This window comes from Folsomia candida, unplaced genomic scaffold (genome assembly GCF_002217175.1).
Source record: "Folsomia candida strain VU population unplaced genomic scaffold, ASM221717v1 Fcan01_Sc018, whole genome shotgun sequence".
Taxonomy (NCBI): domain Eukaryota; kingdom Metazoa; phylum Arthropoda; class Collembola; order Entomobryomorpha; family Isotomidae; genus Folsomia; species Folsomia candida.
This window is the reverse complement of record NW_019091210.1, coordinates 3,444,413-3,548,872: the sequence shown is the minus strand read 5'-3', so window position 1 is coordinate 3,548,872 and position 104,460 is coordinate 3,444,413. Positions and strand designations below refer to the sequence as shown.

The 104,460-nt window shown below is 36.4% G+C and overlaps 12 protein-coding genes, 3 long non-coding RNA genes and 1 other non-coding gene across 34 annotated transcripts; 8 read left to right on the top strand and 8 right to left on the bottom strand.

The window, feature by feature from the left end:
• Nucleotides 1-2,110: 2,110 nt before the first annotated feature.
• Nucleotides 2,111-10,357, bottom strand: LOC110857172 (zinc finger protein 37). 2 transcript variants are annotated; one of them, XM_035857631.1, is made up of 12 exons: nt 10,235-10,357; nt 9,981-10,136; nt 8,714-9,764; nt 6,698-6,827; nt 6,409-6,446; nt 5,430-6,086; nt 4,946-5,319; nt 4,473-4,719; nt 3,821-4,408; nt 3,272-3,580; nt 3,125-3,203; nt 2,111-2,663 (listed from the first exon to the last, which is right to left on the bottom strand). In XM_035857631.1, exons 7-12 carry the CDS (start codon nt 5,310-5,312, stop codon nt 2,244-2,246), a joined length of 2,010 nt encoding a protein of 669 aa, XP_035713524.1. In that variant the 5' UTR covers nt 5,313-5,319; nt 5,430-6,086; nt 6,409-6,446; nt 6,698-6,827; nt 8,714-9,764; nt 9,981-10,136; nt 10,235-10,357; the 3' UTR covers nt 2,111-2,243. The 2 variants fall into 2 exon arrangements, with proteins under 2 accessions (XP_035713524.1, XP_021961468.1); XM_022105776.2 differs by lacking the exons at nt 6,409-6,446; nt 6,698-6,827; nt 8,714-9,764; nt 9,981-10,136; nt 10,235-10,357 and having other exon boundaries at nt 5,430-6,093.
• A 3,973-nt stretch (nt 10,358-14,330) lies between these two features.
• Nucleotides 14,331-17,885, bottom strand: LOC118438139. Its single transcript, XM_035857942.1, has 3 exons — nt 17,748-17,885; nt 17,580-17,667; nt 14,331-16,312 (listed from the first exon to the last, which is right to left on the bottom strand). Exons 2-3 carry the CDS (start codon nt 17,631-17,633, stop codon nt 14,861-14,863), a joined length of 1,506 nt encoding a protein of 501 aa, XP_035713835.1. The 5' UTR covers nt 17,634-17,667; nt 17,748-17,885; the 3' UTR covers nt 14,331-14,860.
• A 10,923-nt stretch (nt 17,886-28,808) lies between these two features.
• LOC110857167 lies at nt 28,809-31,611 on the top strand. Its single transcript, XM_022105772.2, has 5 exons — nt 28,809-29,094; nt 29,396-29,471; nt 30,732-30,886; nt 31,206-31,409; nt 31,498-31,611. The coding sequence occupies exons 1-5, from the start codon at nt 28,975-28,977 to the stop codon at nt 31,588-31,590; spliced, it is 648 nt and encodes a 215-aa protein (XP_021961464.1). The 5' UTR covers nt 28,809-28,974; the 3' UTR covers nt 31,591-31,611.
• A 4,854-nt stretch (nt 31,612-36,465) lies between these two features.
• Nucleotides 36,466-39,768, top strand: LOC110857263 (gamma-aminobutyric acid receptor subunit rho-2). 3 transcript variants are annotated; one of them, XM_035857606.1, is made up of 10 exons: nt 36,466-36,953; nt 37,151-37,221; nt 37,289-37,554; nt 37,626-37,708; nt 37,770-37,931; nt 38,257-38,479; nt 38,561-38,592; nt 38,912-39,039; nt 39,145-39,492; nt 39,574-39,768. In XM_035857606.1, the coding sequence occupies exons 1-9, from the start codon at nt 36,596-36,598 to the stop codon at nt 39,451-39,453; spliced, it is 1,632 nt and encodes a 543-aa protein (XP_035713499.1). In that variant the 5' UTR covers nt 36,466-36,595; the 3' UTR covers nt 39,454-39,492; nt 39,574-39,768. The 3 variants fall into 3 exon arrangements, with proteins under 3 accessions (XP_035713499.1, XP_021961575.1, XP_035713500.1); XM_022105883.2 differs by having other exon boundaries at nt 39,145-39,768; XM_035857607.1 differs by lacking the exon at nt 37,770-37,931 and having other exon boundaries at nt 39,145-39,768.
• Nucleotides 39,769-39,930: 162 nt separating this feature from the next.
• LOC110857218 lies at nt 39,931-48,282 on the bottom strand. 4 transcript variants are annotated; one of them, XR_004836525.1, is made up of 5 exons: nt 47,938-48,282; nt 47,185-47,283; nt 46,768-46,867; nt 44,095-46,684; nt 39,931-40,449 (listed from the first exon to the last, which is right to left on the bottom strand). It is a non-coding gene; the product is annotated as an uncharacterized LOC110857218 (long non-coding RNA). The 4 variants fall into 4 exon arrangements; XR_002548633.2 differs by having other exon boundaries at nt 46,541-46,684; nt 47,938-48,257; XR_004836526.1 differs by having other exon boundaries at nt 39,931-40,649; nt 46,562-46,684; nt 47,938-48,256.
• A 6,852-nt stretch (nt 48,283-55,134) lies between these two features.
• LOC118438148 lies at nt 55,135-55,253 on the top strand. The gene has a single exon (XR_004836610.1). It is a non-coding gene; the product is annotated as a 5S ribosomal RNA (ribosomal RNA).
• A 440-nt stretch (nt 55,254-55,693) lies between these two features.
• On the bottom strand, nt 55,694-59,402 carry LOC110857189. The gene is made up of 5 exons (XM_022105797.2): nt 58,710-59,402; nt 58,178-58,518; nt 57,910-58,105; nt 57,170-57,484; nt 55,694-56,720 (listed from the first exon to the last, which is right to left on the bottom strand). Exons 1-5 carry the CDS (start codon nt 59,337-59,339, stop codon nt 55,893-55,895), a joined length of 2,310 nt encoding a protein of 769 aa, XP_021961489.1. The 5' UTR covers nt 59,340-59,402; the 3' UTR covers nt 55,694-55,892.
• A 101-nt stretch (nt 59,403-59,503) lies between these two features.
• On the top strand, nt 59,504-61,166 carry LOC110857280. Of its 2 annotated transcripts, XR_002548644.2 has the most exons (4): nt 59,504-59,971; nt 60,036-60,164; nt 60,240-60,392; nt 61,005-61,166. It is a non-coding gene; the product is annotated as an uncharacterized LOC110857280 (long non-coding RNA). The 2 variants fall into 2 exon arrangements; XR_004836553.1 differs by having other exon boundaries at nt 60,240-61,166.
• Nucleotides 61,167-61,528: 362 nt separating this feature from the next.
• On the bottom strand, nt 61,529-63,826 carry LOC118437991. 7 transcript variants are annotated; one of them, XR_004836548.1, is made up of 7 exons: nt 63,714-63,826; nt 63,467-63,543; nt 63,258-63,403; nt 62,477-62,898; nt 62,351-62,392; nt 61,723-61,885; nt 61,529-61,648 (listed from the first exon to the last, which is right to left on the bottom strand). It is a non-coding gene; the product is annotated as an uncharacterized LOC118437991 (long non-coding RNA). The 7 variants fall into 7 exon arrangements; XR_004836552.1 differs by having other exon boundaries at nt 62,477-62,576; nt 62,654-62,898; nt 63,258-63,543; nt 63,714-63,822; XR_004836550.1 differs by having other exon boundaries at nt 63,730-63,794.
• A 3,035-nt stretch (nt 63,827-66,861) lies between these two features.
• On the bottom strand, nt 66,862-68,744 carry LOC110857166. The gene is made up of 5 exons (XM_035857702.1): nt 68,570-68,744; nt 68,268-68,421; nt 68,073-68,188; nt 67,460-67,791; nt 66,862-67,360 (listed from the first exon to the last, which is right to left on the bottom strand). The coding sequence occupies exons 1-5, from the start codon at nt 68,733-68,735 to the stop codon at nt 67,064-67,066; spliced, it is 1,065 nt and encodes a 354-aa protein (XP_035713595.1). The 5' UTR covers nt 68,736-68,744; the 3' UTR covers nt 66,862-67,063.
• Nucleotides 68,745-69,400: 656 nt separating this feature from the next.
• Nucleotides 69,401-71,958, bottom strand: LOC110857360. 2 transcript variants are annotated; one of them, XM_022105961.2, is made up of 5 exons: nt 71,764-71,958; nt 71,255-71,408; nt 70,833-70,948; nt 69,925-70,253; nt 69,401-69,827 (listed from the first exon to the last, which is right to left on the bottom strand). In XM_022105961.2, the coding sequence occupies exons 1-4, from the start codon at nt 71,831-71,833 to the stop codon at nt 69,973-69,975; spliced, it is 621 nt and encodes a 206-aa protein (XP_021961653.1). In that variant the 5' UTR covers nt 71,834-71,958; the 3' UTR covers nt 69,401-69,827; nt 69,925-69,972. The 2 variants fall into 2 exon arrangements, with proteins under 2 accessions (XP_021961653.1, XP_035713569.1); XM_035857676.1 differs by lacking the exon at nt 69,925-70,253.
• A 1,562-nt stretch (nt 71,959-73,520) lies between these two features.
• On the bottom strand, nt 73,521-76,290 carry LOC110857165. The gene is made up of 5 exons (XM_022105770.2): nt 75,908-76,290; nt 75,391-75,553; nt 74,972-75,087; nt 74,177-74,505; nt 73,521-73,839 (listed from the first exon to the last, which is right to left on the bottom strand). The coding sequence occupies exons 1-5, from the start codon at nt 75,978-75,980 to the stop codon at nt 73,528-73,530; spliced, it is 993 nt and encodes a 330-aa protein (XP_021961462.1). The 5' UTR covers nt 75,981-76,290; the 3' UTR covers nt 73,521-73,527.
• A 1,175-nt stretch (nt 76,291-77,465) lies between these two features.
• Nucleotides 77,466-83,750, top strand: LOC118438096. 4 transcript variants are annotated; one of them, XM_035857856.1, is made up of 3 exons: nt 79,907-80,932; nt 81,104-81,399; nt 82,015-83,750. In XM_035857856.1, the coding sequence occupies exons 1-3, from the start codon at nt 80,463-80,465 to the stop codon at nt 82,512-82,514; spliced, it is 1,266 nt and encodes a 421-aa protein (XP_035713749.1). In that variant the 5' UTR covers nt 79,907-80,462; the 3' UTR covers nt 82,515-83,750. The 4 variants fall into 4 exon arrangements, with proteins under 4 accessions (XP_035713748.1, XP_035713749.1, XP_035713750.1 ...); XM_035857857.1 differs by lacking the exon at nt 82,015-83,750 and adding an exon at nt 81,767-81,889; XM_035857855.1 differs by lacking the exon at nt 79,907-80,932 and adding an exon at nt 77,466-77,774 and having other exon boundaries at nt 81,104-83,750.
• Nucleotides 83,751-87,423: 3,673 nt separating this feature from the next.
• On the top strand, nt 87,424-89,063 carry LOC110857368. Its single transcript, XM_022105966.2, has 4 exons — nt 87,424-87,926; nt 88,011-88,089; nt 88,472-88,557; nt 88,633-89,063. The coding sequence occupies exons 1-4, from the start codon at nt 87,810-87,812 to the stop codon at nt 88,894-88,896; spliced, it is 546 nt and encodes a 181-aa protein (XP_021961658.2). The 5' UTR covers nt 87,424-87,809; the 3' UTR covers nt 88,897-89,063.
• A 2,519-nt stretch (nt 89,064-91,582) lies between these two features.
• Nucleotides 91,583-96,762, top strand: LOC110857164 (gamma-aminobutyric acid receptor subunit beta). 2 transcript variants are annotated; one of them, XM_022105769.2, is made up of 12 exons: nt 91,584-91,999; nt 92,436-92,536; nt 92,698-92,765; nt 93,235-93,321; nt 93,395-93,534; nt 93,932-94,014; nt 94,120-94,257; nt 94,955-95,118; nt 95,201-95,321; nt 95,618-95,648; nt 95,721-95,885; nt 96,121-96,367. In XM_022105769.2, the coding sequence occupies exons 1-12, from the start codon at nt 91,926-91,928 to the stop codon at nt 96,236-96,238; spliced, it is 1,290 nt and encodes a 429-aa protein (XP_021961461.1). In that variant the 5' UTR covers nt 91,584-91,925; the 3' UTR covers nt 96,239-96,367. The 2 variants fall into 2 exon arrangements, with proteins under 2 accessions (XP_035713568.1, XP_021961461.1); XM_035857675.1 differs by having other exon boundaries at nt 91,583-91,999; nt 93,932-94,257; nt 96,121-96,762.
• Nucleotides 96,763-97,667: 905 nt separating this feature from the next.
• LOC110857232 lies at nt 97,668-100,772 on the top strand. Its single transcript, XM_022105845.2, has 4 exons — nt 97,668-97,853; nt 98,457-98,726; nt 99,305-99,652; nt 100,054-100,772. The coding sequence occupies exons 1-4, from the start codon at nt 97,812-97,814 to the stop codon at nt 100,480-100,482; spliced, it is 1,089 nt and encodes a 362-aa protein (XP_021961537.1). The 5' UTR covers nt 97,668-97,811; the 3' UTR covers nt 100,483-100,772.
• Nucleotides 100,773-104,460: the final 3,688 nt, after the last annotated feature.

The window sequence follows — 104,460 nt, the reverse complement described above, 5'->3', positions numbered from 1 at the left end:
CTTTGTTCGGTTCTATTTTGACTTGGAAATCGTCATCTTGGATGTCACCATGACCGCCGTCTTTACGAATAAAGAAACCCGTTAACAATTGTACAAAAATTATACTTAACTGTAAAACCGACCAACCTGATGATAAGCAAGTGAGAAAGCATGTCCGAACTTGACTCAGCCCTGGACTCAGTTCTTTTACGTCAGGACAATGCACCATTTTGCTTCGTATTTCCACAACTTTCAGTCTTACGTCTTCTTCCAATTGTGATATTTGTTCTCTAATTTGTTCAACTTGCGTCGTTTCAAAGGAACAATTCTGACACAACGTGAATCCATAATTTTCTTCTGAGGGACAATTAGCTATGAGATCTTGACGAGAATTGCGATCTTTCGGAACGAGGAGGTCGTACAGGTGAATAATTTGGGTCGAATTTAAATAATTTAGGGTAAAATGTTCCCCTTCACCGTTGTCGAGGCAGAGGAGGCAGTTTAATTTAGCCATTGTATCGCTGTAATTTAAAATAGTAAGTTAAAAATTGGAATTTTATTAATTTTGCGTTTTGGTTCATAAAATAAGAAAGAATTGATGTGCAATTGTCTCATTTACCTATTAATTCGTCCACCATCAACGGGAAGAGAGTGTTTATGGTATTTCGTTATTTAAATGACATTTAAATCAAATTATTTGATGCCGAGTGAAAAATGTGTGATGTGTAACAAAATATTTTGTATTTATTTACATAATACGAGTCCCGCAGTTCAGCTGGCTGGGAAAGTGAGATTTTCTCGTGAATTGTGAATCACAAATTGTGAATGAGTAAAATGAGATTCGTTTCTCATTTTTAGTGTTGCCACAAGCTGAGGCGAGGTGAGTTTTCAGGCAAGCTGAGCTCACCTCACTTTAAATGAGTTAAGTGAGTTGAGCTGGCTTGTTTACAAAAACTCAGCTCAACTCACCTCACTTTAAATGAGTTGAGGTGAGCTTAGGCGAGTTGAGCTCATTTGTTGCTTCTGAGCACGCAGCTAAATACTAAAATATATACAGATTTAAATTGTATAAATTTATTAGCTGGATTTGCATTGAAATATAATTGTATTCTCTATACAAAAGATCACATACCATTAGGGCCCGTTCATATATTACGTCAACAAGAGAGGGGGGGGAAGGGGTCTGACCACCAATGATATCGTGCCTATCTTGCCCATGTTAAAGGGGGTAGGGGGGGGGGTCTGAAAATCCTATTTTTTTGATGACGTAATATATGAACGGGCCCTTATACAATAATCTGCTCGCAGTTTAAAATTGTTTTCTACTATTTATTACTTGAACATAAAAAAAATTGTCAGTGTCGGATTATTTGCAACCTGATCGTGAACTTTAAAGCTGTGTGACCTATTTAAAAACTTAAAAAAACACCTACGAATGGTAAGATTTAATTAATACTATTAATTTACTACCAAAAAGAAGTAGAAATTTGCGACATGCACAATTATTGACACTCTGACCATGGATTACAAAAATATTCACGACCTTTATTTGCCTGGTTAGCAATCACATTTATAATAAAGTTGACTTTTATAAAAATTTCGGCAATAAGAAATTCTTATCGGGGCTAAGGTCTTGATTGTGTAAAAAAAAATTGGTAATTAATTAGACAGGAGCAAAGATGCGACGTGCTAAATCAGGCATCAGGTTGTCTACTTACATATGTACGAGTGGAAGAGAATCGCGCATTTATTCTCGTCCCCATGTATGGGAAACCTGATTCTGGCTAAATGAGCTGGCTTGTGAGTTCAGCTCACCTCACCTCAACTCACCTCAGCTTGTTTAGCTCATGAGCTCAACTCACCTCAACTCATTTAAGGCAAGCTCAGCTCACCTCATAACTCAGCTCACGTGAGTTGAGGTGAGTTTAGCTCACCTCACCGGCAACACTACTCATTTTGCCTCAACTTCTCATATTTTTCATGAATCTTCTCATTACTTTTACTTAATTCAACACGCCCTTTGGCATCAACTCCACGGTCATCTGACCATTTACAGGAATGCATGATATCGAAATAGAGATTCGAAAGTAGGAAAGTACAAACCAAAAATTAAGTTTCGACGGAATTAGACTAAACTAAAAAATGTGCACGATTTTAATAACCCAAGTCTAGTTCACATCTCTTTAATTATTCCAGGTATAAATTAATAACACCAGTACCATGACTGCTGAATCATATGTATAAATATGTATAATGTACTAGTCTTAAGTTTCTTCTGACTCTTTGGCCCCAACAAAATCATCGCGTTTCGACTTTTTCCACCCAGTTGCTCTCTTCCATTGAACATCAACTTGATGAACACCCTTCAAGTGCAGGGTCAGCGTGGTCTCGACGGCGTATCCTTTGCCACACAGGTGGCAGACGAAGGGCCGCTCTCCCGTGTGATGTTGACGAATATGACAGTCCCGGTCTTTCTTGGACGCAAACCGTTTCTTACAGTGGTTGCATTCAAACGGAGTTTTCGGGACATAATCCCGTGTGTGGATTCGTTTTATGTGTTCCACTAAATGGGGCGCATGTTTGAATGCTTTACTGCAATGTTGACAAATGACTTCTTGTCCAACGGCGTGGGAGCGGACGTGATATGTTAATTGATGTTGGGCTCTGAATCTTGCACCACATGTCTGGAAAAAAGGATAATAATTTGGTAAATGCATAACATTTGTAAGCTGTTCTAGTCATGTAAGAATTCGAAAGTTTTGAAGTTAAGGAATTGGGCGATATTAAATAATTTATAAACATGATTGCCTAGTTTAAAAGCGAGGAAATTAATCGACATGATTTATTAAAATTTAGTAATATTTGTTTTATAAAACTTGCTATTTGAAGCTATGGCAAGTTGTAAAGTTTGCGTCAATTAATAAATTAACGAGGCAATTGACACAGTATTTTCGTAACATTGTAAATTTTGAAAATTATCCAGTTTTCAAGTTCACAAGTTTTTGTAAGTTTATTCAGTTCAGACCAAGGGGGTCTTTTTCTTTTGAAAAACTTTGTACTTAAATTATTTTCCCCAAATTTAGGGACTTTACAAAGTTATACCAATGACTGCGTGAACTGCCTCAATATATTTAATATTTCTTACGTTACAGGTGTATTTAAGTTCCATATTATGGTTGGATTTATGGCGATTCAAACCTCTCCGTGTAGTAAATGTTCCACCGCTAGAATCGAATGGAAAGTTTTTTAAACACCTTTTACTTTAAATAGGTACACACTAGCATTTGCATACCATTCCTCACAAACTATGCTATCCGCATTGTGCTCTTTGACCCGGTGGGCGGCTAAAGTGTCTTTCATCTTGAATTTTTCCCCACAATCGTCACAACTGTAGTTCTTCTTGTTTTCGTGAACTAATTCCATATGCGATTTGAGAGATGATGTCAAGATTTTCTTTCCACAAATGGGACAATCACAACTTTCCCGAGCAGTCCCACTGTGGACGAGATCGATGTGTCTTTTTTTGCCGTTGTAGTCGATGAAGGCTTCGGGGCATTGGTCACATTTATAGGGACGCTCTCCCGTGTGGGTGCGAACATGACTGGAAAAATAATTAATAATGAAAATAATACGAATTTTTTAAATGACACATATTTTGCTGTGTAAACTTGAAACTATTTGAGCGTTTTGCGGAACTAATGTAACTTGATTACACAATCTACAAAATTTTCAAATTTTTCGAATACCTCTGTAGTTTTGGTCAAATCGCATTCACATAATAAATACTCAGCCATAATTTGCAACATTTGGATTTGCGCATATCTGTACATGTTTTAATCACCTGTCAAACCTCTCCTTCGAATTATACTCTGCTCCACACCGGTCGCACCAATATTTTCTCCCATGCGTGAGCGTGTGCCTATCGAGACGTTCCTGATCTGAAAATCTTGCATCACAAACAGAACAAGCTAATGGTTTGGTGTTGTCAAATGCATGGAGGTCGAAATGTCTTTGGAGATTCGCCTCGGCAGTGAAGCCCTTGTTACACTTGCTGCAAAAATGAGACTTGTCCTTCGTTTCATGTCTAGTCATCATATGGGTGACAAGGGTGCAGTGCTCGTAACATATTTTGGAACAAAGGCTGCACGGAAATCTGGGAAGTTTTTTCTTTCCATATTTTTTCAGTGGTTTCTTCTCTCCCTTTATTTTTTTAGGAGTGGATGATGATTCGTCGTCAAGCTCTGTCTTTGAAGGTTTGATATCTTCGGAGGAATTTGTTTCCTCGGAAATTTGTGCGGGTTTCGCTTCTCTATTTTGAGATGCAGATGAACGAGTTATTCGCTGTGAGGTTGGTATATTGGATTTTTTAATGGTTTTAATTTTTGTGGAGACTCTTGACATAGATTTTTGTTCCCAAAGCGTATTTTTGCTGGAAGAATGGAATATAAATTAATTTTGAATTTTGAGTTTCGTTAATTTTTTTTGCCTGTTACTTTTTCTTTTTCATGGCTTTAATATTATCCGGCGTTATTAGGAAAGAAGACGATTCCTCGTCAGAAGAAGAATGGGAAAAATCTGTAAGATGTGGATCGTCTTCATTGTAATTAACGGGAGGTGACGAGATGTCAACTTTATTATCGTCTCCAAGGAAATGCTTATCTTCGTAATCGTAATCCTCTTCTGGTTCTACTTTGACTTGCAAATCGTCACCTTGGATGTCACCAGAATCACTTCCACCGTCTTTAAAAAGTCAAATAAAGCCATTAATAGTTGTACAAATTGTGATTCAGATTATTCACTACTCACAATTGTCTTCGTATCCTAAGTATCGTAAAATAGCTTACGAAGAAAAAATAAGAGGTCAAGTTTTGTAAAAATCTCAAGGTAATTTTTGACGAGAAAATCTCGTAACCGTCGTAATCATTTTACGATACGAAGAATGAATACCCTCATTAATTAGACCAACCTGACGATAAGCAGGGGAGAAAACATGCCCGAATTTTACCCAACCCTGGACTCAATTCTTTCTCGACAGGACAATGCACCATTTTCCTTCGGATTTCGTCAACTTTCAGTCTTACGTCGTCTTCCAATTGGGATATTTGTTCTTTAATTTGATCAATCTGTGTCGTTTCAAAGGAACAATTCTGACACAAAGTGAATCCATAATTGTTTTCTGAGGGACAATTAGCTATGAGATCTTGACGAGAATTCCGATCTTTCGGAATGAGGAGGTCGTACAGGTGAATAATTTGGGTCGAATTTAAATAATTTAGTGCAAGATGTTCCCCTTCAACGTTGTCCAGGCAGAGGAGACAGTTTAATTGAGCCATTTTATCACTGTAATTTAAAATAATAATTAAAAACGGTAAGATATTCATATCATTTCAAGAATTTTGAGTTTTTGTTCATAAATTGAGGATGAATTTATTAACTGTTTTCTTATTTACCTAATAATTCGTCACTATCGATGGGAAGAGAATGCTTATCGTATTTCGTTAATTAAATGTAATAATTTAAATTAGATTATTTAATGCAGAATGAAAAATGTGGAACAACATACAAAATACAGCAATTTATATTTATTTACACAATACGAGTCCCGCAGTTCAGCTGGCTGGGAAACTGAGACTATCTCCTCCTCGTGAATTAGCAAAATGAGATTTGTTTCTCATTTTTCATGACTCTTCTTATTACTTAATTCTAAAACATTTTAATGAAAAGACGTACCCAAATTTAATACTATATATGAAACGCGACCCCTTGAAAATTTGATACACTTTGCCACGCCGTAAAATATGGAATTAAGGATTGTTTAAAAAAAATGTATGCAAGATAAGATATGCTATACATGCTTATTCCTTTGCATTCAAGTTCTCAATCATTGCTTTGGCTCATCATCCCCCCACTTTGGTAAATCTTCACCACCCTGAACTACGAGTTCCATGTCAGGGGGTGTGTCCAGGCTGGGCGATGGTTTTGGAGAAAGAGTCACCTTTTTTTCTGGTTCCGGTGGGGATGGGTCTTTCAAACCGGTCCCCTTACTAAAATCCCACGAAGACGGGGTGGACTCCTCCGTACCACTCGTACCGGACTTGACGAGCGTGCTTTATATGCATGGAGAAGTTTCATTGTTAAACTCCGTTTCACGCTATCTGAGTTCATCACATTGAGTGCATTAGCCAAACTATTTTATTATTTGACACCAGTTATTTTTATTTTGGCTTAAAAATCATACGAAATTGAATAATTTAAACGGCAAAATAAAAATAACTGTTGTCAAACAATAAAATAATTTGGCTAATGCACTCAATGTGATTAACTCAGATAGCGTGAAATGGAGTTTAATTTTCATAAATATTGTATCCATGAGAATGAGCATGGTATACGCATGGATGTGGTTTACGGAGAAAATAAAAGCGTTGATACCTATTTATCCCATCACAGATGTTGTGGCGACGCTAAACCTGGGGTATGTAAACATTGACAAAGCTATGATATTGGATATTAATGTGTAGCATGCACTTTATAAATTGACAACACATGCAAATTATTGCAGCAATAAAAATTTAAATACACATTTCTGCACATTCCCATGTAAATCAGCTAACACCTTCACCCTAGACACATTTACCAACCTTCACCGTGGTACATTTTCATGCCTTACAAACTTTATTGTGGTCAGAAATAAAAATTTTAATTAATGAATTAGTTCAACCTGAAATTGACATTAGAAATGCCACGCTGTGACAATGTTACGCTGCTTCCGGGACCCAAACTCGATCCTGATAAGCTAATTTCAGCTTTGCTACTGGAAGAAATGGCAGTCCTCTCCTCACTTTCACCCCCTGTTGAGGTGGACAAGAGTGTTCATTAAAACCAGGACACAAAAATTGGTCATAACGGTCTACCAAAGCAACATACCGAGGTGTCCAACGAGTCGTGGGTCGACACCTATACCCAAATAACCACAATTAATGACTTATTCAACGAACTGAAGGAATTTCCGTGTAAAATTCACTTTTCGTCAAGTTGTGACGATATATCGTCACAACTTGACGAAAAGTGAAATTTGCACGAAAATTCCTACAGATTGCTGAATAAGTCATGCAGTGTGGTCATTTTGGTATAGGTGTCGACCCACGACTCGTTGGACACCTCGGTATGTTCCCTTGTAAGAGTGAAAAGTTTTGCATGGCAATCGATTTCATGAAATCATCGTCCAAAGAATTAAGTCTGGTTAAATACAATTTTAACCAAATTTAACACCATTAGAAAAAACTTTTTAAAATGATGACATCGTCGCTGGACGTTCAGTGGTCTCTTCAGTAAGAGAAAAATCCAATAAATAAATTTTAAAAAACAAACTTAGGTGAAGGACGCGCTTAAAATATTAAAACAAGAAGCATTACAAAATGTCATAATATCGTTTAATATTTATTAACTTTTACTTCACAGTGGGCCCAACTTTTTCATAATAATTAACAATAAATGTAACTAAACTAACGACTTGATTAACAAATAAGTGCACCGTTACAGGGAGAGTTACTAAAATATGCCAGAACATGAACAAATTTCCTCTATAACAGGTGTCGCGATTTATTGAAAGATAACCAATCACATCTTGCAAGCTTAATATACAAATACTACGTATTTCGAATAATTGTTCCAAATGCCTGAAAGTATAGCTTTTCTCCTGTATTAGTTGGGCCCACGGTGAAGTAAAGGTTAATAAATATTAAACGATATTATGACATTTTGTAATGCTTCTTGTTTTAATATTTTAAGCGCGTCCTTCACCTAAGTTTGTTTTTTAAAATTTATTTATTTAATTATTTTTAGTGATTTATGAACTTAAATGCATAAAATAATATGCAATTATCAAATCTTAAAAGTTGATAATTCTCCTGTGGGTGGATGCGTGGTATACTAAAGTAATACCCCAGTGGGTGTGGACGTTTGGTATACTTATTTAATCCCCCAGTGGACGCTTGGTATACCAAATTAGTCCCGCAGTGGGTGTGTATGCGGCCCTACTAAATTAGTCTCCCAGGGTATGCATGCGTTAATATTTGTATTTCATGCAATTTGATCGCTGCTAATTGTTTCAGCCAAATATGCTAAACACACCTTACATTTTTCGCACACGTTAGCAACCAGTAACCTAACACGTAAATATACATACGTAAATAGGTTGCTTAATGGAAATATTTCAAAAAGCTCTAATTCCGTGAGTTTTCATCCGATTAAGTCCAACAAAGGCTTAAAATTTGCGTATTATCCAGGAGAATAATAAAAATGGCAAGCCCCCGGTCGGAAACACTTCCTTGATGCCAAGAAATGGATTTGAAACTTTAGGCATCGGACTTTCTACCTTAAGGAATTAAAATTTCGGAAAAAATAAAAAAAACGTATCTGTAAAACAGAATTCTCTGGTTTTTTTGTTTCAACATGTTTTCCATGCAACGAACGGTTTGGGCTACATCTCAGTGCGACCTTTTCAAAGTTGCAGCTGAATGCATACTTAGGCTTCGCCGTAACCATGGTGATCTTTTAACATGATCTCCTTTTGGTTACTTTTCCTTCACCTAAGAAAAATCGGTGTCCTCAGTTACATATTCACCTGAAGTTTAAAGCCAAAAGGAGCAAAATCTCCAAACTTTCCACTCTTAGACGTACCGTACGTATGTACATATGTGTGTACATACTTATATATCTACATATATTTGCATACCTGTGGGGGATGCGCCCCGTTGAATGATAGGATTGCACACTGGTCCGGATTGCTTTATTTGTTTGCCAAAACCTATAACTCTCGAACAAGTCAATTTTTTCGAATTCTGTCTTCGGAAATCGAGATATGAAGTTCCAAGGGGTATAAGTTATGCAACTTTCAATGAAAGCCACACCCCTTGGGGGTGTGGTCAAAGGCAAATAATTGTTTTCTCACGTTACCCCAGCAAGTGGGGTATCATTTGGAAGGTCTCATCAAGCTCTATAAAATTTTGTCTATCATTGGGACATTATCGACACACCCACTGCCAGGGGGTGTCGTCAAAATGAAAATTGGAAATTTTTGTTTCGATACATTTGAGGATGTATTTTTATAAAATGACAATATTCTATAGTTTTATGAAGTATTTCTTCCCTCTGACCTCATTAACAAAGAAAACAGGGCCAAAATTAAAAATTTCGTCATCCCTCCTCAAGGGGCCCCCACGTCATAAAATCCCCCCTTGGTAATAAATTTTTTGGAAGGGTTTGACTTACCATGGACCCTTCCCCAAGGAATGGGCAAGATCTTTCGAAGCGATTGTGTTATTTAGAGTACTCACAAATTTCATACATGTCAATGATTGAAGCACTCCATTAATTTTTCTCACGCAATTTGCCTCTGAATAAACTCAAATTTCTCCGCCCATTTGCAAAAGGGGCAAAAAGGGGCAACTGTTTTTGTAGATGAGATATAAGGGTTTAATAATATATTGTTGGTTCCTCGAAATACCACAGGACTAGACAGGCTTTTCAACTTGAAGTTTTTCCCATTTGGCCCAATGTTATTGGTCAAGTTTAGGCATACGCCACGTTATAACCACTTTATCAATTCGAATGAAACTTTCCAAAGTTGAGCAACTATGTCAAAGGTATTGAAGAGGGTACTTTGTTTTCGGATCGGTGAGAATAGGTTTTGGCCAATAAATTCAATGTTCCGGACCAGTGTGGATTGGGAGCATCGGCATCAATCTTAGGCTTCTTTGGGGCCAGTTCGGACTGGGATTTATCACCTAAATGTCAGAATAATAAAATCCCCGTATAGGTACATGTGTGCTAAGTATGTATTTATTAATATGTATGTATTCATATCTATGTAGCTCCATAGAAGCCCTTAAAAATATTAAGGTTGGGATAATCTTGCTTTCAAATCAAATCAGCGTATCACTCACTTTACACGAATATTCATGAGTATGAAAATATATAAATAAATAACTTCATGGGCTTACGTTCTTCCAGTTCCTTCTCAACTTGCTCAAATTTAGAATTCCATGGGTTTCGGCGATTTTGATACTTCAGATTTAGTTTCGCCTTAGCATTTCTATAGCTTTGGTCTATTTTTCCACGTTCTTCTTCAATGAGTTGCTTTTCTTTCTCCAAATCGGCTAAGTATACAATTTAACCAAGAGAAATTTAAAATGCGCTGAAAAGAAATTCAAATTTCAAATCTGTTAATTCACGATTTTGTGTAGGCAAATCTTACCCTTCGACATGCCTTTATAGTCCATTATCGAACTGGGGGTGGAATGGGACAGAAATTGGGGAAATTAACCTTATAGATGTTGGGGAACTTTGACCGTACACTTTCTTCCAATATGAAGCTATGTATACGAGTGAATGGAGAGGTGAACCAGGCAAGGGTCGTATTTTGTTAAGAAGGTTGCATTTTTTAAAGCATTCGATGATGCATGCACAAAATGGTTTATAATTTCCTTTTATTTGGATAAAAATAACTATCAATCATTTGCATACGAATGTTATGGTTTAGCTAGAATTAACAAATACACGACCGACCCAAGCTTTTGGATTTTTCTTAACACCATGCAGCGTACATAAACTTTTAATGTATGTGTTGCCGTGTTAAATTCTGCATAATTCTGGTATGTACATACAACCTCGTCTCCATATTCTTAAGGGATCATTTTTATTTTGAGTCCACCTATTCGTAACCTTTTAAACAACATATTAATAGATTAGAAATTTTGTTGGAAAATCGTTTTACGTCCTTTTCCATTTGACTGATGGGTTACCTTTCTTACATAAATACACATGACCATTTGCCTAATTTGTGCATGGATACCTTGTGAAACTTTATGGGATTTTTATGGTGGTTCAATTCGTAGTCATAGTGGAATTTAGTTAAGATGCTGGCCGGCTTAAAGAGTAATAAGTAACAGTTCTATTTTTTTAATTGGTCACGTTATTTGTTCTGGATCGTTCCATTTAAGAAAAATATGCGACTAAAAATTGTGACATGGTTATGATTGAAATTTAACAGTGCTGTAGCTACATATTTACGCATAAATATACACGCAAATGTTTGCAACCAAATTAGTAGGTAAATACTTAAATACTATCCTCGTATTAGGCGTGTCACCTCATTTGCATAAATCTCACTATGCCCATTTTCGGCGATGCGGAATTTCCATTTTGAATAAACTCTACGTCTCTCGTGAATGCGTCAAAATATGCAAATGAGGTGACCGGCTATAAAAATTCGACAGTATATACATATGCATTTCTAGAAATCCAATATTAATATAATACCGAGCGGCATTCATATATATACATATGTCCAGTAATTCTTATCATATTCCAACTAATTAATTACGGTAGTTACAACAATTTTATCATCATTTTTCGCTTTCCAACAATCTTGTTCATTTCTTTAAAGTTAACACGGTCCTAAACACTCCTCGAACTATTCCTTGTACATATTTGACCGCAGTTTTATGCGTAATTGTCATCATTCCAGGATACCCAAAAAACAGGGGTTTCGAGCTTTTACTAAATTTCGCCATGTACTTTACCTCCAATTTACTCCAAATTCTGTCCCCACCTCCATGTTTCCACGACCGCACACATCCTGCCGAGCTTCTCTGCATTTCTCCCGCGTATGAAAGAAACCCCGCCCAGGAAACAATATTGATTGGAACGCTGCCTAAAATCCCGACGAAAGTTTGCGCATCCATCGAGTCCAATTGCACGGTAAAAATATATCTCGCCGTAATTGCAATTTGCCCCATAAGAGCCTGCGTAATTGGAGTAAACGGTCCCACTGAGAGGGACATTTGTTTCGTGAGAAGTTGTAAAGCTCGGTAAGTAACTGACACGTTTTCAGGGTGCCTGATGAAGTCAGGGGCACATTGATACTTTGTCTTAACCGACTTTTGACCGCGAGAGATGCGCAAGCTGGATTTTACCAAAGGGATCAGGAAAATGGTAAGGGCGGCAAAACTGAAAAACATTGATTTAAAGATTGCCACCAAATGAAAAAGGGAGTAGGCGATGGAAGGAATGTAGACCAAGTAGCCGACCCGATAAATGAATGTTTCCGGCGGGAATATGTTGGGAATGTGAGCGGGGTGTCGGGGAAGGAAGCATATGTGGAAAAGGATACTAAAAGGTATCAAATTAAGCATGAGATTGACACAATTAACGAACAGAATCCATTTTTGATTGAAACTAGCGACTTCCTCGGATGTCGGGTTTGGGCGCCATTTTGCTGAAATATTTAATTATATACTCATGGCACTCTATTGAGATATCTTAATTGAGAATGCTAACTGTTCATTCAAAATTAATATGCACTAAAAAACCTGAAAGGTTATTTGGCTGAGAATTTTTTTCCATGACTTAAATTTGTTTAAATTTCATTATTTTCCAGCTTTCGACTGATTTTAGTTTAGAAAGTAGAATAATTAAATAATTGTCAATAGTAATCAGCAACTTAGGCCATTTGACCTTTTAAAAAATTCTGAGGAGTTTATTGCATATTAATTCTGAACGAGTAGTAGGTAGAAATATTGCTTGAGAATTTTTGCAAAATTTGAGAGATTTCAGAAAAAAAATTGAAGAAAAACTATGGGATATCTAAATAGTTCGCAAATTTACTCAACATTCTGGCACATTTTCATATGGTACAATTATTTCACAAACTCAACATTTCGATTTCCTTTACAAGTTGCAAATAATCCATGGAAATCAAATTGAAATTGGATAAACGAACTGCTTGTGAAGATTTCGTGAAATCATAATTTGCGAATCGCCTACAATTTTGGAACCTTCATGTTTTAGTAATTTTTGGGTTAAATAAGCCTAAAATATTTACCATTGAACTTCATCCCATACTGAAATAGAGCGTTTATCCAACAAGCGAAATCATGACCTTTCACCGTCAAAAACACGACGGCAAGATTTTCACCGATTGATGCGTAGACACAGAGCAACAAAAAATTTAAGTTGGTCACGTCTCTCATAATTTTGCACTTAATTGTTTGGCTAAAAACGAAAATTGCTATTATAACGAAACAAATTAAAACCATGGCTGCATTGGCGGAATGCTTCGGAGAAAATTGTAACCGTCGAGTTTTCCCATTCCAAAGGAACGGGTAACCGAAAATGTTTCCGGTTTTGATAGTGTTTCCGAACTTTTCAAAAAACGCGTCGGTAAACATGCTGAAGATTTTAGAGGCCAGGGCCGACTGGAAAGAAATTAGTGGATGAACGATGCTTTTTTAAACTCGTCGAGAATATTTTATGCGAAAATGCATACCAAGGCCAAGGCTATATTCGCATAAATAAATGCTAATCTTTAGATAGACAAATGTTTATGGAAATTTAGTATGCAAATAAACCGTCGCAAACGCGCATACGGAAGTAGCTTCAGACTACTTCACTCCAAGCACTCCCACGACATCGCGGGAACACTTGATTTTACTGTATTTCATCTATACATTCAATTTTTTCAAAAATCTCATTTTGCCCCGACCACACCCCCTGGCGCCCGGGGGGTGTGGCACAACGGGGGAACTCAAAATTTCACTCCATTTCATCCATAGATTCAATTGCACTAAAAATCTCATTTTGCCCCGACCACACCCCCTGGCGACCGGGGGTGTGGTCCGGTTGCACCCAAAAGTTGATAGGATCCTCCCCCTGGGGTATTATGTATGATGGCGAAAACCGATTTCGATTATCTTTATCCGTTCTCCCGTTATCCTGCTGACAGACAGACGGACAGACAGACAGACGGACAGACGGACAGACAGACAGACAAAGTCTTCACATAAAGTAGCTGAAGCTACTTAATAAAGAATAATTTGGTATGTGCATATTTATATACATACACTCTTAGAAATCCAGTACTAAATTAACATTTACCAAGCGGAATGCACGTACGTTGTCACTACCACTTCGGTAGAGTCATATGTATGTACATGATTACCTCTCGGTGGTATTGTAATACTGGTTTTCTAAAAATGTAATCCCGTGTGGCAACGTGCCTAACTATACAGATAGCAAATTATTATAAACATACCCGTATAATTTGAATTCGAATGAAAGCAAATTTAATACCGAGAAATCTATACCTGCGTGACCATGCTAAATTTTTAACAGTGTACATTTCTCAAGATTTGACGAATAATAAATGCAGCAAAAAACAAGAACCTTCGCCTAAACTATGACAATTAAGTAAGCTATCGAAGGATATGACAATTCTCTGAAAAAATTTGGTAATTTTTATAATACGATGATCTGATAAGGAATAGTAATTAATCGTTAAATCGACCTGTGTATTTACAGTTTTTCGAATTTATTTAGATAAACGAGATACGTACATACATTCATAATTCTGAAAGAAATCAAAAGCGACATTATTTGAGAGCAGTACGAGTATATGAAGTTGCTCTTTCCTACCCGCTCAACAGACTACATATATAAATACATTACCTGCATACTTAAGTGGGCATATTAATTAATTAGGAATAGGGGACGTTCACAATAATCACATCTAGGTGATTATTGTGTTTCGTAATTTATGAACGTCCCCAAGGAATTACTCCTCTAGAAATGTCATTTATCAACCCTAATTCTATGTACCTAGTAAGTAGTTTACTATTGTCAAATCAAATGACAATAATACAATGTTGTTTTATTGTAGGAAATATTGTCATTCAACTAATCCTAAAAAAATCCTTCGACACCATGTCAAATTGGCCCGGCTACATATTTGCATAAACCCATTACAATCACCCCATCTTCTTCTTCTCCTAATCCCTAAACTTAACACGTTCCGGAACCTCGAGATTAACCTGGTCACCTAAATTCAAATCCGGCTTCCTTTCCGTTCCTTCCCCCTCACAAAGCCCAACTTCTCCCCTAATTTGACCCACTCCTTCACCCCGGCCGCCCTCATCCTCTCCCTACTTTCCCCAATGGCTGCATATTTCACCAAATTGGGAAACATTTCTACCGCCCTGTCCCAAAATTCGGATGAATCCCTCCACTCGTAACATTCCCCATTCCCGCCCTCACATTTCTCCAACCTAAACTTAGCTTCTGGCGGGAACGGGACATCCAACCGTTTCACACTCTCACTCCGCGAATTACCCTCGCGTAGAAAAGTTTCATACAAAAATGTCACGCTCGCCTCAAAATATTCCTGCTCCGTCAATCTGTCCTCAATCCCACGATTTCGTAATAAGTGGTGCGTTTCATTCCTCGATATCCTGACCGTTTCCAGAACAGGGAACTGATCTTGGTACACCAACCTCGTCCCAGAATGACCCCTACCCCCTTCCCACCGCAATATTAGCTTCGGCCTCACCAGCGAATTTTTATACGCACTTCGATCCGTAAACTTATTTTGGACAAGTTCAAAAACTCTTAATTTCCGCATGACCGGAAAAACTATGGCGTATCGGGTGGAATATTTATCATTCACGGGAACATTTTCTACCTCCGAGAACTTAACGTGTTGCAACGTTTCCGAGGCAAACTTTAGCACGTGGGAAAAATTCGACTTGTCCAAATAATAACAACCTATCTCAAGACGGGTCAGATTTAATATGGTTGGTCGCTGCATGGGGGCCGTTATTGTTACACCGGACATTTTCAAGGTTGTCACCGTGGCGGAGAATAAATCGAGAAAGTTTTCCACTACTGTCTGAGCAGAGTTGAAGAACGAGAGGGCCTCCACATTTGGAAGGAGGGGGACCAAACGGGGGATTATTTTTGCAAAGATGGCGCCAAGTTGGGTGCAATATGTAAGATTGTCGTTCCCGAGAAGGTTATGAATTCGTGTACTCGTCGCGATTTCTAGCGTCTTTACTTTCGAGAAGGAATATCTTTTTGGTGGGGGGAAGATCAATGATTCGTAAGTTGAACCAAGCGACCAGAAATTTACGTCGAGCTCGAGCGTGGTCGCGTTTGGGAAGGATTTTGCGACCAGTTCCAAATCTTTGGGGAGTGTGAAGGCTTCTGCTTTTATGAAGAAACTTGTCGTTATGGTTTTGACTATGGCGCCGTGATTGCGGACATAGTTTGCACAGGGGCCGTGCCCCGAAAGATGTGAGGCGAATGAGAAGAACCCAATACTGCTTCCTCGGAAGGGGGGACTAGGAACGATTTTTTTGTGGGAAAAGATCTTTTCTGGAGTGAGGACAATCCTGACGTTATCGAAGAGAAGTTTCCGGACTTCCGTTTCCCACGTGGAGTTGATCAGGGTGCAGGAGAGGAGGTCGGATTTGGGGAGAAAGGTAGCAATCTTGGCCAAAATCTGGAATTAAATGGGGAGCCATTAAAACCTGTGCTTATTTATTTACTTCCAGCGGTAGCAATTTTATACCAGTTTTCTAAGAATGGATGCATATTTACACATATATCTAGATACATATGTATTTATGTATGTACACTCTTAGAAATGCTGTATTAAAATACTACCAGGCGGTATTAATACATGACTCTACTAACATGGTATTGATAAATAATACCATCTAATCTAATAATAACCCGGTATTAAAGTTTTACAATACTGGTATCAAATTTTTACTACCCTGTATAATTTTAGTACAAAGCGGTAACAACTTTATTTAAAAAACCTACAGTGCAGACTTGATATAGCCCGAGTCAGGGACACAGTCCTCTTTTAAATTTTTGTCCGAATTTTGTAAAATATTTTGTATTATATTTGGCACACAATTTTTAAATAGTATTTAGAAATCCTTCCCCGTGAACCAGTGGGGTTCAATTCTTTCTTTTGAACTTTTGAAGTTTCATTTTCTACGCATAAGTCATTTTTGGCCTCCATACCAAATTTCAGCTGAAAATAGCAACATATAAAAACCAGTATGGGTCACCGGTTAGGGTCACTCTGGTTACACTTTGTTCACTTTTAATTTCATATTCTTTCATGAGACGCCATGAAGTATCATTGTACCGAATCTCATCGTTTTAAGACAATTTCTGAAAATCGGTATGGGTTATAGGGTTATAGGGTCATTCCACGTACAAATTTACCAATTTCACTTTGTATTCTTCCTTTAGGAGCCAGTAGCAACCTCTATGCAAAATTTCAGTTTAAGTGGTTGATTTTGAAAAATCGGTATGGGTAATGCAATAGGGTCCCTCCAGACAAAATTTTTCAAATTTTAGTTCATATTCTTCAATTAGGACCCATTAGCAATCTTTGTGCCAAATTTCAGCTTTCTATCACAATTTTGAAGTTTTGGTGCATAATACCACACCCACCTATATGACCCCCACGGGTCAACCACTTGGCCGATTTCACCCATCTTCGAACTTAACTCCTCATTTTACCCATACTATACGTGTGCAAAATTTCAAGTCAATCTGATTAGTTTTACGACAGTTATCGCAAGACAGACAGACAGACGGACAGACGGACGAGACGGGTACATAAGCCCTGACTCGGGCTAAAAATAATACCGACAAATCAATACTTGCGTGACTATACTGGATTTCTAACAGTGTACATAAACGCATACGCAAATATACATACATATATTCAGGATTAGTTTATTTACCTCGGGTAGTACGACGGCGAGATGAGGGTTGCCATGGTTTCCGCTCAAATCCATTTCAAAGGAAGCCAGCTAAATATCCTCAAGGATTCTACGTACGTAGTTATGTATCTTACAATAAATAACAATCTTGAAGTTCATAATTTTCTTTAATTTAAGTAAATCACAAACCTTAGTTATCTCTAGATTAATTTGTCGAACGGTAGTTTCGCGTGACGCAAATTACTCCAAAATTTAAAGGAAAAAGGAATATGAGAAGAACAGGTAGCAAAAATGGGCCTGCTTGAAATGCCTTAACGATGCACTGTGATGGAATGCAGACCAGCGTTGAAAACGCGACCCTAGTAAGTAAATATGTACATAAACCCTTTTTTATTTACCTATGTATAAATATAAATAGATTCATCAGTGGATGAGGATGAATATGCTGGTACGTATTTTTAACTTTTGTCACTTGACGATAAAATGTTGAATCGTAGCATGTACGATGTATGTTCGTACATGGTTCCTTTTTGAACTTAATCAACTTCAACAAAGTCAGCATATTGATTTCCGTGACATCGTTTATGCAGCACCCCAGCAGTTTGGGATTCTGGTGGGTATCTACGACCACCGCGCGTCAGGGACGTAGGAGAATCCTGTCTCATTTTGTGTCTTTATCTTAAAACTTGATAACTGCGATGATTAGCCCCTTAACTCTAATTTTCGAACGGGTACCATCATTACAAATTATGATAAGCTAAAGTTTCAAATTTTGGGCGATTTAGATAAACGAAATTTGATTATCTTGAAAATTGATAAGTACTCTGATAAGCTCTTCAGCACTAATTTTCGAATGGATAACATCATTATAAATTCCGATAAGTTTAAATTTTGAATTTGGGGCGATTTTGGAAAAAATTACTTATCATAAAAATTTAAATAGTCTGATAAGCTCCGTTGCGAAAATTTTCGAATGGATATCTTCATTATAAATTCAGTTTTAAATTTGGGGGGATGTGAGGCTATTTTAATAACTTCCAAAATTGCAATTATCTACATCATTATTTCATAAGCTTTCATAAGCTTGCTACGGCTCTTGCCATATTAGCTCCCTCCCTCAGAAACTTTGACCCCAAAAAAGTCATGGTAGCGGTCATTTTGCAGCGGACAACAAAAGCTGAAAATGTAGGTCACTTTTTGTAGGTCTAAAAATGTAGGTCTGAAGGTCACTGAAAATGTAGGTCTGAAGGTCACTGAAAATGTAGGTCTGAAGGTCACTTTTTTAACGATTTATATGTAGGTCGAAAAACCGCCAATTTTCGAATTTTGAAAGTCTTGATGCATCAAAATGCCCATACTCATGAGGGAAGTCAAATGTCAAATGCAAGTTGGTATGTATTTCTTTTTGTACCGAGTGTACATTGACCTTCTCATTTTTGACAATTTCTTTTCCCGATTTTTGAAGGAGGGGTGGTTGAATATAATTCAAAAACAGCTATGCTATATTGATCCCCCCACCCAAAACTGAATTTGTAATTTTTTATGTGCAATTCGGTGAAATCGATGCGAAAAAGACTTGCACTTTTGGCTCATTTTGTACCTACATGCATATTTACAAAACTATGAATTTCGTTTTTGGGATTTTTTTCTATCTTAAAGGGACAACTCATGAATGCCAGTTACTTCAATATACATATGTACAGAAGGCCAATTTTCATTACAAATCTTATCCATTACGCCTTATTTAGAGTATTATTTTCTGTTTGGTTTTCTTGAATTTTTACTTTCTTTTTGGTTTACTTTTCACCATACCGATTTATAGTAAAAAGTGAATATTTAAAAAATAATTTTATTTTGGGTTAAATTTAACGCCCCACTTATTAAGCTGAAATTTACCACTTAATAAGATGAGACCTCCCACCGGCTGAATTTTGCCCTACTTATGATTTCAGACCCACTAAATTAGCTAGTGGTTGACACTTAATTAGATTAGGTTCTACTTAAACTAAAGTATTCGAAAATTTTGTCCAAGGTACATACAACATTTTACTATTGATAAAACATTCATGGAACATCAAATTACAACCAAATATTACATAACAATTAAAGCTTTTCGAGCTCTGGCAACGCTTTCCCTTTAGCGCTTTTGGCCCAAGAGTACTGTTTTAGCTTCAGGACGAAGTTCATAAATTTTCTCTTGAACTGCAATCCCCAAGATGTGCTTCCATTGCTTTTTTACGAAAATCGGGCAGGTGCAAGACGATTGAGTCTAATCGGCAAGACTGAATTTCACCATCCACAATCTTGCGACAACTATTATGCGTTTTTTGGGTAATGGGCCCCCTGTTTGAATTTGAAATCCGCCCGCCACCATGAGAACTGTTAAAAGCTGTATGTATGAATTTTTATGTAAAAAGTTAAGGAGACAAAGTGTCTCAAATTCCCAGATTTGAAAGGAGCGGTGTGATTGGATTGGAGGTTATTCTTTATTCTTTTTAGTGTGTTAAGTATATGGAGAGCACGCCGTTCTTTTTACTTACCAAGCAGACACGCAGTAGTGAAGGGGAATTTTAAGTCGTGAAAGTAGTTATTTTTGGGTTGACAATTAGCCAGTAAAATTGTTTAATAAAGTAGTAGTTTGTTTGTCATTTAACAATACGACCTCTGAAAGTGTATTATTTCCATCAACGAATAATAATACGTTATATTTCACATTAGAAAGGGCTCTTATTAACTTCAACCGAGACACATTAAGTAGAAGCGTTTTCTCGGGTAGAGATTAGTCGGGCGTTCTACAAGAACTTACGTACGAAATGAAACAGCGGCAAAACCAGGGGGCCCATTACCCAAAAAACGCATAATAGAACTACAACGTCAAATGATCTCCAGAAAGATGTCGACCAGAAGCAGAAATAAAATAAACGCGAACGTTGTTGTCTTCCACATCTTTTGGGAATCTACTGCTAGGCTTGGATTGTACCCAATTACCGGAACCAGCAATAAGATCGCTTATAATTGTGGCCAAAAACTTCCTAAATTCCTCTTGTAATGGCTTCAGACGCGTCAGAAATCACAATCACTTGTGACAGCGATGGCAGTAGGGTGAAATATTCTTGTCTGACTCAATTTTTGAAATTAAAATCGAGTTGCCTTGAGTTGTTAACTCCTCTCCTCAAAATTCCTATGATTTGATTCTTAGGATTTGCGTCGAAACCCTTACAAATCAAATACAAAGTTAATAAGTGTACCGTTACGAGTTTTGACAATATGGTCATGTTCGCCAACCGTTCTACGGAGTTCCACTATTAGCGATTAGAGATATCCATGAATAATAATGAATATTCTAATGCTAATAGCTATTAGTGTTTCTGCTTTCAAAAGTAATCGTCGTTTTGCTTTTGCAATACAAGTTTTGGAATTGGAACAGAGATAGCGTATAATTGTTCCTTATTCTGTGAGATTTTTCATTGATAAATTCATTCCTTGGACTCTTTCAGGAATGCTTCAGCTTCAGCCTGATTTTCAAAATTTTTGATCATGCTCCATTCTACAATTCTTCCAACTTTTTTGGTTGATGCGCGTTTTCGTCTTCTGCAGACTCGAAACGTTCACATTGATTGTCCCAATTTAAAACTTGAGAATAAGCCATTTTTTAGTATGCAATATATAAAATCCAGGCTGATACGTTGTCAACTGCGGTCGAAAACTTAAGCTGCAAAGAATATTATTGGGTGGTTTGCAAATGTAGAAGGTGCTGAAAATCAAAGCCTTCGTGGCAATCCCATAATATGCTTAAGATTTGTGTATTTTGGTTCAAGTGGGGCTTAAGCTAATTAAGTGTCAACCACTAGCTAAATAAGTGGTTCTGAAATCATAAGTAGGGCAAAATTCAGCCGGTGGGAGGTCTCATCTTATTAAGCAAATTTTGGCAAATTTGACAAATTTCAGCTTAATAAGTGGGGCGTTAAATTTAACCCTTTTATTTTCACTCGAAAAAAGTTGATTGCATGTCAACTTTGCAAAATGAAGCAAAACAGAAACGAAAGCAACGTGAATTGCACTATAAATTAACAAAACATAAATTAAAACGGAATTGTTGACATATGTAGTTAGCATTAATTTTTAACGAAATAAAAATTAAAGGAATTTACTATAAATTGATGTCTTAGTGAAAAATAAATTAAACAGAAATTAAAACGACATTAATTCGTCACTCTAAATAAGGCGTTACTGCATTTCCTCCAGTAGACAAAAATATATTTGGGTGGCAGAATATATTTATTTATATAATATGTATGTGTATACTTCATTCACTAATTAATTAAATTTGTGCTCGAATGACATTAATTTTGTACAAATCTGAGAGTGTAGGCTGGAAGACCTTGATTCGTAGATATATGCACGTACATAATTATTTTTACACAATACTCAATAAACACTTCGCCAATAAAAAGCTTGGAAAATACATATATACAGACTTGGAAATCCAGTATTAATATAACAATAAACGGTATTCGGACATGACTCTACAAAAGTGGTATTGAGAAGTAATAATGTGTAGTAATTAATAGGTCGGTTTTAAAGTTTTCCGTATCGGTATTATTACATACGGATGGGTGTAATACCTATGTATGTTTATACCAAGCGGTTGCAACCTTAATACCGAGAAATCAATATATCTATGTACCAGATTACTAACAGTGCACCGTCATAGTACAGATGGATAAATCTGGAATGTGGTTTGTCCCTTTTTATTCCAAATTGAAGCCTCAGCTTCAATCCGTATTCACCTTCTTGCCCAATATTGTCAACCCTTACGTGAAAAATAGCCTACCCCAACAATCCATGATCTTGTGTACCTGCAGGCCACACAAATTCAGTGGCCGCGGAATCGTGGGGACAGAGGGACAAACGCGTCGGTAAACATGCTTAAGATTTTGCTCAAAGGAAAAGACTGAATGAAAAAAATTAGTGGATTCAAGATAAACTTGTGGATAATACATTAATACGTATGCATGAATTATATGTAATTCTGCGAAAATTCATACCAATGTCCTTTGAATAAATGCTAATCTCTAGATAAAAGTTTTCGGAAATTTAGTACGCAACTAAGAAATAAATTGGCATGTGCATATTTATGAACATACACTCTTAGAAATTCAGTGTTAAAATAATATTTACCAAGCATATATGCCACATTTCCCCAGCGACATATATTCCAGTCAAATTCTTTCATTAAATTTCTTTTAATCCTTAAACTTTACACTTTCCTCAACCTCGAGATAAACCTGGTCACCTAAACTCAAATCCGGCTTCTTTCCCGCTCCTTCCCCCTGCCCAACCTCCCTCAGAGTAAGAATTATGTGACTCGACAAACAGATCCGCCAAGTATTTCAAAAGTGGAATTACACTATTTCATTATGTTCCCCAGATGAAAAAATTAAAACTTAACAATTTTTTCGGGCGCGAAAATTTTCCCTGGGGGGTTATGAGAATAATGGGAGATTCATATGGTGCACCTAGGGCACCGCATATCTATGGAACGGATTGATGAAATTTCAAAAACAAAATTTTGTTACACTCCTACGATCAGTACCTGGAGGGGTTTTTGGAATCGACTTGGAATTCCGACTTTCAAGGGTTTTGTGCATTAACCAGAAATTTACGAAAAAATTAGTTTTTCGAAAAGACGAAAAAGTATGGCGCAATGTTTATCGATTAGACTTTCACCAATTTTTGATATGTTGAAGATTATTGGTAGTAGAACGAACGTTAAATTACACAAAAAGTCGAAATCGACCTGCGTGACCTTCTTTCGGGGACCGAAAGGTCAAAATGTCAAAGGTGACGGAGCCACATAAATGGGGTATCATTGGAAAGGTATTGACGAGTGGATTAAGAATATATATACTTTGTGGGGTCTGGGACCACTCCCTGCAAACATAGGGCCAGAAGAATATTTGAGTTTTTCCCCTTCATACTTCCGTGTAAGCTCCCAATCCACTGCTGTGTTAGATTCTGGACAACTGTAGATTTTTGTTCTTTGGCTTACAAAATTTCAGGGAGTGGTCCTAGACCCCACAAAGTATATATATTCTTAATCCACTCGTCAATAGCTTTCCAATGATACCCCATTTATGTGGCTCCGTGACCTTTGACATTTTGACCTTTCAGTCCCCTAAAGAAGGTCACACAGGTCGATTTCGATTTTTTGTGTAATCTAACTTTTGTCCTACTACCAATAATCTTCAACATATTAAAAATTGGTGAAAGTGTAACCGATAAACATTGCGCCATACTTTTGTCGTCTTTTCGAAAAATTAATTTTTTCGTAAATTTCTCGTTAATGCACAAAACCCTTGAAAGTCGGAATTCCAAGTCGGTTCCAAAAACCCCTCCAGGTACTGATCGTAGGAGTGTAACAAAATTTTGTTTTTGAAATTTCATCAATCCGTTCCATAGATATGCGGTGCCCTAGGTGCACAATATGAATCTCCCATTATTCTCATAATCCCCCAGGGAATATTTTCGCGCCCGAAAAAATTGTTGAGTTTTAGTTTTTTTCATGTGGGGAACATAATGAAATAGTGTAATTCCACTTTTGAAATACTTGGCGGATCTGTTTGTCGAATCAAATAATTCTTACTCCTCACAAAGTCCCTAAGCTGACCCACTCCTTCACCCCGGCCGCCCTCACCCTCTCCCTACTTTCCCCAATGGCTGCATATTTCACCAAATTGGGAAACATTTCTACCGCCCTGTCCCAAAATTCGGATGAATCCCTCCACTCGTAACATTCCCCATTCCCGCCCTCACATTTCTCCAACCTAAACTTAGCTTCTGGCGGGAACGGGACATCCAACCGTTTCACACTCTCACTCCGCGAATTACCCTCGCGTAGAAAAGTTTCATACAAAAATGTCACGCTCGCCTCAAAATATTCCTGCTCCGTCAATCTGTCCTCAATCCCACGATTTCGTAATAAGTGGTGCGTTTCATTCCTCGATATCCTGACCGTTTCCAGAACAGGGAACTGATCTTGGTACACCAACCTCGTCCCGGGATCACTGCCGTCCCCTTCCCACCGCAACAATAGCCCAGGCCTCACCATCAAATTTTTCCCATTACTCCGATCCGTAAACTGATTTTGGACAAGCTCAAAAACCTTTAATTTCCTCATGACTGGAAAAACTATGACGTCTTGCATCAAATACTTGAAGTCACGAGGAACATTTTCTACCTCCGAGAACTTCACGTGTTGCAACGTTTCCGCTGCAAACTTTAGCACGTGGGAAAAATTCGACTTGTCCAAATAATAACAACCTATCTCAAGACGGGTCAGATTTAATATGGTTGGTCGCTGCATGGGGGCCGTTATTATGACCCTGGACAACTTCAAGGATGTCACCGTGGCGGGGAAGAAAACCAGAAAGTTTTCCACCACGGCCTGAGTAACGTTGAAGAACGAGAGGGCGCTCAGGTGTGCACAGAATATAGATTCTACCAAATGCTGGGGATGGTATGCATCTCGCGGGAATGAATGTCTAACGCCGTCTGGGACGAGAAGACGCTTTCGCACGCGATACTTGGACATTTAAAGGGCTGGTTTTCTAAAGGAGTCAAGCAAAATAGGGGCATATTAGTGATCAATTTTATCGAAAAGTTTGCGAAATTTTATAAAAAATTAAGGATTTGTTTTACATAAATTCGCAAATTCGTTGTTTCACACACTCAAAAATAAAGTCACCTTTTGATATGTGACTATGACTCTGAATTCCATATTAAGTAAACTACCTATACTAACTGCAGTGTAACTTTAACTGGATCAAGTTTACTCTGGATTTAGCATAATATGTAGTTTACTTAATACTGAATTCAAAGGGCAGTTACATACTTTTCAACAGAGTAATATTACATTATTTTTAAGAGTGTAATATTATATACAATTTTCAATAACCCACCCCCATGTTGGAATCGAATATGGAGCAAGAACTCCAACTCCTGTAGCTTCGTGACACTGCATCGGGTACAGTTATACGTGACCAGGCCCTGCCTAGAGATCTGCATCGACGCTGACTTGAGTTCCACCGATCCGGCTATTTTCAAGTTAATTTCGCAGCATTTCCGGACGTGGTGAGAGAAATCTGATTTTAGAAAGACGCCCCCACAGATTCCACACTTCTTGTGAAATTCTACTTCGTGCTGGTCCAGGGATTTGGCTGAGGTGAAAGTGAGGTCGCACTTTCGAACAGCGTGGTCCCTCGCGGTGTGAGCCACAGAATATAGATTCTACCAGAAGAATCGATCTTATGTATTCGAGTGACGCTTATGGAGGAACGGGAGAGCCAACCAAATAACTCGGTGTACATTTGGCCCACCTCGGGGAGGCGCCTACGCATCATCATCATCGCCACATTTCCTGGCATCAAAAATGATGATGAAATCACCATTTTTGTTACATAGGTGGCGGTGGCACCCCTAATTGTGCACCAGAACACACCGTCGTAGAACATCAAGTTTGTGAAGACGCAGCTCAGAACCTGAAGAGAGTATGTTCTACGACGGTGTGTTCTGGTGCACAATTAGGGGTGCCACCGCCACCTATGTAACAAAAATGGTGATTTCATCATCATTTTTGATGCCAGGAAATGTGGCGATGATGATGATGCGTAGGCGCCTCCCCGAGGTGGGCCAAATGTACACCGAGTTATTTGGTTGGCTCTCCCGTTCCTCCATAAGCGTCACTCGAATACATAAGATCGATTCTTCTGGTAGAATCTATATTCTGTGTCAGGTGTGGAAGGAGGGGAACAAACGAGGGGATAATGTTGGCAAAGATGGCCTCAAGTTGGGCGGTATACGTACTGCTAACTGGATCACCAACATTATGAATATGTTCACTCGTCCCAATTTCTAGAGTCGTTACTTTCGAGAAGGGATATTTTTTTGGAGGGAGGAATTTCAATGATTCGTAAATTGACCCGAAAGTTACGTCTAACTCGAGCCTGGTCACGTTGGGGAACGATTTTGCGACGAGTTCCAAATCTTGGGGGAATGTGAAGGCTGCTGATTTTAGGAGGAAAGTTGTCGTTATGGTTTTCACTTTGGGGCCGTGATCGCGGACGTAGTTTGCGCAGAGGCCGTGACCCGAAAGATGTGAGGCGAACGAGAAGAACCCAATGCTTCGTCAAAACGGGGGACCAGTAAGGATTTTTTTGTGGGCAAAGATTTTTCCTGGATTGAGAACAACCCTGAAGTTACCGAGGAGAAGTTTCCGGACTTCGGTTTCTCACGTGGAGTTGATCAAGGTGCAGGTGAGGAGGTCGGATTTGGGGAGAAAGGTGGAAATCTTGACCAAACTCTGGAAATGAGGAGGTATTAAAAGTTTTGCTTGTTTAGTTCAGGTACTTAGTAACGATTTGATACCAGTTTTCTAAGAATGGATACATATTTATGTATTTACTTAGGTAGATACATACATATTGTAAATATGCGTAACTGTGAGTGCATAATATGCACTAATACCTATACATATGTATATGCAGTTTATTTACCTCGGGTAGTACGACGGCGAGATGAGGGTTGTCATGGTTTTCGCTCAAATCCATTTATAGAAAGGCAATTAAATTTCCTCAAAGATTCCTTAAAAATATGCACATACTCAATTATCGTAATAAATAAATGGCAATCTTGATATCTATTTCCTTTAATTTAGATAAATCACGAACCTTATCTATCTCTAGATTGATTTGTCGAACGGTAATTTCGTGTGACGCAAATTACTCCAAAATTTAGGCAAACAAGAGACAATACACAGGTAGCAAAAATGGACCTGCTTGAAATAGCTTAACGATGAACTCTGATGGAATGCAGACCAGCGTTGAAAACGCGACCCTTGTTAGTATGTAAACCCTTTTTTATTTATGTATAAATATAAATAGATTCATCAGACTGGGACGAATACGCGTTGTTACACACATATTTTTAACTTCGTCATTTGACAATAAAATGTTGAATGGAAACATGTATGAAGAATGCATGGTTCCTTTTTGAGCTTAATTAACTTCTACAAAATTTATTTCCGTGACATCGTTTATGTAGCACCCACTAGAGAAAGTCTAATCAACTCACGAGCCCCCAGCATTGCAATATTGCACTTATTTTTTATATGTTAAACAATCGACTTTCACCTAAATACATACATACACAACTTTATTCTTGTTTTTGCACACGAAGCCATGTATTTTATTTTTGGGATTTTTTTTCATCTTAAAGGACAACTCAGGAATTCCAGTTACTTCAATATATGTATAGAAAGCCATTTTCATTACAAATTAATAGAAATCTTATCCATTACTGCATTTCCTCCAGTAGAAAAAAAATGTATTTCGGTGGCACAATATGCTTAGGTACATAATTTGTACATACTTCACTAATTAATTAAATTTGGACTCGAATGACAATATGTAATTTTGTACAAACCGGAGAATGTATGTACGCTGGAAGACCTGCATTCATGAGTCATATGTACGTACGTAATTATCTTTACATACATAATACTCAATAAAAAGGTACACCATGGAAAATGCATACATTTTTGGAAATCCAGTATTAAAATAATACCAAACGGTATTCAATATATTTATATATGACGCTACAAAAGTGGTATTGATAAGTAAGAATGTGTAGTAATAAGTAGATCGGTTTTCCGTATCGGTATTATTACGGACGGGTGTAATATTTTTATACCAAGTGGTAGCAACTTTAGTTTCAAAAAATCAATACCTGTCTGACTACATATATGTACAAGATTTCTAACAGTGTGTCGTCACAGTATCTGGAATGTGGTTTTCCCTTTTTTTATTCTAAATTGGATCCTCCGCTTCAATCCGTATTCACCTTCTTACCTAATATTGTCAACCTTTACGTGAAATATAACTACCCCAACAATCCATGATCTTCTCCAGAGTAAAAAAAAGGAAAAAGATGCGTTTACGTATGTACCTGCAGGCTACACAAGTTCAGTGGCCGCGGAAGCGTAAGGACAATGTCCCCCAGGGTAATTCGATGTCCCCATCATCTCCCCATGTTATGTAAACCCCTCCCTCCCTTATCCTACAATGTTAATGTCCCCACGGCTTCCGCGACCACTGCACAAGTTATAGCTAACATTTTTATGAATCCTTTTTATGTATATATATATAGAAAATGTTTACAATTACGTGATGCACCTTTCCTCAGGTAAACTTTTTTACGTCCATAAATTCTTTACGCAAGATTAGGTAAGAGCTCCAAATCCCTTCGTCGCGTCGGATGGAGAAGGATGAACTTAACGATAGTTTAACGGGAATTTAACGATATAAATATTGGTTTGTGATTTAAAAACTGGTAAAACATAGTTGAAACAATTTTAAATATGGCGGAGGTAGTGGGTGTTAATCAAGGTGTGGGTGGTAGTGCAATTTCTGGCAACTGGACAGAGTATGACGCCACTCTTATGCAGAATGGAGTGCTCATAATCGCTCTGGGAAATATGGTAAATATGCAAATATATATTTACATAAATCAGTTTATATTACACTATTAAAAATCTATTACATACATCAATGGATACCCCATTCTGGTATTGATTTGGTAATAAGCTCATACCGGATTGGTTGTAGTTTTTCTGACTGGTAAATTTTTTTACTTACACAAAATTTCTAAATCAAAAATCATATATGTACTCCGGTCAGTAATGATTTAATTAATACCAGTTTTCTAATAGTGCATCATATTCTACATACTTATGTAGTCGCTCCTTGTTAAAAATCATACATAATTTGTGTTCACTCTAGGTCGTGAATCTCATGAGAATAGTGAAACTCTTAGACGACACGTATTTCTGCACAGAAAATACCAAGGGATGTAAAGGTCAGAAAATATAAAATTTAATGAAAAATGATATTATGGTGTGTCCACTATATAGTTAGATTGGGATCCATGACCTGTGGAGTTCCACCTAATTAGAAGATTTTTATAAAACCTTTGGGGTAGTGTAGCCGCGAACCATGTCCGTCAGTTTTTGTCGCGGACGATTTGTCTGAGCCTCTTCTGCGCCACCAATGACAATTTCCGCACCAACCCTCAAATTAGCGATTTTCCACCCACTTGCGGAATGTCTTTGCTGATTTTTCGCCATTAACGTTCGAAATTTTCCAGTTTTTCTGCCTTCCTTTCTGCCTTTTCTTTGAGCGACGGTTAGAGTATCAACTTTTACACAAGGCCAAAAACTTTTCAATTTTTCGCAAGTAGGGGCATTTAGAGGGTTTTCTGTTTTAAGCCCATTTGTCTCAATGTAAGCCTTGTTTGGAATTTTGCAGGGAATTTAGATTTCACGTACAACTTCTGTTGATAACCCACACTCGCAGGGTTGCCTGAATGAAAAAATGTGCTTTTCGAAGTCTTTGGGGGATCAGCTTCGACGTAGGTCTTGTCATAAGTGATGATAATTTGTCATGACATTTCGGGACACATTTTTTTGCAAAACTTTTCGCATGTAATTTTTTGGTCTTTAACGTACTTTGGGGAACTTTGTTTGAACTTTTCCGGAATCCTCAGTTTGCGAACTTTAATGTTGCGCAATAAATTTTTTGAAAATTTCAGTACCAGAGCTGCACAACGAGGTGACGTCGAAGAATTAGTGCCCAAGATTTTATAATGTTTTTCGAGCTTTGGTGGATGGTCATGACCAGAGTTGATGTGGAATGTTTTTTGAATTTCACTTTTTGTCATCGTAATACTTAGAAATGTTAAGGAAAATTGTTGTTTTGGGACATTCTTCCTTTTTGATCTCCTGCCACGTCTTGTTCGAATAACGTGAAGAGGCGATTTTGTAGTTGTGAAAAACTCGATTCGCGAGGTCTTCACTTTGACCCTGATTTCTATTGAATTTAAACTTTCTGATAAAAATTGCTTTCCACCTGATAGTTGCCCTTGAAATTGGGTTTCCAAAAAATCATATAGCTAAACAATAACCACCACCAGCTGCCGAGTACCATTTAAAATCCATCAATCCAACTATATAGTGGACACACCTTATTAGAAAAACTGAATTATGTAAATGTGTCTACATTTTTATCTCATTGGATTCGTAAGCATTTGGAAAATTATGAATTCCTTTAAATTAAATAGTGGGCGATGAGATGTTGTTGGACGACAAACGTCCTTGGTTGGGGGTGGACAATCATGGCTACAAAAAGTACAAGTTGGGAGATAGGGGACCAGAAATATTGTGCTACGCGACCATGGTCTTTGTCCATTCGCGATTATTCAAAGCTGCCATGCAGGTATGCAAACTAATGATCCAATTTGCATTTTAGAAATCTCGTATTCAGGTATTGATTTCTCGGTCGGTATTAAAGTTGCTACCACTTGGAATTACATATACTGGTCTGTAAGTAAAAATTTGCTACCGATATGGTAGAACGTTAATACCGAGCTAATTAATACTACATGGTATTACTTATTAATATCACTTTGGTGTGGACATGTACATATGTACGAATATCGCTTGGTATAATTTTAATACTGCAAATTTTGATGTGCAAACTTATTGCATTAATAGTCTAGAATTTACAATTCATGCCAATTTTAATTTATTCCCAGGACGACCAGGACACGATTTGGCTCTGGCTGCAAATCAACGGTGGTCTAACTATTTTGGGTATGATGCCTTTGAGCACCTACCCATCCGTCTGGGGCGTCAAGGACAAGTTTGAAATTCTCGTGGGAAAAATTATCGTGGACATTCTCCAGTACGGCGTCATCTTGGAGTATCTGCGTGCCAAGAAAACAGTTGATCAAGATAAGGTAACCATATCCACATGCGTACATTTTTCCAGAGAAGAAATGTATTTGTGTTCTTTTTAATGTGATAATTTTTTACATTCGTATTTAGAATGTTACTTCCCCAACACTGCATCCTCCATCCCATGTGCATGTACTTGGACATGACTATGACTCCATTAAATCGGAGAAAATGAAATTTTAGGCAAAATTTAGGGATGATGTACCATTGACGCCTAGATTTTATGCTCGACTGTCCCTTCAGACTTGTACATATGTACTCCCCCACCAGTTTGTGTCGTATTTAATTGATCCTCACAGCAAATATTGATATTCAAAAGATGTGTCCTTGTTTTTTTTTATTTACTTCAATATGCACTTGTACATTTAACTCTATGAATTTTGAGTGATTCGTTTAATTTTTGTGTAGTATATCACCGGTATTTAAGAACTAAATAAACAAATCTTATATGTACAAAAGTATTACATACAGACATAAATATATTAAACAAGTTGAGACACCACATTTTTGTGCAGGCCAACTTCCGTGCCTCAACTTTTGTTTCATTTCACATATTTATTTTTAAAAAGAAGAGGGTACAAACTAATGCTGTACTCGGATTTTATGTGGACCTAAATTTCATTTATGTACATGCATAGCTGTTTTCAACGTAGTAAATACTTTTGGAGGATGTATGCATGTATGTATGTATCAGTAAACAGTAAACCAACTAATGGACCTCCTTGGCATCACTGCACTGAAAAAAGTATGAAAGCAATATGTGTGTAGGTATTTCACCATAAATTCTTTGTGTACATATATTCTTATCTATAGGTGGTATAAATACGTACCTATGTATATACAGACTGACCGAGTAGGGTGGAAAGATTTGTTTGTTATTGTACCCTACCCTTCCGCTCTTCTTAAGCATCTTCTTGCAAACAATTGTTAACTTATGTAACCTTGAAAAAGGAACTTGCCTTATGGACCCGAATCCTATGTTGGTGTTGGTCAGTCCCTGCTTTTAATCTGATAAAATAACCTTGAAACACGAATTTGCAGGGTTCAGAATGTGTTTTTTTTGGGTGTCATGCTTTTTTAGATTTTTTGTTACTTAGATTGTATTAGGCTGCAAGATCCCTTGAGTAAGGAGTACGTATGTATAGTGCATTTCGACCAGAGAAGAAGTATGTACATATATTTGTTTCATGTAATTATGCAATTATGTAATATGGGAATCAAATTTTGATGGAAGTTATAGTTCAGCAGTAATATGTACAAAAGGCGATTAGAGATGGTTTTAGATTAGAGAGTTCATACCTAAATTACGAGACGGTTTTTGGTTGGTGAGATTTCTAAGGAGATCGAAAGCTTGACACCATTTAGAAAACAATAAAGTTTTTCTGATTTGTACATCCACAATGTCCGTAAATAATAATTCTCCTGAGATTTCTTACTTTTTTTATGTGAAAACCCATATCTGGAACTATAGGTAGACATATATGTATGGCTTCCGGTTTTGTGCACTCTGGGGCACGAGGCACGGTCAAATCTGGAGAGGTGTCATTTTTAATTTTCCAAAGTTGTGTTCTTATAAAATCGAACAAAACATTTTCTCTGAGGCTCTAATGCAGAAATTGTCTTTGCGACTATTATCATAGGACTCAGCATGCTTTTCACTATAATAAAACCACTTTCTCTCACGTTTATCCTTATAAGTCTGTTTTGTATCTCATAATTTGCTCGTATTATTTAACTCTTGTAAATTGGTCTGGTCCAAATTTCACTAATAAAAAATCCCAAACTTAACACCGAGCATGCCGCACAAAGGATCAAAATTCCAAAAAAGTTGGCAATCCTTAACTTCTTCGGAATTATGTTGGCATCAATCATACTTTTCCATGCGGATTGAAGACGCCTCTTCTCAACCCGCATTGCAACGTCTTCCTCGTCTTCTTCCTCGTCGTCTCCACTTTTTTCTTCGTCATCCTCCCCACTTTTCAAAACTCGTGCCAACAGCATTTCTAGCAAACGGTGCACAATAATATGCTCCACGATGGATTGTTCTTTACTGAAATGGTCCGTAATCCCGGTCTGCGCTAGGTTTGAAATGAGCGCTAAAATCTGCCCAAATTTTGGCGCGTTATATCCAACCGCCCAAAACTCTGGGTTCGTAATGGTCTCTCTTCCCACGCCATATTTCGTCCAGCCGTACCGATCCTCCATAATTTCCAGGGCTGTCAAGAGAACGGCGCCATCTTCCAAAATGTTGTAACGGCCTTCCAAAATGTCCACCAATTTTGGTATGAAACTCGTATTGTACTTTGTTCCCAGCGATTTGAAAATTTCCCTTGTTTTTTCATTTTCTGTAAATAGCTTATCCTCAAGGAGTTTCCGAACGTTTAAATTTTGTCCGAGACGACCTTTCGTGCTGATGGCGACGACGGGTTTGGGATCGAGGGATAGCTCTTTCCACGTGGTGAGATGGGTCGTGTCCGTTGGCGCCATTAAGGTCGGGATCAGATTGCCCCGATAGGTCGAGAGTACAATCAAGTTGAAGAGGAGGGATCCGCAGTACATGGTGGAGAGATCGCTGCGCCGCCGAAGTATGGATTTCGGATCGACGCATTGTTCCATCTGGGAGCGAATTAGTAACATTGCGACGGCTCCGAAATACGGGTAGTTTTTCCGGGAACAATCCCATATTTTGGACCAGAGACGACCATAGATTTCGAAAATGGCGACAAGAACAAAGATGTGCCCAATGGTGACCAGAATGACTACGAAACCGACCGGTTTTACTAAGGGAGTTATCAGGCCAGTATATTTTTCTACCTTGGCCGATGCAAAGACGAGGCTAAATTTTTCACGGGAATGGACCAAGGAAGATGTCCGCAATAAACGGTTTTTCTCAAGGTAGGATGATACACTGAAGTGGAGATGGTTTTCGTCTGGTTTTTTGATTTGTGGGCAGGCATCAATGCTTAAGTTTAACTTGTTAAGGACCACCTTGACGAACATATGGTGACGATTTTTTGCCCGTTGGGAACGTATGATATTGTTTTGGGAGATTTTGTAATAGTCGAGGACGATAGTCTGAGATTTTGCGAAGAAGTCGTCGATCTTGGAGGAGTATGAAATTGCGTTGTATTCGGAAAATACGAGGTGACCGATTCGCAAACAATTTGAAGAAGGTGGTAAGGCTTGAATGAAGGTTGGGGATATTTGAGGTACGAGCTGAATTAGGGGGCGGGAAAGTAGCAAGGGAAGTAAAACGGAGATAAGAATAATATCAAGGCCAGGTTGAAGATTTAGCCCAATTAGCAAAGTGCTTGGAGATTTTGTAGCTTTTAAACACTCGCTGTTTTTTAAGGTTATGTTTGCTATATTTGTGACTATAATTACGGCTAAATTGATTACATTATGATTAAGATTAACGGGATTGGTGAAGTATGAAGGAGTAAGTCCGTCGTCAAATTGTGGGAATCGAGGAATTTGTAGCGTCATGTTATTTTACATATATACAAATGTGTTAAGTTATTTTCTAGGAATATATGAATGTATGTATGTATGTATTATGTACAATACGCAAAAAAGGGAAATTTTTCTGGATAAATTGTCGTGATGTACATACATACATATATCTGCATATGTAAGTATGTATGTAGAACTACGACGTTAACTTAGGAACTTAATGTCTTATTAACCGTTACGCGCTTAACGGTTTTTTCTTCCTACCTTACAATACTTTTTTTACTCCTTCATTCTTTTCCTTTCCTCTTTTTCCCCATTCACCCACAAACCACCATGTGAAGCAATCCTCTTCGTCGTCCTGAAGAAGACCCTTTGAGGTCGAAACGTTGACATAATGGCCTAATCTGAACCCCCCGAAGTACTACAAAAGTGAGCCCTTTTCCTTCCCAATTTATTCTGAACTTAATGTCTTATGCCAATAACTAAGGAGTGTTGCAAACTTATTTTGTGAATACAATAAATGACGACAATTTCTTTAAAGCTAATGGATGATATGTACATTCATACATATATAATAAACGGGTACATTTTTAAGTGGACACAGGAAGTTTAAAATTTGGAAAGCACTTATTATAAATACTCAAACAACAACAATTTGGAATAGCTGTATTTAAAAAAAATTACGTCAAACATAGTGTGAATTACAGACATACATATGCATACACAAGTTTTATTAAGTTGTAATTTAAGGTATAATTCACAAATTTGGCAATATATGTATGTATATACCTATGTATAAGTATAGATAAGTACATATTTGACCGTGTCTGTGAAATATGAATGTGTAACCTATTGTATTTGTGTACATGTTTTTATTATATGTGATTTTTTAAATAAATGAGTTGCGATTGGATTTTAATAAACAAACATTACTGATATACGAATTATTCCTCAATTTAATGCCTCAACATAATTTTTCTTACGAAAAAAATCCTTATCGATGTGATTGATTCATGCAGAAACGTACCAGTATTACATTTTATTTTTCATGCAGTAGAACAAATAAATTAGTGGGAATGAATTGCAAGAAGGATCACAACAATGCATAAGGACAACCGGTTTAGCCTCCTCCAGTTCATCAAGCTGCTTGAAGGATGACACGAACAAAGAGGAAAATTAGGTATTATTCACTCCAGAAAGTAAGAATGAATCAGACATTTATCAGGATTCCTGACCATGCTACGCTACAACTTGTCAGGAGGGGATTAGTTCGCAAGAATGTTGTACATACATATTGCGTATTCTTATGTAGTCATGCATGTTTTTGTATTCCTAGTAAAGTGATAAGCACATTTTGTACATAACCGTTTATGGGAAAACGGTGGTGCATATTTCATATCACAATATACAGTATCTTCGTCTCATCTTTAAGCATTCTTAAAGTATTTACTAGACGACTGGACAGCTATTTACAATGATACGTACATACATAAGACCCTTGCTTGTTGTAAATACATCAGGATAAAATAAAAAACTAGAATTTTTACTTTTTTTACATGAAACATGAGACACACACACATGTTTTATTGATTATTCATCATTCGCATTCCTTCTTCGTTTCGACCAGCTTCAGTTAAATTAAGTGGACTAGAATTTCATATACATACTTAGTCATGAGCTAGTAAAATTTGTAGGAAATTTTGTGTATTAATCTTGTCATAATTTACAATTCGGCATGAATTTTACAGCATTTCAATTGGCAATTTATTTCCTGGCGACGTTTTACTCTGGCGTGACAATTGCGCAAAATGTGACCACCATCATGGAGGAAATTTCAACAACAAGTACGACAACAATTGATGCAAATGACTTTAACGATACAAATCAAGAGGCCGATTCTATTGAGACGACGACAACGACTCCCCTTTATAAGGATACGTCAAAGATAAGTGATGTTCCAGTGGATCAGGAAAAGGACAAATTGAAGGATCTGATAAGAAAAAAGCAAGTCGTCGTCGTGGAAGGGGAGGACGATGAAGTACTCAAACTTCCGGAGGGGTACACTAAAGAAAAGATCCCAGCGTCGTACGAGGGTAAAGTCTAAAGAAAAAACTGATCTCATATTGGTTCAAAATAATTTTGAAAATTTTACTAACATTTTCGAAGCTCGCAAAACTATAGAAGTATATGTGTGCTAAATTTATACTAAATAATTTTGAGAAATTTAATTTTTGATAAACACTTGGTATAATAAGTATGGCAGTAAATAGTTTAAAAAATTTAATTGCAGGCAAGAAGCCGTTCAAAGTGGCGATTTTCATTAATATTAGGGCCATTAATTCAATCGATATGCTACACGAGGTAAGTTAAATTCAATTGTGTACATAGATAATGACGTGAAATATACTTGTCTATGTTTTTGATCTAGAAAATCACACTCGATTTGGACTTGTACGAATTTTGGGCCGATTCTCGATTTCATGCAAGTCTCAAGGATACTTCCAATACAACAAAGAAATCAGGAAAAGATGCCCCATTTGTGGTCCAAGTGCAAAAATTGGATCCTGAATTTGTAAAAAAGATCTGGGTACCGGATTTGTTGATTGAAAACACTGTCCTCATTCCGCACAATGATTTGACAAGTCAACCCCTCGTTAGCTTTAATAGTGAGACGGGATTCGTGAAATATTCGAGGTGTTGATTTTGTAATTGTTTATCAAAAAATTGCAATTTATTTACATACACATTTATTTATTTTCATGCAGATTGGAAGTTACCAGCCCTTGTGCAATGTCATTCTTTTACTACCCGCTAGACACGCAAACGTGTGAAATGACAATTCGTAGCTGTAAGTTGCAAAATTCATGTATTATGTAAGTCTTGGTTAAAATGCGCAAAATTTTTATTAGACAAGCATTTCAGTGATCACTTGAATTTGCACTGGGTCCACTCTGGTGTCTTCTTGGGATCCGTAGACAATCCAAATTTTGCCATAAAAGTTGATTCAGCTACGAAAGAAAAGCGTGTAGCGAGGACCATTAACTTGCCAAATCTGTTGGATAAAGTGCATTGTAAATATGTTAAATTGCTACAATTTCACTACATAATGACTGCACTCACGGCAAGGCCTTGTTTCACGTAGAAAATAATTTTGCAACTTATTTTCCAATTAATTTTGCGAATTTCTATGTACATATGTAAAAGTATTTCTACAATTTGCTGGGTAAATTTGCGAGGAAAAGGTTCTTTTCATCAAAAAGTTTTCGCAAAACTTCGCAAGTTCTTCAGTTTATATGCCCAGTTTGCAAGATTTCCGGGCTATGCGAATTAACGTTGCCGTGAGTACCATTTGCATAAATATTTCTGCTAATAATTTCCAAACTTCATAATTTCCAGTGGGCAACATAATTTTTGCTGACAATACATTCGACGTGTTAAAGGTGTCGTTGAAATTCCGTCGAAATGTAAGTTTTCACATGGCGCAGACCTACATGCCGTCCACCTTCTTTATCGCAATTACCTGGTTGTGCTTCCTACTTCCGGCTTCCTTGGCAGCGTCCCGTGTCGGCATCACGATGACAACACTCCTTACGATCAACACCATGTTCAACTCTGTGAGGTGGGTGGATGGTGAAACTGAGCTTGCAAATTTATCTGTATAATTTGCTTGTGCTAATTTTGTGCTAATTACGTTTTGCAGGCAAAGTGCACCTCAAGTGTCATATGCAAAAGGTATGTAGTAGGATTCACTTTTTTGAACTCGCTTGTGTTACATTTACAAAGGGGGTATTCATGATGAGTTCGGGTCGTTAGTTACGTGCGCAAAAAATAAAGTTCGCAAAAAATTTTGACTTGCAAATACAATGGCAAACATGTGCCCTCCAAGGCTAGTATTTTCTTCGCAATTTTTTTCCAAAATTATGTTGCGATGCGAACATGCAAGTATCCCCCATGAATACCCCTAATAAATATCCAATAATATCAGCAATATGTCCTCAGAGGTTCTTCAACTTATTTTTATTTTTATTTCTTTCCCCTATTTCAAAAATAGCTGTGGATTTCTGGATGGGGGCCTGTACTCTGTTCACATTCCTGTCCCTGCTGGAATTCACGGTCATGGCGTGGTTAGAACACGTAAAGGAAAGGGAGGAAAAGAGAACCAAAGAGTTTGAAGAGGAGGTAAGTTAATTTGCAAATTTGAAATTTCTATACGAAATTTATGTCCATTTATAATAATGCAAAACGAAAGAGTTTATCATTTTTTGCAATTAATTATTTTTCCAGGAACATAAAGCCTTGGAACTTTGCAACTCCGCGAAGGAAAAGATCGTTGAGGATAATGACGAGAAACAAGGTGACGGCTTGGTTGCCGTGTTTTCCATGCCGATGACGAGTACCAAAGATCGCAAGAAGATTAAAAGAATGGATCCGGACGAGCTAAAGAAGATTTTGAAGATTCGCAAATTCCTAAAGAAACATGGCCTAACCATGTTGTGGATGAGCTTTGTAATATTCAATATAATTTACTGGAGTTGGATTTGTGCCGGGTCAAAATATTTTGATTGGGACGTGGATCCCAGTTGTAATGGATGATGCAAAAAATATACATTTTAAGACAATGATAATAAAAACGTATGTTACTAGTATGTTTAACTCAATAAATAACAAAACTTTCATAAAAATTGGGCATACTAATAACAACGTCTTTTCTAGAATCGCAACTCATTCCAAAATTTTAGAAGCTCAGGAAATTTATGTCGGGAGAGGATTCGCAAAAATTCGCAAATATGCACCTACATATACATATTGATGTTATTTCCAGGGATAGTTTTAACTTTTCTAGCTGTTAATGATGGGAATGGGTTTGTGGAATAGATAATTTTGGGAAAATAAACACATTGTCATGTTCGTTTGCTGGATAAATTTCTAAAAAAATCCCATCGATTTCTAGCAACAGTTTTACGAAATCTCTCAAAACTTCGTACATGTTAAATATGTTTGTATGCTAAATTTTGCGAGATGTTCGAGGTGTGAGAATTTTGAAGTGAATACGCCCATTATTTTCACAGATTATTTATTATATTAAAGTTTTATTACTATTTTCGTATACATTTCATTTCATAACATTATAAAATAGACCATCGCTTAAATTCTAATTACAAAGACAACTATTCTGTATAACAATAATGTACTATGATAACATATGTAAATATAAATTTGTATACATATATGTCGTATGTAACTATTCAATCATTATTTAAAATGCATTTAGACAATAAATTGTGACCTTAAAATTTACAAATGCAATAAATAAATTTCAAGTATTGATAAACGCAACGCTGTTGTACAATTATTTGATTCAGAAAATTACACCCAAATAGATGTAGTTCAAAATGTGCACATAAAAAGCTAAAACATCCCTAAATATAATAATGGTCTAAAAAAATATGTTGACGCCAACTTTCAAACAAGTTTTGAAAATGTTATCAACAAAAAACACTCTAAATGAAGGCTTGTTCAAGTACATACAAGACAAATTTACAGAATAAATATAAGGAAAACTCCTCAATAAATATACTATGCAGATAACTGTTAATAGCGAAAAAAGATAATGCCCAGATTAGGAAATTAACATTAGGATTGCTACCGCAATCCTAATGTTATAACTTCGACAAAGTAGTCGTTTCCATTGGTCAGTGTTTGCCTAACAAATCGTATTTTTTTGATTTCCATTATTAAAACTTGTGCAGATCATCGTTATTTCTCCCGAAAAAGCATACTAAACCTGGCTGTAAAATTGTGTAGTTTTCAGAGATAATCACGAGTAATCAATTGATACAAAAAATTGTTACCCCTACAGTCAATGGAAAAAGTATTGGCAACCCCCACGCTAGCTAAATAAAATTGGCTATAACCATGGAATGCATCATACAATTGGCATGTAAATTTGTAGGCCTTTAGCAAATATAATGTAGTTTTCGATTATAGTCATGTTTTATTGATTAAAATTAGATAAACACAGTTTTTAAATAATTTGTTGGAAAATTTGCAAACTTTACCCGCAAAAAGTATTGGCAACCCTTAACTTAAAAAATCATAAATCAATGAAACGCCAATTTTATTATGACAAACTGCTTCTAATATTACGTAGCACCTCCCCTCGACGCAATACGAGCAAAAATACGTCGTGGAATTTATTCGACAAGTTCCTATATAACGTTTTTTTATATGGCTGCCCACACTTCCTTCGAACTTTTGACAAGCTCATTTTTCGAAGAGTGGTTTCCCACCAGTCCCTCTTTTCTCAATCCGGACAATCAGAATCACATCGGGAGACTGTGTGGCCAACGAAAGAAGCTTAACCTTTTCGATATCCAAAACCTTGCATCGTTAAATTGGCTACATGTTTGGGGTCACTGAATTTTCGGAATATAAAATTCTTTCATAGGTTAGATTTTTATCAAACAATTTCAAATTATCGTTTAGAATGATTATTTGGACCTCATTGGTCATGATTCCATCGATAATGACCAGCTACCTACGCCACGACCTAGTCATTTAACCCCAAACCATAATCGCTCCTCTTCTGTGTTTAGCTGTCATAGGAACATATTCGTTTTTGTGAGCCTATTATGGCATCCGCCAGACTTGAACCATTCAATTGGCTCCGAATAAGCAAAATATGCTTATGTCAGACCAGCAGAACATTTTTCATTCATTGGAAGTCTATTCAGGGTGGTATTTAGTCCATTCCAATTTATTGAGTTGGTTCGTTTTGGGGACCCTCGCGTCAGTCGAGCTTCTGGACCCTGAAACCCCATGGCATGATTTTTGATTGATCACAATATTGCATGATATGTTGACCCCACAGTTGGTTCTCAAATTCAACATGGTTTTGGGAGCTGAAATCTTCCTATCTCGAGTGATAATTTGCTTGATTCATCAGTGGCTCGTAGACGTAGGTGACTTTTTCCTTTCGCACCATGGAAAAGTAGAAACTGAGATTGTCATTTCATATTTCTTGGCTACGTTTTCAATAGTAAATATGGAAAAGTATGTTTTCTCTTTGAATTTTCGATAAGAAAGCTTTTTTGTGAAAGAGACATGATTATTTCTCCCGGCGCCAATACAGCTCGTTTGGTGTCGCCATTTTGGCTCCAGACAACACAACTGTAGACTTAAAATGTAGCTAACGTCATATTTAGGGGTTCCAGTCCCGGGATTTTTCGGGATTTTATTCCCGGGAAACGGGATCCCGAAATCCCGGGATTTGAAGAACTGAAATCCCGGGATTTCGGGATTTTTCAATTTGTCATTCAGAATTGAAAATTACTTATAATTCATTATTTTAATAGCGGTTTTACATAATTTTAGGTTATATGATTAGTAAGAGAAAGTTTCGATGAGCACAACCAGGCAAGATTGATCCTGAACTCGAAAATTTAAATTTTAAGCAATATTAGTGGCCACATCTAACTCGTACATTTATCTAAATTTCAAAATCTGCAAGTAACATTTGTAATACAAGATGAAACCATAAATTTTCTAATCTCGATGTCAGATTATAACTTGAAGGAACAAATAAACCTTATTTTCGGTATAATTATAGAATCTGAAATCAGTTATGATCAAAAATGCTATCATGTTAGAAGTAATATAAGGCTGCATGAAGGGCATTTTGAACGTGGTACATATACTTATTTAAATTTGAAATTTTTGAATTGCCAACTTCCTTGTCCAATTGAAATTTTTGAATATTAATTTTAATGCAATTTAGGCCAATTAATATTGATATTTGATAAACGTGAATTTATGCATTTCGGGTTAACATGCTGGCAAATCCTTGATTAATTAGTTAAGTTTTCTGGAATGAAATTATCGAACTCTTTCCTCACAGCTCTCCAAAATAGTGAACGGAAATTGGGCTTCCACAATACATCGAATCTTTAAATTTGCCATAGCAGGCAATAAACAATATAATCACTAATTTGTATTTCTATCGTACATATGTATGTATTTTTAAAATACTATTTTGTGTAGGCCAGAAAATAGCGTACTGTATGTATACTAGTACTTATGCAGGCACAGATCCCAAAAACACAGAAGTAGGTATTATAAATATGCCCAGTCTCGGTACTTTTTAGAGCCATGTACCTATTTGTATACCCGAATTTGACTAATTTCAAGTTATAAGGTTATATTTAAATTTCGGGAAAAATTCCCGGGATTTCCCGGGATTTTTCACGGCTAAAACCGGGATTCCCGATTCCCGGGATTTAAAAAATCGTCCGGGATTGGGATCCCTAGTCATATTTGGTCACCTAATTAACTTACCGTAATGAAATGTGGTAGCTGATTAAGAAAATTGTTTCGCGTAATTAATTTGGCCACATGTTGCCAATACTTTTGCGGGTTAATTTTGCAAATTTTCCAACAAATTATTTAAAAACTGTGCTTATCTAGTTTTAATCAATAAAACATGACTATAATCGAAAACTACATTATATTTGCTAAAGGCCTACAAATTTTCATGCCAATTGTATAATGCATTCCAACGTTACAGCCAATTGTATTTAGCTGGCGTGGGGGTTGCCAATACTTTTTCCATTGACTGTATTTCCTGCTTCATGTCTCCCTCTTTAAATCAAGACCAGTTCAGAAGGCTCTATTTAAACCTATCCGTATACTTGTAAAGTTTTTTAAATGTCAATGTAGGGTAGCCAATTATACCGTAATTTTGCTGCCCCTTGAATAATATGTAACGTTGTAGCCAGATTTTACGATTGTTTGCTCGTAAGGACGCTTTCAAATGCAAATTATTAAAATTGTTTACAGCCATATTAAGATTGGCCTCATTCGGCTACTGTTTCTATCAAACATTACATACTATTGAAGGAATAAACTAAAAATTTACTGGCACTGGATAACGCATGTTAATTTAGTTATGGCCAATCTCAAAATTATCCTCATTTTGAGACACATCGTAAAGCAAAAATTATTATTTCTATGTCTTGCAGCGTTTCTCCCTCATCAAATCAAGACCAGTTCAGAAGACTCTAACTAAACCTATCCATAAATTCGTAGAATAATCTATTACGTATTGCCGAGCAGCTAATTGTACCGTAACTTTGCTAACTTTTTAACAATCAAGAAAAGTTCAAAGCACGCTGACCAAGCTAGGTTATAAGATTGCTTTTTTCAGAACAAAGCCAATTAATACAATAGAATTATTACCCCTATTTCTCGCTACTTTCCTCCCTCATCAAATCAAGACCAGTTCAGAAAACTCTAACTAAACCTAATCGTGAGTTTTTTTTAAAGTAAGATGTAGTCAAGTTTACCGTAACTTTTCTACGCCCTGAGCCCTGAGCAATCAATTTCAGTTCAGAATACACTATCCAAGCCATGTTTCACGTTTGTGTTTTCTTAATTTTTAGTAGTAAGTTTGAACTTACTGCTTACCAATCATATTTTAAATTTGCATTATAATAAATTCAGGCAAATTATTGGTAGGATTTAAATTCCACAATTTACAAAATATTCAAAAAAGCAATCAATCTCTGGACTGGCATTTGGTTTATAATCATATCTGCCTAATACGTTAAAGCAATTTACAAACCCACTGGATATATACGTTATGTACCATCATTCGTAAAATCATAATTAAAGTTTGTTTTCATGTGGAACTAGTAATGTAATGCAAATTTTAGGTGCGTTAAAATTGCATTACACATAGACTCTTTTTAACCCATTGAATTTTTCATGGTGTTGTGTGTGCTCATGTGCAACCTATCTTTCCGTTTACAAATATTGTTGCATCTGCTAATTACATTTCAGCAGAACAACATTTCAGGGCTTGTTAACCCAGCGAATTTTTCATGGTGTTGTGTGTGCTCTTATGGAGCCTATTTTTATATTCCCCTAATTTAATAATCTTTCTGCATTATTACAATTATACAATTTTTAGATACATTTAAAAATTGCATTATCTCTCTTTTTCTTAGTCGTTTAACCCAGCGAATTCTTAATGGTGTTGTGTGTGCTCTTATGGAGCCTGAATATCTTTAAAAAATTTCTATTCTCTAAATTTCATACTTTTTATGCATCAGGACAATTATGCAATTCTAGGTACATTTAAGAATTGCATTACTAAAAGTGTTTTCTTTGTGCGGACTGTGGGATCTCGTAAATGGTTAAACTATATAAGCGCAAAAAGTGTTTCCTTTGTGCGGACTATGGGATCTTGTAAATGTACTAAGCCAAACTATACTGTACACTTAATGTTTCCAAGTAGTATTATCCCGCCAGGTGTTCACACTGGGTAGTGTCCAACACGGCAGGCGACAAAGCATCCTAGAGCATTATAACTAATTCGTAGATTGTGAAGTTTGGTAAAATACTACGCCCACCAAGCCCGAAATGCTTGCGCAAGTCGATCATTTGATCTCTCCCCAAAGTTGATACTAAACCTACCCGTTAATTTATATGCATAGTTTTCTTGAGCAATCAATTAGTACAACAAAATTGTAGCCCCCTATTTCTTGCTGCATGTCTCCTTCATCAAATCAAGACCAGTTCAGAAGACTCTAATTCAACCTGAACAGAAATTTGTAGAGCATTTTATTACCATAGTAGCCTAGCTAATGTACCATAGCTTTGCTACCCACGACAGAACAGTCAATACTATTTCGGAACGCACTGACCCAGCGAGACTATAAGATCGTTGCGATTTGTAAGGAAAATTTGTATAGTAAATTTTTGTTTCTTTCCTGGCTTTAATTAGAATTATAATAACTTAATCCTACGTTACGAAGCTTAGTAAAATACTTCAATTGTAATTGGTGGCGTAAATCGATCTATATCTCTCCCGAAAATTCATACTAAACCTAATTCTACGATTATATGTATAGTTTTTCGAGTAGTGAATTAATACAATACAATTGTTACCCCTATCTCTTGCGTAGTGCGTGCCTCCCTCATCAAATCAAGACCAGTTCAGAAGACTCTAACAAAACCTGTTTGCGAAATTACTTAGGTCTGTATTATAAATTTTGAGTAATAAATTTGATACATTCAAATTGTTACTCTCTCTTGTTACCGAACTTATACATATATCATATATACATATATGTATATAGAGTGGTTTAATGTAAGACTCCAATGTAAAAGTTTTTCAATGGGAAAAAATTGCATGCAAGTCTCTATTAGTTACGGAAATTTTGTCTCTGAAATTCAACATTTTAAGAATTTTGTCAGCGTTCCATCATTTTTGATAGATTAATTAATAAAAATCTCAATCCCAAGTCCGTACATATGATCAGCGTATGCAAATTGAGTGTTTTAAAGATTATTAAAATTGTTCGTCTCATTTGTACTTTGTTGGTAACCATTTCTATTTTGAGTTATCTATCAACCCAGACTTGTCACTCAAATTACGTATAAAATGAATGACCTTAATGATACCAAGGTCTTCAGCGTTATGGTGCACATTAACTTGTAGCTTTAAAAAATTCTCCCTAAAAACAACTTTTGCTAAGTTATTCCTATTCTGTCCACCCTTCAAAATAATATCATCGTGTCAAAATTAACCACTTATGTATAAAGAAAGAAAGAAAGAAACCAAACATAATTCATAAGAATTTCCATAATTACTAAGCTGCTTAACAGTTCTTAATTATACTATATCTTTAATTGCTAATACTCCCTGTTCCAAACAAGGCTCCTTGATATTCGCCAAACTCGATGAAACGATCCGATACAGTGTCACCTTCCATCTCAATCGGGTCACGAACGTTCCCTTCATCTCATCATAACGGTCAGGTGACTAGAGTTATAAAAATTGTTTGATTATTATTAATATTTCCAAAATTCAGGGTGAATTGCATGACTGGTTGATGTGTGTATTACTGTGTATATATATTCAGACTTGCATTTGCATATGAAGGGATGCATTTATTTTTGCTGGCCAAATCCGTCAGTCAGTTCGCTTCATCGCAGGTTGTAGGATCTGGGTAATAGAGGAGAGAAAGTTTCATTATTTATGGTTGTACATATACTCTTAGAAAACCGGTATTAAATTATTACTAGCCAGAGTACATGTATTTATGACTTTACCGACATGGTAATAACGAGCATTACCGCTTAATAATGCACTCGTAATGAAAAATTTGCTACCCAGTAACAAACTTCTACCAATCGGGTATGAAGTTAATTACCAAATCAATATCAATCCGAAGTATGTATATTCATATATATGAATCTACCAGATTTTTAGAAGTGTACTAAATGACAAGTTAATTATTAAAAATGTAAATTTATGCTTACCAGGCTGTTTAAAACGATGGGACGATGATGATCCTGGCATGGACAAGACTTTGATGATACCTTCTCGGACATTTGCAAATATGTCGTAGGCGTCGTAATCTATGAAAGGAGAGAAAGAAACATTATTTATTTAATTTAGAATTAACATGACATTGAATTGAAATAAATTTGTATTAATTTAGCACGTTAAAATTGGAATTGTAATTCAGAAATGTCGAAATCGTGCTGGTTTAAAGCGTACTTTGAAACTCTAAGCTTGAATTAATCTAATTTGCATATTAGATCATTCTCCATAGTCAACTTCATTCATTAATTTGAAATTTACTCATCCTAATTTGGCCATGCATAAGTTAGTAAAATAAATGAAAATAGAATCAATAAAATAGTCAGATTAATCGAATGGAGAGTGGAATTTGTGTAATAATTAACATGCACATAACTTAACACAGAATAATATTTTGCTATTAATTTCAACTTTGTATGAATGAACACTGGGTTATGTACGAATTTAAATATTTCTGACGAGTGAAATAGACAAATTAATCGATAACAACCCGACAGAAAGACAATGCATAAAATTGAGGAAATTAAGAAACTGTCGGTGAAAGTTATGCACAAACAGGAAAAAATTATGCACGAATTTTTACCCCAACAAGTAAGAAACTTATTAGAAGCTGATTTTCAAATTTGTTTACAACTACAACTAATAAAGAAAATTCATAAAAGTAAAATATATAAAAAGTAAAAATTTACCAGTCTCCAGTTGAAAAGTGTGATGTCGAGGAGAATAGCACGTGGTCTTTTCCGCCATCATGCCGGAAAGCACACTTGTTGTGTAATTCTTGATGTCTTTCTTCTACTTCTTTAGCGAAATACTTTATAACTACAAATGTCTACTGATCACCGAAATGTCACACTCTTCGAGTTCCTTTTTGCTAAAACTTTTTGGTGGAGGATGTAGAAATGTACATAAAATATGTAACGTCCTCCATCTCGCTCAGTCAACCTCGTACTGAACTCTCATTCGGTCGTTGAGAGATTTTATATTATGGCAAATGAACAAAATGGTCCATGCAGTAAAATCACAGAGAGAATAGATACATACATTGAAGGATGCAAATATGTGCGTATATATGTATAAAGCTGGTTAAAAGAATGTAATAAACCAACCCAAACGGATAAAAATAATCCACCTTTTCTTAGAAGGATGGAAAAGTTAAAGTACTTTTAGAATGGACCCTTACATATGTTCGTTGGGTTGCCTTTCTTAAATTTCCATTTATGTCAAACAAGGGAGAGAGAATGGCATTCCATTTACGCAGAACGTTATTCTTGGGCTGGAAAGATAGATATTTCCATATGCATGTACATATGTACATAAATATAAATGCGATGAATGAATAAATAAATGCGATGTTTCTGGAATTTTGGATCCAACTGGGAGAGAAGGATTTATGAAGGGACTAACTTCACCACGTTGTACAAATTTGTGATTGGAACCTAATACTGATACATACATAATATGTATTACATATATTTACGAATCCATTTTTCTTGTACGGATTGCTCATGTACTTATCCTAAATACATACATACATACACGTGCACATGTGTAAATAGTCAGGCAGGCAGGTATGGTATTGTCACCCTCTTCCAGGAGGTGATGTGAGACTTTAAGAATGGGAAAATTTTTCAGGAAGTTTAGCCCGTAAGTTAGGTGTGTTGTTCTGCCTATAAGTATTTCAAAAGGGGCAACCTCTCTAAACCTTATGCTAAAAAATATGAGTGAAGAGTACATAAGATTTAGTGTCTACATAACTTTGGTATATGCACATACATATGTACAATTAATTAAATAGATGAAAGGGGATACATAACTCGTTTTATACACGCATACCTATGTATATATGGACATTAAGTATTTTGCATACTTATTTAAGACATATTGAGGTCGTCCCACGTTGTTTAATGGGTTATCCAACACCACAGCATTTCAACACTTATCTTGCAGGGTATATTTTGACATTTATCTTAAAATATAATCATGTATTTATTCAAGTACTTGGCGTGTCGTTATTTAATATGTATACTTTAAAATACTGTAATTCCAATACGCAAACTGTCATTTTAGCTTCGCATAATTCAAACACTTGCAATTAAACTAATCCTAAACTATCTATGCAAATATGTACATAACCATTAATTTTATAGTATTTTCTTCTTGAATGAGCAACCCCCAAATGTAATTACCCTTCGTAAAGTTAAGGTGGTTATGTGTTAATTTGCTTTTAGCCAGTGGCATTATGTATTTATCCAGGTATGTAAATAAGCACACATACACACTACATAATTCGGTATGAAATGCTCCGTGTTTGTTACCGATGTTCGATTCGCACAAACTGACTAATCTGAATGTATGTATACAGGTTGGACAAAATCCTGTCATCTGATAAATGACAAATGACGGAATAAATTAGATTCTTCCAATTTAACCAATTAGATTGGATCCAGAGCCTGGATATATTTTGCATATTGGTTGTGTTTACGTTCACATTCTAACAAATTTCATTGTAACGAGATAAATAAATATTTATGTACATGCTTATTATCTACATATTCGTGTAATGCAGTTATTACGAAAAAAGGCGTGCTACTTTATTTTAAAATTCGAACGAGTTACGGTTGGCTGTCACTATTTAAAGTGCAAATTGCAAGATTGTAATTAAGCTAGATATACATACATAACTAAAAACATCGATTGTTGACGGTTGACGGTATGTATTTATACGTATGTATGTAGAATATGTATGCAGATACGTGCTTCATTACCTTGCGTTTCATTCTATATATTTCTTTACATACATACATATTGAACCTACAGAAGTGCCATTGCCAATAACATGCTTACTTTTTGCATTAAAATTCTACTTTTTGATCTCCGTTATTTACACGGGTTGGGAATTAGGCCAATTTTATACAATCCAAAAGCAAAAAGATTTCTAAATAGAACGGAATGGAAGTCTCGATCGCTCATTGTTCTTTCCATGTTTTCCATAATCTTTGCAATTTCTTTGAATGGCATCCACAAAATTTCGACTCGCCAAGCCGACGTGGTGCAAAGTGCTCTAATCATAATATTTGCGGGATCATTTTGCCTCGGATTTACCGCAGTGGGCCACTTTCTACTGGATTCGGGACACTGCGTCGATATTTTTAATATGCTGGTGTTGTTTGATGTTCGGAATTTTAAAAGGGAAGGTAAATTAAATATGACTAATTTTTGTGGGAATTTATATAATTTCAAGGGAATAATCAAGAAATACGTGACGTACACAGTTGATGGGAGGGAAAGACCTGTGGCAGGCAACTTGCACCTGTTCACATTCTTTCGGATATTTATTCAATAGAGAACCAATTAATTATTCAATAAATTCAGGGACAAACAATGGATGAATCATTAAGAAACTGAATGAATGCATATTGAATGAATGCATATCGAGTATTGAACATGTACATATTTATTCATTTCATATTCATGAAGAATGAATGAATAATTTTATTAATTATTCATTTTTTTAACCTGTGCTTAATACATGGGGTATATTGAGAAATCCGTTTATTATTTTTTTAAAGCGAATTTGAGATAAAGAAAAAGATAAATGAATTTATATTCAAATTTTAATTATGTATGTAGGTAAATGAATATTGATTGAATCTTTTTAAATTGAGTCAATATTTCTGGAAGGGCTGTACCTGTGACACGTGTTAAAAAGAAGGGTATAACCTGCGGTAATGGGCAAAAAATCGTTGATTTTGCGTAAAGTATTTTATGAACGGTCCCCAACTTTAAATTCAAGTTAATAATTTTTAACAGCTGGTAACGCCTGGAGCAGCTGGGAAATGGTGGGGAAATTATGTTTCGTCGGATCAACTCTGGCCATGGTCTTGGGTCCGATAGCGGCTAGTTTGATAACGGTATACGAACCAAATTTGCCACCATTCTTGGCGTCGACTTTGCCACCTTGGAGGGTGGCGGATATTTTTGAGAAAAGCGAGTATATAATTGCCTTTATTTTGCAAGTATGGATGACTAGCGTATAAGCCCGTCTCCCGCCGGGCGAGCGAGAATTATAAGCTGCAAAAGTCTGTGGGCAACGAAGTAAAAGTAAATGTTCCGCAATGGAAGAAAAAGTAAAGGAAGTCAAGTTTCGAATGGAGCTTAAATTCTAAATACGTTAAGTGTCCCTGTGTGTCACGTCAGCACATGTACTGTCAGTTCAATATTTAGTGGGGCGCACTGCATTGGATCGTAGAGCATTGCATGCTCTGACACAGATACGAACTATGATCAAGCGTGGTGCACACTGCACCAACAGCCCATCTTTATATGTCGATTCTAGTCATGACATGACATGACGTGACATTACGATATGCAGTGCAAACATGTGCACACTAAACACAAACACTTTATGATATGACACCACAATTTTGTTTAGTGCAAACATGTGCACACTAAACACAAACACTTTATGATATGACACCACAATTTTGTTTAGTGCAAACATGTGCACACTAAACACAAACAGTTTATGGTATGACACCACAATTTTGTTTAGTTCAAACATGTGCACACTAAACACAAACACTTTATGATATGACACCACAATTTTGTTTAGTTCAAACATGTGCACACTAAACACAAACACTTTATGATATGACACCACAATTTTGTTTAGTGCAAACATGTGCACAGTGCACGGAACTGTTAGTGCAGTGGTATTCACTGCACTGGCTGTTATCTGAGAGTGGTTATCATGGGTGATTATCTGGGGGTTGTCAGACAGTGATTATCTGGGGGTTATCAGATGGTGATTATCTTGTGTGGTTATTTGGGGGCGGTTGTAAGTGAAAAATAATTTCGTTTTAAATTAAAAATTTTGAATTTTCGCGCCATTCGAAACTTGACTTTCTCCACTTTCACTTCCGTTGAGGACGAATTCCTTCGACAGACATTTCCAGCTTATAATATAGATGTCCGTATTGGGTTTGACCTTTTGTGTCATCTTCTTCAAAATATTCTTGGGAGTCTTGTTCACCGTGGGACGATTTCTGGCCAGGTATATATTTTCCTCTTTAGGCTGCCTTATTTTGGAAATGTTTGAACCGATTAAATCGAGAAAATATCTAGTTTCAAATTAAAAATCAGAGAAATAAATATGTAGCCTTTTTAAAAATTTAGAATATTTCCGTATCAGGGTGCATAAACTTTTTTGTTGTCCGTGGTTTCTCCTAAGGGGGTGATGAAAGGATGAATTTTTTTCAAAAAAATTAAAAGTTCGGGAATTGCATGCGATTTTGCTTTGAATTTGGTGGTTTGAATGGGTGGTTTCCATGGTTTCCATTTCATGGTTTCCTAGCATTTCATAGCATTTCATTGCATATGGTTTCATATGGTTTCATGGTTTCATAGCATTTCATGGTTTCCATCACAATTATAGCGATGGGAACCGTGGCAGGATTATTAAACAAGCTGTCGACACGGAGAATACAAAAGGCGATTAGACATGGTTTTCACGACTTTGCGCTTGAATATCTCTGGTGCAAATTCGAATTTTGAGTTGATTTTGATAGACAAGCAAGATAATACTCTCAAAAAGATATCTCTAAATTTTTAAGGCGATAGCTTCACAAATGTCCCCTCCAGAGCCCCCAGAGTTGGAAGGTGTCAAAAACCCACTTTCCAAACTTAATTATTCATGTGGCATGATAACCAAAGAGGTCAGAGGTGAAAAATTATTATTATTATAACCCTAGATAATGATTGTATCTAATAATAAAAGAATCCGTAATGAATAAAATAATGTGGGCCCTCCAGCATCGCTGATACTTTTCCATGAAAAGTGATAAGTCGGACCGTGCACCGGGAAATTGACCTCCTGACCTTAAAAACGGACCGACTGGGTGAAATGAAGATTGAGGGCAAAGCTCTAAGTGTCCTAAGTAATATTAAATTAAGCAGTGATGATTTTGAGTAAACAGTTTTGGAGAAGGACCCGAGCTAATCAGCTGTCGCGGAATCCTAAAAAACTCTTGAACTTATTTAGAAAATTAATAGTCAAATTTTGTTGAAAACAAAGTTTAATAAGTTTTTTGTGTCCCCTGCTGCAGAACTATTTTACCTACAAGGTACAAGTGACAAAATAACAAAATTACTGCGTTTTGATTAGTTAAAAAAATGTTTAAGTTCCGCTTCAATTTCGAGGAGAACTTTTGTAAAAATTTTATAGGGTTTGATGGAAACTCATTTCCTGGGGTGTAACCACTTATCAAAATTTTATCAAAAGTACTTACAGTGCAATATACTATATGTACCTTGGATATAAACAACGTTTGGGATTTTTAGTGTCAAAGCCCTAAAATGTGGGGGCCTTAAAAGTCGAGGAGTTGCGTTCGTGAGAGCATTCCATAGGACAAGTATGAAGTTAAACTACAATACGGGCTTAAAAGATAAGCATGAGATAAAAGTGGTTTTATATAGTGAAAGGCATGCTGAGTCCATTGATAATAGTCGCAAAGACGATTTCTGCACTAGGGCCTCAGAAAAAATCTTTTGTTCGGCGCCATTTTATAAGAACACTGGTTTGGAAAACTAAAAAAGGACACCTCTGCAAATTTGACCTTGCCTCATGCCCCAGAGTGCACAACACCGGAAGCCAAATATATTTACCTATAGTTCGAGACATGGGCTTTCACATAAAAAAAGTTAGAAATCTCTCCAACCAAAAACCATCGCATAATTAAATTATGAATTTGTGCAAACCATCTCTAATCGCCTTTTGTAAGACAGTTTAGAAAAGGGACATGTTTTGTGGGTGAAAAGAGAGGAAAAATTTTGAGAAAAATGGTGAAATCCTGTGCTCCGTTAAAGATCAGATTTGCCAGCAATTTCATCCAGATTTCGACACCGCTGGTAATGACGAGTTTCTGTGCTAAAACAACGGTCCGCTTGTTGCTGATTCAATAACTAATGGACTGACGTTTAGCCTTAGACATGGATTTAAATGGGTAAAAAGTGTTTAGGCATGTATTTAGATTCTCATTAGAAAATAAGCAACCAAATTAAGTACTGGACAGGGTCACAAGTTTTCATGCAAATTAATAAGTTTTAGTCGTGCGTATATTTTGTTAAAGTGCGTAAAACTCCTCCGTCTATACATACATATAGCATACATATGTATGTGAGTGATGCTGGGCTTCCTACTTATGTTATAAACATTACTTGTTATACATATTTACTTAATAACTACTGCATAGGTTTGCACAAACTTAATATGCTTTTTTTCTCAATTAAACGAATGAACCCCTTTGTACAGTACAAACTCCGAGTCTCATTTTTCTCAAAATCGACTGACTCCCCACCATGGTGTATTTACTGCCTCTCCATTTACACATAAAGTTTATACACGCATACATAAATCAGTATTAGAAATGCACCCTCGCTAATAAGCTTGTGTAACCTTTATACCATGTTAGTTATGTATGTACGTATTACTGACAAGACAATGAGTAATGTTATCACCGTTAACCGTGATCTGGAAAAATAACGACTTTGCTTATTTGGATTTGCATAATTTTAACTTAATGACTTATCAAATTGTCCTGAAATAAATATTATGCTAATTGAGTACATTAATATATTTATGTATGAGTTGGGTAAGAAAAGTAGAAATTTTGTAAAGAAACTTAAAAATCTAAAATCGATACATTTAACTTATTCAGGGCAATCCTGAAAGGTAATAATATTTTGAGACAATCAAAATCATCACCACTGACCATGTTAAGACACTTGACCCATGTTTGCATACAGTAAATTTGTGTACTTATGTATTGCAGTGTGTATGCAATATTTGTGAGGGCATGATATCTACATCGCAAAGTCGACACTCGTTCGTCAAGGGCCATACCACGTTGAATGCACCAGTTCTCGTCCGATCACTGAAGTTAAGCAACGTCGGGCCCGGTTAGTACTTGGATGGGTGACCGCTTGGGAATCCCGGGTGCCCTTGGCGTATAAATTTTTTTGCAATTTTTAGTCCTGACACGTCTTGAACTATCTAATGCAGTTAGCCATTAACACATTGATATTATGGGACATCGTGTACCATAAACCAGAATATGTACACGAAGTTGAACATTATACATACACCCCATGTATATACCTATGTATTATTCATTTTGTTTTTATTTCATACTGAAATTTTATTTTTATTGCTTACCTTTCTGTCCCATTTATGTGACAGTTATAATTTTAACTTCAAAAATTGCGATGTCCTTTTCGGAACGTGAGGAATTAGTATTTTGACTTAATGTTTCCCCATATTATTCATTATTATTCATTACTCGTTATTATTCATGCACGTATTTCAAACCAGACCTGCATAAATTTGCAAGATGTGTATGGAAGCATTTCGTGCGAAAATATACAGAAATTAGTAGAATGAACAGAAAATGTTAAAATATCACAATTAAATTTTATTTAGTTCATTTCTGAAATGTGTTCCGTATGCAGGTACAATAAATGTTTAAATATTTAGGGATTAAAGCAAGCAACATTATTAGAAAAATGTAGGCATCTGTGTACATAAAGAACAATATAATGGCCACATAAAGCAAAAGTTGCGTAATTAGTAGATAACATAATTCTGTTCTTAATTCGCGATGGAAAAGTCAAAATCCATCATTTTATTCTCACGTTTACCAATTCGGCCAACTATTGCTTTTGGTACTTTCTTTTCCGATTCTTTCTTGACGAACTTTATTCCTCGTTTCACTTTTGATGGGACCACGTTCACATTGAATGTTTGCTGCCCTTGACTAGTAACCTTTTTGAGAAGAGATTTTGACGCAATAATTTCCGTTACTTCTGTAGCCCCCTTTTTCTCAAGTAGTGTACCGCATGAATCTGGGTTGGATTTTAGTCCGGAAGTCCGAGTCCCAATTCCTGTTTTTGAGGATTCACCCATCTTTCCGGATCCGGCATTTTTTGATTTGACTTCGGCTGAAGTTAGATTTCCGTGAATCCGGCTGCCGGATTCATACGGAAGTTTAATCTGGTAGGTGTTTTCTGGCTTTATTTTGTTGTTGTACCAGGCCTGTTTTTCGATTCTTTTCCCCTGGTCTATCTCTGCAATTAGTCTTTTCTCCTGAAGTCTTAACCAATCCGTTGGAGAAAGTAATATTTCCTCATTTTTCTTAATTTTAATTAATTTCTTCACTGGGCGAAGATTTCTGGAGTATAATTCGTTGTAGACGTTCCCAGTCCAGTGATCCAATCGGGCTCTGGATTTATGGTCCTGTTGACCGAAACGTTGGGACAAAAAGTTTCGCAGAGAAGTTATGAAATCATACTCGGATAAAGTGGTGTCTCGTAAATGCTTCAGTTTCGTGCAGTGGTTTATTAGAGCTTCGATAGTCACGGCAGATCCTTCGGTAGGAAGCATTAAAATTTTCATTCCGAATGGTGATAAGTAGTTGAACTATAAAGAAAATTGTATACATATTGCTTTAACACATCAATAGGTAAAATAAATCTTTGGAAATCAAATGTAGCAAAAGGATGAAACCAAATTGGGTACTAGAGTCTTATTCACATCACCCTTAAATAACGTATAAAAATAAATTAAAAAAAACGACATTTTCGACTCATAAACATCAAAGCTATAAATTATTCTAAAATCTCCGCCCCAAACAACGCCTAGAACGGTTAAATCTAAAAATTCTTAATTTTTTATCCCCGTGGCGTCATTATCTCAGGACATACAACAGCCCTCTTCGAACTTAACTCCTACTCAAACCTTATAAACACATATTTAAGGGCTTCATGCCGAAATTTAGATCTATTCACTTATGGTGAATACGGACAGACAGACAGACTTGGCATTCGCATAAAAGGTTTCACCCTTCTGTAAAAAAATATGAAACTGACCTGTTCCAGAAATTTGGAATACCCAACAAATCTCAACCATTCTTTGAATGCACCATCAGAAATCCAATTCATCAAACCGATCAGAAACTGCATGTGGCGAATATTCCAAGGAGCCCATTTGTGCAGGATGCCAAATAATATTTTGTCTTGGATTGCTTGCGTAATTATTGGCACCATTTCACATCTCGTTCCTACAAACTTTTCAACGTCCACCGAAGCAACGAGGGCTCGAAGATAAGTTAACGTATATTTCGGGGACAATGGTTTAGCTTCCATTGCAGTTTTAAAGTGGCGTATGGCTTTGTCGTAATTACCCTGAAATACATAAAATTCGAATTAGGGTTCATGCATACACAAACACGAGCCGCACGTAAATATTTGCTACGTGTACTATTTACTTGTAATTCCCATACTCTAAATAACTTGGAGACAAATCGTCACCCGTGGGTGTACTATGTACAGTGCTCTATTCTTGGGTTCATGACCATCGAGACGTTTTGTCCCCAGCAGATAATGTTTGGTTGGTATTGAAAAATTCACACTTTCATGCAAAAAATCTTATACATTAAATAAGATAAAATGCTTAATTGTTTGTATAACGACATCGCATACATGAGTTTTTGACCTATTTTCCACACGTGGCAAATTCTCCCCTTAATCGTTACCCAAGAACAGAGCACTACTGATACTACCCCCGCCGGTGACGATTTTTCTCCAAGTAATTTAGAGTGCATACATACATAGTGAATGTCCCGTTGCCCGATCAACCAATTTGCAGATGAAGAATCAGAGTTTAATTGTAACGATCTGTCCACTCCCCTAAATCCAAATTGTGATTCTCTATCTGTAAATATTTCTCTGTACAATTTGCAGATATTCAATTTTGTTGCCAAATTTTTTAAACGGATCGATTCTGAGTGATGGGGTAGCAATTCCCTATAATATTACAAAATCTTAATGAGATGAAAAATTATACCTACATAGAGCACATGTTTTCATTTTAGTAACCTTATTTCCTCATCAAGAAATCTAACTATTTGTTCACAAGTTGTAAATTGTTGTCCACATATCTCAAACGGTGTCCAATAAGTAATTTTGGTTTTGATTTGGACAAAATCATACAAAAGTTCGTACAGGGTTGTTTTTATCTTATGGTTTTTGGGGTCCAATTTCAACGCTTTGTTTATCCAGGTCAACTCTTGCGGCCAAGGTATCACAGCTTTAATTCCCAAAGTCTCGTTTCGGCTCTGGTGTCGAATTCTCCTCAGTATTCGGACATATTGATGAGTGAGCTCAGAACTTGGTAAATATTCATCCATCGGGTTTTTAGATTTGGGAATACAAAGTTCCTGGAAGGAATTAAATGTTAAAAAATGTATTTAATTTTACAACTATAAGGTCACAGATTCTATTTGCAAATATGTAACCGACATCTATGTAAACGACATTTATGCTACCCGACAAAAATGTCGGTTACATATTTGTCTTTACATATTTGTCACCCCGTCGTCAGATAGGGTTTTATAACCTTGCAACTTACTTTAGCAAAGTGTTCTTGTACACCCAGTGGAAAATAAAGGGTGCTATAAAACAACAGTTTAACACTCTGAAGACATCGAACAGTATTTTGCGTTGGTTTGGATAAGAGTTTAAAATCTATCTGTAAGTCGGATAAGCTTCCTTCATATCCACAATCACTGTTTGAATCGCAGTTCCTCGTGTGTAAATCTTTCACACATAATTTCATAGCGTCCACGATATAAGTCAAAGATTCAGGGTCGATGTTCATCACGGAAAATTGTGCAGCATACTCGGACCTCAGAACACTTAACCAATTTAGACTTGCTTGCGCTGTTCCGCAATTTTTTGAAGTGCACTCAACACAAATTTGGATACATGCTCGAGCCAATAATTTACACGGTTGGACACAAATTGTTTGTTTGGTAGTTTCGCTCGTGGAACAATGACGATGTAACCAATGTTCAATTGAGGACAGGTCAGCTACAGTAAGTTCAAGTTCGGGCAATTCATTTATCCATTTAAGTGGTGTTTCCAATTCACTGATGGTAATGTCGTGATTATTTTTCTTTACCTTATTTCTACCCATTTTTAGGAAATTTAAGCAAATTATGATAAAATTGTTTTGAAAAACTGTGGTGCAAGTGAACATGTGTGTTGAGTTGACGGGTGCGTACTATGCCTCCAGTCAGGTTTCAGCCTAAAGCTTACATCTATATTTGCTCACCTTTATGTATGCATGCATGTCAAAGTTTGTAAACATGTGTGTATGTATACACATCCTGCATAATCCTTTTTATCATTATGGCAAATGTGTTATGGCAAATGTGTTGATACCTGTTTCATCAATCTTAATTAATCCTGACTTAGATAATAATTGAAATATTTTAATAAATTTTATTACATTTGTGATATAATCGGGTGGATGACGGTGGGATCGAGAATTATAATACATACATACCTAGTTAATTTTGTTGATTTCATGATTTCATAATATTTTTCCAGGCGTATTTGGTATCTTTCTCATGTTTATGCTGGGGGGAAGGTATATGCAATAAAAAATAATTTAATCATATTCGCATTTTTAGGCACGAGCTAATAAAACATAACACAATATGTAAATATGTTTATCTCGGTTCAACCACTTGATCGATGTGATATACTTATCAATATGCAAAACGTCCTTTGTTAAAATTGACGTTGAGTTAGTAAACAACAGTACTACGATTTATGTAGAGAACCCAGCTACAGCGAATTGACAAGTGAATTATTTGCAACAAACAGGTAAATATCACAAAATGCATAATTTAATAATTAATATTTAACTATATAATTGACGCGTATGTAGAATACAATGGCCTTCAAGTGGGTTGCTGACCAGTTCAATACGCACTTTGGCAGTAATACGACCCACATCGCGAACAGTACCAGTGGACCAATCCACGTCTCCAAAAGTTCAACGATGATGACCTTCAAGGTATTTTGATATCTAATCTGAGAAGAGCGTCTCGTCCGTCATTATTCCGGCCGGAGATAACTATCCCTTTGACAGGTCGGATGCGCTGGATTATTTTTCCGTCGTGGATTCCACAGGGAAGAAAATTGTGGATAATTATCCCGTCAGAGCAAACGATTCGTACGTCGTTACAAAAGAGAAGGGCTTTGTGCCGCAAAAATACGGATCTGGAAATTTGCATGAAAGAAGGTGAATACCGTAAAAACTCAAATAGTAGCCGGGGGCTACTATATAAAAAATCGGTGGCTGGGACCTGGCTACTATTTGAGCAAGGCTACTATTTGGGCAAGGTCACTATTTATAAAATTATGAAGCTGGACACGGCTACTACTAGAAAGCAGCTATTATAATTTTATTTCCAGAATCAAACTCAAATTAAATTTTAATAACAGCACCAAATTCTCCCTTAGATTCGTATTAGATGACAATTCTATAGGTTAGGCCTGCTCTTAATTTTAATAATTTATCCCATGAGCCGAATTTCGTGTTCAATTCGATGTTGTATAACTGAGATTAAATTGAATTGCGATTTAATTACTTAAATGAGCTGGCTAGGAGATGTCTGGTTGGATCTATGTACATTGGAAATTGACGAACGTCTATAATTCAAATAAGGCTACTATTTGGGCACGGCTACAGTTTGAGCAGGGCTACTATTTGAGCAAGGTCACTATTTATAAAATTATGAAAACAGGCGGGGCTACTATTTGAGCAAGGGCTACTATTTGAGTTTTTACGGTAATCGAATAAAATGCAAGTAAATTATGAGAAATATTCAAACACAATATTTTTGCTATACAGCGTCAGCTTATCTTTTACCTGTCTAATTGCGAAAATTTGTTCGTCTGGTAATACATAAATCAAGATCAATAATAAGTATGGTTATCCACAAAGTTGCTGATAAAGCTGTATGCATCCGTTCTGACTAATAAATCCCTGTTTGTGCGTTTGGTGCGCAATTAATAACGTCTTTTTGCGAAACAAATTGATGCATATCAACTTGTATACATACATATGTATGCAAACCAGGGGATTATGCACATATGTATGTATCTATTCTATATATCTACATACGCATGTATGTGTATGGTGGGAATGCAGATATATAAATTTGCGGTGTATTGTACATAAATTTGTATATGTACATATGTATGTACATATGTATGCATGGAATGGTTAAGTCCTTCAGAATACTTACTAAAGTTTCTCTGGCCCTGCATGAAATGGTAATTAATAGTTTTACTTGAATTTAACAAAAACACAAAGTTTAGGTTAATCTTATTATTATGACTCTGTTTTGCGTAATTAATAAAATTCACCAAGAATATGTAACACAAGAAAATGTGTTTTAATATCATTCATAATCTTCAAATTAACAATTGAATTCAAAGGGTACGCAAAGCCGGATGCTGGGCGAGGTTGTAAAGAAATATTGTCCTTCAGTTCTGAAAATTAAAAGCTAAATAAATACAAACTGACAAACTATTGCAGCAAAAGTGATTACAATCATTATTCATACCCATTAGTCGGAATTAATTCACCTGCCCGTATGTCGAGATTTTCATCATCGCAAGGGCAATAAATCCTTAGCCCCCAATCCTTAAAGTGCTTACACTTGCAGGCATTTACAACTTGGTTTATTGTGACGGCAAACACTTCCACAGCAATGTTGTGGCTGCAAACTGTTTAAAATTTTGAATAATTTCTACTTTAATAGATTCAAGTCAATTATTCTTAACCCTTTAAACTGTAACGAAGACAATAGTCGTTTTATAAGAAATGGTTTAATTCGGGAGTAAGATAAAAGTCGTCTTAAAAAATCGTGGTCATGGCGCGGAAGGAAGACAATTGTCGTTTCTAGGAGGTCATTGATTTTCACCATTATCTCTCCGCGATCTAAAATTTGTTGCAATTTTGTGGGATTTCTCCTATGCCAACACAATGCTAAATTTGAACATTTTCTTCCCGAAAATGTAGATACTTCCCTATACAACGCAATGTTAAATTTTGGATTTTTCAGTTTTTCGAGTTTTATTAAAACTCCTGAATTTCTCCTCCAGCGCCATGACCACAACAAACTTATAGCGTTCCCGAATAAATGAAATTTCTTGTTGTTATTAATACACGTTAAAGGGTTAAATACTTACTGGATTCCCCAAAACAGCCTGGCTGTAGTCGACCACCATTAGCTGAGATTAGCAAAAAAGAGATCATTGAGTTCTTTATCATTGTTCATTTTTTGTATACCCATGGTAAAAATCTACATGTCCCACCATTCCGAGGTATCCAAGTATTCCTGTGTTGGTGTGATAAATATCCACAAAGGAAGCATCACTCTCATCCAAAATTAGGTCAAGCGGAAGATGCTGAAAACTTGGACCGGAAGGATCCAATTATGAAATGAGCCCCAACTTCTGCCCTGGCCGAACTATTTGAATTCTGTGACCAACCTGACCTGCTACATGGCAACCGAGACTATGCCCCACAAGATGGATTTGATGAGGGGTGGAAAAATCTTGATCAACTAAAAACTCAATGAACTTCGCGATGCGTTTGGAAACTGTTGGAATGTTTTGAACCACGACAGGGAAGGATTGTACAATGACGGGTATTGTTAGCGGAGATTCTGCTGGAAGCGATAGGAGCCCCCAATCTACGGTGATTACGTTGTAGTTTAGTCCAGAGCGAAGATATTCTGTGCGGCATGTTATGTAAGTGTATGTAAAAATTTTACTACACTCAAAATAATTAGGTAGTAATGAATCATTACCATGCGGAATGACTATGTGGCTCTACCACGTCGGTTGCGATTTCTAGTAGAAATGGTAATAATAAGTTCAGGGAAATTCAAATTTAATACATAATGGTATTCACTTCCTTAATATCTGGTAATAAGTTTGAATTTCCCTGAACTTATTATTACCATTTCTACTACAAATCGTAACCGACGTGGTACAGCCACATAGTCATTCCGCATGGTAATGATTCATTACTACCTTATTTTGAGTGTAGTAATCACCATAAATAAAATTATGAGTTTGAAAAAAGTCTCACCATTCCTTACTGTGACTGGCATATGTGTTTGGGAATTAGAGATGAAGCCATGAATTAAAAATAATGTTTTGTTCCTGCTCCTAAACTCAAACCTTTTCAAGGGTTTTTTGTCATATGGGAGAAGTTCAATTGTTTGTTCAGGGTTCCTGCAACAGATTAATTTCGACCTATGGAAATGGTTTAGTCGTATTGAAATGAATGCTACCTACTCTGGGTAAGGATGCAGGTAGAAATGGACGTCGTTTGGGTTATCTGAAACTGAGCCATTTATTGCAGATTCCACACTCTAAATAAAAATGAGTAAAATTTACCCAAGGTTGGGTAAAAAAGAGGATGACACAACTAGAGGGTAAAATTTGTCCAACGTTGTGCAAAATTTATCCAAAGTTGTGTAAAATTTACCCAATGTTGGGTAAATTTTACCTTTTAGTTGTGTCATCCTCTTTTTTACCCAACCTTGAGTAAATTTTACTCATTTTTATTTAGAGTGCACAAAGAACAGTTTAAGTAGAATTAGATAAAAGTTTGACTTGGTCATAATGACCACCGGTTTTATGATCCAATGTTTTATTGGCACTGAGACCGAAATATAACAAAATTGTCACGAATCTCGCTTTTATTGCGTGGAAAGTCCCATCATTTGTCATCCAATCTCAAAGATGTTTTGCATTCATGATAATTACATGTATTTCGGTCTGAGTACGACACAATTATCGTGATTCTTTCTTTAAATGCATAATGGGGCTTTCCATGCAAGTAGTGAAATCGTGATTTGGAGAAATTCAGAACATGACATTATCATGAATAGGAAATGCAAATCATGCTGGAAAGGCGTCTTTGTGACTCGGTCCAAATTATGTACATTGATTTGGTAATCTTACTGCTAAATCTTACCATAATGTTCTGTTGTCTTGAAAATGTGTGCACCAGTGTTGATTTCTTGTGTCCGAATAGTTATGTATGTGTATATAAATGTCCAAAAACTTTTTCATACGCAATCTCTACTTCGTGTCCCATCCTGCAGAACTTACGCATTCATTTGCACACAATTGTTTATCCTATTCCATCAGCGTATCAGTATTTATTGAATTATCACACAAAGCATAACTAACCTGGTAATAATTTGGGGGGCGGGTAATCATCAAGAAAACATGCAATTCTTTTGATTTTGTAATCAAAAATTCGTCGCTACCCGCTTCGACCCCATCATTACATAACAAGTTAAAACACCATTTCACACAATTGTGATCATTCCTATGGATTAAATCTCATTCTTAATAGATGAGATGTTTTAATTAAATATTTCCATGCAATTCTTAAAAATTTGTAAAGGTTTGTTTTAGTCCTGATTATTAAGTAGCGTCAGCTACTTATTGTGATCGTTTTGTCCGTCCGTCCGTCCGTCCGTCTGTAAGCAGGATATCTCTAGAACGAGTCAACATAATTAAACCCCGTTTTCGCCACTGTGCTTCTAATTTTTAATTCTCGGTCGAGTTCGGAAATTGGGTCAATCCGACCACACCCAACGGCGCCAGTGGGTGTGGTCGAAATTAAATTGAACGTTAATTTTCATGTGGGGTGTCATTTTAAAGGAAATTTGACGGAGATTTCAAATAAGTAAATAGTTTTGACCTCATGACCTTGACGACGAGGTTAAAGGTCAAAAAATGCATCATTGTCAAATGGGGTGTCATTTTAAAGAAAATTTGACGGCGATTTCAAGGACGTTAATATTTTTGACCTCATGACCTTGACGACGAGGTCAAAGGTCAAAAAAGGCATAATTGTCATATGGGGTGTCATTTTAAAGGAAATTTTACGGCGATTTCAAGGACGTTAATATTTTTGACCTCATAACCTTGAGATCCAGGTCAAGGGTCAAAGATACATAATTGTCATGGGATATGATAAAATTTAAAGGAAACTTATATCGCTCTGACGCTACTTTTTTATATTCGTTTGGAGGGTTTATTTATGTATTTGAAGCCAAAACAAGTTATCACACTAAATCGAAACTTAAAAGCTAATGGGGACAAATAAGCTACACTATACTGTACCAAAAAAGTTGATCATTATTCAAATGCCAATGCATTGTTTGTTAAATTCATGTAATTAAATATTTACATGGCTGGTATGTATGTATGTATGAATGATATGCAGTCTGTTTTTACAATATTCCTAACATTATGTCACACATACATGCATACATAAATAACAAATACAGGAATAATTATGAATATCAACGTAATATGTGTTCTAGTTTTCTCGGATCCATAAATATGGATCTGATGTATGGATTGCCCATATATGTATGCATTTGGCCCCCACGAGATCGTGGGGACAAATGCATTGACTGTCCCCACGGCAAAATGTCTGTGGGGACATTGTCCCCACGTTTCCGCGGCCACTGCTTGCATAAGACATAAATTCTTACATATTTCATAATTTTATACCTCTATGTATGTATGTACATATTTTTTTTAAATTTGGGTCAGAATTATTGAATATTTTGTTATATCCTGTGAATGTATGTATAGCTCATATGAAATAGAGTTCCAAGTTCTCAATATTGCGTAGATAAATTTCTGTCTCGACTTCTGGCGGCTGTGGGGGAGGCATTTTTGAAAGTAGAGAGTTGAATTTTTGTACACAACTATCTGAGGATAACATGCTCCTCTGTTCTCAATTTTGACCCGCTACGACAAACCGTTCCGGGGTTATTCAAGGTCAAATACGTTTTCAGCAACGTGCTGGACTCTCTGTATTTATGGAATTATGCGATTGTAGGTTTTAGATACTATATTACATATGTACATATGTATGCATGTACGCTGCATTTATTCTTTACTGCATGTTATATAATTTGAATATCTAAGTTACGTTTAAATTTAAGGAGAAATCCGAATTATCGAAGAGCTGATAATTACCGGGCAAATATTTGTCATCTGCCGAAATGTAATGTACTTATTACGTATTTTGTTTGAGTACCGGTTATGGATCCGGATCTTGACGTTGACAATTGCATTGACTGGAACTCGAATTCAGGTTTAATTATATATCTGGGAGTGGAGTTTATTCGCAGTTTTAATTAGTACCGCAAAGAAATTTTATGTTTAGAATGAATAGTAATGATGAAGTTATAATAATGATGCAATTTTTTCGCGATGAATATTCCACGAAAATTGTACATATTCAAGAATGCAAATAGCTTAAATGCGTATTCTTCGTAAATTTTTATGAGAGCTCATGAACACCCTCGTTTATTTGGAGAAATGAACTCATCCATTTACATACCCGGTTCGTCAATTGTGTCTTGCTGCATATGTATGTATGTATGTACGTCATATTTACATAACAAATATTGCATGATTTCTGCATATGTAAATCTTGATTCATGAGAAGGAAAGAACAATTAAGAGACTGACATGCAAAAAATTTGAATATTTATACCTACCATTATTTGTTTCGATTGATTAAGGGAAATCTGATTATTGCACGGTATTTTCAAAGCCTTACATAAGTATCGATTACTTGGAGAGCTCACAAAGGCAATGCAATTAGCCGGATTTTGTTAGTTTAGCAAATGAGGAGTTAGTCTTGAGTATTACGAACAAGTAGAAAATTTGCAGTTTATTTACACATATTTTACATAATTTATGTAGACATATGTACAACATCTTATCGGATCAAAATTTCTGTTGAAAGTTGGTATCGATTTTGTACTCTTTGCAGCACTTTTCCCAAAAATTTTGATCCAACAGTAGCTCCAATCGCAGGGATATTATTCCGTAGTTACCTATACATATTTAATTATACGAAAAGTGGAATATACTTATACAGAGGGTTAGAAAAAGTACAAATTTAGAGCTAATCTCCCATCTGACACCCGCCCCCGTTCCCTGGGTGGAAGTACTCGGTGTAAAAGTGGTCGTATCCTGCATCGTGGAAGAATATGTGACACTTGTCGTTGTTGGGTCATCAGTGGTCGAGATGGGCGCCAGTGATGAAGTAATTGTCGCCGGCGTAGTTGGAATGGTCGTTGACATCGTAGTGGTTGAAGTTGGAGGAATTGTGGGATTGGCAATGTCGTCGAATGGGGTTTCCTATAATATTCAGGAAGATTAGCACATTTTATGTATTCGAGTTGCTGCAAATTATTAGATTGCATGATTATAATAAAGTGGGACTAAAAAATTGCATACCGCCAATTTTTCGCAAAAGAATTGCTTCGTCGCCACTAATCCCGGCATTCTTGGTATATCTTGGGAGTATTTGGTGACCCAAATCTGGTCACCATAGGCATCCATTATGTCACGATAGAAGAGGTGATCGGAGGGAACCAGATTTTCTATTCTGGTCATTCGGGTGGCCCCCGTGGAGTAGGATGGGTTAGGAGTTGGGTCGCAAATCATGTACCCATCGACTAATTGGTAGTTGATATTGAGACGGGCTGTGAAACCAAGGTAGGTATGGTTGAAGGGTCCCACGGTGGTTAAGGGGTTGCCCATATCGGTCCCAGAAGTAGAGTGGGTTCCTGTGTAAATACATGTACATATGTACAGTAGAATTAGTATTAAGGGTCACCTCATTTGCATAAATCTCCAATTTCATCGATACGGATTTTTCACGTCGAATAAACCATGCCTGACGCTTGTAGATACGTCAAAATATGCAAAGGAGGTGAACCGCAACAATAATTCTACGTAAATACTACATACATATGCAAAATTTGTACAAAAAAAAGGTTTTTGTAAGCATTTTCAACTGTAAAATTATTGAATTCTTTACACAAATAGTTATTCCGTGATTTCTTACCAACTATACTCGGGTTACTTGCAGGAAGCATTTCCAGCCTGAGACTGCCCTCGTTAGAAATTGACCAAATTGACGTTGTCCTTAAATCGGGCCAATAAATGTGAAACTTGGCGTCGCTAAATTCGCAAGTTTTTTATTATTATTTTAATACTTGTTAACATTTCAAAATGAAAATCAATTTAAATACATACTTACCTGAGATTACTGTTAAAATCGTAAAATGTGGCGGACACATTTACCACGCGTAGCCCTGAGAAGTCATGTTCGCTTCCGGTGTGACCATGATTGACAAACCAGTCCCTGAATTGGACAAATTTCTCTCGAATGTAACCCTCAATTCTGACATCGGCTAGAAAAATATATGAGCAAAACTTCTGAATATTTGGCGAATTTTCACTTTGCTTTAGTAAGTTCGAATTTGAGGCAATTATCAAATGCTCAGAGCAAAATGTGTTCATACAAAACTTCAAAAATACACACTTTCCTTATATTCTTACCTGGGTTGGTTTGAGCTAATCCGGTGTCACAAAGGAGCAATAAGTTAACAATTATTATGAACTTCATGATTGAATATGTTTGCCAAAATGTGTTCGAACGTTTCATACAATGCGAAAAATTAAGGTTAAGCAGCGTAAGTTTTGCAGAAGGGTATTTATTTGACATGTGTCGGATAACGTTACTGAATTGTGTGTAACTCCAATGTATATATTCAAGGCAGGTGAGGTGAGGTTTTACCTGCTTATCAGGAATCTGATGACGTACGGATAGCAATAACCAATTAAGCGTGGTGACTCAAGGTAACGAAAACGTCACATATGTATAAACGCAATGTTGTCCTGCAAGATGAGAATGAATTGAACAAGAGGCTCTGCATTATGGATTTTTGCGAATTATAAAATACACACATGTTTATGTATGTACATATGTATGTATGTAGACTCAAGAAATGGCCATTTACGATTAGTGCAATTTCCAGTCGTATTAGTAGAAATAAAAACAAGAATGAATCGTCCCCGTCTCTCAGGTATACCACACCCACCAGCCTAATTGTACTTGTACGTACATATATGCATTAAATTCGAGATGATAAGTATGAAACATCTGTGACGTAGCTGAGGTATAAATATATAACTTCTTTAACATGTTTACCACATTCGGTATAAATTAAACAGTTCTGCATATAAGTAAAAAGCAATTCACACGGATTTCTGTAAGGCAGTAAATTTGATCATATTATTATGCAGGCTTATAAAGAAATGAAGAGAAATTTGCTTTTAGAAACTGACGGGCAAGTCTTTAGTGTAGCTTTCAAGTGCCAAATTGCAGTTTATTAATTTGTCACTATCAGTTTAAGACACAAATATTTTACCTATTTTATACAAAGGAACATGCAATACACATATCTGTACTAAGCTATTTCTTTATTATACTAATTTATTTATATGAAAAGTGGAATATGCTTATACAGAGGGTTAGAGAAAGTAAAAATTTAGAACTGAACTCCCATCTGACACCCGCCCCCGTCCCCTGGGTGGAAGTTCTCAGCGTAAAAGTGGTCGTCTCCTGCGTCGTGGAAGAGTGCGTCCCATTTGTCGTTGTTGGTTCTTCAGTCGTCGAGATTGTAGGTGCCGGTGACGACGTAGTTGGCGCCGGCGTGGTTGGAGTGGTCGTCGTCAATGTTGTCGAGGCTGTGGACATCGTGGTCGTTGAGGTGGAAGGAGTCGGAGGATTGACAATGTCGGCAAATGTTGTTTCCTACATATTCGTAGAAACATACGTATCAGTAAATTTTCAACAAATGAAACATTGGTCACAAATTGCATATTAGTAATTAAAACAGAAATTTGCATACCGCCAACTTTTCGCAAAGAAATTCTTTCGTCGCCAATAATCCCGGCACTCATAACATATCTTGCGAATACGAGCCCCACATCTGGTCACCATACCTGTCCATAACTTCCCCATAGAAGGGGTGGTTGTTTGGGAGGAGATTTTCTAGCCTGGTCAGACGGGCGGTAGACGTGGAATATGTGGGACCCGGTGTTGGATTGCAAATGAGGTAGCCATCGATAAGTTGGTATTCGACGTTCAAGTGGACGGAGAAGGATACGTAAGTGTGGTTAAAAGATCCCGTGGCGTCTAAGGGGTTACCCATTTCGGACCCAGTAGTGGAGTGGGTTCCTATATATAATATCGATGTGTATTACACTTGTATGCACATACATACATACATGCGTTACATATAAATATGTACATGGATGCAAATTACAGTACAATCTTAAAAACCCAGTTTTAAGATGATACCAAACGGTACTCACTACTCATACATATGCACATGCAAATTATGTAAATATGTATAACTACAAAAATTTTAGTGCTATATACCGTGTAGAAATATGTAGTTCAGTATTAAAGTTTTCCCTCATCGGTATCAATTTTTGACGAACAGGGATAATTTGAATACCAGGCGGTAGCGACTTTAATTGAGAAATTTGTAACTATACGTTACTATAGGAAATTTTAAACAGTGTATAATTATTTATGGGTGTCCCCTCATTTGTATAAATCTCACTATGTCCGTCTTAGGCGATACATGCTTTCCAAGTTAAATAAATAAACTCGCTAATAATGCGTCAAAATATATTTTGACACATTCCATATATGGAAATGGTGCGACACATCGGAATACCTCCTTAATTCTTTGATGGATTTGTGTTTCCGCAAGATAAGCCCTTAGTACAGAGGCATAAGATCTCTTACCAATTATGTTTGGGTCACTGGATGGGTCCATTTCTACCATGATGCTACCCCGACTAGAAAATGACGTGATTGACTTTGTCCGCAAGTCAGGCCAATAAATGTGTAACTTGGCTTCACTGAAATAAATTTAGTTTTTGAACTATTAATCGTAAAAATCAAAATATGATAGTAAAAAACGGTATTAATGAACTTTCAATATCTCCTCAAGACTTCGCTTATTGACATGACAACTCAATTGCCTAACAAGGGTAGTTTACGAAACAGTGCCAAAACATGCCAATTTTCTTGGCAACCAAGAATTGTGTAAATATGTCTGTAAGTTTCCAGCAAAAATTGCAAACTATACATGCGTATACTTTTGAGCAGATTTCCGACCTGTCCAAAATTTAACGGTAGTCCGCCTACTATGTAAGTTCGCTTACCTGAGGAGACTGCTCAATTGGTAAAATGTTGAAGAAACGTTTATCACGCGTGACCCGGGGAAGTCGTGTTCCCTTTCGGTGTGACCGTGGTCAACAAACCAGGCTCGGAATCCGTCGAATTTAATCCGGACGTAATTTTGAATTCTGATATCGACTAAAAAAAGTGGACATAATTTTGAATTTTTTGCTTACAAATTGGGATTAGAATTTTGGAAATATGTTAATGACTCATTGATCATACGGTTTTCATGAATTAATGCAACTACGCGTAAAAATAATTGGAGATCTTCATTAAAGGGCAAAACAACCTAATTTTAAAACAAATGCGAACTATCTAAATACTAGCGTTGCTCATGGGCAAGTTCGAAAATGAATTTGCAAGCCAAACTTTTCTGCGAACTGTTTTTTTTGTGAACTGTTTTTTTTTGCTAACGTTGTTAACGATATCTACGAACCCGTTATGAATACCCGCATTGTCACGAAGACCAAAAACCATAATTTTTTCTTACCTTGGTTGGGTTGCAAGGAACCTTTTCCAAACAGTAGAAACAAAGTTACAATTACCGTAAAGAATTTCATAATTAAAACTACTAAAAAATTCCGTTTCTATTTTTAAGCAGTGAAAAAAGGTATGTATAATACTCAGAATCAGCAAAATAATCTTTTTCGAGAAGTTTGCTCGCCGTTAAACGTTACTTTGTATGAACTCCAATGTCACGCGAGGTTTTGCTTATATGTAAGTTCTGTACATGCTTATCAAGAATCTGATAAAAGATGGAACCATACAAAATCAATTAAACGCAGTGAGTCAGGGTTACGATAACGTTACCGACTACGTAAACGTTATCCACGTGTCTTGGTAAATCCTGGATGACTGTTACGAGGGTCTGTGCATTATGGATCGTGGCGAATTCTGACGAGGGTACATATGTACACTGTAAAGCATCCGATAGAGTCACATATGTATCCCGTACTGGTATTGACTTGGTAATAATTCCCTACCGGAATAGTAATATGTAATTTGATTCGGAGTGGTAACGATTTCATTACCACCATATTACTACGCGATAACCATCGATATTACCGATGCCGGTAGAGTCACATATATATGTACTCCGTCCGGTAATAATATGGAATGATTCAATACCAATTGCCTAAGAGTGTACGTACATTGTACACTGTTAAAAATCTGAAAGAGTCGCATGTTTACATGAATACTCCGTACTGGTAATGATCTGGTAGTAACTTTCTGCCAGATTGGTAGTAATTTTTTCTGAGGAGCAAATTTTGCATTAACGCAACATTACATACTTCATGGTAATGTTCGTTATTACCATGCCAGTAGAGTCATACATACATATCTATGTACATATTCCGGTCAGTAATAATGCAAAGTTCCTAAGTGTGTATATGCACATATGTACAAAGTAATGTCAGGCGAGGTCTTACATGCTTTTATCATCAAATTGATGACGCCAAACTGATAAGTACTGGAGTAATAAACAATTAAACGTGGTGAGTCAAGGTAATGAAAACGTCGCAGACTACATACGTAAAAGTTATCCTGGAGGATAAGAATGAATTGTACGAGAGTCTCCGGACTATAGATTTTTGAGAATCATAATGTATGTATGTATGACATATGTATGCCCAAAGACTCAAGTACATATGTATGTATGTAATTGACATTTAGTACAATTTGTAGACGGTCTTCTAATGGTTACATACATATGTACATACAAGCAAAATTTATATATATGTATGCATTAAGTTTAGGCTAAGCAAAACTTAGGATTAATCATTCCCATCCGTCATATACCGTACTCATCGGCCTAGAATATGTGCACCTACATATGTACATATATGTACATATATGTACGTATGTAAATAGGTAGGATAGAACTTCGTCACATTGTGTATAAATTAAAAGTTACCGAGGTATAAAAATCACTGCACTCTGATTTTTGTACAAAATCCTGCAAGTTTTTTTTCAAATCAAACTTTAAGAAGTCTCTACATATATGTGTTCACGTAGCAATTGAGGAGCTAGTCTTAAATTCATACAAACATATTTGGCCCAAGTGGTACATAAATTTGTGATTTATTCATTTGTCTCCTATGTAAATACACCCCCATATTTTCCGAAGTTTGTACAACATGAGATATTAATAGGATCAAAATTCTGTTGAAAGTTGGTTTCGTTTTTGGAACTTTTGTTCATGCAATTTCTCCAAAATTTTGATCCGACAACAGTTCTAAAGACAGCGATGTTACTACGCAAATTTATTTATACAAGTCGAATATATTATACAGAGGGTGAGAGAAAGTAAAAATGTAGAAATGCCCTCCCATCTTACACCCGCCCCCGTCCCCTGGATGGAGGTGCTCGCTGTGAAAGTGGTCGTCTCCTGCGTCGTGGAAGAGTGCGTCACATTTGTCGTTGTTGGGCCATCCGTGGTCGAGATGGGTGCCAGTGATGACGTACTTGTTGCCGTTGGAATGGTCGTAGTTGTCGACCCCGTTGACATCGTAGTTGTTAAGGGAGGAGGAGTTAGAGGACTGATAATGTCGACAAATGTTGTTTCCTACATATTTATTTATTAATAAAAACGAGTAATTTTATTGCTTATCAACAGAGTTTCGGGTTAAAATAAGCACTGCAATAAACAATAGCAAAAAAGTGGTTTCTTGCAGCTGCTTATTTCGACCTGCAAGAAATGCAAGCCACAAGAAACTATAAATAGTTCTTAGGGCGCTTCGCTAAATCACGCATATTTATATTGCGAATTTTCTTAGTTTCTTGTATTTGCATTGCAGTGGAGGAAGTGTAGCAGACCCGCAAGAAATCGGACATATGTAAATATATAAATTACATATATACATTTGTATTAATATCAGAACAATCCTCAAAAATTTGCATACCGCCAACTTTTCACAAAGAAACTGTTGCGTCGCCAACATTCCCGGGAGTTGTACGATATCTAGGGCATATGAGATCCATATCTGCGTGCCATAGTTCGCCATGATCTCGACATACCGTGGGTGGTTGGTTGGGAGGAGATTTTCTAACGTGGTGAGACTCCTGACAGCTGAGGAGTACCCCGGATTCGGTGTTGAATTACAGCGGAGATACCCATCGATAAGTTGATATTCGACATCCAAGTGGACGTTAAAATCCGCGTAGGTGTGGGCAAAAAGTCCCGTGCCGTTTAAAGGGTTGCCCATTTCGGACCCAGTGGTGGAGTGGGTTCCTACATAAATTATTTTTGTGGGTCACCTCATTTGCATAAATCTCACTGGGCGTACTCACGACAACGTCTTATTTCGCATCGCAACTCATTTAATAAACTTGCGACGATCAAAGTATTTGTGTTGTGAGGGGACTCGCAAAATCTGACTTCACAAATTTCGCAAATCTACCAAATATACCGACTTTGAGATTGTTTGAATGGATTTCTGTAATTTATCTTGATGGTGAGGACGAATTTGCGAAATAATTTTGCGAAACTTGCCCAATTGCTGGGTAAATTTGCGAAAAAAATCCCATGGTTTTCTAGGGAAAATTTTGAGAAATCTCGCAAGTTTCGCAAAACTTCGCAAGTTATGTTGCTATGCGTCAAAATATGTAAATGAAGTGACTCGCACAAATAATTCCACTATACATACATATCTATATGCGCTTGCTCAATATGATTCAGATCGCATAATATCTCTTACCAATTAAGCTTGGGTCACTGGGCGGATCCAATTTGATCATGATGCCACCCCCGCTAAAGTTTGAGGTGATTGACAGTGTCGATAAGTCAGGAAAATAAATGTAAAACTTCGCGTCACTGAAATAAATTATGTTTAAGTTATCTTTTTGTATTTAGTATTACATAATTATGAAAATTAATAAGCGATATGTCATCGTTTTATGAGCATGTATACAAATATTAAAATAAATCCATTTGGTATATATGACTCCACCGAAGTGGTATTAATAAGCAACACCATGGAGTCATAGCTCAATATTAAATGTTACCATGTCGGTAACAAATTTGTATAGATCTGTTTAATTTTGATCCCAGAGAACATCAAATTTATGCAAAGTTTAGCGTGCAGCGTGAGTCCGCCTAATGCATAAGTTGACTTACCTAAGAAGACTGGTCAAATGGTATATTTCTGCGAATTCTGCAGAAACGTTGACCACACGTGGCTCAGGGAGGTCGTGCTCTCTTGCGGTGTGACCTAGGTCAAGAAACCAGGCTCGAAAACCGTCAAATTTATCCCGAACGTAAGCTTCAATTGCGACATCGACTAGAAAAATGTTTTTTTACAAATAGGAATTTTCACCTTTGACTTCGTGACCCTCATCATTATTTAACATCATATTATTCTATATATATTCGAATTTATGAAACCTCACTTCGGTTAAGTTTAAGTAATCATTAACAAAGATACGATTTTAGTTAACATAACATAACGAACCAAGAAAACACTTTCGCACGTTAAACAAAGCCATGAAAAAAACGTGATCTATTTCTGAGAAACTTTAATCAGTAGGCGAGAAGAATATGTGCATTTCACGGTACAAATAATTAAAACAATTGGTAACAATTAACTGAGTAAAATGGTTTTCCCCAAGACTGAAAACCATTATTTTTTTCTCACTTGGGTCCGTTTGCGAGGATCCTTTTCCAAAAAGTAGCAGCAGCAGAGAAACAATTGCTAAGAAAAATTTCATGATTCGAAAATACTTAAAAAATACGCTTCTAATTTTAACCAGTGGAAAAAGCTATGCATAATTCAGTCAGCTGAAGTTCGGTTCCGTTACTGAGTTTCAATACAAATGTCACGGGAGGTTTTGCATGCTTATCATCAATCTGATAAGAATTGGCACAATAACGAGTTAAATGCTGGGAGTCAGGGTCACGACAATGTTACATGTCATGCATTCTAAACGTGTCGTTGTATGTAAATCCTGAATGAATTTTGCGAGGGTCGTGCATTATGGATTTTTGCGAATCCATACATATGCTTTGTAGTCACCAACATACATATGTACATACATACATTTACTTACCTGAATTGATAACCCTTTGCAGAGTGGTTAGCTTACATACGCAAAAAAAATTAATTTCATTATTAGCAAAGAATTACTAAACGGTTCTGTCCGTTATTACCGTGCCGGTAAAGTCATATCGCCCAGTGAAGATTTAATACCAGTTTCGCCTAATCCTAAGAGTGATATATTTACATACATACATATGTAATGTCATAAATGATAAATTCCTAACTTTTTCAAGCTAATTTTACTTTAATCCGAGTTTAACACAGCTAAGTAAAAACAGGGTCCAAATAAATTACGTCCATTCTACATAATAATTCTGTAATGTGACATTTCAGTAACAATTATGGGATGAGTTAATTTCGACGAACATTTCCAATCTTATGTGTGTATTTAATAATAATCAAATATTTTTGCATCTTCTGGGCGGAGTATTGGATTTTTTATTTTTAAATTTATATCTTCCAATGAAACCCTGTCATCTTCATCAGGCAAAAATACAAAGATTTTGGAATTTTTAATTAATTTTATCTTTCAGTGAAAGATAAACTCAATTAGTTAGTTGCACACCCAAAGTTCCCAAAATTGAGTTTTGGCTTGGTCACACCCCCAAAGTTCAAATTCTTGTCACACTCGGAAGCGTTGCATAAATAAAATGAATTAAAACTGCCAGATTCAATTTTCGGTATCGAAATATCGATATTTCGGTATTTGAATACCGAATACCGAAATACCGAAACCGATATCGAGATTACATGCCCTATCTTTCACCATTGTATTTATTAAGTAAATAATTATCACCGGATGCAACTTTTGTCTCTGTGTTTTTAATCTTAAAAGCTTGTATACACGTTGATCGCGTAAACATTTTTGCTTATCTTATCTTATCACACATCCTGCCCCTCTTTGAGTGGCAAAACTTCAACTAAATATGTATGCAAAATTTAAATCGTGCACATTTACATAATCTAATCACGTCATAAAACAGGGGAAATACCTTGTCGGCTTTTACAGAGTGATGACTGATTAATGCAAAAGTATTTTGAGATATATATTGAGCACGTCAAACATTTGGACTGTAGGGTCATACTCATGTTACGATTAAAGTGAATTAAATATGCAGGATAATTCCAACCCAGGCAAAACAAACAAGTGTTTAACGTCATAAATGCTGGATCCCCTGGACGGCATTATCTTTAATTCGTGTTCGGTCAGGATGTGAATAAAACAAATACATACATATGTCAACTATTGATTCAATACATGTCCAGCTGGTTGCCAGAAGAACGACAGCATCCAACAATTAAAATATTTAATAACCATTCTCGAAAATTTCTTGGCAAAATGGATCGCACCAATAAAATTACAATAAAGCAGTACAATTTTGCAGCCCCATTAAAATATAGAGGCGACCCTTCGAACAACGAGGTGACAGAAGAAAGGGTTGGAGGACTTGAAATTTCTGGGATGGTATGATTTTTATAGGAAAATTATCATTTCGAATAAAAAACAGCTTTTAAAGAGATGGCGGAATCGGGTAATGGAATTTTCGAGTCTTAACCGATCCGTTACCCGGAAGTCCAACTACCCAGTACGGGTATGTTAACTCTTTATCAGCTTTTAAGAATTAACTACAGTGTCGGACAGATGTCTACGTCCACATAGTCGCGTCAATTTCATTTTCAAATTGTCACTGAACTACTGAACCAATTTTCATCATTGATATATCAAATTCTCACAAATTTAACGTAATTTCATAGCACATTATTAGTTTTCCACTAAAAAATTTATTTTAGGCCAGAGATGTATTTTAATTCAAAATGAAAACAATTGGATGGACAAAAGTCAACGTCCAGTCAGAGAAAACATACAAAAAAAACTGTAATTTATAAGGAATGTTATAACAATTAATTTTTAATATTTGGTTGGGCCTCCGTTCGCTTTAAGGACGGCTTCAAGGCGTCGAGTCATTGAGTTTACCAAATTCTTGGTCACATCTTCAGAAATGGTTTCCCAAACTTCACGAATTCTGGATTTAAGGCCCGGAATTCCTGAAAAAGATTGTTTTCTTATTTCTCTTTCAATGTGGTCGCACAGATGCTCAATGGGATTCAAGTCTGGAGATTGGGGAGGCCATTCTAGCTTCGGAATTTTTTTTTCTTGAAGTATTCCATGGTGGACTTGGCAGAGTGTTTCGGATCGTTGTCTTGTTGGAAGGCAAATCGTCGTCCAAGTCCAAGTTTTCGAACAGATTCCTGGATATTACGGTCAAGTATTCCCTGGTACTTGTATTGGTCCATAATTCCGTCAATAAATTCCATTTTTCCTGCCCCACTTGAAGCCATGCATCCCCACACCATTACCGACCCGCCGCCGTGCTTAACTGTGGGGTTGAGATTTTTTGGATTCAAAGCTTCTTTTGGATATCTCCACACTCTACGACGCCCATCTGACCCAAAGACATTGAACTTTGACTCGTCAGTCCATAAAATATGTCCCAGAATGTTTGTGGCTTGGAAATGTGGTCTCTGGCAAACTTCACTCGTTTGGTTGCATTCCTCGGTACAATAAGAGGCTTCCGGACTGCTCTCTGGGATTTCAAATTTCCCTTATTCAGTGTTCTTTGGATGGTCATAGGACTAACCTGTTTGCCGAACATCTCCTTGATCTCGGTAGATAGCTTTGGAGCACTAAGTGAGGGTGTAACGTTGACTTTGTTGAGCACGTGGCGTACTTCTCGGTGAGCCAAAATGGGTTTTCGACCACTTCTGACCTTGTTTTGGACTGAACCATTAGCTTTAAAGTTCTTAATGATTGTCTGGATGGTTGTCCTTGCTAATTTATACTTGGTCCATATTTGTCTCTGCGACAGCCCCCTTTTTGTCCACCCTTCCAGTCCTGAATGACAAGATCTCGAATAGCGATAGGAATTTCCTTGCGTGTCGACGCCATCATATTTTTCTGGAAGAAAATTATTTAAAAATTAATGCGGCATATGTTATTGATAGATTTATTAAGTTACCTGATTTTATAAATTGGAGAGATTTTTGTTGTTGACAATTAAAGTGAAGTGGACGTAGACTTTTGTCCGCTCAAATTTCATCCTCTCTCGCTCTGCACTATGATTCTCAGTTTTCCCAGAATTTTCAGAAATAACTCATATGTTTTATGAAATTACGTTAAATTTGTGAGAATTTGATATATCAATGATGAAAATTGGTTCAGTAGTTCAGTGACAATTTGAAAATGAAATTGACGCGACTATGTGGACGTAGACATCTGTCCGACACTGTAACCTCCAAAATAATGTCAGTTTAATTCATGATTTGTTTTACTACTGATACATAATTTTTATGAAATAAGTACATATGTACGTATCCGACATTGTAAATTCAGGCATTATTAAGGGGTGAAAACCCCTTTATGGAAATGTCTTGTCTGTCCGTCTGTCTGTCTGTCTGTCTGTCTGTCCGTCTGTCTGTCCGTATCCACGATAACTTTAGAACGGATTCGAATTTCGACATCCGGTTTTTGCCAACGTGTTTCTAATTTTTGGGGACGGGATGAGTTCGAAGATGGGCGTTGTAGGTCGTAAGGTCACGGCGCCACGATGACGACGCCAACGGTCAAAGGTGTCGAATTTTTTGTTTCCACCGTTTTAGACGTATTTTTGGACGGGGATTTCAGAAATCGCCATTATTTCGACGTGCGACGACCCCGTGACCGTGTCGACGACGCCAAAGTCGGAAATTTTCGAATTTTTTGTTTCCACCGTTTTAGACGTCATTTTGGACGGGGATTTCAGAAATCGCCATCATTTCGACGTGCGACGACCCCGTGACCCTGTCGACGACGCCAAAGTCGGAAATTTTCGAATTTTTTGTTTCCACCGTTTTAGACGTCATTTTAGACGGGGATTTCAGAAATCGCCATCATTTCGACGTGCGACGACCCTGTGACCGTGTGGGAGGTGTCGAATGTCGAAAAAATGACTTACAAGATTGGAACTCGTTGAACATTTTCAAAACGAAACATCATAACTTGGGCACAATAAATTTATGCGGGATTATATTTTTAGAGAAGAAAACCCCACAAAATCTCGACATTGCTGTCACCTCAGTATTCTCCTTTTCGACGGACACACTCCGACAAAAAATTATGTACAAGAATCGACTCCACATTTTCCACCTGGCCTCAAACGCTGACGAAGTTTCGGACATGTTTTTAATCTACAAATCAGTGGACGGCCCTTTGCATGAGAAAACCATTTATGGAGCTCAACACAATTATCTCATACTGTATAAATACTCTCATGTCTTTCTCCTAATTTGGAGTCAAACTGCAGCAACCAAAACGACATTTTACTACATCTGTGCTCACTGTGGAATGATATTAATTAGAATGGATTTTAGGAAACATTTTAGCACACCCAGGTTCAAATTGGCAGCAATAAATGTTATGGACAAGATCTATTCGGCAGAATTTTTATGTGAGACAAGTTATGAAAGGGTAACCTTTGCGGAGGTGGTTGCTTGGGAAATATTCTGTTATAAGAATGTTACACTAAGCAGAAAACGCCATGATGATTTGGATTCCTTCATGCCTGAGTTCTACAGTGAACATGTCATGTAAGAAATCTGATATACAGTGTAGTAGGCCAATATGTTAAGTAAGGCCATATCCCACAATTCCAATTTACACCTAATAATAATTTTAAGATGATTTCTTAGATTACCAACACTTCATATCGTCAAGCTTGTCTAACCATGAGTACATTTTGATTTCTTTAAAATTTCTAGGGAAATGCGCTACATGACATTCGCTGACAAATTCAGCCTAACTGGCGAGCTCTCAAGTAAATTCGTCACCTGCTGGGCAGAACAGCCATACACTTTAGAAATGTACTACAAACCGTTTTCTAGTCAAGTCTGGGCCTACTTGTCCACCTTCTTGGTGGGACTAACGGTCGGATACTGCATCCTGATTCAGACAAAGATGAAACGGCACATTTTTCACGTTGCTCACAATGGCGACGGAATCATGACATTTGTGGCCGCGCTATTTGAAAAATCGGCAAACGTGCCCATTTTTGTCGGTAAGATACCCGCATTTCGACTAATATTTGCTCTTTGGACGCTCCAATCTATCCTCTTCAAACAATTATACACTAGCGTCCTTATCTCATATTTAATAATCCCGCTACCAAAAACGTCAATTAGTCGCTTTGACCAACCCAGTCCTAACCAGGAAACTCCGAAGGTTTTGTCATCCGCGTTGATTCAATTTCGCGATATTTTAAATCGTACATATCAAAAGGAAGGTGACAGTTTCAAAATCAGCTCGGCTCCCTCAATGGGATTTGAGACAACGTATTCGCCACAGTTTTTATCAAATTATCATAACGACCCTGTAACCTTTCAGAGAACTTTCCAATTTAGCTTTTTCTCTTTGATATATCTTAGCATTCAAGGTTGGTTACTCCATCCGAGTGATAACATCGAACACAACAAGTTTCAAGATAGAATGCTAGCTGTTTCATCTAGGGAACAATTTTCAGCTTGGTCAGCTGATTTGAAATCTGGCGGAGATATCGAGTTGAACGAAGAGTTGTCACTTTGGTTCAAATTGGTTACAAAAGGGGACCCTTGGATTCCGAGGATGAATAGCAAGATGATGAATTTAACCTTAATGAATTCTCTCAACGCCCCAGGTCTCCAATCACCCCCAACGCAATCCTTCATGGAAGAAGACCTTGTTCAGTGTGGCCGAATGGTGCACGTGGAAGCGACAAACAAACTTGAAACAGAGATGAGTTACTTAAGAAGAAACTACCATTGGCTGGATTTCTTCAAAAGCGAGGAGTCCATAACTAGCCGTGGGGCGGGCTGGCACTTTTTGAACACAGGAAAATCTAACTTTTCAAATTGGCTGGATTGGTTTTTTGAATCAGGGTGTTACAATTTTTTGAGGTGGAGAGTACAAGTCCAGGATTATAAAGTTCGGAATGAATTTACCAAAGAAATCGCTAAAGGACATAAGGTACCGGATGTGGTAAAGCCTCTCGGGTTTAGCACCGGTATTACGACTCTATTTCATATTTGGGGAATTATGGTTGGAGCAACGGCACTTGCTGGATGCGCCGAATTTTGTAGTGGGCTAATACTCAAGATAAGGAAGAAAGAGACGCTTGTGTTTCAATTTGTAGAATAATGAACACTAATAACGGCATTATGTGTCATTGAGTATTGAAGTACGTATGTATGTATGGTTGGAGCTACGTACATATGTATATAGATGAAAGTTTACAAATAAATGTGCCCATGTTAGTGCTAAAATTGGAAATTTTGTTTGGTAGACGGATATTTAAATATATGTAAAGTCCCATTCGCATGGGATAATATCAGAATTTTCTAGCGTAATTACATACATCACGAAAGACTGGAGTGATGAAGGTACTCTCCATTCGCGCACAGTTGAACTTTTACAGAAATTGAGAATTCTGAGAAGCTATAATTATTGTCTGCCAATATGATCACGTTTGGCAAAGATATTTGCATTTTGCATTTTAACAGAAGAAAATCGCACGAGGGTTGACATATTTTACACTTTTTAAACGTATTGCCCTTTTTCTATTGTTTGGATGGATATATTTCTGCCAAATGTCACGTTTGGCAGACAATAAATATGCATCTGTTGTGACATTTATTTGTCAAAAATAAGAGATTGGGTGACTTTCATCGTAAGTGTTATGCAATGAGTAACCCATTTAATTAAATATGTATGTATGCAAATGTATTTATTTACGTGTAACAAATGAAACCTTGATAAGCATGCATGTCACCTTTAAGTTCACTAATAAGTCACCAATAAGTTCCAAACGGACGGATGAAGCATAACCAATATATACATAAATGCTCATTTTAATTAAACGCGATCCCATCCAGGATCAACATTAATATTAAATTAGGCTTGTCAAGTTATGTACACATGTACATATGTATGTATAAATACATATATTACTTACATGCATTTATTTCTGTTCACCCAAAAGCATCCCTTTCAAGTGATGAGCCTTACATAAATCGTGTCGCTTGCTTATTTTGCCTAAATTCCATTCGACCCAATGACGACATTTCAATGTTTTAATCGCATCCGTTATTAATGGTCCTTTACCAAAATGTTAGTTACTTGGACTAATGAGAAGGCTATGCAAACACGACAATCTAAATTCTACAGGCTTGACAAGTCACGAAATATATGTAAGAAAACCTTACACAGCTCGACTCTAAAAATACTTATTTAACATTCGTTTCCCATCCTTCATCGCGAACTCTAGCCTAAAACAAATAAATGGAATAGATTTCAAAACTATAAATCGCATTTCTGATATCCTTTAAACGATATTTACACGAATAAAGATGTCAAACTTTTTACTAAAATGGTCAATTTTGTATTTTATAAATCTAATAACTCTCTTCCAGTGCATTTGTCTCCCAACATTCCAAATCCATGCAGAGCATCGGCACAATTTCAATTTCGACACAATCATTTCATCCACTACGCGAGATTTTCATATTGCCACAGACTCCTCGAAACACAAACTATTATCTGAGATTTTATCAAAATTAAATTCAGCCCCTAAAACAATTCATATATTTCCACAAAATTGGAACTCGCTGAACATTTTCAGGACGAAACATCACAACTTCGGTACAATAAATTTGTGCGGGATAATATTCTTAGAGAGGAAAACCCCACAAAATCTAATCATTGCTGTCAAATCAGTATTCTCCTTTTCGATGGACACCCTCCGACAAAAAATCATGTACAAGAATCGATTCCATATTTTCCACCTGGCTTCAAACGCTGACGAAGTTTCCGATATGTTTTCCACCTACAAATCTTTAGACGGCCCGTTGTACGAAAAAACCGTTTATGGAAATAGAGTCACTTACTTTACACTGTATAAATATTCTCATATTTTTATCCTCATTTTGGGTCAAACTGCAACAGCAAGTAAAACATTTTACATCTGCGCTCATTGTGGAGTGAAATTAATTGAAATGGAGTTTTCCCAAAACTCTACACACGCTAGAAAATACTTTAGCACACCCAAGTTCAAAGTGGCCACGATAAGTGTTATGGATAATTTCTATTCAGCTAAATTTATATGTGAGAAAAGTCGCGAAAGCAGAAGTTTTACAGCGGTAATTGCTTGGGAAGTATTCTGTTATAAGAATATTACACTAAAGTCAAGACACGAATTGAATCAGGACCCCTTTATGCCTATGATCTATACGGAGCATGTCATGTAAGTTATCTGATATTTATATATACTTATTTACCTATCTGGATTAATGGTAATTCATTGCAATATGGTTTATCCTTTTTTAAATAAGAAACTGTCCGCCTCAAGGTTTGCATACATAGTAAAGAAGTCGCTCATTGAAAAAATTGGACTATAACTAATTTGTTTTCTTAGTTTGTTAACCCTCAGGGTAAATAAACATTTTTGTTGTGCGTGATTTCCCCTAAGAGGGTGATACATAGTAGGAAATCGTGCACACTTTTCGAGTTTTACCTCAATTGGATACAATGCACATATTATGTACATTGTATCGAATTTTTAAAGGAGTCTTTATATACTACATAAACACTCAGATCCCTAATATAAATATTGCTTGCGCTGATTCAAATTATGGAGAAACAGTCTCCCGAATAGCAGTGGTTACCCCTCTACCACATTATAAGCATTAATTTTTTAAAATTTGCAGGGAAATGCGCTACATGACATTCACTGATAAATTCAGTCTAACTGGCGAGCTTTCAAGTAAATTCGTCACCTGTTGGGCAGAACAGCCGTACACTCTAAAAATGTACTACAAACCGTTTTCCACTAAGGTTTGGGCCTACCTGTCCACATTCTTGTTAGGATTAACGGTAGGATACTGCATCCTGATTCAGACAAAGATGAAACGACAATTATTTCACGTTGCTCACAATGGCGACGGAATTCTGACATTTGTTGCCGCCCTATTCGAAAAATCGGCAAATGTGCCCATTTTTGTGGATAAGATGCCCGCGTTTCGAGTAATATTTTCTCTCTGGACACTCCAGTCTATCCTCTTCACTCAATTATACACTAGCGTCCTCATCTCACATTTGATAATCCCGCTACCAAAAACGTCAATTACTCGATTTGATCAACTAACCCCTAAGCAGGAATCTTCGAAGAGTTTGTCATCCGCGCTGATTCGATATCGCGATAGCTTAAATCGCACGTGGCTAGAGGAGGGCGACAACTTCAAAATCAGCTCGAATCCCTCAACCGGAAGGGATACAACGTATTCGCCAGAATATATCAAAAATTTTATCAACCATTCTTATCCATTTCCAAGAACTGCACTACTTAACTTATTCAGTTTGATATTTCATAGCATTCAAGCTTGGTTATTCAATCTGAATGATAACATCAAGCAGATGAAACATCGTGATAGACTTTTAATGATGTCAAATTGGGAAGAACTGTCAGTTTGGGCGGCTGATTTAAAATCTGGCGGGGATATCGAGTTGAACGAAGAGCTGTCACTTTGGTTCAAATTGATTACAAAAGGGGACCCTTGGATACCGAGGATGAATAGCAAGATGATGAATTTTACCATAATAAATTCTCTCAATGCCTCAGGTCTACAATCACCCCCAACGCAATCCTTCATGGAAGAAGAGCTTGTTAAATGTGGGCGGATGGTACACGTGGAAGCGACAAACAAACTTGAAACGGAGATGGATTACTTAAAAAGAAAATACCACTGGCTGGATTTCTTCAAAAGCGAAGAGTCCATAACCAGTCATGTGGCAGGATGGCACTTTTTGAACACAGGAGGATCTAGCTTTTCAAACTGGCTGGATTGGTTTTTTGAATCAGGGAGTTACAATTTTTTGAGGTGGAGAGTACAAATCCAGGAGTATAAAGTTAGGAACGAATTTACTAAAGAAATCGTTAAAGGTCATGAAATACCTGATTTGGTAAAGCCACTAGGGTTTAAAACCGGTATTACGACTCTATTTCATATTTGGGGAATTATGGTTGGAGCAACGGCACTTGCTGGATGCGCCGAATTTTGTAGTGGGCTAATACTCAAGATAAGGAAGAAAGAGACGCTTGTGTTTCAATTTGTAGAATAATGAACACTAATAACGGCATTATGTGTCATTGAGTATTGAAGTACGTATGTATGTATGGTTGGAGCTACGTACATATGTATATAGATGAAAGTTTACAAATAAATGTGCACATTTTAGTGCTAAAATTTGAATTTCTGCTTGTTAGACTGTTACACATGTACTTATATGTAAACTCCGTTTCAGAAAGGATGGTTTCGGAATTTATGGCGTAATTACAGAATGCAAGACCCGAATGAGTAAGGTACATTTAAAGTTTTATGTATATATTTAAGTAAACCGTAATTCTTAAAGTTTTTTTGAGTTATTTAAATAGTAAGCATTTAAAAGCGAATTATGATTATCAACTCTTTAATTGTTGAGGTCAGACACAATTGAACAACTGTCTGACCTCTAATAATTCAACATGCAAATATACAAATTCAAACATAATTGTTTACTACAAATAATCCAGCATGATTTTCCTACACAAATGTGTTTGAAATATTTTTATGAATCTAAACAGATTGTATATATTTAAACATGCATCTAGATATTTGCGTTGAAACAAGTTCCTCCAGAAATTTATTTAAACTCCAAGACGAACTTCCTGAAATCATGACACCCTTTTTACACCGTCGACTTCAGTGACTTTTCAAACATACTCCAAATCCATGCAGAATTGAACTTTTACAGAAATTGAGAATTCTGAGAAACTACGTCACTGCCAGTCTCAACTTCCCTCAAATCATGTTGACGGGGAACTTTGAGACTGGCAGTTGAGTAGTTTCGCAGAATCCTCAATTTCTGTAAAAGTTCAATTCTGCATGGATTTTTTAAGTATGTATACATACTACATATTTACAAATATGTAGTTGCTCATCTGGCAAAAGAAAACTCTCATGTGTTACCAAATCAGACACCTATGTACATATGTACTTATGCAGCATTAGGATATGAAGGTAATAAAAAGTCGGCCTGATTTGGGAGAATCAGGTAAATCTGTGCATATTGGTATGCACGTATGGTATCACTATGTATCACGGAATAACCCGGGTATCAGATTAACTATGCATGTATTTAGGAAATAACCGGTTTACAACTGTTTACACACTCATCTCTTTATGTACACAAATTTCCGTGTTGCTCAACGTATCCGGTCCCGAGGTAAGATTAGGTTCAGTTTAACAAAGTTGAATTTCTTATCAGGCCTGGCTTTATGTATAACTACGTATATACATATCTGATATGGATAGATGATCCAGAGCACACCATTTCAATCTCCATCAATATGCACCTTTTTACCCTTTCTACTTACATTCTTAGCATCGTTTCCAACTTTGCATGCCTTTATTTATTTCCACCAGTTGCACCTTAATTTTAGAACGAGTAAGTGAACGGAAAATGTGTGTCTATAGCAACTGGAGGTGCCAAGCTATGGTGATAGCAATTTTACAAATTGTACGTGAAAATTAAACTTTTATGTGACCTATATATATAACTTGTTCTATAAAGATGTTCCCGTATCTATTATGTAATACATAGGTTGGAAGCTGTGTCGTATTAATTGCTTTGCTGGCCGGGGTGGTGGACGACGTGCCAGATTTTAACATGGGAGAAAGAGGTATATATTTGAAGTAAATTTATAAAATGCAAAAAACGAGTAAGTTTTATACATTGTGGACGATAACTTAAGCGTTAGATAATAAAATAATTTAAGATTTCTGCAACCCAGTAAATTTTGCAAAGCATAAATTTTGCATTTTAAAAAAATAAGAAATGACAATTAGGGTAAAGATGCATAAGTAATTTTGTGCTGCAGATTTATACACCGAGTTTCTTTCGCAATGCATATATGTATATATTAAAATATGTACATACGTGTAGGTGTGTGCGAAAATAATAATAATGAAAAAAAAATTTCATAATAAAAATTTCAGAATAAAAATGTCATGTTTTGCAAAAATTTATATTTATAGATAAATTTATATTTCCAAAATTTCCAGGCGAAATTGTGCCCGCTATTATTACCAAGACGTCCTGCTTGATCAGCGTGGTTCTTGGAGTTACCTTATTTCTTGGAGTGATTCAGGTAATAGCAGGATTTTTATACGTACGTTTTATATGCACAAATTTCAGTTGAATAAATAGTTTTCCTATTTGACAGGAAAATGAGAAAAAGGGCAGAATTTGGCTAGTTTCGCACTGTATATTTCTCTTGCTTGAAATTATTTCTGCCGTCGCGGATTTCTCGTTAGGAAGACGAAATCCGTCCTCAGTTTTTCCCGTGGTATGCTCTGTTGGAATAGTTTGCTACTTTCTCTTCGTGGTGAACGCATATTTGGAGGAGTTACTGGCAGACGGGGAAAAAGTTGGAGTAGTAGAAAAGAAGCAGGATCCCGAGCGAGATGCGGATGCTGAAGAAGTGTAGGAATTAATGTAAATTTCCATGATTTATTTTTGCGACGAATGTGTATATAAATTTGATCGGATAGAATTATTGTGCAATGTACATTTACATATTCTGATGGGTGGGCTATTTAAATGTGACAACCTTTGTAAGTAGGTCAAAAGAGTAAATAAAAATATATTTAGTAATAAAAGAATTGACGATAAAGTGAAACTTTTTAACTTTTTACTGCCAACATTTTCAAAAACCGTGCATAACATTTCACGAAGATTTGCATAGTAATTAACATTTAACTGCTTACTATTTATTGAAAATCATTTAAAATCGATGAACGTAACGTGTAAGGGTAAGCTCTAAATATATATCTATCACCAAATTATCTATTTATCTATAACCTACTTATCTACTTATTTATACACCTAGGTATTTACATATTTATTTGATTTGTAAATAAATTGTTATTCCCTATGATTTTTTACACAATGGAGGGATGTAAAAGAAGATGGGTAGTGGATTAAAAATTATTCGATAATATGTAAATATGTACTCATTTAAGTGTACATACATACATACACCAACGGGGTGGATAATAAAAATTCCCCCATAAACTATTCACATTCTTTAATCATGATCTCTCAAGTAATACGACTATTTTTAGTATGAGGAATTTCGATGGGTGGGTGAAAGCATTTCGCAGAGAAAGTGGATCTGGTCGATAAAACGGCTCAGCTGGCTCAATTTCGCTTTCTCTTTTATGACATTAATCTCGGATTGCATAAGGTAGAAAAATAATGCCCAGTGATCCAGGGGAAATCCGACTCAAAAAATTTGATGGGAACAAACATATGTATTAGACATTAAAGAGGAGGAAGAAAATTTTGGCTTTAGCCAAACGCACAAATACCATATTTTCTTGAAAGCTGAATTTTCCCCTTGTTAATCCAACATGACGAGCGATGCCTTTTAGCAGCCAAATAAGCTCGACTTTCTCCAACGTATGACCGACCACCTCCTTGCTGTTACCACCTTGCTACTGTTACCAATTTCCAAATCTTAAGCCGTATTATAATTTATTTTATGCAATTGAAAATAATTAAACTTCAGTTTCACAATGAAATACAAAATGATTTCATATGAAATAAAATGAACTCATATTTTTTGCAGGATAGTAATAAAAGCCGAAAAACATGGTGGATATGAACCTTGCACTCCAAAATAGAGAAATATGAAGAGTCCATGCATTTAATGTGCTCTCCGGGGAGGGAAGAATTATTAGAAATGAGGCTTCCATTTGAACTGCATGAGTAAGTTTAACACGATATCAAAGGAAGTCAAACTTCTCTCCGTTCCTTCTTTATTTTTTATTAAGAAAGCCAGTGAGCTTGTCTTAGAAAAATGATGAAAATGAATTCCGCACGCTGCCGGGAATAAAATCCCATGTGAAAATGAATGATGGAAAATGAAGCGGAATAAATTTTTTCCCTGTATTTATGAATTCTTTCCCCTCTGAAGTTCAGTATTGCGTAGCTTTTATTACTCTCGCCTGATTAAAACACAAGCTCTAAAACTTCCCGAAATCATCTAATCCCGATGAGTCAGAAACATTCCGTTGTCTAAAAAGGAAAGGAAGCGAAACCACTAAACTCGACCCTAAATGCTTGGCAGACTTTCTCCGCTTCGTCATTGATTGACAATCATGACCAGATTCTTCTCTCCCACTTTCTCTTTCTCTCTCCCATTCGCACGTCGCAATACCATTCCATTCCATCCGAGAGGGAGAACAGGGTGCACGAAGACGTGGAGAGAAGTGATTTTTTGTACCAAATTCCATCCTGGGGAAGCTTTGTTTTTTTGCATTTTGATATAAAAAACATAGGAAATCGACAGATCACAAACAATTAGATAAATGCAAATGTGTACGAATATCTAAATTTTTGTACACAAGTGTAAGGATACAGTTACTCAGAACGTTCATGTATTCCATTGAAAACTAAAACATTTCCTAACAAGTACCGAATTATGAAAAAAAATCCACAAAAAAATGACAAAATTTGAAAGTTCTACATATTTTTTAATGTTAAATTGTCTCTTGTATAAGTACATACTTCCGAAGGTGTTCGTCATACTACATGTAATTACTCGATTTTCTACCCAATAAATTGAAACCATGCCCTTACGCCTAAGCTAATATTATAAAATACGTAAATTCTTTAAAAATACATACAACTTTAACAAAATTTTACAAATATTTCTAAGCAAAATCAGCTTAGTAATTTTCATATATTTACTGTCTCAGATCAAAGGTGTCTTTTCATTATGGGATAAAAGTCTGAAAAATAATTTTACAAAACTTACAACTTTAAAAAGTTATGTATGTGCCAATACCTTCCCTGAATTGCCTCATTGTTCCACCCGAACCCTACCCCCTACTCTCGTATAGACACATTCTTCTCGAGAGGACTCACATTTTACGGGCGAGTGAGACATCTTCACTTGGAGTGAAAGTGACTGGAGATGAGCCGAGATCGTGATTGGAATCCAGCCAAGAAACCAAACCAGCGTCCGGGTCGGGTCGTCGGGCTTTCTACTTTCTCTTTGTACTTACTTCCCTATGTACATAGTGTTACTAACATAACATCATCTTTATTCCACTTCTCTTTCGTGGCGTGGTGGTGAAAGTGAAAGTGGGAGGAAAGGACAACTTTCACTCTGCAGTGCAGCAGTTGTGCTGTGGTGTCTTCCCAGACCGACTTTCACTCTGACTTTCTCCGCCTCCTCCTCCGTTCCTTCCGAAAAGAAGAGAGAATCCCAACTCGTTTGTTCCTGATCCATATTTAATTTGGAACGACGAGGACGACTACGATGTATTAAAGTGTCTTTAAAAGTGTGTGCCTCTCAAGTGATATTATACCAGGTGAAAGGTCGTTGAGTTAGTGTTATTCGATGTGATTTCTTTAAAGTGGGGAAATTTAATAGTGTGTGAAACCAAAGGAAACGGGAGGCTGTTTCAGTTCAGTCCAGGGATTGATTTTTCAGCTCAGGCCAAATAAATGTGCCACATATGTAGTCTCCTCTTATATGGGACGTTCGGGTTTGTGTGCCTGCTCAGATGCGAAGGAAAACTGTGAGATTTTTATGCTTTTCTTTGGTTGGGGGAATAAATTATGTATGGAATGTAAAGTCGTTAAACGGGGTGTGAATTGTATGCACTCTTAGAAATACAGTATTAAAATAATACCAAACTGGTATTGTTATTCGTGATACATAGCTCGGTATTACAGTTTTTCCATTTCGGTAATAAGTTTTTATGGACCGGTATAATTTTAGTACCAACTTTAATACCGAGAAATCAATGTGTGCAAAACTATGCCAGATTTCTAACTGTACTTTTGTATAAGAAAAAATGCTAAAAATAATCTCATACAGTAATTGTGGTACATATTGCAGTCACGATAAGCGTTTATGATTTTGATTAAGATTAAGGAACTCGTTAATCAATTACGTATGAACATGTGTTAAATGAGTAATTAGTTGATTTTGTTGTTTTGCATGGTCCACAGTCCTTCACAGGTTGAAGAGGTGACACTTGGACAGAAAGTGTCCGACATACTTAACACCATCCGTGAAGGGTATGACAAACGAGTTCGGCCTAATTATGGAGGTAATCAATTAATTAATTAGCTAAAATTAGACCCTTCGTTGTATTTCCAATGGCATCATGATATGTTTTTCGTATAAAAAACTCACTAACTATTTTATTTATTATGTATATATTAATGTGCACATACATACAAGTTCTGACATAATATTTGGCTCAAACAGGGGAGCCTGTCGTGGTGGGAGTTACCATGTACATATTGAGTATCTCATCCCTCTCGGAAGTTCATATGGTAATTTTTTTAAGAAGCAGCTCAACCATCGCCTCTTTTATCAATCATTTTACAAATGCTTGCATATCCTTTTTTTAGGCTTGTAGAATAATTTTGCACAACTTGTTGATGTTACAATAGGTGTACCCAAGATAACACTCATAAATCGATATCTCAAATTGATCATGTATTTAAGATATCTTTTTGCATGAACATTTGTAAGTAATATATTCGCAAATTTTCGCAAATTTAAACATTAGATAATAAACAATAATTGGAATTTTTGCTCCCGATTTACCGGCAAATTGGCATGATTTCTTCTCGCATGGGTAGTTATTCTGCAAACTACATAGTAACATTACTAAATATTTAGGACGTTGACTTGAGTACACCTAATGTTAGCCAGGATTTTGTTTGAATTGCCCCACCATTTGATGTGAATTAAATAGTTACTTAAAAAATTAAAAAATTAAAAAATTAAACCTGACAGGACTTTACTGTCGACTTTTACTTTCGACAAACCTGGACTGACCCACGCCTCAGCTTTAAAGGGCCACCTGGAGTTAAAACGCTTTCTGTAAGTGAGCATACAAATTGAGGTAAATTTTTTTATGAATTTCTTAAATTATTATGAATTTATCGATCTTCAGGTGGGGACTGAATTTTTAAAAACCATTTGGGTTCCGGATACTTTCTTCGTGAACGAGAAGAAATCCTATTTCCACACAGCTACCACATCCAACGAATTTCTTCGCATATCCGAATCCGGAGATGTCATAAGATCACTCAGGTAGATCCATTTATTATGATATTAATGCACGTCAAGCTACATATATTGTTGAATCAATAGTTGGCAGAACTGATCGTAAGATAGACTTTTTGAAATTTTTGAGTTGCCCTTGGCGTAAGTATTTTTGGCAACAGCTTCAGAGAATTTAGGGAGTTTACGTAGTGGCATTATTAATATCAAGAGTACGAACTGTGCAGGAGAAAACTAGGAACATTGTTTAATTTTGTAAAAGTTTACAAAGTTTCATAGTTAACGGAAATATGTACATATGTGCAGATAAATATTTAGTGGACTTCGTGTCCACGTCGAGCCTGAGTCTGAGTATTCTACAAAGTTGTTAGAAAATCTCATATTGATGAATTTAGTAAGTAATAACATGGATTTATCTAATTTTCAGATTAACCGTGACAGCCACGTGTCCCATGAATTTGCAATACTTTCCCATGGACAGGCAGCTTTGCACGGTCGAGATTGAAAGTTGTGAGTGCATTGAAATATTTATAATTCCAAATTATTTAGAATGCAATGTAATGAAAATGACGCAATTAAGGGGACTAGAGAAATTTTACGTATGTAAATTAATAGTTGGCTACACAATGTCTGATCTTCGCTACCGGTGGGCGAAGGGTCTCGAGTCGGTCGGAATTTCGTCGGACGTTTCGCTTCCCCAATTCAAAGTCAACGGGCATCGCCAACAAGCCGTTGAAATATCGTTAAGTTCAGGTAAGGATATCAATATTTGAACGAGTTTTCAAAAATCATGGGAAACTTGTAACTCAGAAACTTGTAAATCTAATTAAATCATTTTTTTTAAATTTTACACAGACAATTGACTTGTTTATATTTGAAATTTATTGGTAGTAGGCTTACTCAACTTACGACGCAAATACTTATTTAAGCAAATACAGATATATGCTTCCTGTCGGAATTATTCACCAGAAAAAACTTTTGCGAAATCTCACAAATTAGCATTTTTTAGGTATGCTCAATTTTCGAAGTAAATGCATCTACACTCTAGGAAACTCGGTAACTACGTTATTACCAGGCGGAGTATCTATGTGACTCTACCGCATGGTAATTACTTTACTATTGAGTGGTAGACATTTTGTTACCAAACCGGTAATAACCCCTGTCGCGAAATTTGAAAATATTACCATCCGGTGACTAATTTTCTACCACTCAATAATAAATTAATTACCATGCGGTAGAGTCACATAGATACTACGCCTGGTAATAACTTAGTTACCGGGTTTCTTAGAGTGTACAAGAGTTGACGTGAGTGCCCCTAATGATTTTGCACATTAATTGCAATGTAAAGTTGAAGAGCAAAATTGTGACGAATATATCATACTGCGTACATTCATATTGTCTACATACCTGACCTAATAATGTTTGAAAAAATACATTACTTTAATTTTAGGAAATTACTCCCGATTGGCGTGTGAGATCCTGTTTGAGAGGGCGCTAGGATTTTACATTATTCAAATTTACGTTCCCGCCAGCCTAATTGTGGTCATCTCCTGGATTTCCTTCTGGATCAACAGGAACGCAACACCTGCCCGAGTAGCTCTCGGTGTGACTACGGTAATTATTTATTAAACAAAAATTCCTTGAAATTTAAAATTCCCGTCTCACAACTCTTGAAATTATGCACTTCAACCAACAGGTGTTGACCATGACAACGTTGATGTCTTCTGTGAACGCTGCTCTCCCAAAGATTTCCTACGTTAAGAGTTTGGACGTTTTCCTGGGAACGTGTTTCTTGATGGTGTTTGCCGCCTTGTTAGGTTCGTAATTTTACACGTGTTTAAAATGAGACAATTCACGCAGTCCTTGATAACATTGTAAATTTCGTAAAATCCGTAAACTTACAAACTTTTAGAAATATTTCTAAACGAAATTAGCCTCCAAATTTTTTTAAGCTTATTGTTAGTCAGTTTGAGAACCTTTTTATTTTACAAATGTTATCTATAAACTATGTTACCACATTTACGGAGTTTACGAAGTTACGAAGAAATGCATGAATGGTCTAAATGCTTCCTAACACAAAATAATTACGGTATGACTATCGTAAAATTTTCAGAATATGCTACCGTGGGTTATATGGCAAAACGGTAAAAACAAAAAAGTCGTTAATTACTCAAAAAATTTTGCATGCAACTTAAAAAAAACTCTTAAATTCACAGGATCCAGATGAGAAAAAATAAATTTGACGCGTTACGAAAGAAAGTGGAGGAGGCTAAACCGAAAGGAGGAGATGCCGAGGCCGGAAATGCGAGCAATCCAGGACTTGACGCCATTGCAAAAAAGATTGAACGGCTGTGGGGCGTTGCACCCTCGGATATTGATAGGTGCGTAATTATACCCTATTTTACATTTCAAAAATTTGTCCCTAAATTATATTGATACAATTCACGAAATCCGTGGTAACTTTCTAAGATCCGTAAACTTATGTACAAAATTTTACAAAAAAATTACAAATATTTCGAGGAAAAATTAGTTTATAAATCTGATGGATTTTACAAAGTTACAAAGAGCTGTGTGAATTGCCTTATTAATTAATTAATAATTTTTACGCCTACGCAGATATTCAAGAATAGTGTTCCCCGTGTGCTTCATCTGTTTCCAATTGATGTACTGGGTGATTTATCTCAACATTTCGGACGTCGTGGAAGACGATCTGGTCGTCTTGGAGCAAAATTAGCAACCATTTGTCGCCTTCGTGTTAATACATAAATATTTAAGTTAGGATACCGTTTGAGAAAACAGATGTGGTCTATTAGGTCCCTGATTATAAAGTATGACGTGAAAAAATTAAATTTTGTCGCAAAAATTCATAAAATTGCGAAACCAAAATTTAATCGGAAGAAATCTGTAACTGAATTGACTACCTAAATTGTTGCTGGATTAAGGATTGTTCGTGTCTTGCAATATGTAGAAAATGTTCTAGTGGATCGTCCTACTAAATGTTAGACAAGTTAAAAAAACATGCTCATTCTCGTTAATTGAATGCTCAATAGATAACTAGATATCGTGTTGTATAAGATTTACTGGGGTAGACTTAAGTATGAACTAAATATGTACCTAGTTAAGAGTTGACTTAAAAAATAAAGGAAAAGACATCCTTACATATATAGAATTTCGTCCAATTTTGTTATATCCACCAAGTACTTAAGTCAGTAAATGTATAGTAAAAGTTTAATGAAATAAATTACGTTAAATTACAAATTTTATGTTCATTTACATATAAACATATTTAATCATATTGAAATAAATTTAGGTTATCTCAGAATTCTGAAAAATCTCAGGAAAATCGAACTTGTTCATACAAACTCACATACATACATACATACACACTAAAGTGCACAAAAGCACGTTTTTTCGAAAAACTATAGGCCTGTTGTCACCCTTAATGCTGAAATTCCTTTCTATAGGCCAATTTCTTGCCTTTTTAAGTGAAGGGCATGACTTTTCCATGCTTAAAAAAGAATTTTAAGCATGGCTTAATGGCTTTTTTTCCCTTGCACCGACCTACACCATTTAATAAATATAAGTAAGTAACATCTTCTTCACCCTTACGTACATACATATGTACTTATAAATAGTTTCAATAAATCGTAAATACATTTTAGCAGGAAACCTGAAGTTAAGAGATTTCTGAGAAACTGCATATGTATGTACATCTTTAGAAACCAGCTTCTAACAAAGGGTTAAAACTTTATCGAAGGGTTACTCTAAGTGTGCTTATTATTTCATATGGAATTTTTATACAAGGAAATAATTCTTCAAACAAAGTCAATCGAACTTTGGTTACTGCGTGTACATGCATATGTACATATGCATATACATATTTACACAATTCTGGAGTCCAGAATCTGGACCCTTTTACTAAAAAGAGACATTCTTGGATTAGAAAGGTTTAGTAAGAATATGTAGTGTGTCCCAGTCCTTTTTACACACAGTTTAAGGAAATGGTGCACCCAAAGTTCGTATGTACGTTTGGCCAGTTTAAAATAAACTTGACCACAAAGGGTTAAATGGGTACATAATCCTATTTGCATACGCGTGTATGTACGCACGTATTTTGCCTTACCCTTTATCAACGATAAATTATCATATACCCTTCGCTGTGGACGTTGAGGGCTCTCAGTGCATTCCAACTCTCTCTTCAAGAAACACGACAGTCTTGCAAGTTTTCAAAGTAACGACAGCCTTCTCCAATTATAAAGGAGCTTTTGAAAAGCTGTGAATATTGTTGTCAAGATATTCTAATTAATATGCCTCTCAAACTGGGAAAAATTTACTACTCTGACAACTGGGTGAGTAAAAAAAACTAAGACATATTTACGACGTCTTTAACGTAATATTTAGCAGAACGTTTTTTTCTAAATTTTGCTATCTTTCGTGAATTAAGTGGCTAGCAAATTTTAATATTTTATTCCGTAGCAGGTCACGATTGAGTATTTGCTTAATGAGTTTCCATAGGAAATGCGATATTGGGCGACAACATCTTATTTCGTACATATGTAAGCTTGCGAAACTAAAAATGCATGTCGTGGGGGGATTAGCAAAATATAACTTCAAAAATCTCTAAATCTACATACTTGTAAAAATATTTTTTTATTTTGATCCTATTCCCACGAATTTCTATAATTTCGCGAAATAATAGAAGTACGTATGCCCAGTTGCTGGAAGAATTTGCGAAGAAAACATAGTTTTCCATCAAATGGTTTTCCAAATTTGCTAAATTTCGCAAAATTTCGCAAGCTAAGTATGTTACTATGCTCAATTTGCGAGGTTGACGTGAGTACGCCCAATTTCGCAATTCCTCCAAATAATTCGCAATTAATAATTTTAAATGAAATATAATTCCTTAATTATTTAGTAAAATATTAATTAATTAAATCATGACCCCTTTCCAGCCCAACGACCGACCCATTGCAAACAGTTATCATCCCAATGACGCCAAGTTGACCCTTGCAACGGACGGGTTATCGACTGACCGGCATTTCATCCTGCGGAACACGGCGCCATCTGGCGTCTATGATTACATCGTGGTCTCCTTTCACAGGCTTTCCGTCCTTGGCAAGTCCCCTCTTTTGGACACCTTCATCGAAACGAACAACTCCAGGCTGTTTGAAAATGAAGCTTTAGAAAATTTGAGTGAACTCCATTTCCGTCGTATGCTTGGGGTAAGGCGAGACAATTTTTTAGAAAGATTTTTTATAGAGTCGCATAAATTTATAAGTAGTGTCTCGAAGCTTAATTTTTTAAATCTTAGGCAGAAAAATCCTTATGGATTTGTATGAATGAGAGGTTGACAAGTTTTTGGTCGTGCTAAATTTTGATTCTTTTAATATAATTTCTTCGTTTAAAATTTTCATGATATTGTAATAACTTTACGCAGCCATTGGTAACTTGGTAAATCAGTAAGATTTTTAAAATCATTTTACAAACTTATACAAAGTACGCCACTGACCTGAGTAAGCTTAAAGAAATTTGTACGCTAATTTTCCTTGGAAATATGTATAAAATTGTGTAAAAGTTTGTAAGTTTATAGAATTTTTGCAATGACAGCGTGATTAAGTTTCCAAGTTGTTACTGTATAAATGTTTTGGATTTCCGTTTTTTTAGAAATACTTATTCTTAAGATTTTATCAGTTCTTTATTTTCAGTATTTTCTGATAGAAAACTGCAGCATTCAGAAGTTTTACTGTATGTTTTTTTTAATGATTAGCCTTAATTTGTTCATGTATTTCATTTCCTTTAGTTTTTCTACGGTATGGACATGGACTACATTGAGGATGACGGTGAGCTTGCTGCCCTCTACGAGGTGGCGATGCTCTTCCGGGTCAATTCCGTGGCGAACTTTTGCATGACTAAGCTCGATGCCAACGCCGCAGCGAGGTGGGCTGCCCGGTCACCGTCACCTGCGCCGTCATCATCGTCATCATCGGCATCTTCATTTTCGGACTATTCCGACCCTGACTTTGAGGTCCTGGAAGATGCTCAGGTGGAGGAAGAGAATTCGGAATCCACGAAAATCCAGGAGCACATTGAGAAGGAAGTTTCAACCAGTCATCAAGAATCCCGAAGTCTTGGAAAATCAAGAACCTCGGTAAGACTGAATATTTCGAAATCCAAATAATTATTTAAATTATTTAAATATCTGTCAAAGCAGATTTTTTTTATAAGTAATAGACCAATTTTTTTAAATTAAAAAACAAAATCAAACAATAATTTATTTTGGATTTTAAAATTTTTCCTGTATTTCCGAAGAATTTTATCTGTAGCTCACAAATTTCTCTTTTTCCGCACAAATTTACATAGGGTTGCCTGAAAACCCTTCTAACTCTTATAAGACTTTCAAATTCATAAATTCGCAAAAAAATTCAAATTCAAAAATTCAAACTGAACTATTTTCCTTAATGCTTCGTTAAATTAAAATTAGATACTAATGTTTTAGTACATATAAAGCATAATTTTAAAATTTGTTTCTTTCTAATTTCCCTCCTTAAGGATGCCAAAACCGCGGCAATTTCGACCTTAAAGGCAGAAATTTTAACCGGGATGACGGCCTCGATTAAATCCGAGATCAAGCAGGAACTCATCGCCAGCATGAAGGGCAAACTTAAATTGGCCATGACGAACAACGTACACGCCAACATTGTGCGACGTTCCCGTATTGATGGGAAGTTTAAGTATCAGCTCGCCAACGAAATTACTGCCACTTTTCGGGACGAAATAAAAGCGAAGTTGGTAAATGTTTTGCCAGACAAATTGAAGAAACAAGTTAGAAAGGGGATTTTGAAAGATAAGCATTTTGAAGATAAGCTGGCCAGCGAATTCGACCACGATTTGCGGGAAGATTTGAAATGGGAAATTACCGACGAATTGAGAGAGAATATTAGGGCCAAGATTTTAGCGGAAGTTTGTGAGAAAGATTAAGTCGTGACGGAAATTAGAAATTCTAAACTTGTGGATGATGGTAAACTTAATGAGAGATTTTTTGAAAAATTTGAAACTGTATTTGATTTGATTTTTAATGGATTTTTTAATGGTTTTAATAATTGGGGAATGTTTCTTTTTGGAAATTTACATATGTTAATGGAAATGTTTGTTAAAAATTTGAATATGTAATATCGTATTTGACAAGTTTCTTAGGGTTATTTATACTATCTGTATTTCAAAATTTCTGCAATTCAATAATAAAAACTTGGACTAATTATATAAAAAAACGTCAAATTCGGTTACGAACCTGCAAAATGATTTCCTCTTACATACACTCTTAGAAATTCAGTAATAAAATAATACCAAGCGGTATTTATGCATATCTGACTCTTCCAAATTGATTCGGATCTGTAATACCGTGTAGAAATGGCTCGATATTAAAGTTTTACATCCCTATATAATTTAAGTATGCACCAATCGATAGCAAATCTAAAACTGATAAATCAATATTTAACTACGTGACTATATCAGTTTTCCAACAGTGTAATTATTTATACATATTTCTATTCATGGTTTAACACGACAATAAAACTCATCAAATAATTATATTCTGTCGGAACTAAATATCCAACGAATCGACATACATATTTATGCGCACTTCCATAAATTAAATTTATTTAAGTAATATTTTCCTTGACACGATGATCGATAAATAAGCGTCACTCTTAAAACTTCAGGAATTATTTAGTCTGACTCTTGCATACGGTATCCATCATTTACTGACAATTTTATTCCTCATGTACATATGTACGAATTTAACAATGGCGACCAGTGCTCAGAAGATGCCACTATTTAATCAATTTGGCACAAACTAAAAATATAATTTCCATTCAGGCCTGCAATTTAAGTGTGTACATATTTAGGTAAAGCTTTCAATGTGATTATACAAGCTTCCGAGAAAAAGACATCCTATATTTATTCATATTTACATACGCATGTATTACACGTTAAGCCTTTTATGTAGTCCTCTGGCATTGTAAATAAGTACTTTCTGGTCATATCCTCTATGAACAGTAAAGTTTCCTAGGTTAACTTCCACCCTTTAGTATTTGTCCACACGATGAACGATTTCCCCAAAGGTAACTTTATCCCTCTGCGTATTACCTTATTTTTCTTACTTCTGCCAATCATTCACCCCGAAAAACCGCCTCCTTTGTTAAATAGAATACATCTAAAAGATGTTCCCTACTACATCTCTGGCTACCCGAGTGATTGTGCCGTTACCGTTATTCACCCCAATTTAAATCACTTCAACACCTTCTGGAAAGACGTTGGCGCCTCAATCCTTGAAGGGCAACTTCACACTTATCTTTTACTCGATGAAACTCAAACATCTTCCAATGTCAAGCTTCCCGTTGCATCAAAAACAGCGAAATGTGACGTAACATTCGTGCTGAATTGGTCCAACAAAAATGTAACTCCGGGGTGCACTTTTGGCTACGGTAAAGAAGGTTCTCACGTGGTCCTCCTAACTATAATCCACCCCTGGAAAACCCCCCTCACACGGGACGACTTCATGGTTCAGACCTCCGCACGAATTTTCTTCCTACACGCGATATTTAGTCCCCCGTTTCACGTGACGTTCACCTGGTTTATATTTTGTTCAACGTGCCCGCTCCGATGGGACGTTTGGTTCATACGTTTTCCCTATCGTAAACTACTAACTGAAATATCACCTAGAACGTCTGGTCAAATTAACATATTTACAGATCTCGTCCCAAAGGTGGCATTCAAAATTTGCCGGGACGGACTCCGTTCCCGCCAGGAATTAGAATGTTCAACCCGCGAACGGAAAATGGCCTACATTTCGGACAAATTTAACCTATCCACAACCATCGGACAACCGTACGTTGGTGCAATCTACCTATTCAAATTGTCCCGTTGGTTGCGTGGTTCGTCCATAAATCGGGCCGATTTCCAACAAGAAGAAGGCTGTTACGTGGTCTACTGTGATTACGATATTCGTTCGACGAGATTCTCCTTCGCCATCTGGGTCACTCCGATAAGTCTGCAGGTCTGGATTAGCCTTCTCGTCACGTTAATAATTCTAGCCATATTTTTTGTCAAGGCGAAATCCATGACCGTTTTAGACGCGGTGTTCAACCTGTGCGCCACCGTGCTTCGACAAGGCGTTTCTAAGGTTCCGTTTCCCCTAATTTTTCTATTTTCTTGGTTTATGAGTATGATTTTGTTGTCGGAGTATGAATTCTTCGTGACTTCGGAGCTAGTCGCGCCCGAGATTCGGAAGAGTCTCGGCACCCTGAAAAACATTTTGGGGGCGGGATACATTTTGTATCATGGGGCGCCCCCGCGAGGGGAAGAAACTCTGCGGGAAATGCTGGCCAAGGATTTCGTCAAGGCGGAAATTGACCCTGGAATTCTGGATAAATCGTTGGTGCAAGTTAACGGAACGAACACGGTGGCTGAGATTGGCGCAAATTCTTCGAGTACAGATCCCCATCGGGCCTATCTGAATTTAGGGAATAAAATACACGGGCATTTTTTCCGAGGACTTGTGCAAGATTTTCATTTAAGGGAAAAATATGTGTGTCACTTGGTCACCGAGGTGGGCGGGGTGGCCGCGATAAGTGACGTTTTTGATGTATCGTTTGCCGCGGAAATCCTCAAGATGGTTGGGAAACTTAAGGAAGGCGGATTTTATGAGGTTTGGAATGCCTGGGACAATTTCGTACTGGATCAAATCTTGAATTCGAAGTATAGAAAGTTTATTGTAAAAGGCAGTGGGAGAAGGATGGATTATATTACGTTTGTAAATTTGGGGTCGTTTATAATTGTGTGTGCCGGGATGAATATTTTGGGGATTGTAGTTTTCGCTAGTGAATGGGGGAGTAGGGTGGATTTTAGGGCAGTATTTACTAAATACTATTTAGGAGGAAGGTTAGAAATTCGGTTAGAAAGTTTACATATGCGTCATTTTAGGAGCGAAGGTACATAAGTTGGGTAAAGAAGTGATATTTATTTACAGTCAGGTTTTGGCCGTTAATGAGAAAAAAATAAACCTACCGGAGTATTGGATATACATACCCTCTACGTCCACCTTTATAAATTGCGACAGGAGGATAAATACAAATTAAATGGAACATAAATATTAGCTACGTATTTATGTAGAAGTATTTCTCAAGTGCATTTGAATGCATGCAAATTGAGAATTCATACTCTTCGTCATACATACATACATACATACATGCGAATATGTATGTATGTATATACGTATGTATATACATATTACATTACCATAGTGAATCTTATTTGTAAAATACTTACCTAGTTTAGTAGCAGTATTTTTAATATGTACACGAATAGTAAATGTAATTTAATTAATTTATTAACATTGTGAATTTTTCCAATTAATTTGTATATATATTTGTTACATATGAGCAAAGGTACATACTATGTGAATTCATGAGTTTTGTGCATCTATTATTTAGTGCATACCCACATATGTCAGTATGCAAATTAACACTTATCATACATACGTACTACCTACATATGTACATAAATACTATATACATATGTACATATATAGATACATACTATATTTTGTATTTACGTTTGTGCCGTTAGTGGGAAGTTTTTAGCAAGTGGGGACCAGTAGTTTGGGGACATTGTGTTGTGGTCAAAAATAGTATCGAATTTATGCAACGATATGAGTTTCATACATACATTCCGTACCGTATAGGATTTTATTTTCCCTACAGAACAATTTTCCAAGTTTCCACAGCCCCTTCCTGAGCGTCACATTGGAGCAAACTCAACCGCATCAAGTTCATTTCCTTTACGCAAATGCTTCAATTAAAATTGATTGAAATGAATGAAATGATCTCTGCACGTAGTAACAAGAGTTCAGTGCAGTTACAAATGTACATATATTTGTCAATTATACTTGTAAACCCT

Bases quoted from the DNA above. Each gene is read 5' to 3' on its own strand.
- LOC110857172 (XM_035857631.1), bottom strand. From the start codon at position 5,312: ATGGCTCAATTAAACTGTCTCCTCTGCCTGGACAACGTTGAAGGGGAA. The intron at 3,581-3,820 runs GTGATTAAAACA...TTATTTTTCCAG, and splicing joins TCGAAGGAGAGGTTTGACAG to TCATGTTCGCACCCACACGG. The intron at 2,664-3,124 runs GTAAGAAATATT...CCTTTTTTCCAG, and splicing joins AACTTAAATACACCTGTAAC to ACATGTGGTGCAAGATTCAG.
- LOC118438139 (XM_035857942.1), bottom strand. From the start codon at position 17,633: ATGGATTTGAGCGGAAACCATGGCAACCCTCATCTCGCCGTCGTACTA. The intron at 16,313-17,579 runs GTAAATAAACTA...ATTTAATTCCAG, and splicing joins TCGCCGTCGTACTACCCGAG to ATTTTGGCCAAGATTGCTAC.
- LOC110857167 (XM_022105772.2), top strand. From the start codon at position 28,975: ATGGCGGAGGTAGTGGGTGTTAATCAAGGTGTGGGTGGTAGTGCAATT. The intron at 29,095-29,395 runs GTAAATATGCAA...TGTTCACTCTAG, and splicing joins TAATCGCTCTGGGAAATATG to GTCGTGAATCTCATGAGAAT. The intron at 30,887-31,205 runs GTATGCAAACTA...ATTTATTCCCAG, and splicing joins TATTCAAAGCTGCCATGCAG to GACGACCAGGACACGATTTG.
- LOC110857263 (XM_035857606.1), top strand. From the start codon at position 36,596: ATGAATTTTACAGCATTTCAATTGGCAATTTATTTCCTGGCGACGTTT. The intron at 37,222-37,288 runs GTAAGTTAAATT...TTTTTGATCTAG, and splicing joins CAATCGATATGCTACACGAG to AAAATCACACTCGATTTGGA. The intron at 37,555-37,625 runs GTGTTGATTTTG...ATTTTCATGCAG, and splicing joins GGATTCGTGAAATATTCGAG to ATTGGAAGTTACCAGCCCTT.
- LOC110857189 (XM_022105797.2), bottom strand. From the start codon at position 59,339: ATGTTCACTTGCACCACAGTTTTTCAAAACAATTTTATCATAATTTGC. The intron at 58,519-58,709 runs GTAAGTTGCAAG...AATTCCTTCCAG, and splicing joins TACAAGAACACTTTGCTAAA to GAACTTTGTATTCCCAAATC. The intron at 58,106-58,177 runs GTTACTAAAATG...GTAATATTATAG, and splicing joins TTTCTTGATGAGGAAATAAG to GGAATTGCTACCCCATCACT.
- LOC110857166 (XM_035857702.1), bottom strand. From the start codon at position 68,735: ATGTCAAATAAATACCCTTCTGCAAAACTTACGCTGCTTAACCTTAAT. The intron at 67,792-68,072 runs GTAAGAAATCAC...GTATTTACACAG, and splicing joins AAGTAACCCGAGTATAGTTG to GAACCCACTCTACTTCTGGG. The intron at 67,361-67,459 runs GTATGCAATTTT...TGAATATTATAG, and splicing joins TCTTTTGCGAAAAATTGGCG to GAAACCCCATTCGACGACAT.
- LOC110857360 (XM_022105961.2), bottom strand. From the start codon at position 71,833: ATGAAATTCTTTACGGTAATTGTAACTTTGTTTCTACTGTTTGGAAAA. The intron at 70,949-71,254 runs GTAAGCGAACTT...AATTTATTTCAG, and splicing joins CAATTGAGCAGTCTCCTCAG to TGAAGCCAAGTTACACATTT. The intron at 70,254-70,832 runs GTAAGAGATCTT...TATTATATATAG, and splicing joins CAGTGACCCAAACATAATTG to GAACCCACTCCACTACTGGG.
- LOC110857165 (XM_022105770.2), bottom strand. From the start codon at position 75,980: ATGAAATTTTTCTTAGCAATTGTTTCTCTGCTGCTGCTACTTTTTGGA. The intron at 75,088-75,390 runs GTAAGTCAACTT...AATTTATTTCAG, and splicing joins CATTTGACCAGTCTTCTTAG to TGACGCGAAGTTTTACATTT. The intron at 74,506-74,971 runs GTAAGAGATATT...TAATTTATGTAG, and splicing joins CAGTGACCCAAGCTTAATTG to GAACCCACTCCACCACTGGG.
- LOC118438096 (XM_035857854.1), top strand. From the start codon at position 80,463: ATGTACAAGAATCGACTCCACATTTTCCACCTGGCCTCAAACGCTGAC. The intron at 80,933-81,103 runs GTAAGAAATCTG...TAAAATTTCTAG, and splicing joins TTCTACAGTGAACATGTCAT to GGAAATGCGCTACATGACAT.
- LOC110857368 (XM_022105966.2), top strand. From the start codon at position 87,810: ATGCCTTTATTTATTTCCACCAGTTGCACCTTAATTTTAGAACGAGTA. The intron at 88,090-88,471 runs GTATATATTTGA...CAAAATTTCCAG, and splicing joins TTTTAACATGGGAGAAAGAG to GCGAAATTGTGCCCGCTATT. The intron at 88,558-88,632 runs GTAATAGCAGGA...CCTATTTGACAG, and splicing joins TATTTCTTGGAGTGATTCAG to GAAAATGAGAAAAAGGGCAG.
- LOC110857164 (XM_035857675.1), top strand. From the start codon at position 91,926: ATGTGCCACATATGTAGTCTCCTCTTATATGGGACGTTCGGGTTTGTG. The intron at 92,537-92,697 runs GTAATCAATTAA...TGGCTCAAACAG, and splicing joins AGTTCGGCCTAATTATGGAG to GGGAGCCTGTCGTGGTGGGA. The intron at 92,766-93,234 runs GTAATTTTTTTA...TAAACCTGACAG, and splicing joins CCCTCTCGGAAGTTCATATG to GACTTTACTGTCGACTTTTA.
- LOC110857232 (XM_022105845.2), top strand. From the start codon at position 97,812: ATGCCTCTCAAACTGGGAAAAATTTACTACTCTGACAACTGG. The intron at 98,727-99,304 runs GTAAGGCGAGAC...CATTTCCTTTAG, and splicing joins ATTTCCGTCGTATGCTTGGG to TTTTTCTACGGTATGGACAT. The intron at 99,653-100,053 runs GTAAGACTGAAT...TCCCTCCTTAAG, and splicing joins TTGGAAAATCAAGAACCTCG to GATGCCAAAACCGCGGCAAT.